This window comes from Aquarana catesbeiana, linkage group LG01 (assembly GCF_042186555.1).
Source record: "Aquarana catesbeiana isolate 2022-GZ linkage group LG01, ASM4218655v1, whole genome shotgun sequence".
Taxonomy (NCBI): Eukaryota; Metazoa; Chordata; class Amphibia; order Anura; family Ranidae; genus Aquarana; species Aquarana catesbeiana.
Window position 1 is genome coordinate 892,839,725 of NC_133324.1, and position 144,179 is coordinate 892,983,903.

Below are 144,179 nucleotides of genomic sequence, written 5' to 3' on the forward strand. Positions count from 1 at the left end.
CACACCAACTGAGCAGGTGCAGAATGCCTCCCAAGGCTCTGTTCTATTAGCAGATGGATTGGGGACAGTAAAAGTAGGAGAGGACCAGAGAATACAGGATCAAACAGCATTTTTTTACACAATGTGGAGGATTAAAGCCTTAGGTTCCACAATGAGTATAACAAGCATGCTTTACTGCATATACACACATACAGGGGCGTAACTAGAAATCACAGGACCCCATAGCAAAATGTTGTATGCCCCCCCCCCCCCCCGCAAACAGCTCCCCCCCCCCACAAAAAAAATGAACTAATGCCATTGAACAACAGATTACCACACTCATATGGCACAGTACCCAGGCAACAGCTTAGTGTGTAAAGTGGGTTTTGCCAATGTTTCCCACAATACAGTATCCAATATTTGTCCATACTATAATAAATGCGTATATGATGCCATTATACTGTACACTGTGAAGTCTGAATATGATTGCTGCAGCTACAGACTGTGTATAAAACTGTCTGTCTACAGCTTGAGCCAGGCAGCAATTATTGCAGGACACACTATCTGACTGACACACTGTGTTACACACATGAGACTGTACCAATTACAGGCCACACTGACACTGTTACACATCAGACTGTCTGTACCTTCTTCTCTTCTTCTCAGCTCTAGCCTGAGCCTCCATTCCACAGTGCAGACCGTGTGGGACAGCCAGCCAAAGCACTGCGCAGGCTCCTCTGCTCCATTGTGGGTGGGACTGGAGCATGGAACGAGGTCACGATAAGGTGGGCGGCGCACCGCGCCTGCGCTCAGCACCTCATTGGCTGTCACAGCAATGATGTCTGCATTCCTCATCCTCAACAGGGCCCACTCAGCTGCGGGCCCCATAGATCTGGGGCTAGAGCCCATAGCAGCGTAATACAGAAAGTCATATGCTTGGGCGGGCATACACATGTTTATACAGTAATATACGTGTGTGCATGTGTATATATCCCCAGAGAGCCCCCCACTTACATCAGGGTCCCCAGGGAGCCTCCTTTACATCAGAGTCTCCAGAGAGCCTCCTCCTTACATCAGAGTCCTCAGAGAGCCTCCCGCTTGCATCAGGGTCCCCAGAGACCCCTTTACATTAGGGTCCCCAGTGAGCCTCCCACTTAAAATCAGGGTCCCTAGAGACCCCCCCTTGCATCAGGGTCCCCAAAGAGCCTCCCGCTTACATCAGGTTCCCCAGAGAACCTCCCCTCCCCTTGGGGACCCCTGCAGAGACTCGGGGCTATGGGCCCCAGATTCAGGGCTATAGCCCCAAAAGCCACCCCCTAGCGACGCCACTGCCTATATCCATTTGTGTATTAAATTGACTCTTATACTACACTAATGCCCCGTACACACGATAGGGTTTTCCAACAACAAAATCCATGTTTTTTTTCCGACAGATCTTGGCTCAAACTTGTCTTGCATACACACGGTCACACAAAGTGGGTGGAAATTCCGAACGTCAAGAACGCGGTGGCGTACAACACGTACGAAAAGCCGAGAAAAATGAAGTTCAATAGCCAGTGCTGCTCTTCTGCTTGATTCCAAGCAAGCATGGCACTTTGTGCGTCAGAATTGTGTACACACGATCGGAATTTACGATGACGGATTTTGTTGTCAGAAAATTTGAGAACCAGCTCTCAAATTTTGTGTGAAGGAAGTTCCGATGGAAAATGTCCAATGGAGCCTACACACGATTAGAATTTCTGACAACAAGCTCCTATCAAACATTTTCCGTTGGAAAATCCTATCGTGTGTATGGGGCATTAGGGTGGCGCCTGTGTTTTATCCCCCCCCCCTTTACTGCATGTGCAGACTGATTTTACTGTTGTGGGTTTAGTAACACTTTAATGTTGGTAATACATTCAGGTAATATGTGCAATGGCATTACAGCCAATAGAGTTTACAGTTTTGGGGATTTATAAAGACGTTATATATCATAACGGCTGAATCTGTGTCTGTAGTGCATTTTCAAACCTTAATACCATAAATAATAACATTCGATTTTTTATTACAGGAGTATATAATGAGTTTGGCAATTCTGGAGAATGCTTAAATAATGCATTACGATTTAACTAAACCCATTCGATTTTAGGCTGGGCTCACACTTATGCGAATTGGATTTGGTTTTCTCCGCATACAATTTGCATTGAATGCGGAGCATATAGAAGAAGCTTTTCCTGCTAAAGTTTTCAAAAGGCCAATTCCAGTTTTTTTTTAACCCCCACTCTCCCTCTTCTTAAGGCCTTTTGTTGCTGTTTTGGTAAATATCCTGGTATACATATCTTAATTGTTCTGCATGGTCTTGTGACATCTTAACTCCTTCCTCTTCTCCTCTGGTAGTGGCAGTGGATGGTCCTTACTCCTGAGCTCACCTAATGACATGTAAGCTCCAAAAAGTCCAGAAGCACTGTGAGACCTGGCAGGTGTGATGACATGCCACCAGAAACTTGTCCATCATAGCCTAGACTCACAGGAAGTGAATTGGATGACACTGACCATCATTTAACCAAGAAGAGTCCGGCCATTGGATCTGAAAGCAAGGAGTCTGTGGAGTATAGCACTGAAGAGGAGGTGAGTATTGTTGCCAGACCTGATGTATTATTTTACATGCTTGGGGCTTTTAGTTTGAAGGTGCAGTTGGGCCAAATGGACAGAGACGGAAATTGAGAGAGAAGGGCAGCCCTGTAACCAAGTCTCTGGTTTAATCGATAATGATATTAAAATAAAACTGGGAGCTCAATGACAACAGAAAGAAAGCAGTGATGGCCTTGTCTCCTTTACTGTTCTTTCTGTTGTTTTGGAATGAGTTCTTGACCAACTGTATTGCTTCACAGATAGGTTGGGAACTTGGCTGTGTTGTCTGGCCCAACTAGCTCACAAGTCTGAATAAATAGAATTGCAAGGTAAGGCACTTCACTTTATTTGAATTACTACTGTGCATTTGGTTGCTTGCTGGACCATTTGGTTGCTTGCCTGCAGAATGTTAGACTGGATTATGACAATAATCTGCAATGAGAAATATAGTGCAAACCATTGTATAAGTAACAGCAAAATAAAGAAGGGCAGAGAGAATTCTCTTCCTCTTGGACTTGATCCTTTGTGTTGTATCGTGTCAGTATTTTTACAGTTTAATATAGCAGTTACAATCCCAAGACAAACGCTGTAATGCTTTAGCCACTGCAGTAAATTCACTATAGATGACTCATGAGCCAAATAAAGCAGCCGGTAGTTAATCAGAGTTCTGTATTATTAAAGATTCGAGAAGGATAATTCATCACAGTGAGTGGGGTCTTTAGAATTCTACCTACACACAAGATCATTTATTTGCTGTCTTCATTTATACATACAGAACCGCATCTCCCCTTGCTTTCAAAGGAACTTACAATCTAATACTCCTTTAGGTGAGGACTAGCATATGGCTTTCCCCACACTTGTTTTTGAACAGGAATAAATCTCCTTCCCTGGTGCACAGTGTTTGGAGCAGTGTTTTGTCATTGTACAACTCTATATGCATAAAAAAATATGAAGGTGGTGCTGCCCCTGCATCCTATTATTATGTGCTGCTGCCAGTATAAACCTTCTGTAACATGGGTTTCTCTACTTATCCATTGGTCCTAGTCCATAAGCAACTAGCCTTTGCTGATACCCCTGCCTCAGCAATACAGGTACAAACATAAGGACCAACTTTGGTTAAAGCTGGTTATTGGTTAACCTTTACAATGCTTTTGAGTTACTTTATTATGCATTATAGTCACTGAGTAAAGGTTTAAAGGAACCTTTTACCATTTTGGAACAAGGCATAGGAGGAAATGTACTGAACTGGTGCACACAGAATCTGGTGTAGCTGTTCATAGTAACCTATCAGCTTCTAACTTCCGCTTGTTCAATTAAGCTTTGACAATAAAACCTGGAAGGTGATTGGTTACTATGCACAGCTGCTCCAGATTCTTTGTGCGCTCGTTTTAGTAAATCTCCCCCATAGCTAAAATAGTTGCACCTACCAAAGGCAGTTACATTAGTCATAATCTCAACTAGGACAGTAGGTTGCCCATATCCAGCCTTGGCACTAGAAGTGTGGAAGAGTTAGGTGTTCTGCCCTGAGATGGTATTTTTAGAGGAGGTCCATCCTTTTTGGGGGGTTTTCTCTTGAAGCATACATATGGACTTGTATAGTAAATGGCTTCATGTTTTTCTCATTCTGTAAGGGTACCAGATCATCTATATGCAGTGCTAGGCTCATGTCTTTCTGCAATGCACATTTTGTAATGCTTTCTTGGGTGACCTACTGACATCTATTTTGGACTATTCATCCATATAACTTGTTGCTATTTTACTTGATGCATAAACATGGGTGCAAGCAGATTTTAGCAAAAGGCCTACAAATAACATTTCCAAACATAAATGAAAAGTTCACATGCCTGTACAAAAGATGAGATATTTGACATGGTATTCAGATTTGCTGTGTATTGTACAATGTTAGCTTCCATTATAGCTACAAAAGGCTCATGAGTACCAATTGGATTCAACAGTATTCATACAGTATAATGGGATTACAGCAGGGACGTGCAGTCAGGGGAGACAGGGGAGGATCGAGCTTCAAGGGTCATAGCTCGGCGGCCTGGGGTCACAGAGAACCCATAGAAGTGAAGTCCTACCCCACCACTGTTCAAAATTTGGGGCTCCTCGCCCCTATGGTTCTGGAGACACAGGGCTTCTTGCGCAGCCTGTCAGAAGCTACATACAGAGCAGCCAGTTTAACCCCAGACCCATTAGATATTGTTATAGGAGGCCTCTAATGCAGAAATCAATGAGTTTTAACATTTTTGAAATTTTAGAATGTTTTTAGGCGAACGTTGTAATTTCGCAACATTGGGCCTGTTTGGTAGCAGAATTTCAGTAATTTTACTCATAGTGTCAGAACAAATTTAGAGACCAACAAAGGGTTTATTTGAAGGGCTTTCTGCTTATTAAGTCCTCCAACAGTAGCCTATATATCTATACACTAATTATCACAAAAAAATAACGATACAAGTGTAGCAGAATCTCTAACCTCTTCCAGTCTAATGAGAACCTTTGAGGCCACAGACCGCTAACATCCTTCAATATGTAGTGGGTTGTGAAGCATAGTGGGTACAAAGGTGGTAAAAGTCATTGGGCGCCAGACACTTCTTTGATGCAAAAGAGTTTTTATTTCTTTTAACAGTCCTTTTTATATTTTGCAAGGGAAAGAGGGTTAGGGTCCGGACACCCTTAATCACTTCAGCCCCGGAAGAATTGGCTGCTCAATGACCAGGCCATTTTTTGCGATACGGCACTGCGTCGCTTTAACTGACAATTGCGTCGTGCGACGCTGTACCCAAACAAAATTGATATCCTTTTTTTCCCACAAATAGAGCTTTCTTTTGGTGGTATTTGATCATCTCTGCGTTTTTTTATTTTTTGTGCTATAAACAAAAAAGGAGCGATAATTTTGAAAAAAACACAATATTTTGTCCTTTTTGTTGTAACAAAGAGCCCCAATGTGCTGAATGTGCCTGGGCACACCCTAATCACCTCCTGCACGTTACATACTTGCCAACCACAGCAGTGAGTGACCGTCCCGCCACAGCTCAGTCCTGGGATCAGGGCTGTAAAGACAGCAGCAGTATTATTGCTTGTAGTGTATGCATTTAGAAGCTTCCAAACTCGTTTTTTCTATCTTCCCCAAGTCCCCTGTATGTTCGATCTGTGTCCTCATTCACTTAGATCCTCCCCTCTATCTTCAGTGCCTTCTGCCCAGAGGCGGGGAACTGCTACTGCCAGGTGCTGCTGACACTGTGCAGGGAGGGAGCTCAGCAAAGCTGGCTCCCCCAAAATCAGCAGAAATAAAAACTCAATTTTGTTTCTTTAGTGCTACGTTTATTTTTAAGATATTAGCAATTGTTTTTTCCATGACATTAACTAGCCCCCCTACAACAGCAAAATGACAGGAAACTGGGCTGTTTGGTTAGTGGCGCGTTTGTTGTGCTGGTTTGTGCGGTTAAAATTTCCGTTCTATCTTTTATCGTTTTTGCGTTATTAATGATTTATTAAAGGTCACCAAAGGTCACTTAGCCCCCCTACAACACTCGAAAGACACAAAACTGGTCTTGTTGGTTAGTGCTACGTTTGTGCTGGTTTGTACTGCTAACATTTTTATTTGTACTATTATGGTTTTTAAGGTGTGGGCGTGTGCGTGTTTTCCCAGCTGCAGCTTAACTAGGCTGATTGGCGTGGCAAAACAAAAAAAAGTGTGATTTGTCTAAAAGTTACCTTCCTGGTGCCTTCATGGTAGCATATGCATGGATTGTGCGTATGCTGCCATGGGTAGGCACCAGGAAAGGAAAATTACAGAGAGGTAAGTATTCAATTTTCCATTTTAGCGTAGTGGTTCTCAGCCTCAGTCCCCAAGTACAGGAGATGTTTTGGGAATTTATGTTAGCTAAAATAGCTGTCCAAAATACCAAGTCATTGACTGTGATTTAAAGCACCTGTGCAAGATGAAGGTAAACCCGCAAACATGGCCTGTTGGGGGTACTTGAGGACAGGGTTGAGAAGCACTCATTTAGAGCACTGAGCTAAAATCTATCTTAAGACAATCCTATTCTAATTGTGGGCATTTGAGGGAAACCAAGTGAGTGTTAGAACCCCTGCTTGTCTTTATTAGGTTGGGCTTTGTGTCCCTTTTCTGAAAATTGGCTTCACTTCCTGTCACATAGCCAAACAGGAAGTGAGGGTAAAACCCTACCAATGTCCTTCCTTGGGGACACACAGGTCAATCCAACTAGTGTCCCCATTAGGCAAATTGCACTCTAGCACTTTGTTGTGTACACCCCAATTTATTAGGTATTTTTGGGTTTATTAAAGGTGAATCCACTCTGCAATACAAGTGTACTCGCTGTAAATCTGAGGGGAAGCACTGGTGATTTTATCATCCAATCATGTAGAAGCAAACATGCTATTTTTCTTGCATGTCCCCATCGGATCCCTAGCAACTGCACTTCCAAGTGCACTTGTAGGGCAAAGTGGATTTGCCTTTAGTAAATAAACCCCAAAGTCCAAGATACCTAATAATTTGGGGTGTATACAGCAAAATGCTAGAGTGCAATTTGCCTAATGGGGAAACTATTTAGATTGACCTGTGTGTCACCAAGGAAAGACATTGGTAGGGTTTTACCCTCACTTCCTGTTTAGCTATGTGACAGGAAGTGAATAAATTTGAAGGAGAAACTGGCAACATTTGAGAGGTGTCTTCACCCTATCATGGGTGCAGACATCCCCCAAAATTGCCAAGACTTCTAATCCCTCTGCACTCTATCCCCAAGCAAAAATAGGAAGGGATTTCATTTAGTTTAACCCTTTCATGACTAAGCCTATTTTTGAAATTTGGTGTTTACAAGTTAAAATCCGTATTTTTTGCTAGAAAATGACTTAGAACCCCCAAACATTATATATATATTTTTTAGCAGAGAATCTAGAGAATAAAATGGCGATTGTTGCAATATTTTTTATCACACAGTATTTGTGCAGCGGTGTCTTAAACGCAAATTTTTGGAAAAGTGACACTTTCATGAATTTTAAAAAATCCAAACAGTAAAGTTACCCCAATTTTTTTGTATAATGTGAAAGATGATGTTACGCCGAGTAAATAGATACCAAACATGTCACCCTTTATAATTGCACGCACTCGTGGAATGGCGACGAACTACGGTACCTTTGAATTTCCATAGGCGACGATTTAAAAATTTTTTACGGTTACCAGGTTTGAGCTACAGAGGAGGTCTAGGGCTAGAATTATTGCTCTCGCTCTGACGATCGCGGCGATACCTCACATGTGTGGTTTGAACACCGTTTACATATGCGGGCGCGACTTCCGTATGCGTTTTCTTCGCTGCGTGAGCTCGCGGGGACAGGGGCACTTTAAAAATTTTTTTTTTTTTTTTTTATTTAATTTATTTATTTTGTACTTTATAAATTGTGTTTAAAATTTTTTTTTTTTTTTTTACTTTTATTGCTGTCACAAGCAATGTAAACATCCCTTGTGACAGTAATATGTGGTGACAGGTACTCTTTATGGAGGGATGGGGGGTCTAAAAGACCCCCCATCCCTCCTTTACACTTCAAAGTATTCAGATCGCCGAAAACGGCGATTCTGAATACTGTGTACTTTTTTAAATTCGGCGCCATTGGCAGCCGAGTAAACGGGAAGTGACGTCATGACGTCGCTTCCGCATTTACAACAAGAAGGCTGGAACGAAGCCGCTCGCAGCTTCGTTCCAGCCCGCCCCCAGCCGCCAAAGGCAGCCGAACGGACACCGGGCCTCCCGATCGCACGGGAGGCCCGGTAACAGCGGCGGGAGGCGGCGGGAGGGGGGGGATGCTTTTAGCCGCATCGGTTGTTATACACGGGTAGCCGATCGCCCGCTGTAAACAACGGTACCGGGATGATGCCTGCAGCTGCGGGCATCATCCCGGTATAACCCCGGAAAGCCGAGTACGCATATGTGCGTTCGGTCGGCGGGAAGGGGTTAACTTTGCAAAGATACATTCCTAAGTTCAACTGTGATGCATGTCAATGGCCCATTTAGACCTTGTTTAATAGAAAACACCAGTTGCCTTTCACTATAAACATTTGTTAGTCCAGACCTGGAAATCTGCATCTGCTTTACTATTAACCACTTCAGCCCCGGAAGATTTTACCCCCTTCCCGACCAGAGCGTTTTTTGCGATTCGGCACTGCGTCGCTTTAACTGACAATTGCGCGGTCGTGCGATGTGGCTCCCAAACAAAATTGACGTCCTTTTTTTCCCACAAATAGAGCTTTCTTTTGGTGGTATTTGATCACCTCTGTGATTTTCTATTTTTTGCGCTATAAACAAAATAAGAGCGACAATTTTGAAAAAAACGCATTATTTTTTACATTTTGCTATAATAAATATCCCCCAAAAATATATAAAAAACCATTTTTTTTTCCTCAGTTTAGGCCGATCGTATTCTTCTACATATTTTTGGTAAAAAAAAAAAATCGCAATAAGCGTTTAATAATTGGTTTGCGCAAACGTTATAGCGTTTACTAAATAGGGGATAGTTTTATGGCATTTTTATTAATAATTTTTTTTTTTTACTAGTAATGGCGGCGATCAGCGATTTTTATTGTGACTGCGACGTTATGGCGGACATTTTTGACACATTTTTGGGACCATTGTCATTTATACAGCGATCAGTGCAATTAAAAATGCACTGATTACTGTGTAAATGGCACTGGCAGTGAAGGGGTTAACCACTAGGGGGCGGGGAGGGGTTAAGTATGTCCTAGGGAGTGATTACTAACTGTAGGGGGATGGGCTGTATGTGTGACGTCACTGATCTCTGCTCCGATGACAGGGAGCAGAGATCGAGTGACACTTGTCACTAGGCAGAACGGGGAGATGCTGTTTACAACGGTATCTCCCCGTTCGTCCTCTCCGTGAGGCGATCGTGGGTATCCCCGCGGCGATCGAGTCCGCGGGACCCGCGACCCGACCCACGGAGCTCCCGGCCGGCGCTGGCAGGCACGCAATGGCACGGCGGGCAATTCAAATGGACGTACAGGTACGCCCATTTGCCCAGCCGTGCCATTCTGCCGACGTACATCGGCGTGCGCCGGTCGGGAACCGGTTAATTTCCATAAAAATTGGGCTCCTGCAGCTAGATGCGCCAAATGCATCTAGATGCGTGACCGCTGTGTATCTGAGATGCGCAACTGCTGTGTGCGTGGAGCTATGTACCCGTCGTGCATATCTGGTTCCCGAAAGCAGTGGCCAGCACACAGGAATGACATCACGCCCCTCCAGGAAGTTGCTTGTACTGCTGCTAATTTCTTCCCACCACCATGCCCCGCTCACTGTTCTCTTCTCTGAGGAAGAGATGATTCTTATTTGCAAATTAAGATAATTTTTTATTTATTTTTACATGGGGTGGTGTTTGTGTGGGTCATGTGTGTATGTCTAAATGATTTGGCCTCAAAACACACACCTACTTCCTGTGTACAGATTCACTTCCGGGGCAATGTATATTGCTTCCTGCTTCAGTGTGTGTGTGTGTGTATATAGATATATCTATAGATGTAGGTTCTTGTGTCCACCAGCAGAGAGAAGTTGGGTAAATGCCACACTCCCAATTCTGGAGGCATAATAATGGTCTAGCACAGGGGTTTTCAAACGACGGCCCTCCAGTTGGTCAGGAACTACAATTCCCATCATGCCTAGTCATGTCCATGAATGTCAGAGTTTTACAATGCCTCATGGGATGTGTAGTTTCGCAACAGCTGGAGAGCCGTAGTTTGAATATTCCTGATCACTCTAGCATGTCTTGAAAAAACGGAAAATTGTTATCACTTACCATAATTTTTCTTTCCTGGCCCATCCTCACGTCAGCACATAACGGGTTAATACCTCCTTTGGAACCCCCAATAACCACATGTTCCAAGCTGAATATAAAAGACAGCCCCTCCCCCAACTAAGATGTTCAATAACCTAGCCTGCTACAGGTCACTAGGGAGGGAGTCCTGTGCTGACGTGAGGATGGGCCAGGAAAGAAAAATTACGGTAAGTGATAATAATTTTCCGTTTTCCTGGCCCATCCTCCCGTCACCACATAATGGGATATACCAAAGCCAATATAGGGTGGGAGAGAACAAATGAAAAGAGATACTGACAATCAAAAAAAAGCTGCTCAAGCCAGAAAGAATCGATCTCTCTTGTCCCAAACTTGCTGGTCGCATATTTAGTTTGTAAGGTTGAATGAAGACCGCACCAGACCTTCAAGCTAGCCCTTACCTATATCTTCCAAGCAATCCTGGCATAACTGCCCCAAAGGCTGCCACCCCTCTAGTTAAATAGGCTTGCAAATGTTTCAGAGCAGAAAAGCGTGCTTTCTGCATGCCAATCTAATCACCCTGGTAACCCAAGAGTCGATGACTCTTGAGGGCCTGATGACTAAATGAAAATATTGTACACTTTCCTCTTTTGACCAAGTACACTGTTAATAACTTGACCATGTGTAAGAAAACTGAAGTCTTCCTGCTATGCATTCAGTGCCTCTCATGTGAAAACTCCAGAAAAACTAGGAAGTAGTCCCTCCGAAATTGGATACCACTTTGAAATTGAACCTATTGGAGCAAAGGGTGCTCTCAGATCCAAGTCTAAGTCCCACAGAGGGAACCAGGATTTCCCTCAAGCCAAGAGGGGGAATTTGGGACTTTAAATGAGGCACAATATTTGTGCCTCCATCCCCGGTTCAAGTACATAAAAAAAGGGGAATGTGGGACTTTAAATGAGGCAATTGACTTGTGGAGGTAGAGTATACAGTAATCATTTTTTATTTGTAACAATAGTAAAAAAGTATTTTCATATGTATACATGCACAATGGCATAAACATAATGGATACATATACATAGCAACACCTTGTATTGTATTTATCAACATTTACTATCTTTTATGTGCTGCCAAGCTAATGTATATGTATCCATTATGTTTATGCCATTGTGCATGTATACATATGAAAATACTTTTGTACTATTGTTACAAATAAAAAATTATTACTATATACTTTACCTCCACAAGGCAATTGCCTCATTTAAAGTCCCACATTCCTCTTTTTTTAAGGATTTCCCTCAAGGTCACCTGGATCGTCATCTGGAAGAAGCATCTGGTCACTGGCTTTTGCACCCATCTGCAGCCTGTGAAAAGATAAGGTAGCGATCTGTACCTTAAATGGAGTTGTATGCCAGACCAACCTCTAGCGCTGACTGTAAAATGTCAAGGATTTTGGCTAGAGCAGGGAACATAGGAGAGAAAGCTTATGCCGAGCAGACAAAACAAACTTCTTTCATATCCTCTCCTATGTAGCGTTCATGGATGATCTTCTGGTCACCAGGGTCTGAACAACCTCAGATGAGAATCCCTGGACCTCTAGTGTAGCCTATTCCATAGCCAGGCTATTAACAGTAGTCTTATTGGTTGGGGTGCTGTTACTGACCTTGCCATAAAGGATTTCATTTGACCAGAGACAAACATTAAACAGATAATTCCATGGCACTGTGAACCTCTTATATGACGGAGTCTTTGCATTGGTATCCTGTTGCAAATATCAGAAGCTGCATGCTCAGTGAAGTCTCCCTGAGAGCTGCTGCTGGAACGCCCCATAGGGCCAATATTGGTATGAGGCACTTGTTGGAAAAAAAAAAATATTCTGCCTAACTGAACCAATAATTGGCTTTGCTTTCCTGGCAAGAAGACCAACCTTAACTGATTTAAGTGATTTTCTGCCCCACAAAAAGTTTCTTTGCAAGATGCAACAAGAAAAATACTTTTGGTGTCCCCTTTTTAGGCAATGTAGGCTACTACTGTCTTGTTGTCAACCCCTTGAAAATCTTGAAAGGCTTGCAATGCTAGAAAAAGGCTTTTTTCCATTCAAGATACTTGGGGAGTCTGCGCTTCACCACGATCCAATGGCCTTGCACTTGTCGCTTCAGATGGTGGACTCCCCAGCCCCAGAGACTGGCATCAGGCTTCAGAATCATCCTATCACCTGGGCTGAGAGGCATGCCTCCGAAAGAAGCGCAGTGGCGATGCCCAACATTTTAGTTCTTGCTGAATTTGTATAGGCACAAAGATTTTCTGATCCAGAGACAGCCCAGCTCATAGGCTAAAGAAGGCAAATTGAAATGCCCTCATGTGCCACCTGGCCCAGGGTACCACCACTGCCAACAAGATCTTCAAAAAGATTCCTTGGGCTGTGCCAATTCTGTAAAAGGCAGACAACTGGAAGTGACCTCTGGCAACCGCAAATCTTACACGCCTCTGGTGTTCTGCATTGATCGGTACATGGAAGTATGAGTCGGCCAGTCGAATGATTCCAACTGGTCCTCCTGCTGAACTGTACCTGTGACTGTCAGCATGGACTCCATCTTGAACCTCTGATGTATATGAACACATTCCATGCCTTCAAACTGAAACAGGTCAGGAGGCTCCTGCCTTAGGTACTAGAAAAACTGGGGAGAAAGGCCCCCAGATGATTCTATGTTTTCAGCATCAATGGCTTGATGGCCTTGTAGCAGTATAACAATTTTGCAAACATTTTCTCTTCTGAGATCTGTTCTCCATTATCCACCCACCTGTCTTCTGGACCCACTGGTCTTTGGCGATTGTAGCTTCCTTCTGGAGGGTTTGGACAACAATCACCTACTTCACTTAGGCCCCAACTGGAAGGGACTGGTTGGACACACCTTTAAAAGAGACTTTCCAGTCATCTGCTTGCAATGGACTTATTTCATGTCAAAAGTAACTTTGAGATACCTCCATTGTGGTCTATTAAATCTGCAGCCTGTCTTATAAGATTTGGCCTCCTGCACCCTCTGAAGTTCAGTGGGCTTGAGTGAAGGATGGCAGCTTCCTCTTACTAGTCTGTGGCTACAGTCCAGACTTTTCCTCCTGTCATTCGCTTAATTACGTTGTTTGGCCGAACAATAACCTCCCATTATAGAAAATGTCGAAGGCTTGTGTAGAAGTTCCACCTGCCCTCCAGTGGCATAACCACAATGCTCTCCTAGCAGTGGCTGAGTGTGCCAGCACTTGTACTAGGTCTATCAAAAGCATCAACCAAATGTCAGTTGCCAGGTTCCACTCTTTCCAGAAACTGTGCCAAATCTTGCAGTTTCCAATATTGAATGTAATGCCATTTCTGAAGTTAATATATAGTAGTTAACTCTATTGCTGATTGGCAGGCAAAATCTGTCACTGTATAGATTCTGTGCAAGTCTGATGGCCAGATCACCACAGTTTCTGCATTCCAGATGCGTTTCTTCATAAGTGTTTTTGATGCATTCTACATGCGTTTTGCCACTTTCCCAATGTGTTCCTATAAAGAAACAATGCAACATTCTACTCTTGTTGGCCACACTAGAATGCGCTGTACTGGTGTGAATTAAGTAATTGGAATCAAAGTTAAACCCTATCCATGCGTTCTTGATGCAGAAATAAAAACGCACTGGACTGCATCTGGTGTGAACAAGTCCATTGAAGGCAACCAAATTCTAAAAAGGCAAAGACACTTGCTGCACCGGACACAAGAGATCACCACCCCTGGAAGTGTAGTGCATAAACATACAGCAGCCATTTTATATGGATAAAGCTTAGGGAACCTGTTACTGTAAATTGATGAGGTCTCTGTCATCCTCCATCAATGAGCGATTTACGCTCTATCATTGTTGGGAAAAGACCATCCTCCAATGAGCGATTTATGCTCTATCATAGTGGGAAAAGACTATCCTCCATCAACAAGCGATTTACGCTCTGCAATTATGGGAAAAGACCATCCTCCAATGAGCGATTTACGCTCTGCCATAGTGGGAAAAGACTATCCTCCATCAACAAGCGATTTACGCTCTGCAATTATGGGAAAAGACCATCCTCCATCACGAGCGTTTTACGCTCTGCCATTATGGGAAAAGACCATCCTCCATCACAAGCAATTTACGCTCTGCCATTATGGGAAAAGACCATCCTCCATCATGAGCGATTTACACTCTGCCATTATGGGAAAAGACCATCCTTCATGAACAAGCGATTTACGCTCTGCCATTATGGGAAAAGACCATCCTTCATGAATGAGCGATTTACGCTCTATCGTTATGGGTGTTGCTTGTGGCGTGGATATTTGCAGCATACTTTCTGCTATAGCCGCCCTAATAGGTCTTATGCCGCGTACACACTTTCAGACTTTACGGCAGACTTTGTCCGGCGTACTTTTCGACGGACTTTGCGACGGACATTCCGAATGAACGGACTTGCCTACACACAATCAACCAAAGTCCGACGGATTCGTACGTGATGACGTACGACCGGACTAAAACAAGGAAGTTCATAGCCAGTAGCCAATAGCTGCCCTAACGTTGGTTTTTGTCCATCGGACTAGCATACACCGAGCGGACTTTTCGACCAGACTCGAGTCCATCAGACAGATTTGAAACATGTTTCAAATCTAAGTCCATCAAACTTTTGAGAAAGCAAAGTCCGCTGGAGCCCACACACGATTTGTCCGACGAAATCCAGTACGGCGGACCAAGTATGCCGTAAAGTCCGATCGTGTGTACGCGGCATTAGAGTTTTGCACAACCCCCATCCTTGTGAGGCAATCTGTGCAATTTCATTGCTCTGCCACTGCAGACTGCATGCAGGCCCAAAAATGCACCCTGAGCTTGGCAAGGCATCTTCTATCATGCTGGCATAAAACGCATGTGCCAATTTCCTGGATTCTGTCCCTTCACAGGGTAAGTGGAAACAACTCCTTTAGAGTGTATTGACCACATGCTTAATGAATGTGACAACCTGTTAGGTGTCGTCATCCTGTGATCCTTGGCGGGTCTTATGTTTTTTGGAGCGTTTGCGTTCAGGGTTTCTGCTCCTAAAATAATGCAAAACACCTTAATTTGCATATTTGGGCACTCTTTTAGGAACCATGTCCCACGTCGCCCCCTCCTATCTTTGCTAATCTTCTGTGCCACTAACAGGTGTGGCAAGCTCATATTTGCACAAAATATATGGAGAAAAGCATCATACCTCAGACACAGTCAGAGTCAGAGATAAAAAACAGTCAGACTGTCAAACCCACAGAAGTACACAGTATAGCAGGGGAGCCAGGACAGTACATCCAGAGACAGACAGGAGACTCTGAGGTAAGTCCTTTACCTGGCAGGACTGCAGAGAGAGAGGGAAAGAAGCTCTCCCAACTGCAGACCTCCAAAATCAGTTACACCATTGCATGGTGTCTGGCAGTTCCCATCTTGTGCTGCCCATCTCCCCACACTCCGTGACACCATTCACAGACGCTCTCAGCTCTCAGACTGACAATAAAGCCAGGAGAGCAGTGCGGTGCACTGCATATAAAAAGACAGGAAAAAAACAAAGGGAGAGGCAATGATGACATTGCAGAGCTGCTATAATACCACACCTGTACAATATATCAGTGCTGTTTAAGCATCATTTTGCCCGCAGCCTTGGCACAAGGCACCTCAGTTTTTAGGAAGATTAACTTTCAGCATTCTGGGTCTTCCAACTCCATGAGAGGCTGAACATGGAGGGGTAGGTTCGGCGGCGGGGCGGGGGGGGGATACAGCAAACAAGTTACTTACCAACTGCAATCAACAGGTGGCCTGGAGCATGACCAAAAAAAAATCATCTTAGTTGGGGGAGGGGCTGTCTTTTATATTCAGCTTGGAACATGTGGTCATTGGGGGCTCCAAAGGAGGTATTAACCCATTATGTGCTGACGGGAGGCTGGGCCAGGAAAAGGTCTTTTTTCATGTGCCTTGTATAATGCCCAAGAAATATCGTTTGGAAAATACAAGTGGGTCATGGCACATCTACATTCCAAATTTGGCACTTAAGATGGTCATGCACTATGCTATCTGATTGGCTAATCTCTGTACAACTCAATATTTAGGCAAAATAGATAATAGGAAGATGCACTTGAACAATTAATTCAAATTATAGGAAACCAAACAGGCTCTTGCACTAAATCTAATTTATTTAAGATCTAACTGATTACAGTGTATGGTCACCTTTAAAGATCAAGATCTGAAAAAATCATTTATTGGGTTTAGAAACACTTCTCTGTTCTTTGTAATGTATTAAAAAGATTTGGGTAAAAAAAAAAAAAAAAATTCAAAGATGTATTAGAAGTGATAGGAATAAGATTAGCATCAAAAGGGTTAATTAACCGAGTACAACTACTAATTGCCTAACAAGACACATCCAATGAGATGAAATTAACCAATTGTATTTGGGTGTGCCCTATTATCAATGAGAAAACCGCAGTTACCCTAGTGCCAGTTGCAGTTTACATATGCGGGTATTTATTATCGCTATTTGCGCTTCAATGTGCTCCGGTTTGCACGTTCGATTAATGACTTTTCCGGCGCAACAATTAATGTATGAACTGGTGCAGTGCCTTCTTCTTGGTAAATCACCCTCACTGTCTCACTATCAGTGGCCCCCGAGCCGGAGCTCACTAACTAGGTACGTGACAGGATGATGTCATCGTCTGGAAAAAACATTTGCTAATATCATAAAAATAAAAGCAGCACAAATGTCAATTTTTATGACACAAAAAAGCACAAAAGTAGCACTAACATATGGTATGTTTATTTGTAAGATTTAATAACATGGGGTGCAAAGTGGGAGGGGTGTGATAAAATAAAAACAAGCTGTTATAACTAAAAAACCATAACAGCACAAATACATTTTTTTAGCAACACAAATGTGGCACTAACCAACGAGACTAATTTTGTGTCTTTTGGCTGTTTTAGGGGGGCTGGGTAACTTTTTGTGACCTTTAATAAATTAATAATAGGGATGGGCTGTATGTTCGATTCAAACGTAAGTTTGACTTGAGCATCAGCTGTTCATTTGTTCATAGAACAAACGAAGATATGGGGCGCTCACGGCATGTTTGCACACCGTGGAGCGCCTTATAATGCACTGCGAGATTGCAGTACATTGACGGCTGCTGATTGGCCAAAGCATGCACCTGACCTGCATGCTTTGGCCAATCACAGCATGATCAGCTTTGAGAGCCATGATTGGTCAAAGGCAGGGTGCCTTTTGCTAATCATGGCTCAGGGGCTATGTCCACGCCCCACACTATAAGAGGCTGCTGCTTACACATCAGCCGTATATAATGAATGAATAGAGATTAGGTAGGTAGCTAGTGTAGTGTACAGTCAGTCAATGTAGTATATATAATACAGTGGAGAGTATATAGTGCAGTCTGTGTAGTATATATAATACAGTTCAGAGTACAGTATCTCAAAAAAGTGAGTACACCCATCACATTTTTGTAAATATTTTATTATATCTTTTCATGTGACAACACTGAAGAAATGACAAATGTAAAGTAGTAAATGTACAGCTTGTATAACAGTGTAAATTTGTTGTCCCCTTAAAATAACTCAACACACGGCCATTAATGTCTAAACCACTGGCAACAAAAGTGAGTACACCCCTAAGTGAAAATGTCCAAATTGGGCCCAAAGTGTCAATATTGTGTGTGGCCACCATTTTTTTCCAGCGCTGCCGTAACCCCCTTGGGCATGGAGTTCACCAGAGCTTCACAGGTTGCCACTGGAGTCCTCTTCCACTCGACGACATCACAGAGCTGGTGGATGTTAGAGACCTTGCGCTCCTCCACCTTCCATTTGAGGATGCCCCACAGATGCTCAATAGGGTTTAGGTCTGGAGACATGCTTGGCCAGTTCATCACCTTTACCCTCAGCTTCTTTAGCAAGGCAGTGGTTGTCTTGGAGGTGTGTTTGGGGTCGTTATCATGTTGGAATATTGCCCAGTCTCCGAAAGGAAGGGATCATGCTCTGCTTCAGTATGTCACAGTACATGTTGGCATTCATGGTTCCCTCAATGAACTGTAGCTCCCCAGTGTCGGCAGCACTCATGCAGCCCTAGACCAGGACACTCCCACCACCATGCTTGATGGTAGGCAAGACACATTTGTCTTTGTACTCCTCACCTGGTTGCCGCCACATACGCTTGACACCATCTGAACCAAATAGGTTTATCTTGGTCTCATCAGACCACAGGACATGGTTCCAGTAATCCATGTCCTTAGTCTGCTTGTCTTCGGCAAACTGTTTGCGGGCTTTCTTGTGCATCATCTTTAGAAGATGCTTCCTTCTGGGACGACAGCCATGCAGACCAATTTGATGCAGTGTGAGGCGTATGGTCTCAGCACTGACAGGCTTACCCCCCACCCCTTCAACCTCTGCAGCAATGCTGGCAGCACTCATACGTCTACTTCCCAAAGACAACCTCTGGATATGACGCTGAGCATGTGCACTCACCTTCTTTGGTCTTTGGTCGATCATGGCGAGGCCTGTTCTGAGTGGAACCTGTCCTGTTAAACCTCTGTATGGTCTTGGCCACCGTGCTGCAGCTCAGTTTCAGGTTCTTGGCAATCTTCTTATGCCCCGTACACACAGTTGGATTTTCCAATGGAAAATGTCCGATCGGAGCGTGTTGTCGGAAATTCCGACCGTGTGTGGGCTCCATCGGACATTTTCCATTGGATTTTCTTACACACAAAGTTTGAGAGCAGGATATAAAATTTTCCGACAACAAAATCCGTTGTCGGAAATTCCGATCGTGTGTACACAAATCCGACGGACAAAGTGCCACGCATGCTCAGAATAAATAAAGAGATGAAAGCTATTGGCCACTGCCCCGTTTATAGTCCCGACGTACGTGTTTTACATCACCGCGTTCAGAACGATCGGATTTTCCGACAACTTTGTGTGACCTTGTGTATGCAAGACAAGTTTGAGCCAACATCCGTCGGAAAAAATCCTAGGATTTTGTTGTCGGAATGTCCGAACAAAGTCTGACCGTGTGTACGGGGCATTATAGTGTAGGCCACCTTTATGTAGAGCAACAATCCTTTTTTTCAGGTCCTCAGAGAGTTTTTTGCCATGAGGTGCCATGTTGAACTTCCAGTGACCAGTATGAGAGAGTGAGAGCGATAACACCAAATTTAACACACCTCCTCCCCATTTACACCTGAGATCTTGTAACACTAACAAGTCACACCGGGAAGGGAAAATGGCTAATTGGGCCCAATTTGGACATTTTCACTTAGGGGTGTACTTACTTTTGTTGCCAGCGGTTTAGACATTAATGGCTGTGTGTTGAGTTATTTTGAGAGGAAAGCAAATTTACACTGTTATACAAGCTGTACGCTCACTACTTTACATTGAAGCAAAGTGTCATTTCTTCAGTGTTGTCACAAGAAAAGATATAATAAAATATTTACAAAAATGTAAGGGGTGTACTCACTTTTGTGAGATACTGTATATAGTGCAGTCCGTGTAGTATATATAATATTGTTCAGAGTATATAGTGCAGTCAGTGTAGTATATATAATACAGTTCAGAGTATATGGTGCAGTCCGTGTAGAATACATAATACAGTTCAGAGTATATAGTGCAGGCCGTGTAGTATATGTAGCACCCTCTAGGTAGGTAGGTGCTAGAGATATGATTTTTATAGGTTAGGTAAATTTAGGCAGGCCTGCTTGGGAGGATACAGTCTGGGATGGGTGCAGAACCAGAGGAATTGACTTTGACTCAAATTACTTATTTTAGGTGGCAGCTGATAAATCATCACATGACCATTTCCTGTTCTGTGCTTATTCCAAAGTAGCGCTTTCCCTGAAGCGGCCACTGATTTCAACCGGTTATTCCCCAATAAGTACAAAGGCTGTCCATCCACATAAGCAACAGTCTAATCATACTGGCTCCAGTAAACTGTTTATGGGGATACCTTTTTTAAGGTTTATTGCTTGAAGAAACTTAAATGGGGGAGGGGGGGCAGTTATGGCAGGTGATATTTTGCAACACTCAGCTGTAGCAAATTGTTGGAGAACAGTCTCTTCTAGTACCAATAGTAGCTAATGGAAGACCATAGGGCAAAATTTTGGATGACCGATTACCTTGCTTCCAGCACACAGTCTCAAGGGCACTACTCAAAAGTCCCCAAGACAGCTGCCTCCTTCCAGCTTCCTCCAGACACTACCCAGTGAGTGAGAAGCTGCCTCTCTGGACCAGATCCCTTGTAGTGTGGTTCTGCAATCAACTCTGAGCAAAGTTCATTCAAGTCCTCCATTCTGGCACCTCTGTGGACTCTGGAACCATGGCACCCAGAAAATCTCCTGGGGAGAAGGAACCCTGCTCTCAAATGTCTCAGACTATTTATCTACACTCTGACCCCCTTCTGGACACTTCCCCCCCATAGATTGGCTTGATTTGAATCTCCCGCTCTAAGCTCTGGTAGCGTCTTCTAGAGGCAGGGGGAAGCAATTAAACTCCCAGCCTGTGGTACCCTGGCCAGACCAGACCAAACAATCACAGCTCCCCTGATAACAGAAGGAGCCATAGCTAAATATGCCTAGCCACCTATACTAGCAGATTGCTACACAAAATATGAGAAAATAGTCATATAATAATTGGTTCGCAGACCTAGGATAAAGAACTGCAATTTATGATCATTGTCCAACAAAACAAGGAAAAATATAAAACCCAATAGATCCTATAAGGCCTAGATTAAGGCTGGGATAACACCGCAGCAGGGAGCAGCTCACAGCAGGGGTCCGGTGCGTTCCCTTTTCACCATTTCAGGTCCAATTTCAGCCCGAACTTTTGGCTAAATTCAGATGTGAAATGGACCAGAAGATGCACAGGACTCCTGTGCAATTCGGGGCCACTCCGGAGATGTGTAAACTGGCTCCATAGAGAACCGGTCACAATTTCCTGACATGCAAATTGGATGCGGGGAAACCCATATCCACTTCACAATAGTGTGAACCCAGCCTAAAAGACATGTGACATTGGTCTTTGTGAGTTCAATAATGTTTCATACCATGTATATGTATATGTAAATCCAACAATTGTACGTAAGCCCATTCTATCAATGAACTTCTCTCATTTACTTCCTCTTGGTTTTGATAAATATACCATTAAAAGTGATTTGTAACATCTATTTGATAAGCGAAAAACAATACCAATTGAACCTGCCAAAACCCAGTGAGCTTAAAACTTCCTGTACACTAGGTCTCTTCTATACTGTTATCAGTTACTGTATCAGTTAGCAATGTTAATGTGCCTTTTCCAGTTGTCTGGACTACAGAACCCCTACTTCTATGTGTGGTTAAGAACCGTGGAGGAGGTGTTTTGTAGCCCTAACAAACTTCCTGTCCTACAGTCACAACATTGCCTCCCCTCCTTCCATAGATGCAGAGCAGTGTGAATGTTCTCATTCCAAGGCAGGAAGTGTGTTACTGCTGGGATCATAGGAGATTGAGTACAAAAAAGGGAAAAGCAAGTTTGAAAAAAAATAAATGAATACAGCACCCAACTCACAGACTGGTAAACTGCAATATGTTACAATATTGTTCTTGGGTTTTTATACACTTAACCATACCTCCCAACTTTTTGAGATGGGAATGAGGGACACCTATCAGCAAAAGTATGCAGGCAAAGGACACACCCCTTGCCACGACCCCTTAAAGGAGAATTGTACAAAAAAACAAGATTGTTTAAACCCACGAGTGCTTTTTTTTACCACTACTATTCCTTTATATTGGCTTTTGGAATTTACAAATGCAGCAATTTAGAAATCAGATGAAAGGTTTAGCGCTGGAAAACACTTTTCGATAGATAAAAAATGCATTTTATATACAGCTATATAGATTAGGCCAAAATGAGGGACAAATGAGGAGGAATGAGAGACAGAGGGACATTGCTCCAAATCAGGGACAGTGCCTCGAAATCAGGGACAGTTGGGAGCTATGACTTAACAATTCACACTTGATTCTTCATGCTGCTTGAAGTTTCATTTTTACAGGAAGTAGGGAAATCCTAGGTTCTTGTTCCAGATTTTAAATTTTGTTGCATTTTATGATTTCGGATGCAGCAAGTATGTTTTTCTGTGTACTCCTATTTATGTTATTTATTTAGTCAGTTTATGCCACTTGCAAGCTATTGTTTTACAGAGACATACAATTAAGCTTTTCAGATTAGACTGCAGACATGTAAACACAGCTGTTGTTTATCTCATTGTGTGGTTTTCTTTTCAAGTCAAGGAGAATAAAATCTGACTTGCCTTTTTCTTATCTATTATTTCAATTAATTTGATAGATTGACATTCTGTTCTGTACTATTTCTTTTTATTATATTGCAGTATCTGGTTAAAAAGTAACTGAGATGATTCCACTGCTCTCAGTCATTTGACTGGCTCATCTGGCTTTAATCACATGCTTAAAAAAACCACAACCCCCCGCCATTGGAATCCATAGTCCGTTGCCCTGTATGTAGATCAGGGGGCTGCACACATGGATAGAGGGGGCGGCTAATGAACGGGCCGCCACTGCCCAGGCTGCAGTACTCACCTTCAATCCAGAACTGTTCCCTGCAGTACTTCTTATTCACCACAAGTTGTGGTGAAGGTTTTTACTGCTATCTAGGGCTCCGTTAGATTGTTTAACCCTCACTTCCTGTTCTTCTGGCAATGTTTTAGCAGGCAGGAAGTGAGGGGAACTCTCCAACAGCAATACAGAAAAAATAAAACATGTTTTTCTTTAGTAGAGTAGGACAAGGCTACCACCACTGTCCATTTTTTTTTTTTATTTCTAGAAGAAGGAAAGAAAAGTGAAAAGGTTACGGTCACAACAATAAAGAAAAAAATCAAAAATGTTATCAATGTTTTATCAGTGATAAAGTATATATGGCTCTGCCATGGTTGTTGGCTTCTGTGTTGCAATCAGCCACACTAGATATATTTCAAGGCTTCTCTTTAAAAAAGTGAAGTGCTATTTGGGCATAGCCATATTTGATCTTGTGAACTATACCATTTTTTGAAAGATTAGTGTTCTGCTTCCGCAATCTAAGGACTGAAAGTGTAATCTTTATAACTGATCCAGTTTTGGTGAGATCACTTAACTTACAGTCTCAGTAGCTTGGCAGACAGTGACTCCATCCAAATGACATCTTGCAGATCGTACAAAGCTTTAACCAAAAACGTGTGCAGATCTTCATAGATGAACATCAAAAATGCTTGCAAAAAAATCATACCATGTCTAGCTCCAGCAAAATACAGTACATGTGGTGAATGGAGGCTAAAGCATGAAGTAGGGTGGAACTAACTACATAGGGCATCCCATAGCTACAGAGTGAGGGAGGGACACAATTATTAAAGGCAAGCAAATAGACAATGGGGGAGATTTACTAAAACTTGTGCACTCAGAATCTGGTGCAGTTGTGCATGGTAGCCAATCAGCTTCTAAATTCAGCTTGATCAATAAAAGCGGTTGTAAACCCCGCTTGGTAATTTTTACCTACAGGTAAGTCTATAATAAGACTTACCTGTAGGTAAAATGAATACCTTGCCGGAACTTCAGAGCATCGTTCTGGAACTGAGGGCTTCCGCGCACATGCGCACGAGTGACATCATTGCGGCTCTGGCCAATCACAGCCAGAGCTTGCAAAACCAGAAGAAAGACAGGTGGAAGATGTCAGCCCTCTCAGCGGTGACTTTACAGCGCTGGAGGTCTTCTTTCCAAGGTGAGTATTTCATATTTTCATAATGTGCTAGTATGTGATGCATACTAGCACATTATTCCATTGCCTTGTAGGTTTTTTTTTTTTTTTTTTTTGAGCATCCGCAGTTTACAACTGCTTTATGCTTTGACGATAAAACCTGGAAGCTGATTAGTTTCTATTCAGAGCTGCACCAGATTTTGCACTTTCCAGTCTCCCCCATTGTATGTGTAACATTTTATAAATGGACGAGGTGCTGAGCGAGTGGCTTGCTGTGAGAACTGCCACAGCAGCGCCCTGAAGATCAAAGCTCATATTGTCTCTGACACAGAATACAACCAAGAACTTTTGCATCCCCTGCAACCCCATACTCGTAAGATACTCATCATTGGTGGTAACTATGTTGACCCAATCTAGCTTCTAAATGTATTTTTTTTTCTGGAGTTACACTTTAAATCCTATCATGCTTCTCTTAGGGCTTTTTGCATGTGGCTGTTTTTGCAATCAGTGATGGATTGCTTTTCAGAGGGCATTCAACAGGCAGCAGGGAAGTGATATGTCAATTTCTCAATGTCTGGTATAACCCTAAAAATGCCAGCCCACTATTCACTTGAATCTGTTGTGTTCAGCGCCGAATGCGTCATGCTGTTTAATTTTGCCATATATATATATACAGCCTTAAGCGTCTGAATTTCTATGTTTAAATGGGCTCCCATGGAAAGGTTCTGGGAACTCCTGGTGAACTCTCCTATATGTTCATGGTATTATCCTAATATGAGCAATAGTGTATCTGTTGCATCATTGTCAGTGTTTAGTGTATATATGTATGTATGTGTATATATTTCATGCACATGCAGACACTCCATACTTCAGCACTATGGATAGCTCTTTTAGCGGATGAGTGTACCTACAACATTTGTTGGGAGCTGTCACACTTACCTGACAATTAGCACAATGAAATGTATGGAGGAAGGCCACAAATGTGCAAAACAATATTCACTGACAAATATGCAACTAAATGGTATTTAAATATGCCACTTAGAGTGCATATAAACTCAGACAATGAATTTCTACTGTATTTAGGCTTCTTTCAGATGGGTGTTGACACCCGTTCTGCCTGCAGGTCACATTTGTTATATGGATAGTCACACAAGCCAAAACGTTAGGGAGCCAGAGATGAGCGTAGTAGAACAGCAAGCAGGATCTGGAGCCAGAAGGAATGTCAGCCAAGCAAGTCTTTAACAGGAACACAGGAGAGCGTCTCTAGAGATGTGACCAAGGCGAAGGGAGAGATCATCTGGACTGGACGGCTTAAGAAGACAGGACTGACGAGCAGGATATCATCAACAGGTGAGTCACTGTTGATGATATGTTAATGATAAGTTGATGATAAGTTAATTTTGCATGTCGCATTATCCCATGGGCTGGGTTTTTTTCAGCCAGTTAGCCGCTGCTACGGTGGGAGTTAAGTCCTCTATACACTTTCTCCGTCTGAATCGGAAACATCAGGAAGACTTGAGAATGTGGCACACATTTTGGTAGAGTATGATGGGAGCTAATTCGAATTGGAGCTTTTTACGCATGCTGCAGGGTCATCAAGTTATGGGGCTTTCTACCAGGGCATTTGAGTGCGGCACTTTGGCCGCGTTCCTGGTTAGACGTGGGTTTTCTAGGTCACATGGTGCTCCTGGTGCTTCTTCCGGTAGTGCTGGCCGTGGAAATCTGGGGCGAGTCATTTGAAAATTAGGTTGAATTCTGGCAACATGGGAGTGGTTCAAATCATTAACAGCATCTCAGTTTGTCCCAACCCAGTTTAAGGCTGTTGCGCTACAGGGTGCTTCGCTGCCTACAATTGAACATCTTTCTATATGCGGTGCACCTCCCTGGGGTAGACAATATGCTAGCGGACTCAGTGTAGGTTCAGAGGGCTGGCACCAGTGGCAACAGGGGGTTCCTTGGCACGGTTGGTTGCGGGAGATTTTTATTGGAGTCAGCGTGGGATGGATCAGGAGGTCGGTGAGTGAGGTTGCGGGGACAGCCTACACCAAGTTATGGTGGTAGGTGTGGCGACTAGCGTGGGTGGATCAGGTGCAGTCAGAGGTAAGGATGATGGTCCTTTATTTCGTCTCTAGGAACACGGAGCAGGGTGTCGGTGTCCGCTATAGAGAAGAGGCTGGCGGACTTAGCGTTTTTCTGTAAGTTTACAGGGTGGGGTCGATGTTACAACAGCTTTTTGGTTCGACAGGCAGTAAAAGGGTATCGGAAGTCACAAAAAAAAAAAAAACGCAAGGATGTTATGCTGCCTGTGGTCTTTGTTAATTTGTAGGCTAATTTTGCAGGGCTGGGATCGCTGTGTTCATTCAGCTACGAAGTTGCCTTATTTGAGGTGGTTTTTCACTGGCTTTTTGGGGGCATTTCAGATTAAGAAACGGGTCAGTACAGCTAGGAAGTTTCGGGCGGGGGGGGGTATTTGGGTACAGGACGTGCTCTGGTAATAAGGACAGGTGGAGTATATTGCAGCACAGGTCAAAGGCGGACCAGGAGGGCTAGGGTGCATGCGTGCAACAGTTTCCCTTGCCAGGTTCCACTGTTGACCGGTGAGGGTGGTGAGGCAGTTTTTTTTGAGGTTCGCCCGCTAGTGGGGGGGCGGTGCCATGGCATGGGGATGGGTATCCTTTGTCCAAGTTTCTGTTTATAGACAATTTTCGGAGGGGTCTACGAGCAGCGGGTTTGGAGTAAGACAGTATGCCCGCACTCCTTCCATATCTGGGCGGCCACAGAGGCTGATCGTTATGGGTGGGATGAGGCGGCTGTTGAGCAGATTGGGAGATAGAACTCCAGAGGATTCCATAGATACATTCACCCTCTCTGGTGGCTGATTAATCGTGGAAAATGGGGGGGGAGAAGTTATCATGCTGGGCAAGTATTCATGGTGGTGTGGGGGTTATCCAGTGGTTTGGTTCTTTCTTTCAGATGGAGTGTAACACTTCTTGTCTGGATCTGGGGGTCACTCTTATGTTTTGGGGTGCCAAGCGAGCTGCCGTTTAAGATGGATGGTAGGCAGCTAGGCACTTCCAGGAGGGAGACGGGTGTGCGCTGGTTAAGGGTACCAGAGATGTGGTGGAACAGGGATGTGCCCGAGGTGCATTAATTTGCAAGCCTTGAGAGGCCAATGGACAGTGTGGTACTACAGGTTGGAAGGGAACAATCTGGGGGGTTCACTTCAATAGGGAGCTCATTTGGGAGTTTGAATTAGATTTCTGCCGGCTCTGTACAGCCTTCACGGAGGTGCTGGTCTTGTGGAACGACACGGTGGCTCGGACGACTTGGTGTAGGGCACAGTCATTTCTGAGAATTTACAAAATTCAAACAACAAAAAAGTTGATAAAGTGGTGGGTCGAATTTTATTCGGAACGGGGGCATGGTCTCTCACCATTTAGTATTGGAGTCGGATACCGGGCGGTATTTAAGAGGGGATAGGGGTCCATTTATCGGTGGTGGGTATTGACTTGTGGTCCCTGGGGTTGCAGGATGGCATTCATTGTGCATTTTGGGCAGTGTCGGTGGTTGGTCTTTTTTGACAGTGGAAGAAAATACGTTTGGGATGGAAGTGCGGGGGGCTCATCAGTGGTATGTGCCCCTCTGGTGTATTCCAGTTACTAAGATTAGCTGGATTACGGTAATGGTGCACAGCGGGTGTGGGTTGTCTCTGAGCTGTTGTGTCACGGTTGGAGGCCTGGTATGGTAAAAGGTCCCGCAGTGTTACAAAGTTGGAATTCTGGGTGCCATCAATGGACCAACAGGCTGATAAGTTGTTTTTGTTAATAAAAGGCTGCTATGGCCATTTTTTACTCCAGTTTATGTGTGGTCTCATTAATTTAGTTAATAGCAAGGGGGATGGTGAGTACTGATGGTCGGGCAGACACAAAACAAGGTGGGACATCTTATCCACACTGGTCAAGGTAAAAATCCTTTATTACAGAAGAGACTTAGTGGGTCCAATAGACTATACATAGCACAGTGCCCTGCACAAATGTGGGTACAGTGCGCCTAATAAGTAGAGGTCTCATAGAGGTCTCCATTTTTTAGGCCCATATAGCACAATAACAGCACACACCCGGAGTACTATTACTGTACGCCGGGTGTGTGCAGGGAGAGAGTGATACAGCAAGCTATAGTATCTCACTGTATCACTACTTCTACTCTCTCCCCGCAATCATGAAGTGATCACTGGGGGGAAGAGAGGGAAGTGCAGGCAGCAGAGCAGCACTGAACAGCCCGCTGCCTGCTCTCTCTATCTGTCTGTCCAGACACCCATCAGAGGCATACTTACCAACTGTCCCGGATTTCCCGGGACATTCCCGGGATTTGGACTCTTTTCCCGATTTTATTGTTTCCCGGGAAATGTCCAGAGAAATCAGTTTTTCACGATTTTTCCCTGCCGCCGCTAGAGGTCCGTGGCCGCCATTTTTAAGAAGACCAGGAACGCCTGGGTGGCTAGACGAAGCTCCTGCATCGCCGCCCACCCTGCGCCCCGCTCCACCTCGCCCCACCTACCCCCTGCCCCGCTGCCAGTCTGTTATGGAAAGGGGCGGGGGTTCTTTTGTAACCACGCGGCCGGCGGAGAGAGACATTATTTTATATACCCCCTCCTACTAGGACACCTGAAGTAAGGGGGGGCACCGCAGGGGACACCTGATGTAAGGGGGGCTCCGCTGATGACACCTGATGTAAGGGGGGCTCCGCTGGGGACACCTGATGTAAGGGGGGGCTCCACTGGGGACACCTGATATAAGGGGGGCTCCGCTGGGGACACCTGATGTAAGGGGGGGCTCCACTGGGGACACCTGATGTAAGGGGGGCTCCGCTGGGGACACCTGATGTAAGGGGGGCTCCGCTGGGGACATCTGATGTAAGGGGGGCTCCGCTGGGAACACCTGTTGTAAGGGGGGGCTCAGCTGGGGACATCTGATGTAAGGGGGGCTTTGCTGGGGACATCTGATGTAAGGGGGCTCCGCTGGTGACACCTGATGTAAGGGGGACTCTGCTGGTGACACCTGATGTAAGGGGGGGCTCCGCTGGGGACATCTGATGTAAGGGGGGCTCCGCTGGTGACACCTGATGTAAGGGGGCCCTGCTGGGGACATCTGATGTAAGGGGGGCTCCGCTGGGGACATCTGATGTAAGGGGGGCTCCGCTGGGGACATCTGATGTAAGGGGGGGCTCCGCTGGGGACAGCTGATGTAAGGGGGGCTCCGCTGGTGACACCTGATGTAAGGGGGCTCCGCTGGGGACATCTGATGTAAGTGGGGCACCGCTGGGGACATTTGATGTAAGGGGGGCTCCGCTGGGGACACCTGATGTAAGGGGAGGCTCCGATGGGGACACCTGATGTAAGGGGGGCTCCGCTGGGGACATCTGATGTAAGGGGGGCTCCGCTGGTGATATCTGATGTAAGGGGGGCACCTCTGGAGACATCTGATGTAAGGGGGGCTCCGCTGGGGACATCTGATGTAAGGGGGGGCTCCGCTGGGGACATCTGATGCAAGGACAGACTCTGCTGGGACACCTGATGCAAGGATGGACTCTGCTGGGGGCACCTGATGCAAGGACGGACGGCTGGTGGCAGGCGACGTGGCAGGTGACACGCTCAGGGATCCCACTGATTCGGCATTATGGTGAGTTGAATGATTTTATTTCATATTACAATGTAATAATAGAAATAATGCACTTCAATCATCCTGACACCATAACAACCATGGTGCCGGGATGATTGAAGTGCTAACACCAGGTGTTTGGAGTATCTTTATCTGCTGGTTGGTAAACTTTCTAGAATACACATATTTCCATTGTTGTGTAGGATCTGGGCCTGCTCTCCCTCCATCCCTCTCCCCCCCTTTCCCTCTCCATGCCTCATTCATCTCAGACTCTAACCACACTCCATTTGAGCCACGCCCACTCAAGACGCACCCACTATTTTGCGTAAACCACGCCCATTTTTGCCATGGTGCGCTTCGCACGCCGCATTTTTACTTTCCCCCCTGTGCCACGCCTACAAAAGCCTGCCCCGTCCCCTAATTATAATAAGACTCCGCCTACAAAAAATTGTCCCTAAAAAATTTTTTTCAACGTTGGCAACTATGAAGAGGGAAACTGCCGGCAGCCAGGCAGAGGGAGAAGGCAGCTGCTCCTAGGTCAGTCTCTCTCTGGTGGGCATCTGTGTAGACACTTATCATAGAAAGATAGCTCAATGTGCAGATCTGCACCTGGTCAGACCAGGCAAAGTTCTGTGGCTAATATCTGCACCACATTGTAGAACAGATATAAGTGTATAGGAGCTGTGACATCCCTGTGACAAGAACATACCCAAACCCGTGGCTACGCTTCAGACTTGCTCTTTTCAACCCACACGGACGACCTGGGTGCTGGCTACCACAGCCCGTCTCCACTCTCAGTCAAAAGTAAATATAATCTGCACTCCAAAGCTTATCTCTTCTTTCTATATTTTGTTTGTCAAATGATGAAAACTGCAACCATTAATGTCTCCACCCAAAACCACCTTCTTTGACGCGTTTTACCACTGCTGGCTTGCTTACAAGCCAGCATCCCCTATCCTTGTGAGCAAGCCAGCAGTGGTGAAACGCATCAAGGAAGGTGGTTTTGGTTGGAGACAGTGGCGTAGTATGGGGGTGCAGGGGGTGCCGTGGCCCTGGGCGCCACATTTAGGGGGGCGCCAGTATGTGTCACTGGCTGCCTCCTCCTAATTTTAATTCCTGTGTCTCCGGGCTCCGGCCGCCATGTTCAGTGTCCAGTGCCCTGTGATTGGGCGTATGGGGGTCATGTGAGGCCTAGAGCTGGCCTGTCCGCGATCGCTCCTGAAGTTCCACCTCCGCACATGACCCCCATACGCACTATTACAGTGCACTGCGCTGAACACTGAACATGGCAGCTAGAGCGCGGGGGAGAGAAGCAATGTGAGCCACCGCTGTCTTCTCCTCCTCCGGACTGATGCAGGCCAGCCAGACATGAAGGTGAGTGAGACTCCCTCGTGAGAGTCATGTTAATGGCCCTGGGGGGGAGAGAGAAAGTCAGTTAGTGTAGTATAGTGGTCAGTTAGTGTAGTATGGTGGTCAGTTAGTGTAGTATGGTGGTCAGTTAGTGTAGTAAAGTGTTTGTTAACCTAAAAAAAAAAGAAGATCCTGTTCCCTTAAAGCAGCAGTAAATCTCCTGTCTCTCTTGTCCTCCTCTCCCCCCTCCCTCCCTGACTGTCGGCTCCTGTGCAAGGCGAGCCCCCCACCCCTGCTGCTGAAATAACATTTCTGACTTCATATAATACTTCTTGTCTCCTAAGGATATGTCCCCTGTGTATGTGTTTTATAAAAAATAAATTACGATTATACCTCATTACAGAGCAGAGCTTGGCGATCATGTGACCTGCCACCTCTCTCCTCCTCTCCTCCTCCCCTCCAGACTGATGTCAGCAGGGGAATCTCGGCCCCACCCGCTGCATCTGTCAGACGGAAAAAGGAGAGAGGTCTTGTGAGCGCTGACCAGCGCTATGTAATGAGGTATAATTGTCATTTTCTTTATAAAACACACACACAGGGGGACATATCCTTAGGAGACAAGGAGGATTATTTAAAGTATGACATGTGGGTTAACAAACACTTTAGATTTGGAGTGTGGAATATGTTTACCATCCCTTTGATGGTAATTGGTGCAATTTGCAGCTTTACAGCTTCTGGCACACATGTCGCAAATCCTCTTTAATGTAGGCTCAATATGTTGTTTATTTGGTGCATGTTTTAAGTGTAGGAACACTAAATTCCTTTTCTCATCAGCAGTATATGGCAGTCTTGTGACTTCTGTCAGTGTCTGGTTAAAGTTTGTAGGAGGAGTTTTCATTCTCCGCTGATTGTCCTATGAGGCTGCAGGACCTCTGACCCTCTGTCTGGACAGTGCTGATTGGCCCTGTACTGATCACATGCACTCTCCCAAGAAAAAAAAAATCTAGCAATACACACCAAACTGAGCATGTGCAGCTTGCCCCCAAGGCTCTGTTCCATCAGGAAATGGATTGTGGACTGTGGAAGAAGGCGAGGATCAGAGAAGAAAGGATCATACAGCCTTTTTACACAATGCAGAGGAATAACCCCTTAGGTTCCAGCATGCTTTACTGTATATACACACTGATTTTAATGTTGTGGGTTTAGTAACACTTTAAATTTAGACTACAATTATGTTTTAAAAATGAATTCCGGATAGTAGCGTTACTTTACTGATTTCCAGCCTTCAGGGGCATCAGCCAGGTATGGTGTATGAACCTGGAATTCTTCATTAACACTGAAAGGCATACAAGCTTGGAGACTGTGTACAAGGGTTTTTATTTATGTCAGATATGACTCTCTCCAAACAAATCCATTGAAATGCAAAATCACCTTGAGGGAGGTAAGATGCAGACATGTTGTGTCGTTGCACGTTTTAGTGCTTCATGGTGGGACGGCTCATTGACAAAAAATGCTCAAGTGCCAATATTTGGCACCGGGCCAAGCATGTTTGGCGGCATGCGGTTTTGCATGAAAAACACGTAACAACATGGGTGACTGCTACCACAATGGCACTTTTGTATGCGTTTCCGGAAATGCTGACAGAAATGCGCTTTTCTGCTATGCTCAGGTGTAAATGCAGCCTAACTCTGTAACATCTCAAACTGCATGCCAGGGTTGGGCAGGAAGGGGTTAAAGGGGTATTTAAAGCTAATTAAAAAAAATTATAATAACAAACATGTTATACTTACCTGCTCTGTGCAGTTGTTTTGAACAGAGCAGCTCCGATCCTCTTTTTTTCGGGTCCCCTGCCAGCGCTCCTGGCCCCTCCCCCTTGCGCAATGCTTCCAGAGAAAGCTGCTTGCCCTGGAGACACTCGTGTGCTTGCTCCCCATATTCTGTCTATAAGACACATACAGCAGCGGCTCGCCCACCCCCCCCCCCCCTCATTAGCTCACTGGCTGTAATTGACAGCAGTGGGAGCCATTGGCCTCCAGCTGCTGTCTCAGCCAATGAGGAGGGAGAGTCCCGGGGCAGCCGAGACTATCGTGAACATTGCTGGATCAGGGGGAGCTCAGGTAAGGATTGGGGGGAGGGGGGCACTGCAAACAGATGATTTTTTACCTTCATGCATGGAATGCATGAAGGTAAAAGAACCACTTTAAAGCGTGATCTATGTACATTGCAAAGATTATAACAACCTTTGTTGCAGATTCCTACCTTTTGTTATTCTGAAGAAATCCCTGTGTGTTTGTCTGTGCCTCTGTATTGAGTGGGTCTAATGGGAGTGGTTTCATAATTATCAGTCAGATGTGGCAGCTGCAGGGCACTAATGAGGAAATCTGCTGGGCCTGCATCACTTTAGACGTGTTCCTATTGGAAATATCTCACCAAAAATTACATTTTTGTTGCAGGGGATGCCTGAAATCTGACTTGTATCTTAGGCAGACTTCTGGGAAAATTGGTGAACCTGATCAACAACAGTCACCGCAGGAGCACATAGAAAACAACTGTTATCTTTGTGCTCCATTCACACCACAACGTTGCTCCATTTTTTTCGACAGTGCATTGGATGGCACTCAGTGTTAATTTCGTCTACAAAAATATTTTTGGCATAATTTTTTCAGCTGCATGTTTTCATTGCCAAAAACTAAATGAAAATAAAATTTGAATGAAGTCAATTGACATAAACTATGGCGGAAATCATTTCCAAAATCGCACGAAAATGTGAGGCAGGGACGTTTGCCCACCTGAACATCTGCTTTCCTCAGAGCTCCGTCTGTCTGTTAACCACTTCAATACCAGGCACTTTCCCCCCTTCCTGCCCGGGCCAATTTTCAGCTTTCAGCGCTGTCACATTTTAAATGACAATTGTGCGGTCATGCAACGCTGTACCCAAAAATTTTTTTGATCATTTTGTTCCCACAAATAGAGCTTTCCTTTGGTGGTATTTGATCACCACTGGGTTTTTTTTTTTTGCTAAACAAATAAAAAGACACAACATTTTGAAAAAAAAAAGTTTTTCTTTGTTTCTGTTATAAAATTTTGTAATAAGTAAGTTTTCCCTTTAACTGATGGGCGCTGATAAGGCTGCACTGACGGGCACTGATAAGGTGACACTGATGGGCACTGATGAGGTGGCACTGATGATGAGGCACTAATATGCAGCACTGATGGGCATTGATAGGCGGCACTGATGGACACTCATAGGCGACACTGGGCACTGAAAGGCCGCACTGATTGGCACTTATAGGTGGCACTTATAGGCAGCACTGATGGGCACTGATAGGCAGCACTGATAGGTGGCACTGATGGGTGGCACTGATAGATGTCTCTGATAGGCAGCACTGATGAGGATGCACTGGCAGGCATTACTGGTGGACACTGATTAGCACCTCTAATGGGCACTGATTGGCACCTCTAATGGGCACTGATTGCGCATGGGTGGGCATACCTGGTGGTCCTGGGTAGGTATCCCAAGTGGGCATCCCTGGTGTGCATCCTCAGGGGGGCTGCACTGATAATCAATCAGCGCAGACACCCCCAGTCAGGAGAGCAGCCGATCAGCTCTCCTCTACTCGCGTCTGTCAGTGCGAGTGGAGGAAAAGCCGATAAATGGCTCTTCCTGTTTACGCTGTGATCAGCTGTCATTGGACACAGCTGATCACATGGTAAAGAGCCTACGTCAGAGGCTCTTTGCCGAGATCAGTGATACAATGTGTCACCGCACCGATTGCGCCCTTATCCTGCTGGACATCATATGACATCCAGTCAGGATAACTTAACCACTTTCCGGCCGTCATTCTGCTATATTGAGGGCGGGAAGTAGTTAAAGCCTCAGCCCCCTGACAAGCTGGATTGGAGAGTAGCAATGCGGTGAGCGGTGGGTGTGGCCAAAATTGCTCTTGCTGACATCATCGCCCTGCCCCCCAGCGATGCCGAACCTGCCCCCAGACAGTTGTCCGCAGCTCCCGGACGGCAACAGATTTGCGTGTGACTATCTTGGTTACTTTGGGAGCCACAGCCCGGTCTAAATAATATGTCAGGGTTTCAGTCCGCCTGAAACCTGTACACCTGATTCATAACCCGGACTGTCCGGGTGAATCCCTGACAGGTGGAAACCCTACTCCCCAGACCAGTTCTCTGCCCTGTGCACTCCCTCACTCCCATTTGCTTGCCCATCACCACTACATGTTATTCGATTTTTACTCCAGGAGTATTAATGAGTTTGAAAATTATAGAGAAATACTTAAATAATTCATTACAATTTAACTAAACCCATTAGATTTGAGTTGACTAAAATGTACTGGAGATTTTATTTAATTTAAACGTACTGGAGATTTTAGTTGACTTAAATGTACTGGAGATTTTAGTGGACTAGAATACTACTAAAACGAAAACAATTCAGATACCTACAATACAACTAAAACTAAATTAGCATTTTAGTCAAAAGACTATAACTAAAACTAAATCAAAATTTTACGTCAAAATTAACACCGATGGCACTGCAGGTCACCGCAATGCAATGTGGAGACTTGAAAAGTGCAATGTTGTACACTTTCAATAAAGTTTTTTTTTTAAAGTAAACAGTGCAATGTGCCCTTCCCACTGCCCTACAAAACAGACACTAGCCCACACCATAAAACAGAACATTGTAGCATGTGGCTAGTGTGGACAGGCCTTAATCTAATTGATTGCCTTGTGCCTTCCGCTAGATTCTTCTCCTAGACTCTTCTAAGCTCTTCTACTAAGAAGGCCCATAGTGTATTGCAGAAAACATGTCATTCAATAGAATTTAGTCCAAGTTCAATTTATTTGTTGCATTGCCAGTCATTCAAAAACATTGCACAGTTGCAGCAGGTAAAAAATAAAGGGTTCACATAGATATTTCATATACAACATACAGGAGTGACTAATGGAGGATGTAAAGCAGACCTGTCATGCAAAATGAAAAGATTTGCCATTAATACTGCAGCCTGAGGGGAAGTAGAATTTCCTTGTATAGTTCCATGAGCGATCTCAGCTGTAAAATTCCCCACCCCTCCCTCATTCATGAAATACCACGGCGAGAGCTATTACACTAAACTTCATATGAGCATTCAAAGCCACCCTTGATATTTCACCAAAGCGCCATAATGGGCTCCTACAAAAAACTGTTTTTTTTTTTTAATTAATAAAAAATATTGTAAAAAATAATCAAAAAATAATAAAAATAAAAGACTACTGACACCGTCCACTGCCCTGCTGACACCAATCTCTGCTCTACTGACACCGTCCTCTGCTCTGCTGATATACATGCATGTGTGTTTGTGCTCAGGGGTGCTCGCCCTAATGCAATAGGCTGCGCACACCAGTGCTGTGAGTGTTATTAATTGCAGCAGAGAAAAATCAGGTCTACTGCCCTACCAGACAGGGCTGTTCTGTGTGTTGAGGCTGTGGCAGTTCTTTGTACTTAGCCTGGGATTCATCTTCACGATACAACTGCTACATATAGTCAATGTAATATAATTAATCCCATTTATTCAGGCATTCTTGTGTTATGCTGTATTGGGGACAGGTATGCTTTAAACATTCCTTGCCATAAAAGCGTGCTCGTGCCTTCATATCAGTTTTCAATGCAAAATTACATAATACACTGCTGTAAACAACATAATAGTACATGGTTAATGTATCCTCTCTATAATAAAAAGTGGTAAAGATAGATATTTGTACTCTCTGTATGTCTTAGATTTTTTTTACAGTGAACAATTAAGGGGTGAATAGTTAAAGACTCGCCCTCACAGAAAATGCATGCAATTCTGATATCATATAAAAACTATAGCAGTACATATATTGCATTCACAAAGCCATGTTACAGTGCTCATCTAATATCTGAAGAAGTAATACTTCCCAAATTGTGTGTTTTAGCGCCTATTTATACTATGAAGCTGCAGGTCAAAAATGACCCCCGTCTTGCAGTGTCTTCCTATTCAGTGTTGTGAATGCCTTTTACCGTTCCTGATGGAAAGCACATCAAACTGTCATGATTTCTGATTGTGCCCTATGGGGACAGCGGAACAACCCTGCAGGACTAAAGAATGCTGCAGTTTTGATGCATGCCTCCCAACATTTTGAGATGGGAATGAGGGACACCTATCAGCAAAAGTATGCAGGCATAGGACACACCCCTTGCCACGCCCCCTTAAAAGAGAGTTGTACAAAAAAAAAAACAAGATTGGTTAAACTTAAAGTTAAAGTGCTTTTTTACCACTACTATTTCTTTATACTGGCTTTTGGAATTTACAAATGCAGCAATTTAGAAATCAGATGAAAGGTTTAGCACTGGAAAACACTTTTTAAAAGATAAAATGTGCATTTTATATACATCTATAAAGATCAGACCAAAATGAGGGACAAATGAGGATGAATGAGGGACAGCGGGACTGTCCTTCGAAATCAGGGACAGTCCCTCGAAATCAGGGACAGTTGGGAGCTATGTTGATGTGCTATAAAATGTATGGGAAAGTACCCAAGTGTGGACTGGCCCTTCATTTTAAAAATTAATATATTCTGTTATGATTGGCTACAAGTGGGAGGGGGGGGGGTCTAGCTGTGTTCTGAAGTTCTGATTGGATGGACTGGCACTGCTGGTGTTATAATGTTATGACTGTCTAAAGCTTGATTTAGCTCTCTGCATATTCTTATTCTTTATGGTCCCCTGCATGGGTGTTCTATTGAAATCATTGGAAGGCCATAAAAAATATGTCAATGCATATCATCATGAGTGGTTCCGCATTTTCAATGTGCGTTGTAATGCAGGTTGTATTAGATATCAATGTAACGCATATGAATGCGTGTTTACATGCTTTATGATGCTTAAATGTGCATCATTAGGCATTGATGTGCATTTTAATACATGCATTGAGGTGCATTTCAATTGATTTCAATTGAAAACACATCAGCCATAATTCCAAAATGCTGGTCTAGCCCTGTGAATGTTTTATTGCTTTGATTTTGGTACAAGATAGTATGTACCTGGGATAGAACTACAGGATGGAATGCCTCTATCAACGCATAAAATAAAGTCTTGAGGATTTTTCTAATGATGTGATTGGCTACAAATTGGTAGAGATCTGTGAATCTTTAAGGCTAGGTTCACGGCATATATGTGACCTGGCTCCATTAAAAGCCGGTCTGATTCACATGTTATGCAAATCGAAATCCTGATTCACATATATGTTAACAGAGCCTTACTATGTAACTGGGTAGAGATTGGTTTAAAGTAGAACTAAAGGCATAACTTTTTTTCATTTTGGATGGAGTAAGGGAGGTTTATAACCCTTGGCAATTTTATTTTTGCCATCTGTGTCCCATTGGGAAGATTTCCCTTCACTTTCTGTCCCATAGCCAAACAGGAAGAAAGAAGAAATCCTTTCAAAGTGAGGGTCACAAGATCTAGTGTTCCAATTGGAAGATTTCCCCTCTCTTATACACACGAGCGGAATGTCCGACAGAAAAAGTCTGACGGGAGCTTTTCATCGTATATTCCGTTTATTCCCCATCTGACTTTTTACGTCGAAAATTCTGACGGACCTAGAAAGAGAACGTGTTCTAAATATTTCCGACGGAACCAATTCCTATCGGGAAAACCGATCGTCTGTATGCTATTCCGACCTACCAAAAAGGACGCATGCTCTGAAGCAAGTACGAGATGGAAGCTATTGGCTACTGGCTATTGAACTTCCGTTTTCTAGTCCCGTTGTACGTGTTGTACGTCACCGTGTTCTGGACGGTCGGAATTTGGTGTGACCGCGTGTATGCAAGACAGCTTGAGCGGAATGCCGTCAAAACTCCGTCGGAAAAACCTTTAGCGTGTACACGGTATTACTGTTACGGAGACAACCCAAAATGTGGGATTTTTTTTTTTTACTTTAATTTTCAATAACAGTAAACAGGACAGATGGAGAGGGTGAATCTCCCTAGCTGGGGCTCAGATGGAAATTAAACACCTAGCAGGTGTTTTAATCCATCTCCACTCTATCCAAAACTAAACTAAGAAAAATTGTTGCCTTTAGTTAAACTTTAAATAAAGGAAACCTGTCGTGACGGATGTTGTACTCCTGATATAGTTCATGGCTGGACTGCCATGTTGACGGTCAGTCATTGGATGAGCTTTAATTTTCTTGTATTTAAACCATTAAGGGTAACACACAGAAAATGTTTCATAACTAATTAAGACATATTTTTTCTTATATTACTATGAGGTTCATTTAAAAGGCAGAGGTATGGCCTTACAGCACATTTTATAAAGCACAGGAGCGTGCCTAACAAATGTTCTTATTAAGATGAATGAAGGGGAATGAACACGTCACATCAGAGAAATAACCTGGCAAGATCCTCACCCAACGGTGACAATGGTACACATGCACTACTTTGATCCCTTCCACTAATATAAACAAGCAATCATGGTACTGGGGGGCAACTTGCCAGTGACAGGATGGCCTTGCAAAGCAAAGAAACCACTCATCTGCTTCTACAACAACACTGGCTGGACAAGCTAGATATCGCACTGGCGCTGCTACTCCACTAGCAAATGAGCAGCGTTTTGGCTAGTGAGTGGGCAATACAGTAAAACCAAGTATGTGTTTATTCAACCTGCTGCTGGTGAGTTGCTCGCTAGTTTGACATGGGCCTAACTCAGATCAGCTAGCAGTTAGATTTTCCATCAAGCCGGAAAATCTTCATGTGTAATAACAATCACCTGGAAATCATTTGTCATTTTTAGACTACACCACTCTTTCCTTGTATGCAACTAATTCCTTCCATTCCACTATTCTCCTTCAGTTCACATTACTCTCCTTCCATCTCCACTATCCTTCTTCCATCCTCGCTATCCCCCTTCCATCCCCACAATCTTCCTTTCATCCCTACTATCTAGCTTCCATTCCCACTAGCCTTCCATTCCTTCCACTCTCCTTAAATCTCCACTACCCTCTTTTCATCCCCACTACCCTCTTTCCATCCCACTACCCTCCTTCCATCCCCAATACCCACCTTTTATTTCCACTATCCTCCTTCAATCCCTATTATCCTTCTTTAATACCTACTATCCTTCTTCAATCCCCACTACTTTGCTTCCCCACTACCCTTCTATCCCCACTATCAGTTCCTTTCCTCCTGACTACCCTCCTTTCATCCAAACTACACTCCTTCCATCCGATACCATCCTTTCTTTTGGCCTGGTTCACACCTATGCATTTTTTAGTGCATTTTCAGTTTTGCAGAAACACACTAGTGTGTAGTTCACATCTGTGCATTTTATGGAAAGGGCCAGGGTTTTTATTCTGGTTTTTGGTTCCATAGACTTTAATGGTTTAAAGATGTGTATTGAAAAATGCAAAATGCACCTGCAATATGCAAACTGCAACCTGCACAAGTGTGAATCAGGCCTTCCTCCCCACTACCCTCCTTTACTTCACACTACCCTCCTTTGCTCCCCACTACCCTCCTCTCATCCCCGCCGTCAGTTCTTTTCATCCTCACTACCCTGCTTCCATCCCCAAAGTCACTTCCTTCCATCCACTCTATCCTCCTTCCATCTTCACTATCCTTCCATCCATATGTGAAGAAAGGCTGGCTGGCCGCACTTCACTAACATTACATTTATTGATGCAGAAAATTCCCAACGACAGTCCACAATGTACAAATGACCCCTCATAGCTTACAGCTAACTTGTTTCACGCCATTCTTGGCGCTTAATCATAGCTCTTTCAATAAAGGTGATTCTATGGAAGTGTGGCCAGCCAGACTTTCTTCACATTGGGATTCCTGTGACGTGAAGGGCCAGCACCCATCTGTGTGCAGTGGCAGTGGGAACAGTGGAGACTCACCTGAAGCAGTGTTTAACTCTATCCTTCCATTCATAATATCCTCCTTCTCAGCCTACTACCCTCTTCCCATCCCCACTATCCTCCTTCCATTCACATTACCCTTCTTATATCCCTACTACCCTCCTTCCATTCCACTAATCTTGTTCCTTCCTCACCAACCTTCTTTCGTTCCCATTACCCTCCTTCCCTCCCCATTAACCTCTTTCCATCCCAACTACACTCCTTCCTTACCAGCTATTCTCCCTCCATCCCCACTACTTTTAGTATACTTTTAGTAAACATCAGTGAACAAATATATTGGTGATCGTGATAACGATTCTTAAAGATTAATCGTGCAGCTCTAGTGCTCGGTATTGGTGAAGAATGCTTACAAGCAAAGAGAGTCTCAGCAAATGCAAACAGTGCAGTTTTTGGACAATACATGTGAGCTGGCAGATGATTTCAGTGCTTAGAAGAAAAGCAAAATGTATAATGAAGCTGAACTCCATCTTTCTGTAAAATTTTATTTTGTAAAACAGTAAAATAAACTTGGACATCAGTAATGACTAATGGAATTGCTTCTGAGATCCCTGAGACAGGCTTTAGAAGTATCCCTTGTGACCGATGTGAGTTGTTCACATTTTACTTGTTGCCATGTCTGGCTGCTTAGCATTACCTGCGGATATGTATAAAATGCTCCTACGGTTAACATTTTCTATGGTTCTAGTTCAAAAAGGAAAATCTGAACAGGCTCTTCTCTCAAGGGATACTTCAAGAGCCTGTACAAGCATAAAGTTGCAAGACAAATAATACTGTTAATGTTTCTTATTATTTCATTGCCTTGTATTTTACCAGAATGAACTTGCCAGAAAGGTGGAGGATAGGCTTTCAATATTCAAAAGGGACGTCACAAAGCTTTAAAAGAATCACTTCACCCAAAACCAATAATTCATTTATTCCTCATGGGGACTCCAGTGGTGAGATTTCTGTGCCGCAAATATTACAAGGAGTCTCATTCAATCTGATGGAATTTATATATATGTTATATTATATAGTACAGGGGACAAAAGGAAAACTAAACCAGAAAAGTTAATGGTAAAAAAAAAAAATCTCCCTTCTGGAGTCCCCTAGAGAAAGAATATGACTGTTGAACTGCACTATCTTCCATTTTTACTTGAAATATCAGTTTTGGGTGTGGTGTACTTTTAATTACAATATTCGTGATTTTCATTCAAATGCAAATCTAATCAAAACTGTGTTTTACCCCACAATAACAAAAGGAATACAATAATAAAAAAAATCCTATGAGTTTTATTAAGAATTTCTCCACGCAAATTCCTCCTCGCACACATGCACAGTTCAGTGTTAGGATGGATTTGTCATGTGTATTTTTTAATTCATGATATAAGCTGCATTTAACACTTACGCTGCCAGAGGGAACTGGCCCACACTGCGGAGCAATGTGTTGCAGAGCCCTGTCCAGCAGCAGAAGGGTTAAGATGGACGTCCTTGAGGCTGTTTGTTCATCTTCAGCTCAGTCCCTCCACAGATATGCAGTCACATAGAGTCCTCCGCTCCACTTTTAGAAGAAGTGTCTCTGTCTAAATTGGTAAAGAGGGGAAAAAAAAACACTTGTGTTATAGAGGATCACATTGTGTTTGAGAAAAGGGTAAAGGAAAGTCAGTGGTAGCCTACAGTCAGATTCCAACTGATGTATTTCTTTTGCAGATCAGGGCAATGCCGGCAATGAGGCAAACCAAGGCAGTCACCTCAGGCAGTACATGGTGGGAGTGGCACAGAGGCCTGAGGATTCATACTGGATACTCCATGCATGTTCAGCCCTGTGTATGTTAAGGCCCTGGACTGCACAGTTACATCGGTTGCTATAGTGCAGGCATGTCATCTAAGATCCCAGTTGCTAGTTGCTAGGATGCTGGTGACCAGGGTGCACAGCGTCATTGGTTGCTATGATGCAAGCTGCCGCCTGCACAATAACAACCAAAGATGATGTTTGGCCCAGCCACCTGCATCCTAGCAACCAAAGACACTATGCAGCCCCTGCTTAGTGTCCTTGGTTGCTGAGATGTAGGTGGTCCCTGTTGCACATCAACCATGCACTTGCACCATAGCAACCAATGATGCTGTGCAGCTTGGCTGCCAGCATCCTAGCAACCATCAACAGGGCCTTAGGGGGCATTCACCCCCAGCATGGCTCTGATGCTGATTACTTACTGTGGGCAACATTTCTTTATTTTTTGTTTTTTGCACCTTTATTTATGATCTTTAAGGCCTTTCATACTATTGCATATTTCCTTATTAACCTCCCTGGTGGTATGATTATTTCAGATTTTTGCGTCTCAAAGCGGTACAATTGTTTTGCATAGAAATTTGGCGTTTTATATTGTAGGCTTGTAATTCTTAGCAATAACACACTTATATCTGTCCACCAAGAGTCTAGTAGATATGTCGGGTATGATGAAGTTTGAAACACAAAATCATAAATTATAATATAATAAATAAATATAAATAATTATAAAAAATAATAATATAATAATAATAAAATAAAATTCCCCACCATTCGCTATCGCTCAATTCTGCAAGTGTTCTAATTTACTATTGCTGTTTTCTAGCTGGTCTAAAACCACTTTTGATGTAAAGGGACACTTTTTGGTTGCCATGGACAATCTCCAGTTTCCAGGCAGAAAGAACAGTATACATCATATAAAACTGCATGCAGGGCATTGGACAAAGCACTGGGGACAAAAGGGATGTGAAATATTTTCATACAGTAATGTAATCTCTAAGATTACAGTGTACTGTATGTGTTATGAATTTTCACTTTTTTTAATTTGCCGCCAGGCTCCGCCCCATGCGTCGCAACGCTTGCAGGGAATGGAGCCCAGCACACAGGACATCAGGGCGGAGGACAGAGCCCGCAGACACAGCGGGCGGACTTCGCAGGATCCTTGGGGACAAGGTAAGTACACTGCACCAGGAACCTGAGATGTAATCCCAAGTGTGGCTCGGGGTTACCGTTAATGGTGCTGAAATTTAACCCCAAGCCACACTCGGGAAAACCACCAGGGAGGCTACAGTTGTCTAGTTGTCCCACTATATCTAAGAAAGCCTCTAATATCTAGGTTATTCTGGTTACCTTAGCTGACTTCATACCAAAGAAATGTCATTACAAACTGACCAGGTCCTTAAAAGGTAATTTTGCCTGCAAGGCTGGGGTTGGCCGTTCATTACACACAAGTCCTATACTACATATATATATTTATACTACAGTTATAACCTGGAATATTCAGTCTTGTCTCAGAGCTGCGTTATGTATGCATCTGATCTGGTCATCTGCACCATGCCATATAAAATAGAGGGGACCCATGTCTGAAACAGCATCTTTAGTCAAGTATTCTTGTTATATTTTCTAATATTATTGTCATCTGTAACAGTCATTACCTTATTTATTGTTATACTTATAAGTATTTCTGTGATCTCTCTTTGCAGTGCACATATTGATTACAACCCCACAAATGTGAACTATCACGTATCCGGTGATAGAATAATCACAGCAAAGTATTTATACACACAGAATATAGCTAAAAAAAAGGCAGCATTAAATGAACTCATTGTAATGTAAATAAATACATAAAGTGAATAAGATCAAATAGTGTAAGCTACAGTATATATCCCAAAAGTGTGTAAATTATCCACTCTAATACATATGCAAAATCCAAAACAACATTATAAACATTTACATAAACAGCCTTCATATAAGTGTCCATAATAAAACTTCCACACATAAGGGAGAAATATGCACTAAAGATACAGATGAAAATGTGTCCACAATCATATAACAGCCAGGTGAAGTGATGGAAATCTTCCCTTACACGTTTCCAAAATTGTGTTCACACCACACCATGTGAGACCCTCCACCTGGGAGAAGAACACTCACCTGAAGGTTTGACCTCCAAGTTTTAGGTAGGTCATAACATGTCACTCAAGCAAATTTCCCAGATCATCAGACAAACCCAGGAATCCAGATGTTAATAGATACATACAGTAGCTCTCCTCTACACAATTTCTTCCTCATCAGCTGTAAATAGCTTAAATAAGGCCAAAAATCCATATAGTGTAATCCAGTATTTATTGCTAGCCTTATTAAAACCACATACTGCAGACAAACTCACATTGTAGTAATGCGTAAGTTGCACTAGACTTAAGCAAGCAATAAAACATGGCAGGTATACCCCTGCATTTGGTGCCCACAATCCCTTCCCTTTTGATTATCAGAGCACCAGTGACCATGATGTAGCATGACTGATGACATTATCCCACCTTACACATTTCATTTCATCATAATGACTTCATCAACAGTATAGAAACCAACAAACGCATTCTCTTTTTCAGCCTTTGTCAACCAGGGTTCCTCTAGAGGTTGCTAGGGGTTACTAGCAATGATTAATTTCTGACTCCCAGATAAGTACCACAGATTGTTTTTGCTACCAATTTTGTTTTATCTACTGTATCTGTAAGGAGGACACTCTATCTACTGATGACTGATGACTCATCATCTACTGATGACTAGGGATGAGCTTCGAGTTCGAACATCGGCTGTTCGCCACTTCGCCGAGCAGCGAACAATTTGGGGTGTTCGTGGCAAATTCGAAAGCTGCGGAACATCCATTAAAAGTCTATGGGAGAAATCAAAAGTGCTAATTTTAATGGCTTATATGCATGGTATTGTCATAAAAAGTGTTTGGGGACCTGGGTCCTGCCCCAGGGGACAATTTAAAAATGGACATTTTTTCGGGAGCAGTGATTTTACGTCAGAGGGGGCAGGGTCACCCGTTACATAATGGGTGACCCCCCCCCCTCTGACGTCACAGGAAAAGCCATAGGGAAGTCCCCGTCAAGTCCCCGTGCGTCAGAGGGGCGGAGTCACTGGGTGGCCCCGCCCTCCGTTATATAAGAAGTGTCAGAAGAAGAGAAGCGTCACACAGCGGAAGTCTCCCATGGATGTGGAGCAGCCCAAGAACGAAGCAGGGAAGAAGACGCAGCGGAGGAAGATGCCAGACGAGAACACCGCAGCAAGAAGCAGAGGTTCGGAGGAAGAACCAGAGGAAGAAGAAGATGGAGGAAGAAACCGAAGGAAGAAGAAAGAAGACCCGAAGAAGATGGAAAGAAGAAGACTTTAAATAAAGGAATTGTCAAAAACTGTCTCTTGTCATTTTTAACATTTCTGACACTTTTTTTGTGAAATGATAGGGGTACTTTTGTACCCCATTACCATTTCACACAGGGGGGGCGGGATCTGGGGGTCTCCTTGTTAAAGGGGGCTTCCAGATTCCGATAAGCCCCCCGCTCGCAGACCCCCACAACCACCGGGCAAGGGTTGTGGGGATGAGGCCCTTGTCCCCATCAACATGGGGACAAGGTGCTTTGGGGGGCTACCCCAAAGCACCCTCCCAATGTTGAGGGAATGTGGCCTGGTATGGTTCAGGAGGGGGGGCGCTCTCTCATCCCCCCCTCTTTTCCTGCGGCCTGCCAGGTTGCGTGCTCGGATAAGGGTCTGGTATGGATTTTAAGGGGGACTCCCACGCCATTTTTTAAAACATTTTGGCACGGGGTTCCCCTTAAAATCCATACCAGACCTGAATGGTCTGGTATGGATTTTGAGGGGGACCCCCACACAATTTTTTTTTTTAATTTTGGTGCGGGTTACCCTTAATATCTATACCAGACCTGAAGGGCCTGGTATGGAATTTCGGGGGACCCCCATGCATTTTTTTTTCTTAATTTTGGTTCGGGGTCCCCCTGTGGGGGAATCCCATGCTGTTTTTATCAATGAACTTTTATGTGTATTGCCGGACCGACAATTCATTATAGCCGCGAGTAGTTTTAAATAACTTTTATTCCATCAGAAATGTCATTTTGCTGTCAGACTGTTCTAAACATGGGAAACATGCGCCACTTTACAGGCATACTATAGACACCCCCCAGGTACGAAATTTAAAGGAATATTACACTTTTATTGTTTCACTTTAAGGGTTATTAAAATCACTGCTCCCGAAAAAACGGACGGTTTTAAAACTTTTTTTGCATTGATACATGTCCCTTGGGGCAGGACCCAGGTCCCCAAACACTTTTTATGACAATAACTTGCATATAAGCCTTTAAAGATAGCACTTTTGATTATTCATGTTCGAGTCCCATAGACTTTAACGGTGTTCACGTGTTAGAGCGAATTTTTTGCCTGTTCACATGTTCTGGTGCGAACCGAACAGGGGGGTGTTCGGCTCATCCCTACTGATGACCAATGTAACAAGCATTCTTCCCACTAACCATCAATGTAAGGGACATTCTTTCCACTGACTACTGATGTAAGGAGCTTTCTTCCCACTGACCACTAGTGTAAGGGACATTCTTTCAACTAACTACCAATGTAAGGGGCTTCTTCTCCCACTGACCACCAGTGTAATGAGGTCCTTCTCTCAATGACTACCAATCTAAGGGCACCCTTCTCCATTGACCATAAAAGTGAGCAATACACTGTGCCAATGTAAGGGGGCATTTTACTGACCACCATTGTAAAAGGACACTTTTCCTCTGATCATCAATGTGTGGGAACACTACAATTTTCACTGTCAGCATTTCTTTTACAATGATTATTATTATTATTGGTTTAATTTAATTTTTACTGAAAATAATTTTGTTGTATAGAGCAGCCCTAGGTGTCAAATGTGTCAAGTATGCCCCATTCCTTATTTTTAAAATGATTTGTATATCTTAATTTTCATGCTAATTCTGTGAGTTGTAGACTAATAATTACCAGGTGTTGGCTGAGACCTGGAAGTTATTTCAAGGATTGCTCTGTGTTAATAAGGTGTTAACACAACCCTTTACAGTCAACTGCGATCAACGTTAATCATCAGATACCTCTAGAGGCTATAATATATTTATATATATATACCAGTAATTCATATATTGACATTGCAAATGAGCATATGTAACTTTAGGACCCTCTAACTGCTGATTATAACAAAAAACTAGCAAACATAGTACATATTATTATTATTAAAAAAATATATACCTCGAGTATACATAATGACATATAGAAAAAAAATTAATAAAACTATAACATTGCATGGCACCATAAATATAAATATATGTTCATGACAGTAGAAAAGTGGCAACAGTAAAGAAAGAGTGGGGATGGAAAGTATTCAGACCCCCTTAAATTTTTCACTCTTTGTTATATTGCAGCCATTTGCTAAAATCATTTAAGTTCATTTTTTTCCTCATTAATGTACACACAGCACCCCATATTGACAGAAAAACACAGATTGGTGACATTTTTGCAGATTTATTAAAAAAGAAAAACTGAAATATCACATGGTCCTAAGTATTCAGACCCTTTGCTGTGACACTCATATATGTAACTCAGGCGCTGTCCATTTCTTCTGATCATCCTTGAGATGGTTCTACACCTTCATTTGAGTCCAGCTGTGTTTGATTATACTGATTGGACTTGATTAGGAAAGCCACACACCTGTCTACATAAGACCTTACAGCTCACAGTGCATGTCAGAGCAAATGAGAATCATGAGGTCAAAGGAACTGCCTGAAGAGCTCAGAGACAGAATTGTGGCAAGTCACAGATCTGGCCAAGGTTACAAAAAAAATTCTGCTGCACTTAAAGCGGGGGTCCACCTATCTATCGTTTTTTTTTTTTTTTAGTTCATTCACAAACTTTTCTTCTCAGCATTACATACTCACATATTGTGTGTAATATGTCCGCCTGTGTCAGATTTCGTCAGAAAGAATAACTTATATTATTCACTGCAGGCGGTTTCCATCTTCATTGTGGGCATTTGAAGCCCACAAGCATTTATTTCCTGGATGCAGTGAATGCTGTGCTCCCAGCATTCACTGCTCGTTCCTGCACATGCTCAGTGACATCCTGGGAAGCCTGAGACTAGCTCCCAGGAGTCTGGGAGAGGCAAGAAACACGCCTACTCCCACGGGAGGAGAACCAGGAAGTGCAAAGAAGAACAGAAAAATAAAAGGTAATTACGGCGATTTAAATTTTTTTAAAAGGCATGTCAGCATCTAGGCAAGGAAGAGAATACATACAGATATTGTTCAAAATTTGGGTGGAACCCCGCTTTAAGGTTCCTAAGAGCATAGAAAACCAGGCACTGCTCATCACCTGTCCAATACAGTCCCAACAGTGAAGCATGGTGGTGGCAGCATCATGCTGTGGGGGTGTTTTTCAGCTACAGGGACAGGACGATCGAGTGGTTGCAATCGAGGGAAAGATGAATGCAGCCAAGTACTGGGATATCCTGGACGAAAACCTTCTCCAGAGTGCTCAGGACCTCAGACTGGGCCGAAGGTTTACCTTCCAACAAGACAATGACCCTAAGCACACAGCTAAAATAATGAAGGAGTGGCTTCACAACAACTCAGTGACTGTTCTTGAATGGCCCAGCCAGAGCCCTGACTTAAACCCAATTGAGCATCTCTGGAGAGACCTAAAAATGGCTGTCCACCAATGTTTACCATCCAACCTGACAGAACTGGAGAGGATCTGCAAGGAGAAATGGCAGAGGATGCCCAAATCCAGGTGTGAAAAACTTATTGCATCTTTCCCAAAAAGACTCATGGCTGTATTAGATCAATAGGGTGCTTCTACTAAATACTGAGCAAAGGGTCTGAATACTTAGGACCATGTGATATTTCAGTTTTTTTTTTTTAATAAATCTGCAAAAATGTCAACAATTCTGTGTTTTTCTGTCAATATGGGGTGCTGTCAGGGCCAGATTAAGAGCAACATGGGCCTGGTGCTAAGGATTTTGGTGGGCCTTTTTATGAAAATAAATAAAATGAAAACGCAAACAATTTTTTGTTGAATTAAATTAAAGAGAGAGAGGGGTGTGAGAGGGGGGGGGGGGGTGATAGTTAGATAGGGGGAAAAGAGAGAGAAAGGCATTGAATGAGAGAGATGGGGACGAGAGAGAGGGGGTGAGAAAAAGGGGACTAGAGAGAGGGTGAAAGAGAGAGAGGGTGAAAGAGAGAGAGGGTGGTAGGAAAGAGGGGGTTGAAGGGGGCGAGAGAGAGAACAGGGTGAAAGAGAGAGAGAGAGAGGGGGGTGAGAGTGAGGGGGGCACAGCATAGTACATTACACGGGGGGGGGGGGGGGTAGCACATTACATTACATGGTTGGCACTACACATTACATGGTGGATACATGGATACAGCACATTTAATGGTGGGCAAAGCACAGCACATTACATGGCGGGCACAGCAAATTACACTGTTGGCACTGCCCAATACAGCACATTACAAGGTAGGCACAGTTCATTATATGGTGGGCACAGCACATGACATGGTTGGTACTGCACAACACAGCACATGCACACGGTGGGCACAACACAGCACATGCACACGGTGGGCACAGGACCTTATATGGTGAGCACAGCACATGACATGGCGGGCACAGCTGAGCACATTACATGGTGGGCAGTGCACATTACAAGTGGGCACTGCACAGCACATTATATGGTGGGCACAGCATATTATATGGTGGGTACTGCACATGGCATGGTGGGCACTGCACAGCACATGATACGGTGGGCACTGCATGACACAGCACAGCACATTACATTGTGAGCACAGCACATTAAGGCCTCATGCACACGGACGTTTTTACAGCTGCTTTTTTGAGCTTTTTTTCAGCTTAAAAAGGCCCGTCTATGTTAGTCTATGGCTTCATGTCCACCTAGGCCTTTTTGAGCTGCAAATGGCATAGGTGTTTTTAAGCTGTAAAAAAAACCCAGGACCAGTGGGTTCTGAGAGACGTTTTTCAGCTGTAAAAACGCTCTAACGCTGATAAACGCTCAAAAACGCTCAAAAACGTCATTCACCAACGTTTTTTGACATTTTTGGTCCATTGAAAAAAAAAAACGCTAAAAAACGCTCAGAAACGCTAACACGGAAAAACGCTCAAAAACACTCAAGAACGCTAACGCGGAAAAACGCTCAAAAACGCTCAAAAACGCTATTGCAAAAACCTTGAAAAAAGCTGAAAAAAGTAAAAAAAAAATCACTGCAAAGATACTGGCGTTTTCATAACGTTATTTTAACAGCCTGTGTGCATGAGGCCTAATTGGTGGACACTGCACATGACATGGTGAGCCCTGCATAGCGCTTTCCATTGTGGGTACTGCACGGCACATGCCATGGTGGACAATGTACAGCACATTACATGGTAAGCACTGCATGGCGCAGCACATGACATGGTGGGTACAACACAGCACAACAGGGTGGGCACTGCACAGTAATTTACATGGTGGGCACTGCACATGACACGGTTGGCACTGCATGGCACAGCACATTACATGGTGGGTACAGCGCATTACATGGAGGGCACTGCATGGCACAGCACATGACGTGGTGGGCAAAGCGCATTACATGGTGGGCACTGAATGGCACAACACATTACATGGTGGGCACTGCATGGCATAGCACATTTCATGGTGGGCAATGCAACTGCACATTACATGTTAGGAACTGCACATGACATGGTGGGCACTGCTGAACAGCCCAGCACATTGCACAGTGGGCACAACACACTACATGCTGGGCACAACACATGGCAGGGTGGGCACATGACATGGTGGGAACTGCACATGACATGGTGGGCACTGCATGGCACATCACATTACATGGTGGGCACTGTACATTACTTGGTGGGATCACTGCATGGCACAGCACATTACATGGTGGGCACTGCACATGACATGGTGGGCACTGCAATGTACAGCACATGACATGGTGGGCACTGCAATGTACAGCACATGACATGGGGGGCACTGCACTGCACAGCACATGACATAGTGGGCACAGCACATTACATGGGCACTGCAATGCACATGACATGGTGGGCACAGCACATTACATGGGGCCACTGCAATGCACATGACATGACATAGTGGGCACAGCACATTACATGGGGGCACTGCAATGCACATGACATGGTGGGCACAGCACATTACATGGTGGGCACTGCAATGCACATGATATACTGGGCACAGCACATTACATGGGGGGCACTGCAATGCACATGACATGACATGGTGGGCACAGCACATTACATGGGGGGCACTGCAATGCACATGACATGACATGGTGGGCACAGCACATTACATGGGGGCACTGCAATGCACATGACATAGTGGGCACAGCACATTACATGGGGGCACTGCAATGCACATGACATGACATAGTGGGCACAGCACATGGGGGGCACTGCAATGCACATGACATAGTGGGCACAGCACATTACATGGGGGGCACTGCAATGCACATGACATGGTGGGCACAGCACATTACATGGGGGGCACTGCAATGCACATGACATGGTGGGCACAGCACATTACATGGGGGGCACTGCAATGCACATGACATGACATGGTGGGCACAGCACATTACATGGGGGGCACTGCAATGCACATGACATGACATGGTGGGCACAGCACATTACATGGGGGCACTGCAATGCACACGACATGGTGGGCACAGCACATTACATGGGGGGCACTGCAATGCACATGACATGACATGGTGGGCACAGCACATTACATGGGGGGCACTGCAATGCACATGACATGACATGGTGGGCACAGCACATTACATGGGGGGCACTGCAATGCACATGACATGACATGGTGGGCACAGCACATTACATGGGGGCACTGCAATGCACATGACATAGTGGGCACAGCACATTACATGGGGGCACTGCAATGCACATGACATGACATAGTGGGCACAGCACATGGGGGGCACTGCAATGCACATGACATAGTGGGCACAGCACATTACATGGGGGGCACTGCAATGCACATGACATGGTGGGCACAGCACATTACATGGGGGGCACTGCAATGCACATGACATGGTGGGCACAGCACATTACATGGGGGGCACTGCAATGCACATGACATGACATGGTGGGCACAGCACATTACATGGGGGGCACTGCAATGCACATGACATGACATGGTGGGCACAGCACATTACATGGGGGCACTGCAATGCACACGACATGGTGGGCACAGCACATTACATGGGGGCACTGCAATGCACACGACATGGTGGGCACAGCACATTACATGGGGGGCACTGCAATGCACATGACACGACATGGTGGGCACAGCACATTACATGGGGGGCACTGCAATGCACATGACATGACATGGTGGGCACAGCACATTACATGGGGGCACTGCAATGCACATGACATGGTGGACACAGCACATTACATGGGGGGCACTGCAATGCACATGACATGACATGGTGGGCACAGCACATTACATGGGGGGCACTGCAATGCACATGACATGACATGGTGGGCACAGCACATTACATGGGGGCACTGCAATGCACACGACATGGTGGGCACAGCACATTACATGGGGGCACTGCAATGCACACGACATGGTGGGCACAGCACATTACATGGGGGGCACTGCAATGCACATGACACGACATGGTGGGCACAGCACATTACATGGGGGGCACTGCAATGCACATGACATGACATGGTGGGCACAGCACATTACATGGGGGGCACTGCAATGCACATGACACGACATGGTGGGCACAGCACATTACATGGGGGGCACTGCAATGCACATGACATGACATGGTGGGCACAGCACATTACATGGGGGCACTGCAATGCACATGACATGGTGGACACAGCACATTACATGGGGGGCACTGCAATGCACATGACATGACATGGTGGGCACAGCACATTACATGGGGGGCACTGCAATGCACATGACATGACATGGTGGGCACAGCACATTACATGGGGGCACTGCAATGCACACGACATGGTGGGCACAGCACATTACATGGGGGCACTGCAATGCACACGACATGGTGGGCACAGCACATTACATGGGGGGCACTGCAATGCACATGACACGACATGGTGGGCACAGCACATTACATGGGGGGCACTGCAATGCACATGACATGACATGGTGGGCACAGCACATTACATGGGGGGCACTGCAATGCACATGACATGACATGGTGGGCACAGCACATTACATGGGGGGCACTGCAATGCACATGACATGACATGGTGGGCACAGCACATTACATGGGGGGCACTGCAATGCACATGACATGACATGGTGGGCACAGCACATTACATGGGGGGCACTGCAATGCACATGACATGACATGGTGGGCACAGCACATTACATGGGGGGCACTGCAATGCACATGACATGACATGGTGGGCACAGCACATTACATGGGGGGCACTGCAATGCACATGACATGACATGGTGGGCACAGCACATTACATGGGGGGCACTGCAAGGCACATGACATGGTGGGCACAGCACATTACATGGGGGCACTGCAATGCACATGACATGACATGGTGGGCACATTACATGGGGGGAAGCAGCAGTTTTTCCCCTAGCACAATAAAACATCTCCCTAACAAATGTACTGACCTTATCTCAACAACAGCATGTAAGATGTCCTTCCTCCCGGGCTCCTGCTGGTTAGAACATCAGCGCCCCTCCCCCAGACAGCTCCCAGACACTGAGGAGGATCTGTGTGAGTGAACAGATCCTGTGATAGGAGTCAGGAGGCATCCACAGAGACAGGACTCGGCTGCACTGACTTGTCTCCTCCATGTGTGCACAGAGGGCTCCTCTTCCTTCAGGAAGGCACACAGATATTCACTGCCATGGGCCTATATTGAGGGAGGGGCCTGGAGCTGCAGCTCCACCAGCCCCTATGTTAATCCGGCCCTGGGTGCTGTGTGTACATTAATGAGGAAAAAAATGAACTTAAATGATTTTAGCAAATGGCTGCAATATAACAAAGAGTGAAAAATTTAAGGGGGTCTGAATACTTTCCATCCCCACTGTATACTGCATATATAAAATTTAAATTACAATAAAACTATTTATTAAAAATGACAAGGAAAGCTGTTATTATCAACCCTCATATCAAGACGTTTGAGACTAAGAGTATCCAATTAATGAATCCAAATAGTCTCATTTTTGGATAGCTCTCTCTAAGATTTGCACCCCTACAATTGTAAAACACCCTATCAATGCCACAGGACTTTGGGCCACTAGGGTCCCTTCTGAAATGTAAACTATGCATCTTAAGACCTTTTCTAATATTATTAAGATGTTCCCCTAAACGGACCCTCAATCACCTAGTGGTACAACCCATATTGGTAGCCACAAGGGCATCCCAGCAAATAAGAAATATGGGTTGTATCATGCAAAGTAAAATGCACAATTTGATATTCCCACCCATTACTAATAGATGTAAAAGAATATTGCCTTCTGCCCGGAAAATAATAATTTTTACACATATTACACCTTCCTAAAGAAAAAAAAACAACCTTATTTATAAAAGTAGACAGTAATGGGGTCTATATTATTAGGCATTAGGCTCTAAATTATTAGCCTTCCCAAAAATACATTTAGGGTGTTCTGGTAGAATCTACCTTAAAAACTTGTCCTTTAGATGGCCCAATATTTCTTCATATAGCCTTCTTTTGCTTTATAATGTAAATTAAATCCAAGGCTTTGTTGATTTTTTGATCTCTTAAAACATCTGACTCTTTGTAAAATTCAGGGCGTAGTGCAACTTCATTCTTATAAATTAGACCCTCTGAGCATTTTTTTATTCAATTTAGGTAGTGATCACTGAGTGTAGAAAAAAAGCTGTTATGATCAGTAACCTTGAACTATTTAAGAGTACAAAGTTTTCCACCCACTATATAGATGCATTTGATAAGCATTTGATAAGATGCATTTGAAATATATGACAATACAATTCCTTTGGTATTGTTTCTGACATGTGATAAAATGTATTTAGACTATCCTGAATTTCCATATGAAGAACACATCTATATAGCAATGCCAACATGTAAAGTTTTCAGGACCATTTTTCTCACGTTCCTGAGGAAGTCATAGCGATGAAACATGTTGAGTGGGACTAACCTACGTCATCATGCATGCTACACGCTGGCTCCTGGTGTTCTGCTGATCTGACGGGAAGGAGGGAATGTGAGCATGCAGCCATGTTTATTGCTTGCTGAAGTATAGTGTAACTTATGCACCACTAAAATGTATCTATAGTTTGTGGGTTTGATAGTCTTTTAAGAAATACGGGTCTACACTATGTAGAGTTTCTGCTTTATTTGAGCAACTTACTTCTAATGAGAAAATACGTTTGTAAAGAAGAGCTATTCATCTATTAACATCTGGGAATCCTGTGTTTGTTTGATAATCTGGGAATTTAGCTTGAGTGACATGTTATGACCTATCTATAACTTGGAGGTCATAACCTCTGGTGGGCACTATTCTCACAGGTGGAGGGTCTCACATGACGTGGAATGGACACAATTTTATAAACATCTAAGGAAGGATATTTCCTTCACTTTACATGACTGTATGACTGTGGACACATTTTTAATGTCTTAATTGCATACAGTATTTGTCATTGTATATGTGAAAGTTTCATTTATGTACACCTATGAAGTATATATTTATGAATCATTTCTAATGTTGTTTTGGATTTTGCATATATAGTTGATAATATCTGCAATTAAAGTAGTTCCAAAGTGGTTCTAAAGTCTAAATGTTTTTCACCTCAATTCATTCTGTGCATCAAAATTTTAAAAAGTGCCTGACTAACTGTCCTACTCCCCTCTGTCCCTAAACTTACCTGGTTCTATGTCACCACTCCAGTGCAGTCTGCGGCTCCAGTTCCCCTCACTTCCTGCTTTCACAGGAGAAGCTGAGGGCACTGGAGCCATAGGCTTTTTATGCTGTCAGTCAAGCTCCTGTAAGGAGGGAGCTGGGCTCTGTGTCTATCTATAGACGCACACAGCCTGGCTCGGAACCCAACGGAAGAATGGGAGAACACACGTATGGGTGACTCCTTAGCACCCGACTTGCTACATGAGGCACACAAAGGAGGGAGGAGCGAACAGTGCCAGCAGTGCTTGCCAGAGGAGGAGGTAGTTGACTTTTCTGTGCAATATAATTGCACAAGACAGGTAAATATAACCTCTTTTTTATATAAAAAAAATCCTCTATAGTGTTATGGTGTGTTTCAAATGAGGAGACTATAGCTCCTTCAGTAGTGGTGCAGGCATTATTAGAGTTGGGGTGAAGCCAGTCATGAAAATTAACCAGCTGGGATGCCAGATGGTAAAGGTAGAAGTTGGGAAAGGCCAAGCAAGCCAGGTGGGAATGAAGGTGTAGTTTTTCTAGTGCAGCTCTAGGGGGTCATCCGTTCCAGAGGAACGCAATACTAATAGAGTCAATACTTTTAAAAATGGATATCATACGGAAAAACACATGTATACGAGTGATATATGTTGCTGCCACCCCAAACGGGTTATAATATAGAAGAGTCTCCCCCAGCGGGGTTTTTTCGCAGCAAAATTTTAAAATTGAATGTTCACATTCACCTTGACCGGAGCTCATATTGTTTACAATTTAAAACAAAAAACTTTTAAACCAATTTATCTTTCTAAGTTTGCTGCGAAAAAACCCCATTGGGGGAGACTCTTCTATATTTTAAAAAATGGATTTGGGAATTTTACAAGGGGAATTAGCCATGACATATAATAGATTAGGCAAGTAAATCATCTTAAGGATATTGGCTCTTCCCATGAGATCCAGGGTCAAATATTTCCACTGTTTGGTTTGTATTTGTAGTTGGAGCAATAAGGGCATAGGTTATTGGTTACGTATAGGGATAATGGCAACTGAATTGTGATTCCTAAGTACTGCTCTATGATCTCTAGCAGAGCATTCACATGGTCACACATTTGCTTGCCTTCTTGTACAACTTTCTTAGCAAAAACTGTTTGCTGTTTAGACTTGAACGCTCATGCAGCTTTTGTAATGAAGTCCACATAGCTTTGGCATTTTCTTTGTTCCTATGTGGATAAGCTGGTCATCTTCAAAGTAAACTAGTAATCAGTGCAACTGTAGTAAACTGTTCCTGGTCATCTTCAAAGTAAACTAGTAATCAGTGCAACTGTAGTAAACTGTTCCTATGTGGATAAGCTGGTCATCTTCAAAGTAAACTAGTAATCAATGCAACTGTAGTAAACTGATACTGTGTTGCCACAGAAGACACTTCAAGGTTCCTGCACATATCCTCAGTTTCCTCCTACAGAGCCCAGAAGTCTTCAAACCTGGGGCAATCTATTATGCCAATGCTGACCCCCGCTAGGATGTCTGTGCTCAGCTGTGCTTCCTCCCAGTCAATGAGGCTGCTCATCATATCAATGGATCGAGCAGTGAGAAGCGTGCTACTGTAGCGGACAGGGCCAGGGACTTAGTAGCTGATATGACTCTAACATTTTCTATGCTCACTCTTCCATATTTTAAATTAGCCAGTAAAGCTGGATAAATTGGTTTCTACTATGACTGTATTTAATACTGTTGCGATTAGATTCAGCCAGGGGGTGCATTGGTTTTAGTGACTTGGCTGACTCGTAGACTTGCATTGTAAGAAAAGCATAACCATCGTGTAGCACAGTCAAGCAAGAAGAAAAACCTACATATGTAAAGCAAGGCCTGGATCGAGAAAGAAAAAAAAAAGAAAAGCGTAGGGCATACTGTACATGACGTGAAGAGGGGAGACCAGTTAGGAAGGAGTTAATAGTTGGATAATTTGGGTTTAATGGAAGGGGATTTACCTGATTGGGGGTAGATTGTGGCTGGGGGGTCTTAGGCAACTTAAGGAGGGGTGGTTTAGCCCTGGCGTCCAGTATAGATCGGCGGATGCAGGAGACAGCTTCCCACCCAACCTCCCTGTTGTAAATGTTTTCATTGCTAGGATTTGTTGAATTAATGGATGTCATGGCAGCTGGGTGTTTTGTTGGTCTTTGCTGGTGGAGGAAATTTAAGATAAGTGAATGGTTTGGGACCCATCGGTGGTATGTGTCCCTCTGGTGTATTCCAGTTAATGAGAGTTTAACTGGAATGTGGAAATTGATAGTATGTTGTCTCCGAGCCAGTGTGCTGTGGCTAGAGGCCTATTATGGTAAAAGGTCCTGCAGGTTATAGTGGAATATAGGTTTGGGGTGCCTTCAAAGACCAACAGGCTTAGAGACTGATCTGTTTCCGCTTTAAGGAATGTTTCTCCTTTATGTTAATTTAAAGTGGAGTACCGCCGGAAAAAAAATAAAATAAAAGTCAGCAGCCACAAATACTGCAGCTGCTGATTTTTAAAATAAGAACATTTACCTGTCCAGGGTGCCCATGATGTCCTCACCCGAAGCCGACCCATCCCTTGGCTCCGGGTGCAGGTGCCGGCATCTTCAGTAAGGGAATCAGGAAGCCTGGTTCCCTACTGCGCATGTGCGAGTCACGCTGCGTGTTCTGAATGGTCCCTGCTGTCTTCTGGGACCTGCGTGTCTCCCAGAAGACATCGGGGGGGGGGGGGGGCCGGACATGGCATAGTTCACCGCGGATTCTGCAGCGCTCTTTTGCTGGAAGTGGGAGCAAATACCTGTATTAGGCAGGTATCTGCTCCCCCCTGAAATGTGCCAAATGTGACACAGGAGGGGGGGAGGAACCGGATCAGCATAAGTTCCATTTCTGGGTGGAACTCCGCTTTAAGTTTACTTGTGTAGCACCCTGGGGTTTAGTCAGGGAGCTGCTCGCAAATTTACTTGCAAAAAATAGTTATCTTGGTCGATTGATAGAAGTCTATTGATTTCTCCCTAAGGTTGACCTTGTTGCACTTTTCTCTTCTACCACTGGGTGAACGGGTACTTGGTGGTACTAGACATGAGAAGGGCAACCCAAGGTCAGGTTATGAGTATATGGGGTATCTCAGCCAATGGGCAGGGATTTTCTTGAATCCCTTGGCCTGCTGGGAGAACCTATATATTTGGGTGAGGTCAGCTGATCAGTGTTCTGTGCCACCTGGATGGCTGTCTGGGTGGACATGTGTCGTACACCCTGGGCTGCTAGGCCCGAGATTGGGCTTATGCCAGGGGCATCTGGCTGCTAGGCTGTGTGAGTGCCTATCCAGAAGTAAAGAGAGCAGTGCAGGGTTGGGATTGCGGCTTGCAGTCCAACCAGAAGTGACGGTTCTGCCGGCCAGAGAACCCGTCAGTGGTAGGAGGTAGAAGGGAAGCTGTCGCCACAAAGGAACCAACCACCATTACCAGGGACCACAGTGAGTAACTAAAGCAAGTACCAGAATCACATTCTCACCGAAAGGGCACGGAGGAGATGCTTGCAGAAGAGCCTTGTGAGTCAAGCCAGGGACCTTGCTGGTTAGCAGGGGTGAAGCTTAAGAAGTATCTGGAGTGCCAAGCTAGGGACCCAGCAGAGAAGCAGGGGTGACGCTTGAGGGAGATACCACCGCAAACCTTGGAGTAGCTCAAGGGATTCAGAGTCAGTGAACCAGAGGGTCTAGTGAGAGACCGGGAGCTCAGTGTTGAAGAACTATAAGAGGCAGTTGTAGTGGAGCTGAAATAACTGTTACGTTTGAGTTAGGAACTGTTAAAGACTGTTACCATAGGAGACAGCATTCCTGCAAGTGCAGATGTGGCTTCTTGCTGGGGCCTTTCCCTGCATGGCTGTTTTCTTTTGAAGTCTCTGAGTCTGCCAATTGAATTAGCAACTTTCTAAGGGTGTCCTGGCCCTAACCCTCTTTCCCCCATAAATACAAAAAGAACTGTTAAGAGAAATAAAAACATTTTTTACATCCAAGAAGTGCCTGGCACCCAATGGCTTTGTCCACCTTGCACCCACTATGCCTCACAACCCATCACATACAGAAGGATGTCAGCTATCTTTAGCTTGGAAAGTTCTCATTAGACTGGACAAGGCCAGAAACTCTACTACACTTGTTAATAAAAAACTGCTATGGCCATTTTCACTCCATTTGTTGTGTGGTCTCCTTTATCAGGATAGGTAAAGTAAATAGTTGGGGTCTAGAGTATGGCTTTTCAGCCATTGGTAAAGGTAGGGGACATCTGTTCTACACTGGTCAGGATCTAATATGGCTTGCCCCCATGTGTAGAGAAACTTGCAAAATATAAATAAAACGCAAAACATGCATTGATAACATTATTTACATCAAGCTGGACTCTTGTCATGCATATCTAACAACAATTTAAAAGATGTTACGTTCTTCTGTTGACTTTTTAAGACGCCTCTCTGGTTATAAGGAAAATTTGATAGCATTGCAGTGTTATTGAGTATTGTGTTCTTTACCTACCCGTGAGTCTAAGTTGTATGCTGTCTTTTTGAGGTCCTGCAGCGCTCTCTGCATGAATTCAAAGGCATGACAGTCCACACAAGGTCGGCCTGAAAATAAACAACAATTTAAGCAATGCTCTGAAATGGACCTCAAATCCAGCTATCACAATTTATCATGCTGCATTGAATGGCACTGGTGTAGCCGTACCAGCCTATATGACTGGTAGAGAGTCCATGTACCCAGGGTCTAGTATACATTCATTCTGAGTGTCTTTTAGGCCTTAGTCTCATGGACATAGTGATACATACACTCGTCAGAAGGGCCATCTTCCCCTGTGCAGGATGTACAGGTGTTCTGCGCAGGTCCCCACAGCTAGCCACATGTCAGTGATTTGAATAAGCTCCCTGTACAGGTCTGCATGGAACTTCTGTGCATGCTGTACAGGTGAAGACAGCCCTTCGCACAGTTGTATGGATCACTACCCACCTGTGAATGAGGCTTTAAGGCTTGCGCTGAGAGCTTTTTAACTTGCTGCCTGACCTCACCTGCTACAGACTGGCTGATTTTCTAAGCGAAGCGCTGGAAGAACTGCACTCTGCAAAACAGCCATGTGCGCAAACACACAAAAATAGAGGCTCAATGAGCCATATACGTAAGCACTGGGTGGCTGTTTTGCTGGGTTTAAATGGCAGAAGTCCTTACTTGCAAACTATATTCCAAGTCAGTGACTCAAAGTACTGAATAATAATAGCATGACAGCCTGGGAACTAGCATTTTTCGGAAGAAGTCACCCATTACAACCTCCACATTTCACTTCTCACTGGTTTAATTTAAAGGAAGCCTCTGAGAACAACATTATGCAAACTACTATTGATGACATATTTTTTTCTGCTAAAGGGTCCAGGATTAACATCCGGATGTACTGCCTGTTGAGTTAATAACCTGGAACAAGCATACAGTCACTGAAAGTCTGAACTTGTGTTCTGCAATCTTGTTCCAGGTCAGTGACTCATTAAGTGAGTGAGCGAAGGATAAGCCCCAGAGCCTACATTTTTAATAATAAAAATAGCATGAGCCCTTACAACTGTTGTAAGCTGACTCCATTACTACTACAATAATGAAGCAACAATGCACATAATGCTTGTTGCCAAATGTTTCAAACAAAAAGTCTTTTATTAGTGCCAGCTATACATTTTAAGTGAAACTATAATGGTCTCAGGTCAATTTTAGTTTATTTTTATTTTCTAATGCTGTAACTTTGTAAACTATTGTATATTTCGTCACCATGCAGCAGTCATGTGGGAGGCTAAGAATACTGCAGACAGGGACTGGTGTACTATACATGCACCCACACCAGGCTTTCAGCCCAACAAGCTCTTTCACAGGAGGTATAAGGTCAGCCATAGACAGACAGAATTTCTTTCCTGCAACCAGGAAAGAAATTAGCTTGCTTCCCCCATCAATACGAACAGTGTTGAAAGGCATATCTCTCCCACAGAGCCATTGTGTTCTCCCGTCGCCGCCAGGAGAAAACAGTGGTTATCGCTAGCGGCTATAACAGCATGTTATACAACATGTAAATTCTGGCAGGCTGGTTGTACCCAAGTTGATCAATAGATCATGTGACGCTTTTAAAGTCCAGTGACAAAGGTATTAAAGGGAATGTATGTCTGTGAAGGTACTTTTTTATCCAGATCAGAAAATAGCTAGTAGTAGTGTAGTCAATCACCTGTATTGTACATGTTTTGTAATGTTAAAGACTTTAGCTATAGAAGTATCTTGGGTTTTAATGAGGTGTACAACATGACCAGCATTTATAACAACATTTACTATCTCATTTACTGTAATCCAACCACCACTGAATGTGTCAAGGTAGATGTTGATTGTCTCAACTAATTACCATGATGGTACAAAGTCTGGGGAGCGTGCCAATTGTTGATGTTATATGGCTAAAGGTGTGAATTTTTGTCAAATTCGAGGACAACGTCCACTTTTTTGGACAAAAAGAACAACTGATTTGTAAAAGATGTAAAGAGGCCATCTACATAAAACTGGAACAACCATGCCTAAAAAATCTAACCTAACAATAGCTAAAAGTCCAAATCCAGTCAAAACTTTCTTTTAGTCTTGGATACAACAAGGAAGGTTTCATACCTCTGCCAGGTTCACAGGTCCCATTGGAAAGATTTTCCTTCCTGTTCTATCTAACACCTTGACAAGATTTTAGTAGAAACACCCCGATGGGTACAAATAAATTAACAAAAAGTTAACAGAGCTTCTAACCCACCCTCTGTCTAAAAAAAATCTAGAAAAAAAAAGGTTTTGGCAGGTTTTGCCCAACCTCCAATAGAAGAGGGTTTATATTCAATGTTTCTGCTGCCCATTCCTCTGATCTTTGTTCTCTTGTAGAGCTCCATCCTAGAGTGGCTGATGCCTGCATTCTCCAGTGCATGCTGTGATTCCTCTCATTGACTCCTATATACATAACTACAGGACACAGTAGTGATGTAAGAGCTGGTGGATGGAACCACAGCATGCAACATGGAACACAGGCATCTGACGCACATGGAAGTGGAGATACTGCTGGAGACTGTCTTGCAAGACAGAGAAAATCAAAGCAATGGAGGCAAAAAAAATATGTATGAACACTCTTCTACTGCAAGATGTGTTTTTTTGTCTTTTAAAACAGTATCAGAGTTGCTTTATACTGAAATTTACACCTGTTAATGTATTAGAACAGTGATTCCTTCCCCCGACTCTCCACCCTGCCTACTCTGTTCAGACAACTCCATAGTAAGTTTCAATTAGAGACAAAAGAAGAGAGAGTCTGAAGGTTAACAGCTTCTGCTGTGCTCTACTTTTTAAAAACTCATTGTTCTGTCCCACTTACATGTACTTTTTATGTGTTGTATAAAACCGCATCAGGCTATTACTGTTCAGTAGTATGCTGATATCTAGTGGAGGTTTTGAGCCACTATAACTTGTTTACTATGTGATTTTGGATTTTTCTTCCTGTTTAGTGCTGGTTAGTTCAGTCATAGCTAGACCCTTCCCATTTCTTCCATGTTCCCTCATTCAAGGTTTGTACTTCAGAGACAGGGCTTAGGAAAGTCGTTGTCTTCTTACATTTCAAAAGACTGGAAAAACATCCTCTGCACTGTAATTAGTTGAAGTAAAATAGCAATGGATTCTACTTTTGTGTCTTATTGAAGAGTTAGGCTGCCAGTGAATGGTGCCAAGTCAGCAGGTGACTGTCCAGACAGACTGGGTCTAAGAAGGTATGATAATGCAGCATTTGAAACAGAACACTCATTATGCCCTGTATTAAATGTTTATGTGTGCAATATAAGATTTTTTATACATCGTAAAAACACATATAAAACAGTTAATAAACAGTTAACAGTAAAAGTTTAATAAGAACTGATAAACCTAAGTAAAATAAAGTTACTCCAAAACATTTTAGTTCCCCATTTATATGTTAGGTATGCTGACTGGTACACTTTAAGGCTCCATTCACACCATTCGATGCGGAAACGCTGCAAATCGTGGGATGCCCTTGCAATCCTCGCAAGGGCGCTCTGCGATTTGCGGCGTTCCCGAATCACAGGCAGAATCGCGGCGATTATGCCCGCAAAACGGAACACCATGGTATGACTAGAGCCTAAAGGTACTATTGTTTCCCAGGTTATACATGATTTCTTGTCTAGCAATCCATTGATATAAGTACCCCAGAATCCATCTGCCATTCATTAAAGTGTTACTAAACCCAGGACCCTGCATTCACTGTATCTGGTCTCCCACAGTGCACAGAACATGGAAATGCAGTTATTTTAGTAAATATAAACTGTACACAGAACATAGAAATGCAATTATTTTAGTAAATATAAACTGTAAATACCTTTTCTCATCAACAGTTAGAACAGTCTTGTGACTTCTTTCAGTGTCTGGTTAAAGTTTGTATGAGGAGTTTTCATTCTACTCTGACTGCCCTATGAGGCTGCAGGACCCCTGACCCTCTGTCTGGACAGTGCTAATTGATAAATTTCCTAGCAATACACACTAAACTGAGCATGTGCAGAGTGCCCCCCAAGTGTCTGTACTGTCAGGAGATGGTTTGGGGACTGTGGAAGAAGTGGAGGATCAGAGAAGACAGGATCAAACAGCCTTTTTAAACAATCTGGAGGATAAACCCCTTATGGTACACACGATCGAAATTTCCGACAACAAATGTTCGATGGGAGCTTGTTGTCGGAATGTCCGACCATGTGTAGGCTCCATCGGACATTTGTTGTTGGAATTAAAGACAACAAAAATTTAAGAGCTGGTTCTCAAATTTTTCGACAACAAAATCCGTTGTCGGAAATTCCGATCGTGTGTACACAACTCCAACGCACAAAATTCCACACATGCTCGGAATCAAGCAGAAGACCTGCACTGGCCATTGAGCTTAATTTTTCTCGGCTCGTCGTATGTGTTGTACCTCACCTCGTTCTTGACGTTCAGAATTTCCAACAACATTTGTGTGACCGTGTGTATGCAAGACAAGTTTGAGCCAACATCCGTCGGAAATAAATCCAGGATTTTGTCGTCGGAATGTCCGATCGCGTGTACGCGGCATTAGGTTACACATTGAATATAACAAGCATGCGTTACTGCATATACAGACTATTTTACTGTTGTGGGTTTAATAGCACTTTAACTTCCTGTACCCTACAGTGGCAGCTAAACATAAAAACAAGTAAATACAAATTTCCAAAAAAAATTACAGTTTTCCTTTCCATTACAATTCTGCCATGTAGAAGTGGACTGGAAGCCATTTTTTCTTTTTGAAGAGGCTTATTTAAATAGACCTCCCAAGGAGCACAGCCTGAAGTCTGCCTGCTTATACTTAGCATTGCAGTAATACTGTGACATACTTTCTGGCGGTATTGTGGTCCCATGCAGTTCCTCCGCTAAGACGAGCTTCATGAAGGGCAGCCCCACCGTTATCATCAGCAGGAACAAGGAGTAAATGCAGGATGTCGTGCTCCTGTAATGCATTGTATAAACTCTGTGTTTGTCGTCCCACTACAAAGAAAAACAACAATTTATCTTGTTAAACACTGCCAGCAAGAGAACAATGCACAGCTGTGCTCTCCTCTATGGATGTGATTAATAACAAAATGGCTTCCTGACCTCCATTCATAATGTTCATTACTGTAGTTTGTAAGGTCATTGGTCACGGCTAGCAGTTAGTCAGATGTCTATGATACCAGCTGCTAGATGGAGAAATGATTACATACAATTATTTGGCAGGATGACGGAGAAATGGAGGTTGAGTTGTGATGCCCTCTCCAACAAACATGGAAGTTCATGATGTACACAATTTGTGGGATTTTTAAATAGGCTGGAGATATGCAGAGTAAACAATCATAAACCAATCTTCTACTGCTTATTGATGTTTAATAAAGAAAAGCACCTGCAGGGCCACACAATCAGATAGCAACAATTAATCACAAAGTGCAACCATTAGTCACATTACTATATAAAGTGCAAAATTCAACATAAATGTAAATACATCAATCCTAAAGTGCAGTATAATATCACAATAAAAATAAAGTATATACAATATGTATAAAAGTGTAGTTCATCCTAAAGATGTTCTATCGGGTTGAGGTCAGGACTCTGTTCAGGCCAGTCAAGTTCCTCCACCCCAAACTCCTTATCCATGTCTTTATGGACCTTGCTTTGTGCACTGGTGCACAGTCATGTTGGAACAGGAAGGGGCCATCCCCTAAACTGTTCCCACAAAGGTGGGAGCATGAAATTGTCCAAAATGTCTTGGTATACTGATGCCTTAAGAGTTCCTTTCACTGGAACTTCACTGGACAGCCCTCCCAGAAGAGTTGAAGCTGTTATAGCTGCAAAGGGTGGGCCAACTCAATATTGAACCCTACGGACTAAGACTGGGATGCCATTAAAGTGTTACTAAACCCAGTACTATAAAAAATTGTTCATCTGCCCCCCCCCCCCCCCCCACAGTGCCCACAGCTTATAAGTCTTCTTTTTACATTAAAATATTGCCACTATATACCTTTTTGGCTTATCTGTATACCACGGTCAGTGATAAACTTTCTCCAGTGCTGAGAGTTCAGGTAGGAGGAGATTTCCACTGCAGCTTGTATACTCGCCCACATGTGTGATGTCAATATCATGTGACCTGGCTAGCTCTGAGAACAAGTAAATGTTCTCTCCAGCATAAAAGACATAACTGCGCATGTGCAGGTTGGCTACTGCCTGTGTTTTAGCTGGCCTTCCCAAGATAGACAATGCAAGAAGGGAAGGATCTGTGCATATAGGATAAAATAGCCTTTTTACACAATGCAGAGAATTAACCCCTTGAGTTCCACAGTGAGTATAACAAGCATGCAATGCTGCATATACAGACTGATTTTATTGTTGTGGGTTTAGTAACACGTTAAAGTTCATGTGCGTGTAAAGGCAGGTGCCCCAATACTTTTGACAATATAGTGTACACTTTAATTTTATTGTGATATTATACTGATATTATACTGCACGATATCATCCTTTCTGCTAGCAGCCTCCTTTATAACAGCGCAGACCTTATATTCGATACTGATTCAGATGTAATTGCTATAAACTGAATCTGAAATGTATATCATTGTTTTAAGACCCAAAGTCTTGATGTGGACCTAAATTCTAAAAGTGTATCTTGTAGGGAACAGAAATGTTATATAGCACAAATGGAGCAACCTGCCACACACCAAAATCAGCATAAAATCCACTTTTGTGTTAAATTATTCTTTGCAAATAGCAGTGAACTTCTTGTGCCTAGGTATTTCTGTACTTACAGCCTCATAACTTTAGTGTGCGGTCATCTAAGGTACTGCTACAATGATTTTTCTTGATTTTTTTTTTTAATACAGTGTGGTGAAACAGCATTCAGAACAGTGGTAATTTTGTCTACTAAAATATTTTTTAATACAAATTTAGTCAACTGAAATATGACTAAAACTTAAACAATTCAGATGACTAAAACTAATATGGCATTTTAGTCAAAAGATTTTGACTAAAACTAAACTGAATGTATATCACAACGGCTAAATCTGTGTGTGTAGTAGTGCATATTCAAACCTTAATACTAGGGCTGTGGAAATGAAATTAATGAAAGATTAATTCCTCGATTAATCGTTAATTTTTTTGATCGGTAGGCTGCCTGCCCTGGGGCCGCTTTGGGCCAAGCTGTGGCTGCAGTGCAGTGCAGTGCAGTCCGCACCCTCCTCCTCCTCCACTATATGTCATACACAGTCTGCGGGCATCTCCCGCTGTGTGTCTCCGAGCTGAGTGTGAAAACTTTGGCCGTGCTGTGAGAAAAGACCCGCCCTCCTCCTAGATCAGCTCGTGTGATAGTCTGATCTAGGAGGAGGGCGGGACTTTTCTCACAGCGCGGCCAAAGTTTTCACACTCAGCTCCGAGACATACAGCGGGAGATGCCCACAGACTGTGTAATCCAGGCACATGCACTGACTACAGTGAGGCTGCGATTATGGGCACAGTGAGACTGCATTATGGGCACGGTGAGACTGCATTATGGGCACGGTGAGGCTGCCATTATAGGCGAGGCTGCGATTATGGGCACGGTGAGACAGCATTATGGGCACGGTGAGGCTGCATTATGGGCACAGTGAGGCTGCGATTATAGGCACGGCGAGGCTGCGATTATGGGCACGGTGAGACAGCATTATGGGCATGGTGAGGCTGAGATTATGGGCACGGTGAGGCTGCGATTATGGGCAGGTAAGTCTGAGATTATGGGCACAGTAAGGCGGCGATTATGGGCACGGTAAGGCTGCGATTATGAGCACGGTAAGGCTGCAATTATAGGCACGGTAAGGCTGCGATTATGGGCACAGTAAGGCTGAGATTATGGGCATGGTGAGGCTGAGTTTATGATGTGTGACGTCCTAGCCATGCCCCGCTATGTCCGGCTTCGGCCGTTGCCATAACAACTGTGCTAAATCAGCTAAAAGTAGTTGGATCTGTATGTGCGTTATAATTAATCGAAATTAGTCGATTAATTGATTTTTAAAAAATCGATTAATCGAACACGAAAATTTTAATCAGTACCAGCCCTACTTAATACTATAAATAATAAACATCTTATAAAATTTTTACTCCAGGAGTATATAATATTTGGCAGTTCTAAAGAAATAATGTATTAAAATTTAACTAAACCCATCAGATTTTAGTTGACTAAAATACGACTAAAACTAAAATGGCATTTTATTCAAAAGAGTAAAATACGACTAAAACTAAAATGGTATTTTAGTCAAAAGACCAGGGCTTTTTTTCAGCAGGAACTAGGGGGAACTCAGTTCCACCACCTCTGGCTCAGGTCTTCTGCTCCCTGCTACCCACTATCACTGAAGTCCAGCTTCTGCGTTTACAAGTGATAGCTTATCTCCCAGTAGCTCCCACAGGTCAGATCTCCTGCGCAGATCCCACTGAGTGGCGGACAGGGACAATGGAGATACAGAACAGGTGCCTAGGGTTCAGTGCAGTCATGGGCAGGAGAGGGTGCAGAGTAGGCTGCACCCTCTGTGGTCTCCATATTTTCCCTGGCGACCAGTTGTTGATGCTCCTACTGCATGATCTCCCTTGCAAGTGACTGTAGTATAGTATAGTATGCTGGGAGGTACTACAGCCAGATAGGTGTTTCAGCTTAATATTGCAACAAAGGTAAGACATATGACAAATGGTGGAGCTTTTAAGGAGGGGGTAGAAGATGAGGGCAGCCGAGGAAGGGGGTTGTATGCAGAGAGAAGAGCTACTATTTGATGCCATTTGGCAGGTATGTGTGTGTGGCGGGCATGGTTGAGTTCCTGCACCTTTTCTCTGAGAAAAAAAGCCCTGCAAAAGACTATAACTAAAACTAAATTGAAATTTGATGTCAAAATTAACACTGATTCAGAACAGATTCTTGAGCAAGAGAGTGTATACCACCAAAGGGAGCGAAGATTTACAAGGCCTTCCATGGAAAGGTTTATAAGTACACAGTAACGAGTACTGCTGCCTTTGACTGCTAGTATGGGGATGTCACTGCTGTGTTGATAACTGTTCTCCTTGCTGGAGAGGATGCTGTATGTGAGGACCTGCGGACAAGCATCAGCCTACTTCAAATTTTCCGTGGATCTGTGCTTTTTGCGCTTCTGCTGCTTCTGGACCATTAGTCCATTAATCATCAGGTTATCAGTCAAAAAGGGGACAGATCTGACATGAGGAAAGCAAAGCCCTGTCTCTACCAAGATTACTGTCCACACACATAGGTAAGTCAGTAAGGCCTCATGTACACTGCTGCTGGTAAACGGACGTTTAGGATCAGTTGGGTGTTTTTTTCAGCTGCCCCTGAACTCTCCTCTGTTATCTTATCAGTACATGTACACAGGGGCGTTTATAGTCATTTCTAGGCAGTTGAGTTTAGAAGCATTTTTTTGGAAAGCAAAAAAATGCGTTCAGGACTGATGTTCAGAGGCATTTGAAACGCCTGTAACAGCTTGTAAACGCGTGTAAACGTGTGTAAACACGATAACTCACGTTTTGCCACGTTTCGTTTACAGGCGTTTTTAATGGAGAAACATTTTTGACTATTTTCAATGTAAAAAGCTCTTGTAAGCGCAAACGTGGCTAAACGTGGCTAAACGCAGCATGTAAACCTGGCACAATGGACTTTTTTAATACTATCTGTCAAGTTAAATCATTCAGGAGACGTTTTAAAACGTCCCGTGTAAATGAAGCCTAATGAGAAAAGGTCAGCTGCAGAGAGACCACAGGCAATGCTGATGACTAGTTCTTTGAACTCTGCTTGCCCTTTTGGTCACAGCTTTCACAATTCAGGTCCTCTTTAAACTGCAATGTTTTGAGACTCTAAGACCCCTTTCACACTGGGGCGATGACGATGTGGGCATTAGCGGTAAAGCGCTGCTAGTTTTAGCAATGCTTTACGACTGTTATAGCGTGCTTTTCGGCCACCAGCGGTGGCGCTTTTAACCCCCGCTAGCGGCCGAAGAAAGGGTTAATAGTGCCCGTGTTGAGGCGCTGCCGAAATGCGTTGCAGGCGCTTCTGTATCGCTGCCCATTAATTTCAATGGACAGGGGAGGAGTGGTGTGTACACCGCTCCCGCACCGCCCCAAAGATGTTACTTGCAGGACTTTTTTTGCTCTCCCGCAAGTGCACCGCCTCAGTGTGAAAGCACTCGGGCTTTCACACTGGGGTGGCTTGAGAGGCACTTTATATGCGTATTTTTAGCAATAAAACGCCTGAAAAGCACCCCAGTGTGAAAGGGGACTAAGGGGACTAGTAGCATGCAGTGGCCTGTCGATTTGACAGGCAGCACCGCCTATCAGGCTCAGCCATTCAAGTCAATGGGTCTGTGCTGCAACTGATATCCAAATGCTTGGCATTTGGCAAAAAAAAGAAAATAAAAAAAACAGGCACCCAAGTGGGGCTGCACTTTAAAAAGTCATTCACTGCAGACCACTTTTCTGAGCACAGGCTAGTATGAACCTAGCCAAAGTGTTGGTTTTTTATGTTGTTGCTTATGTCAGTGTGGCATTGTTTTGAGGGTTCTCATCTCAGGTGCTCAAGCATGCAAAAATGATGACTGCAAATCAGGCTATTCGCCTGCTGATAACTAACCCATGCATGGGGTGACAATAGCTTATATGGGCAATGAATGTCATGGCAATATGGAAAATCAAATTAATGATGTAATTTAAAATCTCAATAAATTATGTATGCTGTCATTTTATAGCTATTTCTAATGAATACCAATGGAGGTATGGCCAATGATGTTGAAGATATAACCATACAACACATGTGCATAGTCACAGGGACATTCATATTCCATTATAAAAAGCTAAATGCAGGCTATTGTACTGTGCTTCCAATCCTTGTTTTCAGTCTTCAATCCATTCTAGTTTTTCTAGCAGCCTATTCAGTATTCACTAGACCAAATTTGCAAAGAAGGACTGAAAATGGATTAAAAATGTAATACATTTTTCATTACAAACGCAACATAAAAAGATGGAAATAGCAGGAACAACTACAACATATTCTTTATTTAAAACAGATGTGAAATTAAAAAGGAAGTAAAATGTAATAATAATGTCTATATGGACAGACCAAAAAATATCCGTACCATGATACAGTTTCCCTCCCGCCTTTAAAAAAGAAAAAAGTTAAAAAGGGGATTGAAAACTGACAGGCAATAGGGTGATAGGAGGAGAGAACAGAGTAAGCAAAGGGTTGAGATCATTGGCGTACTGATGATGTCATCTCTCCACAGGTCAGCAGGCTGGGGGTGTGTTCTTTTTTATAAATTCTTTATTTAGAAATAAGGGGCGTACATGCCAAAGTATTCAGTAGATACCATGCAAACACCAGTTGTCAGATTCAATTAGTTGAAACATACTTAGCACGGTTCAAGTATGTCATGATAAAATTTCACATATAGATAGAGATCCACAGGTGGCATGGGCGATTCAGAGTAAGTTCTCACAATTGATGAACTATAACTCCCCTCAACCTTTTACCTAAACATCTATATAGGTAGGAAGCTAGCCAGAACTGGAAACTATGCAAAGCAACCCAATACAGTAATCCCAGCAACCGACTGGACACCCAAAAAAGAGAGGGAGGAAAAATAGCATGGGGGGGGGGGACCAGAGCTGGCGAAAAAAAGGGGGGACTTCCTCTACTCAACATCCCAACTCCTTCTTTGAGGGAGCCCCAGATTCAGACTGCTCCAAAATAGTACTTTTTTTTTTAATTTGTACTTTTGTAGAAAATGTAAGTTCAGGCCAGTAAAACCATCTCTTCAGAAATTTGTCATGGGTACCTCGATCAGTTGAGATGAGGTCCTTCATTCTGTTTATTTCTCCGACCTTAGCCAGCCACATAGCGACAGACAGGGGTCGAATCTGCTTCCAGAGGTCAGGTATACAGCTTTTGGTCGCGTTAAAAAAGGTGGGGTAAGGCTGATCGCTTATAAGTCTTCCGCGCCATGGAATGATGTAAAAGCGTGTAAAAGGAACCAGGCTGGGTCAAGGGCGATTTGTCTTACTTTGGCACAGAAATTCTGGAGTTGATTGCATGTCCAGAAAATGTGTAGGAGATCTCCCAGGGTGTCCCCACACCTCCAGCAACAATCCGAGGAGAATGGGTACATGTGCTTAAGTTTAGCTGGAGTCAAGTACCATCTCATAATTCAGTTTTTGATATTTGGTACAGATGGATACTTTGTGAGAGAGAGACAGTATTCTGTCAAGTTGTTCTTGCTTAAAAGTTAATTGTGGAGGGTTGTGTTCTCAACCAAGGTGGGCTGCCTCTGCAGTAGGTGTCAGAGACTTGAATATGGTGTCTAGCAGGAGTCTTTGGATCACAAGACTGGCTACACAGAATTATGGAAATTTTTGGGCTGATAAAACAGATCTGAAATATGTATTTCAACTGGGTATGTGAATGCTTGCCTGGCGTTCAGCTTTAACCCCCACAGGTGAGCTCATTGCGTAGTCAATACACAGCAGCCTGTAAGAATGGGTTTTCCTACAGAAACCCTACACACATTTGGAGACACCGTTTGAGATCCAGTCTCATAGACATAAACCCTTATCTAAATTGGTATTTGTAACCCAGTGGAAAAATGTATGATCACTAGAAATAAATGACAAATTGGTTTATGTAAACATTAAAAATATACTGCAATCCATGATGTTTATAATTTGGAATATTCAACTTCTCATTTGAATAATACAATTTCACAATTCAATAAGATGTTGTGTCCACACTATGGTGCTTAAGCCCATATAGGGTTTTATTAGGGGCCCCGCTGGGGTGAACTTTATCTTCTTTTGCTTCTTCTCCCTTTCTTATCCTCCTTTTCTCCCCTTTATTCTTTCTCGTGTTATAACACGGGTAGCTGTATCACTTTTTATACCATGGATCTTGCTCATTTTCTACTACAACAGTCCATTAAGGGTCGATGATACCGCTGTCATGTACTTGATATGTATATTTAGCCTGACTAGCCAATTCTTTTTGGGTCGTGTCTCTTGGAAATTTCTTGAGAAATTTCTATTCACTGTGTATTGTTTTCTTGGTACTTATGCTATCTCTTTTTAGAATGTTGTATCTTATTATATGTTGTCACTGTATTTGATATTTCTGGTCTATTTTATTATATAAAGTTTCAATCAAAAAATGAAAGTAAAAAAAAAAGTACTGCAGACTAACAGCTTCATTATGTCAGGAGTGGACCTGCAGGACAGAAGATATTGCCACCATGACCTTGGACTACTGTGACACCTGGGTGATCTTGTTGAATGTATTTCTTGATGTAATATATTGTTCAGTTTGTTTTATATCAATAATTTTGTGTGGTTACATTTTTAGTTGTATCTAAGGAATCACTGCCAGTGGTATTTATATATATATATATATATATATATATATATATATATATATATATATATATATATATATTGTGACATTTTAAACGTCAAATTGATTTATGGGCGTTATGTTTCACCTCGCATGTGTTCTTTTGTAAAGAACTAAGGTGGAATCTGGTCCGGGTTTTACCAGCCACCTGGGCAGGGTTTGTTTCGGACCTGATTTTGCGGTCCACTTGTATCCACCAATAGGTGGTATAAATTAAGCAGGACTAGAGCAAAGGGTTGCTCTTGGCCTGGGACTCAGGAAGCCATATCTTTGTTATGTGGGTGACTGGGAGAAGTATAAACAGAAAAGTCAGTGCTACTACCCATACACCACATAGATAGCAGAACTCCTAGGTGCTCGTTCCACAGTCACTGGCTGTCAGGGCTGGGCTCAGCCCTTCCTCCTTAAAGCTGGCCGCTCAGCTGTTGGCTAATTGCCAGCTACTTTCTCTCCACAGTGACTGACCTGTTGATGATATCCTGCTCGTCAGTCCTGCCTACTTAAGCCATCCAGCTCAGATGATCTCTGCCTTCGCCTTGGTCACATCTCTAGAGACGCTCTCCTGTGTTCCTGTTAAAGACTTGCTTGGCTGACATTCCTTCTGGCTCCAGATCCTGCTTGCTGTTCTACTACGCTCATGTCTGGCTCCCTGATGTTTTGGCTTCTCTGACTATCCGTTATGATTCCTGAACTCTGGTTATGCTTTGACTATGTTTACTCTGTTTACCTTTTTATTATTATTATTATTATTATTATTAAACAAGTGTGATTTAACTGTACTTCTGTCTCAGTCTGATTCATGGTTTCTGACACTGGCTGAGTAGAGCAATGTGGAAAAAATGATCCGCACTCCGGTTGTTGCTCTTAAAATTTCTTTATTTTATTGAATAGCCACAGTGGACAAACGCAGATTAAGTCAGTTGATGTGTTTTAGCCTATAAGACTAAGTCATATAAGTCATAACCAGCAACTGACTGGGAAAAAGCCCTTAACCTCTGAGTTAGGAAACCTACAATGTTTAGTTAGTGTCTGGATGGCAAGGATTTATTTTCGGTTTTGTTTGTTTAAAATTTCATGCAACCTTTTAAATAAAACTGGCTGCAAGCCAGACTTTTACAGAAAACCTGCTGTTTGGACTACCTTTTTCCCAGGGAAGGTGATCCCCCTTGAGCTAACCCCTGACATATGTTGTATTTGGGCGGGCATCTTCATGAACAAGTGGAAAGATGGAGGATGTGTTAAAAGCCCTGCTGCGGGCCACTGCAACCCTGCAGGAAACCAATCGCCAGCAGCAGGAAACCAACCTACAAGTCGCAGAGGCCACTGCAGCGCAGCAGGAGGTGAATCGCCAGTTTGCGGAGGCCCTGGTGGAATTAAAGAGGGGTCCACAGGTCCTTTGCCAGTGGAACAGAAAATGGTGCATGCCAGCTATTTCCTGCAGAAGATGACACCTGCAGATGATGTGGAAGCATATCTTGCAACTTTTCAAAGAGTCGCTGTTTGGGAAGGATGGCAAAAAGAGCAATGGGCAGGACTGCTAGCACCCTTTCTGACAGGAGAACCCCAAAAGGCCTATTATGACCTGGAATCAGATGCGGCCCAGGATTATGAATCACTGAATGCGGAGATGTTGGCATGTCTGGGCATCACCATTGCAGTCTGTGCATCAACGGGCATACAGTACAGACAAGCCACCCCGCTCCCAGATTTATGACTTGATACACCTCACCAAGAAGTGTCTGCAGCCAGAGACTTTGGCAGGCCCCAAGATTATAGAGTGTATGGTCATGGATCGCTATTTGCGCGTGCTCCCTGCCACTTTGAGGAAGTGGCTCCGCCATGGGGACCCTAAGTCTGCAAACCAGCTGGTGGACCTGGTGGAGAGATATATACGGCTGCTGGGGACTTATTGAACCCATACGTGACCCAATGTCTCTAGGGGTGAAAAACCGCCCGGAGGATCCAGTAAGATTGTTCAAGCGTTCAAGGGCTTGGGGAAAAATTACAAGACTGTGGCTACAGATAATGAGACTATGGGCTCAGGACCTGGAGACTGGCCAAATAGGTCAGGAAGGTTAAGGGGACTGGGTACAGAACATATAAAATGTTATCGATGCCATGCATCATATTGCTGCTAACTGTTCCCTAAATGATGAACCAATGCAATGTGATATTGCTTATTTGAGAAAACGTATGTCTCTTTTTGCACACGTGGCGTGTACTGCATCATGTCAAGGATGCATGGAAAAACAAATGTGTGTGATTTTAGTTGATGAAAAGCCAGTCACTGCTCTGCTAGTTTCTGTGTTGTGACATTAGTTAAAGGTGATTGTGCAAATCCTGCAAAGTTACACCCTAGCACTATTGGGGTTATTTGCATACATGGTGACACACGTGACTACCGGACTGCTGTGGTTGAGGTTGATACCTCCTGGAGAACAGGGAATGGTGACACACTCAGTGGGGGTGGTACCCTCACTGCTTCATGAAGCCCTAGTGGGGAGAGATTTTCCACACTTTTGGAGTTTGTGGGAAAACAAAAAGAGTCAACTCACTCCAGACCCTTTTGATTTCAAAATTGAAAGGGAAACTGTTGCTGTGTCCAAGGAAGGGGTAGATCCTTTTCCTTATACTGTAATGGCTGGGGGAGCAGGAGGGGCTAGAATCCCGCCCCCAGCTTGAGGATAATGAACAAGAAAAGTCAAGAAAGATGATTTTTGTATGGAACAACTAAGAGACACCATATATAGTTAAATACATAGTAAGTGAGATTGAAAAAAGACACAAGTCCATCAAGTCCAAGCTATGTGTGTGATTATATGTCAGTATTACATTGTATATCTCTGTATGTTGTGGTCGTTCAGGTGCTTATCTAATAGTTTTTTGAAACTATCGATGCTCCCCGCTGAGACCACTGCCTGTGGAAGGGAATTCCACATCCTAGCTGCTCTTATAGTAAAGAACCCTCTATGTAGTTTAAGGTTAAACCTTTTTTCTTCTAATTTTAATGAGTGGCCACGAGTCTTGTTAAACCCCCTTCGCAAAAAAGTTTTATCCCTATTGTGGAGTCACCGGTATGGTATTTGTAAATTGAAATCCATTCCCCTCTCAAGCGTCTCTTCTCCAGACAGAATAAGTTCAGTGCTCGCAACTTTTCCTCATAACTAATATCCTCCAGACCCTTTATTAGCTTTGTTGCCCTTCTTTGTACTCCATTTCCAGTACATTCTTCCTGAGGACTGGTGCCCAGAACTGGACAGCATACTCTAGGTGCGGCCGGACCAGAGTCTTGTAGAGCGGGAGAATTATCGTTTTATCTCTGGAATTAATCCCCTTTTTAATGCATGCCAATATTCTGTTTGATTTGTTAGCAGCAGCTTGACATTGCATGCCATTGCTGAGCCTATCATCTACTAGGACCCCCAGGTCCTTTTCCATCCTAGATTCCCCCAGAGGTTCTCCCCCCAGTGTATAGATTGCATTCATATTTTTGCCACCCAAATGCATTATTTTACATTTTTCTACATTAAACCTCATTTACCATGTAGTTGCCCACCCCATTAATTTGTTTAGATCTTTTTGCAAGGTTTCCACATTCCGCTGAGAAGTTATTGCCCTGCTTAGCTTAGTATCATCTGCAAATACAGACATTGAACTGTTTACCCCATCCTCCAAAAATATACCCCATCCACCACACTCAATAGAACCAGAGAAAACATGAAAATAATGGATGGGGAACCTGTTGAACCTAATGTAGGGTTGTCTTTTCCCTACATGGCTCTTAAAAATAATTTGCTGTATCAGGTGATAAAACAAGGGGAGTAGGAAGTAGAGCAGCTAGTGGTTCCCAAACCCTATCGCCGGGTGGTATTAGATTTAGCCCATGGTCATGTAATGGGTGGACATCTGGGTATAGAGAAAACCAAAGAGAGAATAACCCAGAGATTATTTTGGCCTGGGTTACATGCAGATGTCAAAAAATATTGTGAGTCATGCCCGGAATGTCAGTATTCTGCACCAGTGTCCCATTTTCGCAGTCCACTGGTACCGTTACCAATAATTTAAGTGCCTTTTGAAAGAAGTGGCATATAGTAGATCTGGTGGGACCAGTAAAAAAGTCTGCCTAGGGTCATCAGCACATACTGGTAATACTGGACTATGCCACATGGTATCCTGAAGCCATTCCCTTGCGTAATACCTCAGCTAAGACTATTGCTAAAGAGCTTATCCAGATATTTAGTCATGTGGGTATTCCAAAAGAGCTATTAACGGATAAAGGCACACCATTTATGTCCAGAATTGTGTAAGTTGTTCAAAATCTCCCATCTCCGTACCTCTGTCCACCACCCCCAAACTGATGGTATTGTGGAGAGATTCAACAAAACGCTCAAAAACATGTTAAAAAAGGTGGTGGACAAAGATGGGAGAAATTGGGATTTTTTGCTGCCGTACCTCATGTTTTGCCATACGAGAAGGTATCGCAGGCATTGATCAATCAACTTGGGTACAACCAGCCTGCCAGATTTACATGCAATTATTGCTAGCAATAATCTCTGTGTTCTCCCGGCAGGGACAGTTTCCCCAGCCAGGAGAATACAATGGTTCCGTTGGAGGGATCCCCCCATCAACACAGTTAGTGGTTGCAGGAAGGAAAACCGCTCTGTCTATGGCTAAATTATCGATCATATCTCTGTTTCCATTATGTAATTTCATAATCTGGTTTATCAAAATACAATTGTATTCATAAACAAAGTATGTCAGTGCAGCTGATTATTGATGCCAATCGATCAATAATATTCCAACCCGGTTAATCAAATCAAACTGATCATATTAAATCTAATTTGAGTTTAAATCAATCAGAACGGAAGTTTATGGCTATTCGATTGTTTTTGGATGCAGTAATTTTTTTAATTTTTTTCAAATATAGTTTTATTGAATCACAGAAAGGGCAAAGACAGGTAACGACAACAACAATATATAAAAACAGTGAAAACTGCAATCATGTAAGGTACAACTAATCTGGCAAATAGACAAATTATTGATTCAGTCATTTTTACCAAATAGCACATCGATCAGATAAAAAAAATCAAACGTGTACAGACACCATTAGATTCAATTGCAGTCAGATTTGATCAAACTGAGTTGATCAAGAGGGTAGAATATTATCGATTGTTTCACACCAATCAGCAGGACTGGGATACTCTGTTAATGAATACAATCGTTCAATGAGATTACAAGGTGAGAACAGAGATGCATTTGATAGTTTACTTTCATAAATTATCATCCTATCTTATAACTATCGATCGAGCCCCATGTCTCCCCGTGTGGCATATAGAACAAATGGGTTGTCACTATACATAGATTATTCCTACAGGATAGTCAATCAGAAAAGTCAATCATTTATGGAGGTGTGTGTGGCCGCCATAAATCTATCGGAAGGAAATGTACAGCTATTAAGTTTTTTTGCGGATTTGTTTTTGATTGAATTGTACATGGATCAGATAAAAAAAAAAACAATTAAGCATGTATGGGCACCATTAGTTCTGAGAGCGAGGTACTTTAATTTCCCAACTAGTGATCATGTAATATTTATGGTGATAAAAGGTCTGGATCCTGTATGAAAGGGGAACATGGGACAAACATAAAGGCTGCAATTATACGTCTTCTTCTGAAAGTACAAGTTGCCTGGCTGTCGACCTAACGTATGTTAAATCACAGACCCAATCAAGTTTGTGTCTAATCCAGAATTCTGTATTTTACTTCATTTGTTGCATTTTTGTTTTCAGACACTTATACAGAAAATACCTAAACCAGAAATCGCTACGCAAAAAGCATTTTCAGAATGTGATCAGCAATCACAGCCCCTGTTATAAAAGAACATTGAGGCTACCACTGTTTGCCCCTTTTGAAAAAGCTAGTTGTCTGGCTGTCATGCTGACTCTTATGCCGTGTACACACGGGCGGACTTTTCGGCATCAAAGGTCCGACAGTCTTTCCGACGGACTTTCGACAGACTGTTGACGGACTTCCGAGGGACTTTCGAACGAACGGACTTGCCTACACATGATCACACCAAAGTCCGACGGATTCGTACGGGATGACGTACGATCGGACTAAAATAAGGAAGTTGGTAGCCAGTAGCCAATAGCTGCCCTAGCGTCAGTTTTCGTTCATCGGACTAGCATACAGACGAGCGGATTTTTCGACCGGACTCGATCTTACCGTCGGAAAGATTTGAAACATGTTCCAAATCTAAAGTCCGTCTGATTTTTGACCGAAAAAGTACACTGCATTATCCCTTTCATGACTAAGCCTATTTTTGAAATTTGGTGTTTACAAGTTAAAATCCATATTTTTTGCTAGAAAATTACTTAGAACCCCCAAACATTATATATATTTTTTTAGCAGAGAATCTAGAGAATAAAATGGAGATTGTTGCAATAGTTTATATCACACGGTATTTGTGCAGCGGTGTTTTAAACGCAAATTTTTGGAAAAGGGACACTTCCATGAATTTTAAAAAATCCAAACAGTAAAGTTACCCCAATTTTTTTGTATAATGTGAAAGATGATGTTACGCCGAGTAAATAGATACCAAACATGTCACGCTTTATAATTGCACACACTCGTGGAATGGCGACAAACTTTGGTAGCTATGAATTTCCATAGGCGACGCTTTAAATTTTTTTTTTATGGTTACCAGGTTAGAGTTACAGAGGAGGTCTAGGGCTAGAATTATTGCTCTCACTCTGACGATTGCGGCAATACCTCACATGTGTGATTTAAACACCATTTACATATGCGGGCGCTACTTCCGTATGTGTTTTCTTCTCTGCGCGAGCTCGCGGGGACGGGGCGCTTTAAAAAAAAAAATTTTTTAATTTATTTTATTTATTTTTAGACTTATAAATTGTGTTTTTTTAAAAAAAATTTTTTTTTTTTACTTTTATTGCTGTCACAAGGAATGTAAACATCCCTTGTGACAGTAATAGGTGGTGACAGGTCCTCTTTATGGAGGGATCGGGGGTCTAAAAGACCCCCGATCCCTCCTCTGCACTTCAAAGTATTCAGATCGCCGAAAACGGCGATCCTGAATACTGTGTATCTTTTTAAATTCGGCGCCATTGGCAGCCGAGTAAACGGGAAGTGACGTCATGACGTCGCTTCCGCGTTTACATTGAGAAGGCTGGAACGAAGCCGCCCACAGCTTCGTTCCAGCCCGCCCATAGCCGCCAAAGGCAGCCGATTGGACACTGGGCCTCCCGATCGCACGGGAGGCCCGGTAAGAGCGGCGGGAGGCGGCGGGAGGGGGGGATGTCCCCTCCCGCTCCTCCGGTATAACAGCCGAGCGGCTTTTAGCCGCATCGGTTGTTATATATGGGTAGCCGATCGCCCGCTCAAAACAACGGTACCGGGATGATGTCTGCAGCTGCGGGCATCATCCCGGTATAACCCCGGAAAGCCGAGTACGCACATATGCGTACGGTCGGCGGGAAGGGGTTAAACTTCAATACTCTGAGTCACTGAGAGTGCGGATCAGGGATTCTATCATTTCTCTGACTTTTCTGATCCCCTATCTGTCTGGGTCAGTAACAGACAGGCAACTTTCCTTCGGAAGAGTATCAGCAACAGCAGCCCTAATATATCTCTTATGACTGGTTTACTTTAATGCGGTGTTAAAGAGGAGGGCCCATTTAAAAAAAAAAAAAAAAAATTAAAAGTCAGCAGCTACAAATACTGCAGCTGCTGACTTTTAATTGGACACTTACCTGTCCCAGGGTCCAGCGATGCGGGGGATAGAAGCCCCGCTCGTCTCCCCCTCCGTTCGGCGGTGCCGGCATTGCAACTGTGGGCGCCGGACTGTGGCTTCACAGCCCGGCACCCACTGCGCATGCGCGAGCAGCGCTGTGCGCCGTGATTGGCCGCTCAGTCACCTGGGACCTCTAATGGGTCCCAGATGATTGACAAGTGGGAGGGAACAGAGCCGAGTCCTTCCTGTGCTGAGGGGGAAGTGATGTCACCAGCCCAGACACTGAAAGAGGCAGACTACGAGGGACCCCCTAGCAACAGGCATTTAGAGGTAAGTTAAAAAAATAATTTCTTTTTTTTTTTTTAGGCACAGTCATGCATTTTTTTTTTTTAGGGTGGAACACCACTTTAAACTCAAAAGTAAACATCTTATATTGCAGCTTACCAATTCTTAGATGTGGTGGCTGCATTCATTTTCTTTTTTTAAGCTTTCTTTTATTTTCACCTGGTGATCCTGCCAGTAAGTCTGTTGCTTCTCAACAGAATAAAGCTAAGTTCACACTGATGCAGTGCGATTTTGATCCAATTTTTAATGTGATTTTCAATTGCAGTTGCAATTATTTTTTTTTCATAATTTGGATACAGCTGCAATATCTGTGCTGGGGAAGGTGCCAGAACACTGGAAAGGCGTCGGGTACGGGGGTACATTACCCCCATGAGAGTACATCCACTATTTTTATCTCATATACATTTACTGTTTGATTTTGTATCTATCATGTATGGAATGGTTTTATCCTGTGTTATAGACGCTTTCACGTCTTTTTTAAGCATATCAATAAAACATATATTTTTTCTTCAAGAGCTGGTGGTCTGTCAAAGTCCCAACTAAAGGGGGACTTTTCTTCTTTCTATGGTCTATTATGTAAGGGATGGGACCACCATGCTCTATACTTGTTATGATGGAAGCCCCCTTTTTGTTCCCTACCCCAATCTGTCCGACTATCTCCTACTCTTTTCGCTTTTAGATGATCCCTGAAAACTTTTCTCTTTAGAGAAGCCTATCCTGCCCCCTCACCTAACAACTGCACTTTTTTTTGCTCCATCAGCTCATCCCCCACAGTTATTACCTTTTGTATCAATTGACCCTCCCTTCTAGATTGTAAGCTCTAATAGACAGAACCCTCTGATTCCTCCTGTATTGAATTTTATTGCAACTGTACTGTCTGCCCCCATGTTGTGAAGCGCTGTGCAAACTATGAGTGCTATATAAATCCTGTATAACAATAATAAGTCTATGGACCACAGAATCGCACTGCATCGCACCAAAGAAGCACAGGACCCTTTCCCAAAGTCGGATCGCAGCTGCACTACATTGATGTGAGCAGGCTCCATAGTAACCAATGCTATTTCCCTTGTCATGCAATCAAGTGTGATCCGATTCATATCTAAATATGAAAACGAATGCAGCCACCACATCTAATCATTGGTTAAATGCAATATAATACATTTTTGGTTTTGGGTTTAATACCACTTTAGGTACCCATGACAGCATGATCTCTACTGCCCTAAGTGCAATTATAAGTAATAAAATAGGGCATTGCATGACCAGGTCAAGCTTGAGAATGAGATATAATGATATATAATTAGAATATAACACATCAAATATCAAATCTATACAAAAAAAATAAATAGCATTGATCAAATATTCTTTATTACTTTTTAACAATGTGGAATGTCACCCACGAAGCGCAGTAAATCCCATCGTATAAAGTGCACACCGTACAGTTTCCAATGCAGCAGAACAGCCGACTGTCTATCTGCAGTGTCAGTGCTGTTCATAGCCAGTCAGTTAATGCCGATCACTCATTAACCACTTCATTTCTGGCAGGGCCTGCAGAACCCCTCCCCCAGCCCCCCTCCCCCCCCACCACCACCACCACCCCTTTCAAATCCCATACAAGCAACACATGCATAATAAATAGGCTCGTGCCCTAATAGAGCGCTAATTTGTATTATGAGCGCCCACAAATCTGGAGGGGATTATTTAAAAGCAAAGAGCGATTGTACTTAGCTGCAACGAGTGCTAATCCAATGCAGGTGATGGAAATCCTTTTTATTTTAGCACCTGCAGATGGATAGAGGCGGATTTGTGATTGGTTGCTGTTGGCTGCCCCAAACGCTCGCTCCTTGCTCTTGCATTATTAAATATGTCCATGTATGTGGCTTATTGCTTCCATAGAAGCTCTGCTTTTTGCTTTTGAGGCTGAAAACAGACTTGCTCGCAGATGCATTAAGCCAATAGTATCTACCCTCCAGGAGCATGCAATCATTTCCCAGCAAAGGCTGAAGACCTGTGCCATAAAGGACAGATTGCCGGTCAGAGGATGTGGCAGCATGCACAATACCTGTGTCTCTCTTTTTCTTTTGTCTTCTGGGTATCAGAAATGGCTGCTCCAATCTGCTAGTAGACCAGCATTGGTGAGCCAGGGCTTTCTCTCTCTCCCTGTGCTGTGTGTGTGTGTGTGAGAGAGAGTGTGCAATGAATTAGGTGATGCTTGTTGCCATGGTGATCAGTCATAGCAACCGAGCAGTCTCTGCAATGGTGCCCAAAAGACATCTGACATGTTGAAGGGTGAGGGGGGGTTCTGGTGGGAGTTACAGATTAGCATGCAGTCATAAAATATATTTCTTCTACAGGCAGGGAGCTCCGTGGTTAATATTGGATCTCCATGTGGTTTGAAATCAAAGCTGCCAGCATACCCGTTCTATAGAATATTTGATGTCGTTCATGAGAATATGAGATTTGCAGCTTAAAGGAGACGTCTAGGTAAAAACACAGAATTCAAGATAAACTCTGATTAAATGTAACAGAATTTGAAATAAATTCCAATTAAATGCAATGCAGGGAGCTCTTTACCTGAATCTGGATGCACTTTATTGCTTTATAATGCCTGGTTCACAACTATATACATTTTTTAGTGTGTTTTTAGTTTTGCAGAAACACGCTACAGTCCATGTAACATGGTTTACTATGGGTCACATTTACATCTGTGCATTTTATGGAAAGGACCATGGACCGGCAGATTGTGTTTTTGGTTCTATAGACTTCAATGGATCAAAAACGTGTATTGAAAAACGCAAAATGCACCTGGAATATGCATCAACTGCAACCTGCATAGGTGTGAACCAGACCTAAGAGCGGAGCAACATTCTGACTGAGATCAAGTAATACTCCACGGCATTGTCCTGTAGCAGAAAATAAAGCCTTTGGCCTCGCTCACACGGGGCGTTAGTGTTGCCAACCATCATTATTTTTACTGGCAGATAGTAAAAAAACATGCACTTTTCTCCTGCCAGGGACAGGAAAAGGTTGCCAGTAAAAAACATGGCTATGGGGCTCGGATCAGAATTGCGCATTCAGAGCTGGCCTAGACCATCCAAGTGTGGAGTTCCTGCTACAGGGTGTTGGGGTGGGCCTGGCAGAGGCGGTGCCTGAGCGTGTCGTGTGATGTCATGGTGCAAGGGAGCTGAGTGGAGGGGCTGGAGCCTCTATGCGGGTCTATGGAATGGGAGCAAGGCAAGCCAGGAGCGGGACTGTCAGTGCTGTTTGGACTGGGGTGGACTGAAGGGATCCTCTGGCATGGAGAGAGACTGTCACTGTGACTCAGGAGGGGGCGTGTCATGTCCGTGAGGTGTCATCATCATCTGTGCTGTTGCACACTGCTGTCAGTGTCACTGTGCAGGGCTGTCTTAATGCATGGGCACTCCTGGACACTGCCCAGGGGCCCCAGGTGCATGGGGGCCTCATGATAATCTTGCATTGCATCATACTTGCCAGCTATACCGGCTTTGCCAGGACAGTCAAACTTTTTACTAAACTGTGCCGGGATGGCTGTGTCCCGGGAAACATCCCAGAACCTGTATTGTGCCCTCCTGACCCCCCCCCCCCCCGTACTATGCCCTTCTGCTCCCCCCCCCTGTACTGTGCCCTTTGTGTTGATTAGTCTTTGATTTATGGCATGTTTTCTTATTGTTTAAAATCGATTTTATTTAAAGTACTAATGAATATAGGTTAATTCTATGAACTAGGGAAGGGAAGCCATGGCACCTCTTAGTTGGGAGGAATATCTATCAGCAAGTTGAGACAATGTGTAGACATGGGTCCCTCCAGTAGAGTTAGTTGTTTGCAGCCTTTACAAAGAGAATGTACAAAAGTGACTATGAATTAATTGTTATTTGTTGTAAGTTATGTTCCCTGATGCGTACAGAAAGCCTTTATCTTGTTATTAGGCACTTCCAGTGACAAGTGAATATTACCTCAAGGGGGAGTTCTCCTGATTGTGAATTTGTGACAGATGTGGATGAAGAGCCTGGGCTCGATAATGGGGCTGTAATCTGGTTAGGCTAGGCTGGGCCTTACCTAGAATTCCCAATTGGGTGATGTTGTCTCTCCGTTTCCACCCATAGAGCAATGGCAACTCTGGGAAACTCCATGCAAAACATTACAATGCCACACTTATCTCTGCAAGCCGAGAATGTTGCTCACAGAGAGTTGATGGCAGTGAGAGGTTACTTCTGTGTGTGCCGCTATGTTACCGATATAAGTAGATATACATTGTATATGCCTTTGTTGTAACCCTGGTTCAAATAGTAAACTGAATGCTTTCATTCTGTTCAACAAAGAGAAAAAGTGGCACATCCAGAGATGAAAAAAATGTGTTGGTTTATTGCATAATCAAAGGTTAAAAAACATGACACACTAGGGATCCACACTGTTCAGCAGACGTGTTTCACACAAAGTGCTTAATCATTCCAGTGCTTAATCATTGCATTTTCTTCATCTCTGGATGTGCCGCTTTTTCTCTTTGTGGCATTGATTTCCCAGGTTGTGGACCTTGGCAGGCACCCAGTCTTGTTGCCACAGCAGTATCAAGAGATCTGTGTCCACTTCAGCCCTGGAAGATTTGGCTGCTCAATGACCAGACCATTTTTTGTGATGCAGCACTGCGTCGCTTTAACTGACAATTGCGTGGTCGTGCGACGCTGTATCCAAACAAAATTAATGTCTTAGTATGAACACACGATCTGTCTCTACTCCCCTGAAAGAACCGGGATTTGTGTGTTTACACACACAGATCCCGGTTCTCGCTCTGTCATGAGCGACCGCGGGTGCCAGGCGGTCATCGCACCTGCCGGGCACTCGCATCGGCTCCGGGCACATGCTGCAGGCACACACGCCCCTAGTGGCCAAAAGGAAAAACGACGTAAGGTAACGTCGATTTGCCCAGCCGAACCAACCTGCCGCAGTAAAACTGCAGCGGCTGGTTCGGAAGTGGTTAATTTGCAGACAGCCTTGGAACGGTGTACATTCTACTTCCCTTTTCCTTTCATTCTGTTATTGCCTCAATTTGCTAGGACAGAGCATGAATGTTGTTTACAACTGGCTTCTTTTGAATGTTGCATGATTTGCTATAAGCAATGTTTTTTTAGCTGAGACAAGACTGTTAATTGCCACAATTACATATGCTATAGCTATACCTTGCACAACACCATAGTGCTAATTATCAGCTAAGCTTCTCACGTAATGATACTTATAAATGCATCATTACTGAGATGGATGTATTGCTCAGGGTATTTTATCTGACACCTATAAAGTATATATATTTACAATGGGGACGGAAAGTATTCAGACCTCCTTAAATTTTTCACTCTTTGTTATATTGCAGCCATTTGCTAAAATCATTTAAGTTCATTTTTTTTCCTCATTAATGTACACACAGCACCCCATATTGACAGAAAAACACAGAATTGTTGACATTTTTGCAGATTTATTAAAAAAGAAAAACTGAAATATCACATGGTCCTAAGTATTCAGACCCTTTGCTCAGTATTTAGTAGAAGCCCCCTTTTGATCTAATACAGCCATGAGTCTTTTTGGGAAAGATGCAACAAGTTTTTCACACCTGGATTTGGGGATCCTCTGCCATTCCTCCTTGCAGATCCTCTTCAGTTCTGTCAGGTTGGATGGTAAATGTTGGTTGACAGCCATTTTTAGGTCTCTCCAGAGATGCTCAATTGGGTTTAAGTCAGGCTCTGGCTGGGTCATTCAAGAACAGTCACGGAGTTGTTGTGAAGCCACTCCTTCGTTATTTTATCTGTGTGCTTAGGGTCATTGTCTTGTTGGAAGGTAAACCTTCAGTCCAGTCTGAGGTCCTGAGCACTCTGGAGAAGGTTTTCGTCCAGGATATCCCTGTACTTGGCCGCATTCATTTTTCCCTCGATTGCAACCAGTCGTCCTGTCCCTGCAGCTGAAAAACACCCCCACAGCATGATGCTGCCACCACCATGCTTCACTGTTGGGACTGTATTGGACAGGTGATGCCACGTATCAGAGCCATCTGTCATCAGTGCCACATCAGTGTCACGTGTCATTGTCCTGGTGCTCCAGTGCCTTCAAAAGTGTAATAGGTAGTCAACAAGTTAGATGTGTAATTTATGCTCCTAGAACACGTGATGGGACTCCCTGCATGCTGGGCCTCTCTATGTGTCCAGGCTGTGAAAAAGTCCCACACATGTGGTATCGTAATACTCAGGAGGAGTAGCAGAATGTATTTTGGGGTGTTATTTGTGGTATACACATGCCATGTGAGAGAAATAACCTATTACAATGACAATTTTGTGGGGAAAAAAAATAAAAAATAAAAAAATCTTAATTTTACAAAGAATTGTGGGGAAAAATTACAACATCAAAAACCTCACCATGCATCTTACTAAATACCTTGGAATGTCTACTTTCAAAAAAGGGGTCATTTGGGGGGTATTTGTACTTTCCTGGCTTGTTAGGGTCGCAAGAAATGAGATAGGCCACCAGTACATCAGGTGTGATCAATTTTTTATGATTTGCACCATAGCTTGTAGACAGGGGCGGATCCAGGGGGGGAGCAACGGGGCAATTGCCACCCCCGAGAAATTGGTTGCGGGCCTGGCAGATAAGAGAGCGGGCAGCTCCGTGAGCCGCTCCGCAGGTCTCTCCGCGGGCGAACCGGGCGGCGAGGTTTGCGAGCGGTCGACACAGTTTGTGGGCGGGCCGGGCTGCCGCGTCAGTGTGTGGGCGGCTTGGCGTGAGCGACCCGAAGGACGGGGAGCAGAGAGATGAGATCATCTCTCACCGCCCTGCGTCTCTGCAGTAACTGAATTCCGCCCTCACTGTGCAGGCAGCGTGGGCAGCAGAGAGATTACATTATCTCTCTGTTGCCTGAGTCTGGGACACAGCAAGAAACAGACAAAACACCACCTTAGCAGGCAGGTGAATATCCCCAAATTGTGGCAGGTGATGTGGCAAGTGGACAATCCACAAGGTGTAGCAAGTGGAAATCCGCAATGTGTGGCAAGTGACGTGGCAAGTCACGTGGCAAGTTGACAATCCGCAAGGTGTGGCAGGTGACATGGCAAGTGGACAATCTGCAATGTGTGGCAGGTGATGTAGCAAGTGACAATTCGCAATGTGTGGCAAGTGACGTGGCAAGTGACAATCTGCAAGGTGTGGCAGGTGACGTGGCAAGTGGACAATCCGCAAGGTGTGGCAAGTGGACAATCCACAAGGTGTGGCAGGTAATGTGGCAAGTGGACAATCCGCAATGTGTGGCAAGTGACAATCCGCAAGGTGTGGCAGGTGACGTGGCAAGTGACAATCTGCAAGGTGTGGCAGGTGACAATTCGCAATGTGCGGCAGGTGACGTGGCAAGTGACAATCTGCATCTAGTGGCAGGCAAGTGACAATTCGCAACGTGTGGCAGGCGACGGTGGAAAGTGACACACTCAGGGCTCCCACTGATTCTGCATTATGGTGAGTTTAAGCATTTCATTTTATATTACAATGTAATAATAGAAATAATGTGCTTTAATCATAACAACCATAACAACCATGGTGCAGTGATGAATGAAGCGCCAACATCAGCATTTCCCTGATAAATTGGCCTCAAAAAAACTTATTTATGACAGTGCCCCTCCCGAGACAAGACTCTGGATCCGCCCCTGCTTGTAGACTCTCTAACTTTCACACGGACCAAATAATATCCACTAATTTGGATTATTTTTACCAAGGATATGTAGCAGTATAAATTGTGGCCAAAATTTTTGAAGAAAAATTAATCATTTGCAAAATGTTATCACAGAAACTAAGAAAAATGCGTTTTTTTTCAAAATTTTCGGTCTTTTTTCATTTATAGTGCAAAAAATAAAAAACCCAGAGGTGATCAAATACCACCAAAAGAAAGCTCTATTTGTATGAAAAAAAGGACAAAAAATTCATTTGGGTACAGTATTACATGACTGAGTAATTGTCATTCAAAGTGTGAGAGCGCTGAAAGCTGAAAATTGGTCTGGGCAGGAGGGGAGTTTAAGTGCCCAGTAGGCAAGTGGTTAATAAATCTGCAAAAATGTCAACAATTCTGTGTTTTTCTGTCAATATGGGGTGCTGTGTGTACATTAATGAGGAAAAAAAATGAACTTAAATTATTTTAGCAAATGGCTGCAATATAACAAAGAGTGAAAAATTTAAGGGGGTCTGAATACTTTCCGTCCCCACTGTGTATATATACAATGGGTAAAATAAGTATTGAACATGTCACCATTTTTCTTGTCAAATATATTTCTAAAGGTGCTATTGACATAAAATGTTCACCACATGTCGCTGACAACCCATGCAATCTATACATAGAAACTAAAACAAATAAGTTCAGAAATTAAGTTATGTGTAGTAAAATGGAATGACACAGGGAAAAAGTATTGGCCAATTGAAATGTATTTAATGCTTCATACAAAATTGTTTCTTGGTAATTACAACTTCAAGACGCTTCCTGTATGGAGAAACTAGTCGCATGCATTGCTCAGGGGTGATTTTGGTCCATTCTTCCACACAAACAGTCTTCAAATCTTGAAGGTTCCGTGGGCAGGGTCATCTTAAGAGCATTATAGGGCCCCGGGCAATACAGTGCACTCAGGCCCTGTCTACAAAATCACGCATGAGAATAAAAATGCAAATTATCAATAAGGCTATATTTCTTAGTACTTCCAACAAAATCAGTGTTTAAACATTAACACAACGTTTGAACAATATAACACGAGTTTGATGGGCACAGTGGCAGTTTGTGATGGGCACAGTGGCAGCATTTGATGGGCATAGTGGCTGCATTTAATGGGCACAGTGGCAGCTTTTGATGGGCACAGTGGCAGCTTTGATGGGCACTGTGGCTGTGTTTGATGGGCACAGTGGCAGCTTTTGATGGGCACAATGGCAGCTTTGATGGGCACAGTGGCTGTGTTTGATGGGCACAGTGGCAGCTTTTGATGGGCACAGTGGCAGCTTTTGATGGGCACAGTGGCAGCGTTTGATGGGCACAGCGGCTGCGTTTGATCGGCACAGTGGCTGCGTTTAATGGGCACAGTGGCTGTGTTGGATGGGCATAGTGGCTGTATTTGATGGGCACAGTGGCAGCTTTGATGGGCACAGTGGCTGTGTTTGATGGGCACAGTGACAGCTTTGATTGGCACAGTGGCTGTGTTTGATGGGCATAGTGGCAGCTTTTGAGGGGCACAGACAGTGGCTGTGTGATGCACAACTTGAACTTACTTAAGTAGACAGTGTTAGACTTACTTGAGGCCGCCGGGCCTGGTGCAGTACAGTGTGTCACTCACAGCAGCAAGGCAGCGCCAACTATCAAGGGCTGTCTTTCCGCTCTGCTCCCTCTCCATGCTGTCTGAAGAACATAGCGGAGGTGGGCGGAGATTGTTCACTAGCAGCTGGGGCGGCCGCGGCGCGCTATGAATGCTGGGGCGACCGCAGCGCGCTATGAATGCTGGGGTGGCCGCAGCCTCTGACTGACGTCACTGGACGCTAGCTAGACGCCGGGCAGCCAGCGATTCTAGCAAGTGAGCAACCAGTGCAGTCAGTCAACTAAAGCAGCAGATTGCAGAGCTGAGGATCGGCCCTGGATGGGGCCCTCCAGACAAGTGGGGTCCCCGGGCAACTGCCCAGCGTGTCCAGTGGAAAAAACAGCCCTGTCCGTGGGCATCTTCTATGAACTCTGATCTTTAGTTCTTTCCATAGAATTTCTATTGGATTTAAGTCAGGTGATTGGCTGGGGCATTCTAGCAGCTTTATTTTCTTTGTTTGAAACCAATTGAGAGTTTCCTTTGCTTTGTGTTTGGGATTATTGTCTTGCTGAAATGTCCACCCTCATTTCATCTTCATCATCCTGGTAGATGGCAGCAGATTTTTATCAAGAATGTCTTGGTACATTTTTTTCATTCAACCTTCCTTCAATGATTTGAAGTTTGCCAGAAGTTTGCCAAGAAAGTCCCGGAGCCACAATACCAAAAGAAATGGGCATAGGGACGGCATGACAGTGCTGGACAGCACAGTGCCGCTTTAAGGCTAGTTTCCCCTTTTAGAAAAGGGGTGGATCTGGGCAGGTCATATGACTATAGTGCAGTGAGAGGAAGTGACGTTCATTCCAGAGCAGAGGAGAAAGAGATTACATGCTGCTCTCACCGCTCTGCATCTTTTCCATGTGACATGGCGGCGATGGAGGGGGGTTTATCGGACAGTTGAGATCGGCGATTGCCGCTCGGAGCGCGGACTGGCTGCGGGAGCAGCTGGATGCCATAGCGGGTGAGGACGGGACAGGCGCCAGCGGAAGGGGGGGCGGCTACAACACGTGCGCGGCGGTCCCGGCTGCTGGAGAGGTTTCAGCTCGGACACAGGCCCCAGCGTCTCTCAGAGGAGGAGACCGCAGGAGACGGGGGGATGCTCCCCGGCCCTCCAGGACAACAACGACCAGGATGACCAGTCAAGGGAAGGTGAGAGGATCCTGGCGCGGAGGCGGGGGCCCAAGGGGAAGAGAGCACAACACAGATCACGGCTCCCCCCCCCCCGCCCACCGCAGATGTACAGAACAAGCAGAAGGGGCTGTGGGGGAGGTGCGGAGCAGCCAGTTGGTACAGAAGCGGGGGGTCCATCGTGGAATGATTCAGCCACAACAGCAGGGTCGGCCAGCGATACAGCACCGTCCAGGAGAGGACTGGGTACAGTGCTGGGCCAGGGGCCAGTTTAGTGAGGAGGCAGCAGATTCCAACTACACAGAATCACAGACACAGGAGCCTGTCCGGAGGGACACAGAGTGGGTCTGGCGGTCGGGCAGAGAGAGCGGGTCAGGCTCAACAACACAGACCCACGGCAACCAGGGCACAGACATCTGGAGGGGAGCCGGTGATCAACAGGAAAGTGGTCGGCGACAAGAGATCGGAAGGCGAACTGTCCGGATCTGACGGGAGCGAGGATCGGGGACATCCAGCAGCGTTGGTTCCAGGAGTGGCGGCTGATGGGCCCAGTCCTGGGCAGCCCGGTCAGTGCGATTCTTCTGTTTTGTCTAATTTTTTACAAAGCTTATTAGGTCAGAGTAAACAACCTGGGCAGGTTGGTTTGGGGGTTAATGCAGGTGTAGTGGGGGCAGTGTCGCATACTGCGACATCGCCGGTAGCGCCCCTTAGGGCTGGGCACGAGGGTTCACGGCATTACTGACAGGGCTGAAGGAACTGATACACCGCGTGGAGTCAGAGACAGCAGCAGGCCCGGAGAGGGCTTGGGTATCTGGGCAGATCGCTCCTACGGAAGTGGGTAATACACAAGCAGGGGGTGATGTGCCGGTGTCTACTTCGGCAACGGGGGCGGCTGGCAACGAGTCGGCCAGTGCCACGGTTGGCGCTGCGGCTCCTGCGGACCAAGGGAAGACAGGAGATAAGAAAGCTGAGTCTGTTAGGTTAGCGGACTCTGCAAAAAGCGAAGTGTATGTTTGCTTTGAAGGCCCTTTGGGGGCCCATTTGAAGACGGAAGTCAGAGAGAAAATTTAGAAAGGGGAATACGTGGAGATTTTCACGCTATTGCCTTTAAAAAAAAAAAAAAAAAAAAAAAAAAGGAGGTACCGTTTAATTACGCGTACCTTTTCTTTTCATTCTGGCGAGCGTGGTGGGGGAAAAGTCCCCCGGACACTGTTCATCGTTGGTCGTCTACCTGGAAGCTATTAGCGAGGCCCACAGGAATTATTGAGGCACGGCTTGGCTGCGGTATGATGAACAGTTTAGACAACGGATGGCCGGACGCCCGACTCTACACTGGGATCATAAGGACATAAGTCTGTGGATGAGGTTGATGACTGCGGCGCGGGCCCCGAATCAGTTTTTTCAGGCAGGGGTCGAGGGTTCCCTTTATCAGTAGGCACCCTGATCGGGCAGCGGCGAACATATTGGAAAATGGCTTTACTAGTGGTTTCAGAATACCCTGTTCTCTAGCTACAGTCCCACATGAGGCGAACAATTTAAGGTCAGCATTGCTGCACCCAGCGGTGGTTTCCGAGAAGTTGGTTAAGGAGGTCACGCTGGGGGCGCATGGCAGGACCTTTTAAAGAGTTGCCTCTTTCAGACTTGGTGGTCTCTCTGTTGGGAGTAGTGCCCAAGAAGGAGCCCAGCAGGTTTAAACTCGTCCACCACCTTTCATTTCCGAAGGGTGTTTCGGTCAATGATTCCATTGCATCGGAAGAGTGTGCAGTGACATACACATCCTTTGATGCGGCAGTTTCTTGGGTTAGGAGGCATGGGCGGAGGGCCTTGATGGCTAAGGCAGATATCGAGTCGGCTTTTAGGCTATTGCCGGTACACCCAGAAAGCTTTAGGCTGTTGGGTTTCACGGGGAACGGGGCCTACTATATGGACCGTTGCTTGCCTATGGGCTGTTCCATCTCTGGCGCCCTCTTTGAAATGTTCAGATCATTTTGGAATGGGCAGTTCGGGAAGTTTCTGGGATTAGCTCAGTCATTCATTATTTGGATGATTTTCTATGTGTCGGACCAGCGGGTTCTAAAAGATGTGCGGTATTGTTGGGGACGCTAGAACATCTGGCAGATCGTGTTGGGGTACCCCTAGCTGCTGAAAAGACAGAAGGCCCACCTGCTATGATTACGTTCCTGGGAATTGAAATTGACTCTACGAGGATGGAGTGTCGACTGCCTAAAAAAAAAAAAAATTGAAGGAGGAGGTGCGTGGGACCATTGGAGTACGCAAATTACAGTTACGCCAACTGCAATCTTTGCTGGGAAAGCTGAATTTTGCTTGCCGCATAATCCCGATGGGTAGAACCTTTGCCGTCGGTTGGCGGCAGCCACTGCAGGGGTCCGGGCACCTACACATTTTGTGAGTCTCGGTAGGGAGCACAGGGAAAACTTGAGAGTGTGGCAGGATTTCATAGTATCATTTAACGGCTGGGCTCTTTGGATGTCAGGTCCCATCAGTAACTGGAACCTGGAGCTGTTTACGGACGCAGCTGGTTGCACTGGCTTTGGGGCGTTCTGCAAGGGACAATGGTGTGCTCCAGATGGCCCTTAGCTTGGGAAGAGGCAGGTTTTCTGGGGAACCTAATTCTATTGGAATTGTTTCCAATTTTGGTGGCCATGGAAATTTGGGGGGAATCTTTTCACAACCTGAAGGTGCGTTTTCATTGCGATAACATGGGCGTGGTACCGGTGGTTAATCGGCTGACGTCGGCATCAGTGCCGGTGGTCAGGCTCTTGCGACATCTGGTACTACGCTGCCTACAAGTGAATGCATTCATAGATGCTGTGCATATACCTGGGATTGACAACACTCTGGCTGACGCTTTGTCTCGTTTTCAGTGGGACAAGTTCCGGAAGTTGGCACCGGCAGTGGAACAGCAGGGGGTCACCTGTCCCGGGTGGATGTGGAACATTGCTTTGGGATCGCAGCAAAGTGGATAATGCAAACAGTGAGTACGGCTACTTGGAATGCCTACTCAAAGGTATGGAGGGACTGGTTTGAAGGCTTGAGAGAGCTGGGCATACACTCAGGGGGTCAGGAAGTTGCTCAGGCGGTACTCTATTTTGTCACTCGGGGCACAGATAGGGGTATCTCGGCAGCTGCCATCAATCGTGTGTTGGCAGGTTTGGCCTTTCTTTTTAAGTGGCAAGGGCATAAGGATCACACGAAAGAGTTTTGGTTGCGGCAGGCGGAAAAAAGGGTATAAGAAGGCCCACAAGAAAAGGGAGGGGAGGTGCCCGGTCTCTTTTGAGATGCTATATGTTTTGTATGATAGTTTGGAAAGAGTCTGCCAATCATCTTATTGTTATTTCAGGCTGCGTTCGCACTGGCTTTCTTTGGGGCGTTGCGTGTGATGGAACTGGTCAGTCCTTCTAAGCAAGTGCAAGGGGGGCTTTCGTGTAGGGATGTGGAATATTTGGGGAATTCTATTAGGCTCTGGATCAGACGATCTAAGACTGATCAGGCCGGTAAGGGCCAGCAGCTTGAGTTCCATAGGATAGCAGAGTCACGCATTTGCCCGTTTGGGTCAGTGGCGGCATTCTTGAACGTGTGACCAGGAGTCACGGGATCCTTTCTCATTCATCAAGTTCCTTTCAAAATTCCAATTTGTGTCGGTGTTTACAAAATGTGTGTCTATTGGGGGGTATGACCCGGGCAGTTTTGCTTCTCACTCCTTTCGTATAGGGGCGGCCTCAGAGGCGGCTAGGGCGGGTCTGAGTCAGGAGGCAATCAGGCATATTTGGTCATTGGGATTCAGACAGATTTAAGTTATATGTTCGCCCACAATTGATTTAATACCAGGTTTCATATTGTTGGTATGGTTGATGGCGCTGATGTTTTAATTCATGTGTTTTTAGGTTGTTGTCTTCTTGTCCACAGGTTATGACAAGGGACTAGTGTGGATTCTAGGCCACTCCTACGTGTTTTGGGGTGCCAAGAGAGCTGATGTGAGGCCGAACGGCTGGCAGCTTCGCATTCCCAGACAGGAGGCTCAAAGCAGGTGGATTGGGATTCCGGGTATGCGGTGGATCAGGGTGTTGGGTGAGGTATACAGGTTTTTCCCGCCTGGATAGGGCACCAGATGTGCTGCTGTTACATGTGGGAGGGAATGATATGGGAATGAGATCTATGAGGGACCTTATCAGGGATGTAAAATGCGATTTATTTATTTATTTTACGTCTACGCGCGGCCTATCCTGGCATGGTAATAGTGTGGTCAGATATGGTGGGTAGGTTGTCCTGGCGATGGGCTTGGTCGGCCAAGAAGGTGGATAGGGCTAGAATAAAGGTCAACAAAAAAGTTAGCAGGTTTGTAAAAAAAAAAAAAAAAAATGGGGGATTAGCCATTCGCCACAGGGAGCTCGAGGTGGAAACTTGGAGGTATTTGCGGAGTGATGGGGTTCATCTTAATGAGGTGGGGGACGGATTGGTGGTCCTTGGGTCTACAAGACGGGATATAATGAGGGCTGCGGGTGTGGAGGTGCTCGCAAGGGTAAGGGGTTACCCCTTTCGTGCTGTGGCAGTGTTGGGTTGCTGGAATTAAGCAATTATTAGGTGCAGGTATGGAAAAGGTGGTACCCATCCATTGGATGGGGGTTATTTGATGGTACCCATCCATGAGATGGGGGTTGTTTGATGGTACCCATCCATGGGATGGGAGTTGTTTGATGGTACCCATCCATGGGATGGGAGTTGTTTGTACCCATCCATGGAAGGATGGGGGTTGATTTATGTACTTCCAGGTCACGAGGGGTTAAACTGGAAGGAGTTAAAAGGTATAGGTCATTGCGAATGTGGGGGTACAGCCTCTGAGTCAGGGGGTTCCGACTGGAGGCCTTTAAAGTTATAAGGTAGTTGTTCGCAGTGATCAGTGTTATGTTGTTTTTTTATTATAATACCTCAAAAAGTTTATAAAGAGTTTATGGTTATTTATAATGTTTTATGTAATTTATATGTTTATAATAAATAGGCCGTAAAGGCCATTTACTCCAACTGGGTTGAGTGGTTCATGTGAGTGAGGAGGGAGAATGGTTGGGGTAAAAATGAGGGTCTATAAGTTACTGGGCTTAAGTCCTACATATGTCAAGAAAGTCCCGGAGCCACAATACCAAAAGAAATGGGCATAGGGACGGCATGACAGTGCTGGACAGCACAGTGCCGCTTTAAGGCTAGTTTCCCCTTTTAGAAAAGGGGTGGATCTGGGCAGGTCATATGACTATAGTGCAGTGAGAGAGGAAGTGACGTTCATTCCAGAGCAGAGGAGAAAGAGATTCCCACCCACCCGCCCTATTTAGGATTGGGGGCAGTGTTGGGTTGCTGGAATTAAGCAATTATTAGGTGCAGGTATGGAAAAGGTGGTACCCATCCATTGGATAGGGGTTATTTGATGGTACCCATCCATGAGATGGGGGTTGTTTGATGGTACCTATCCATGGGATGGGAGTTGTTTGATGGTACCCATCCATGGGATGGGAGTTGTTTTTACCCATCCATGGAAGGATGGGGGTTGATTTATGTACTTCCAGGTCACGAGGGGTTAAACTGGAAGGAGTTAAAAGGTATAGGTCATTGCGAATGTGGGGGTACAGCCTCCGAGTCAGGGGGTTCCGACTGGAGGCCTTTAAAGTTATAAGGTAGTTGTTCGCAGTGATCAGTGTTATGTTGTTTTTTATTATAATACCTCAAAAAGTTTATAAAGAGTTTATGGTTATTTATAATGTTTTATGTAATTTATATGTTTATAATAAATAGGCCGTAAAGGCCATTTACTCCAACTGGGTTGAGTGGTTCATGTGAGTGAGGAGGGAGAATGGTTGGGGTAAAAATGAGGGTCTATAAGTTACTGGGCTTAAGTCCTACATATGTCATGCTGAGAAACAGCCCTACACCATAATGTTGCCACCTCCAAGCTTTACTGTTGTTATGGGGGTGTTTTGGGGGTAATTTGCAGTACCATTTGACCTCCAAACATGGTGTGTATTGTGGCATCCAAAGAGTTCAATTTTGGTCTCATCTGACCAGACTATATTCATACAGTATTTCACAGGCTTGTCTAAATGTTGTGCAGCAAACCTTTACCTCCCTGGCGGTATGATTATGTCAGATTTTTGATGCTCAAAGCAGTACAATTCTTTTGCATGGAAATTTGGCGTTTTATTTTATAGGCCTGTAATTCTTAGGAATAACTCACTTAAATCTGTTCAAACAAGAGTCTAGTAGACATCCCGGGTATGATAAAGTTTGAAACATGAAATCATAAATTATAATATAATAAATAACTATAATTAATTATAACAAATAATAATATAATAAAAATTATTCAATATTGTAATCAAATCAAAAACATTGAAATTTGCTCAGTTGCAGAAATGTCGCTGTCATTACTTTCAGTGTTTGATGACAAATTTCCCCACAAATCACTATCGCTCAATTCTGCAAGTGATTCTAATTTACTATCTCTATTTTCTAGCTGGTCTAAAACGGCTTTTAAAAAACAGGCAAAGACTCCGCACTTAGGACAGGCAAAAGGTATGCAACCTCCCCTAATAGACCCCCTAAGGGGCTAATACATATATGAAATAAAAAAATGGGGTAAATAGCGCTCCCTAACTAAGGTGGTAAGATATACTATTTAGGCACCCACAGTGCTTATGTAAGAGGGCAAATAAAAGCAGGAAAGTGAACAAGTGATAATCCATTAGTAATAACCCCCTATATTACACAACTATATTCAATCAAAGCAGGAAGTGCTATATACGTGATAATAATAGTGACTGGTCACATCCGTTAACAGTATTAAAGTTAACCATAAAGATTATATGTGAAAAGTAGTAAGAATCAATAAAAATCATTAGTGTATCAACTCATAAATAATAATAACTGTGGGTTCAAAATTGCACACCTCTTATATCAAAAAATATGTGCATAGTGCCAGGTCCAACAGTAATATTATATATCAATTTGTGTGCATCATAGCAAGTCCAGCAATAAAGTATCCCAAAAAAATCGTCCAAAATACAATGAAAAAAAGAAAAATAGTGAAGCTCCAAAATGGCAAAAGTGTTCAAACAATCTGGTGACTCTTGTGCTCCCCCTATGGGTCCCCACTCACCAGCTCCTCATACCCCTGCATAGGGCCGATCCTAGGGTCACAGGCGCCTGGGTGCAGAAATATTCTTGGCGCCCCCACATGGGCGTGGTCATTTTACTAACTCCTCCTCTTTACAAATATTTCCATGGCAACGACCCAACCACAGAGATGCTCCCCCATGAAGTCTTCATTACCCTGGGATCCTTACATGATCTCTTAACAATAAACAAAATACAGGAAGAGAAGCAAGAGTACTTTATTGAGACCTGGAGGGGGGCCTCTCTGATGGAGACAGAGAGCGCTTCTGTTAGAGAGTCTGTTAGAAAGAGCCCCCAGAAATACTACAGACATGATACAGGAGATGGTCAGAGACTGCAGACTTGATATAGGAGATGATCAGAGACTGCAGACATACTACAGGAGATGGTCAGAGATCGCAGACATAGTACAGGAGATGGTCAGAGACTGCAGACATGATATAGGAGATGATCAGAGACCGCAGACATAGTACAGGAGATGATCAGAGACTGCAGACATAGTACAGGAGATGATCAGAGACTGCAGACATAGTACAGGAGATGATCAGAGACTGCAGACATAATACATGAGATGGTTAGAGACTGCAGACATAGTACAGGAGATGATCAGAGACTGCAGACATAGTACAGAAGATGGTCAGAGACTGCAAACATAGTACAGGAGACGGTCAGACACTGCAGACATGGTACAGGAGACGGTCAGAGACTGCAAACATAATACAGGAGACGGTCAGAGACCGCAGTCATGGTACAGGAGGTGATCAGAGACTGCAGACATAGTACAGGAGATGATCAGAGACTGCAGACATAGTACAGGATATGTTTAGAGACTGCAGACATGATATAGGAGATGGTCAGAGACTGCAGAAGTAGTACAGGAGATGGTCAGAGACCGCAGACATAGTACAAGAAATGGTCAGAGACCGCAGACATAGTACAGGAGATGGTCAGAGACTGCAAACATAATACAGGAGATGGTCAGAGATCAATATCATAGTACAGGAGGTGATCAGAGACTGCAGACATAGTACAGGAGATGATCAGAGACTGCAGACATAGTACAGGAGATGATCAGAGACTGCAGACATAGTACAGGAGACGGATCAGAGACTGCAGACTTGATATAGGAGATGATCAGAGACTGCAGACATACTACAGGAGATGGTCAGAGATTGCAGACATAGTACAGGAGATGGTCAGAGACTGCAGACATGATATAGGAGATGATCAGAGACCGCAGACATAATACAGAAGATGGTCAGAGACCGCAAACATAGTACAGGAGATGATCAGGGACTGCAGACATAGTACAGGAGATGAACAGGGACTGCAGACATAATACAGGAGATGATCAGAGACTGCAGACATAATACAGGAGATGGTCAGAGACTGCAGACATAGCACAAGAGAGATTCAGAGACTGCAGACATAGTACAGGAGACGGATCAGAGACTGCAGACATAGTACAGGAGACGGATCAGAGACTGCAGACATGATATAGGAGATGATCAGAGGCCTCAGACATAGTACAAGGGATGGTCAGAGACGGCAGACATAGTACAGGAGATGGTCAGAGACTGCAGACATGATATAGGAGATGATCAGAGCCTGCAGACATAGTATAGGAGATGGTCAGAGACTGCAGACATAATACAGGAGATGGTCAGAGACTGCAGACATAGTACAGGAGATGGTCAGAGACTGCAGACATAGTACAGGAGATGATCAGAGACCGCAGACATAGTACAGGAGATGGTCAGAGACTGCAGACATAATACAGGAGACGAGCAGAGACTGCAGACATGGTATAGGAGATGATTAGAGACTGCAGACATAGTACAGGAGACGATCAGAGACTGCAGACATGATATAGGAAATGGTCAGAGACTGCAGACATAGTACAGGAGATGGTCAGAGACTGCAGACAAGATATAGGAAATGGTCTGAGACTGCAGACATAGTACAGGAGCTGGTCAGAGACGGCAGACATAGTACAGGAGATGATCAGAAACTGCAGACATAATATAAAAGATGATCAGAGACCGCAGACATAGTACAGGAGACGATCAGAGACTGCAGACATGATATAGGAGATGGTCAGAGACTGCAGACATAGTACAGGAGACGATCAGAGACTGCAGACATGATATAGGAAATGGTCTGAGACTGCAGACATAGTACAGGCAGTGGCGTCACTAGGGTTGGTGTCACCCAGTGCGGTAAAACATGGTGTCACCCCCTCCACCAACTATAGTCGCCCCTCAGTACAGACCCCCCCTCCACTAAGTGCAGACCCCCCACTAAGTATAAACCCCTCTCTCAGTACAGACCTCCCATCAGTATAGACCCCCTCAGGACAAACCACCCCCCTCTATTAGTACAGACCCCCCAGAACAAACCACCCCCCCTCCATTAGTACAGACCCCCCATAAAAAATCACCCCCCTCTATTAGTACAGACCCCCCCCAAACAAACCACCCCCTCTATTAGTACAGACCCCCCAGAACAAACCACCCCCCTCTATTAGTACAGATCCCCCGATAAACCACCCCCCTGCATTAGTACAGACCCCCCCAGAACAAACCACCCCGCCCTATTAGTACAGATCCCCCGACAAACCACCCCCCTGCATTAGTACAGACCCCCCCAGCCAAACTACCTCCCCTACATTAGTACAGACCCCCCCAGGACAAACCACCCCCCTACATTAGTATAGACCACCCCCAGAACAAACCACCCCTCCTTACATTAGTATAGACCCCCCCAGGACGAAACCACCCCCCTACATTAGTATAGACCACCCCCAGAACAAACCACCCCTCCTTACATTAGTATAGACCCCCCCAGGACGAAACCACCCCCCTACATTAGTATAGACCACCCCCAGAACAAACCACCCCTCCTTACATTAGTATAGACCCCCCCCAGGACGAAACCACCCCCCTACATTAGTATAGACCCCAGGACAAACCACCCCCCTACATTAGTATAGACCCCCCAAGACAAACCACCCCCCTACATTACTATAGACCCCCCCAGGACAAACCCCTCCCCCTACATTAGTATAGACCCCCCCAGAACAAACCACCCCCCCTACATTAGTATAGACCCCCCAGGACAAACCACCCCCCTACATTAGTATAGACCCCCAGGACACCCCCCCCTACATTAGTATAGACCCCCCCAGGACACACCACCCCCCCTACATTAGTATAGACCCCCAGGACACACCACCCCCCTACATTAGTATAGACCCCCCCAGGACACACCACCCCCCCTACATTAGTATAGACCCCCAGGACAAACCACCCCCACCTACATTACTATAGACCCCCCCAGGACAAACCACCCCCCCTACATTACTATAGACCCCCCAGGACAAACCCCTCCCCCTACATTAGTATAGACCCCCCCAGGACAAACCACCCCCCCTACATTACTATAGACCCCCCAGGACAAACCACCCCCCCTACATTACTATAGACCCCCCAGGACAAACCCCTCCCCCTACATTAGTATAGACCCCCCCAGGACAAACCACCCTCCCTACATTACTATAGACCCCCCAGGACAAACCACCCCCCCTACATTAGTATAGACCCCCCCAGGACAAACCACCCCCCCTACATTAGTATAGACCCCCCAGGACAAACCACCCCCCCTACATTACTATAGACCCCCCAGGACAAACCACCCCCCCTACATTACTATAGACCCCCCCAGGACAAACCACCCCCCCTACATTAGTATAGACCCCCCCAGGACAAACCACCCCCCTACATTACTATAGACTCCCCAGGACAAACCACCCCCCTTACATTACTATAGACCCCCCAGGACAAACCACCCCCCCTACATTAGTATAGACCCCCCCAGGACAAACCACCCCCCCTACATTAGTATAGACCCCCCAGGACAAACCCCTCCCCCTACATTAGTATAGACCCCCCCAGGACAAACCACCCCCCCTACATTACTATAGACCCCCCAGGACAAACCACCACCCCCCCTACATTAGGTTAATTTAAAACACCCGGGCGGCAGCTGGAGAGGAGAGGACAGTATGCAGCCGTGCCGCCCGGGTGAAGTGTGTCAGGCTTGGGAAGCATGCGTCAGGGAGGTCGGAGGAGGAGAACTGTCTGAAGTGGAACACGTTGGGCACGCCCCCCCAGTGACGTCAGTCACGTCTTTGCGCGGCTGGTCTCTCACACAGAGACAGCCGCTCCGATCTAATTTCGCTCTCCTCCTCTGACAGGAGGTGGGAGGAGGGACGGGGGATGGGCTTCGACACTCGGCAGGTCGAGGCGGCGATCAGCAGAGAGCCGCCTACGGACAAGGAAGAGGAGAAGGGAGGGGAGCACTCTGGCGCTTCAGCGCCCCCACCTCTGTGGCGCCTGGGTGCACTGGACCCCGTCCAGGATTGTCCCTGCTCGGGATGGTGTCACCCCTCTAGTGGGTGGCACCCGGTGCGGACCACACCCCCCGCCCCCGTCTAGCAACGCCACTGAGTACAGGAGCTGGTCAGAGACTACAGACATAGCACAGGATATGGTCAGAAACTGCAGACATAGTACAGGAGATGGTCAGAGACTGCAGACATAATACAGGAGACGAGCAGAGACTGCAGACATGGTATAGGAGATGATCAGAGACTGCAGACATAGTACAGGAGACGATCAGAGACTGCAGACATGATATAGGAAATGGTCAGAGACTGCAGACATAGTACAGGAGATGGTCAGAGACTGCAGACATAATACAGGAGATGGTCAGAGACTGCAGACATAGTACAGGAGATGATCAGAGACTGCAGACATGATATAGGAGATGATCAGAGACTGCAGACATAGTACAGGAGATGTTCAGAGACTGCAGACATGATATAGGAGATGTTCAGAGACTGCAGACATAGTACAGGGGATGGTCAGAGACTGCAGACATAGTACAGGAGACAGTCAGAGACTGCAGACATAATACAAGAGATGGTCAGAGACTGCAGACATAGTACAGGAGATGATCAGAGACTGCAGACATAGTACGGGAGATGATCAGCGACTGCAGACATAGTACAGGAGACAGAGACTGCAGACATAATACAAGAGATGGTCAGAGACTGCAGACATAGTACAGGAGATGGTCCATTAGACCCCTTTCACACTGGAGGCATTTTTTAGGCGCTTTAGCGTTGAAAATAGCGCCTGAAAAAAGCCTTATCTGCAATCCCAGTGTGAGAGCCCGAATGCTATCACACTGGAGCGGAGCGCTGGCACGACATCCAAAAAATTCCTGCAAGTAGCTTCTTTGAGGCGCTTTAGCATCGTTCCTAAAGCGCCCCTGCCCATTGAAATCATTGGGCAGTGCCTGCAAAGCGCCTCGGCAGTTGCGCCTTTGAACCCTTCAGTGGGGGTTAAATGTACCTCTAAAGTGACGGTAAAGCCATACCTCTCAACATTTTGACATGGGAATGAGGGACACCTACTAACAAACGTATGTAGGCGTAGGACATGCCCCTTGCCACACCCCCTTAAAGGAGAATTAAGTACATCTCATTATACATCTTATACATCTTACATTAGTACATCTCATTATACATCACATCTGTAGATGGACTACTGAGGTGCAGGAAGGGACAGGGGCCATGTATTCTATATAATCTATCATGCCATAAAACATCTCCTAGCAAGGGCAGCCCAGAGCACATGTAAAGGTGTGCTGGGGATGCCATCCTCAGCACACAGCACACTGAACACTGACTCACCTCTGTTCTCTCTCCTTGCAGCCCAAGATAGAGATGGGAGGGGGAGGCATTCCAACTGGAGTTGGTAGAGACAGTGCGGGATCCCAGTGTGAGGAATTCCTTCCTGCACATCGGCAGCCACTGGCTAGAACCCTCCTGTCAGGAAGAGGAGCGCCCCTCCCCCCCAGCACTGCCAGCCTGGACAGGCTGCCCTATGCTCACACTGGTGTTCTGGATGGACACTTACAAGGAGAGAAGAACGGAGGGGGGAACTCTGGGACTTCAGCGCCCCCACCTCTGCAGGCGCCTGGGTGCAAAGCACCCTGCGCTCACTGGCTAGGATCAGCCCTGCTGCCCTGCAGGGGTGGTAAGCATATATGGATAGTTGTGGATAGTCCCTCTTGGTAACTCTGTTACTGACCCGTGTTTCCACTCACTACACCAAAACAGGACATCTGAAAATGATCATCCGCTCAGCGCAACCTCCGCCACCATATCCAGGAAATAATCCAACAGCTCTTTCATGCCAATAATTTACGGTTTTCAGTCTTCACACTTAGACCTTACTTCTCTTCCTGATGGAGTTGCCCAGCGATGACCAAAACCACTTTTGATGTAAAGGGACGGTTTTGGTTGCTATGGACAATCTTCAGTTTTCAGACAGAAAGAACAGTATTTATAATATAAAAGTGCATGCAGGGCACTGGACAAAGCACTAGGGACAAAAGGAATGTGAAATTATTTGATACGGTAATGTAATCTGTAGGATTACAGTGTGCTGTATGTATTGTGTGTGTTTCACTTTTTGAATTTGGCGCCGTTCTCTGTCCCCGTGCGTCGCAATGCTCTCAGGGAATGGAGCCCAGCTCTGTGATACATCGAGCAGAGACACAGCCACCGCACACTGCGGGGAGACATTGCAGGATCCTGGGGACAAGGTAAGTACAGTCAGGTCCATAAATATTGGGACATTAGCACAATTCTAATCTTTTTGGCTCTATACACCACCACAATGGATTTGAAATGAAACAAACAAGATGTGCTTTAACTGCAGACTTTCAGCTTTAATTTGAGGGTATTTACATCCAAATCAGGTGAACGGTGTAGGAATTACAACAGTTTGTATATGTGCCTCCCACTTTTTAAGGGACCAAAAGTAATGGGACAATTGGCTGCTCAGCTGTTCCATGGCCAGGTGTGTGTTATTCCCTCATTATCCCATTTACAAGGAGCAGACAAAAGGTCCAGAGTTCATTTCAAGTGTGCTATTTGCATTTGGAATCTGTTGCTGTCAACTCTCAATATGAGAACCAAAGAGCTGTCACTATCGGTATCTAAAAAAGCCTTCACAGTTCTGGACAGATGAGACCAAGATCAACTTGTACCAGAGTGATGGGAAGAGAAGAGTATGGAGAAGGAAAGGAACTGCTCATGATCCAAAGCATACCACCTCATCAGTGAAGCATGGTGGTGGTAGTGTCATGGCGTGGGCATGTATGGCTGCCAATGGAACTGGTTCTCTTGTATTTATTAATGATGTGACTACTGACAAAAGCAGCAGGATGAACTCTGAAGTGTTTCGGGCAATATTATCTGCTCATATTCAGCAAAATGCTTCAGAACTCATTGGACGGCGCTTCACAGTGCAGATAGACAATGACCCGAAGCATACTGCGAAACCTGAATCCGAGCATGCATTTCACTTGCTGAAGACAAAACTGAAGGGAAAATGCCCGAAGAACAAGTAGGAACGGAAGACAGTTGCAGTAGAGGCCTGGCAGAGCATCACCAGGGATGAAACCCAGCGTCTGGTGATGTCTATGCGTTCCAGACTTCAGGCTGTAATTGACTGCAAAGGATTTGCAACCAAGTTTTAAAAAGTGAAAGTTTGATGGATGATTGTTAATCTGTCCCATTATTTTTGGTCCCTTAAAAAGTGGGGGGCACATATACAAACTGTTGTAATTCCTACACCGTTCACCTGATTTGGATGTAAATACCCTCAAATTAAAGCTAAAAGTCTGCAGTTAAAGCACATTGTTTCATTTCAAATCCACTGTGGTGGTGTATAGAGCCAAAAAGATTAGAATTGTGTTGATGTCTCAATATTTATGGACCTGACTGTAACTGTACCTGGATCCTGCGATGCGATTCCGAGTGTGGCTCGGGGTTACCGCTTTTGGTACTGAAAATCCACCCCGAGCCACACTCGGGAATACCTTCAGGCTTCAACATGGTTTTTCTTCAACAATGGAGTCTTGCGTGGTGTGCGTGCATACAGACCATGGCAGTTGAGTGCATTACTGATTGTTTTCTTTTAAACAATTGTACCTGCTAATTCCAAGTCTTTCTGAAGCTCTCCACAAGTGGTCCTTGGCTCTTGGACAACTCTTCTAATAATTCTTTTCACTTCTCTGTCAGAAATCTTTCAAGGAGCACCTGGTTGTGGTCGGTTTATGGTGAAATGATCTTTCCACTTACGGATTATGGCCTTAACAGTGCTCACTGGAACATTCAGAATTTTAGAAATGTTTCTGTAACCAATGCCATCAGTATGTTTTGCAACAATAAGGTTGTAAAGGTCTTGAGAGAGCTCTTTGCTTTTACCCATCATGAGATGTTTTATCACGTACCTGATTGGAGGCTGAAGTGCTGGGAGGGCTTCCCTTGCGACTAAGTGCAGAGTGCCCCCTGGAGGTGGTACAGGGGGAGCTATACTCAAAGCGGCAGGGGTTGCTGGCTGCGGCAAGCTGAGATGAAGCAGAGAAGTCCACTGGTGGGCAGCTGACGAGCAGGGTAGACTGCTAAGCAGGGGTACCTCGGAAGTACCAGATGAGATCGCACAGCAGGAAGTACCAGAAGCAGTGTCAGGAACCAGGCCGGGGTTCATACACAGGACAGCAAACAGAAGCAAAATATTAGGAACAAAGAATACGGAGGAGAGATGGGTTTGCTTTAAGAGCATATTAAATAAGGGCATTAGCCAATGTATCCCACTGGGTAATAAATTTAAAAGAGCGAACAAAAGCCCTGGATGGCTTTAACTCCAATGTAAAAATGCACATAAAAGCAAAGGAGAAGGCCTTCAAAAAATACAAGGTTGAGGGATCATCATCAGCATTCAGACTTTATAAAGAATGCAACAAGAAATGTAAGGGTGCAATTAGGACGGCTAAGATAGAACATGAAAGACACATAGCGGAGGAGAGCAAAAAAAATCCCAAGGAATTCTTTAAGTAGGTAAACAGTAAAAAAGGGAGGACAGACCATATTGGCCCCATAAAGAATGAGGAAGGACATCTGGTTACAAAGGATGGGGAGATGGCGAAGGTATTGAATTTATTCTTCTCCTCAGTCTTCACGAGTGAATCGGGGGGCTTCAGTAACCAAAACTGCAGTGTTTATCCTCATGACACAACACAGGAAGCACCTCCATGGTTAACAGAGGACAGAATTAAAATTAGACTTGAGAAACTTAACATTAATAAATCACCGGGACCAGATGGCTTGCATCCGAGGGTACTTAGGGAACTCAGTCAAGTGATTGCCAGACCGTTGTTCCTAATTTTTACAGACAGTCTACTGACTGGAATGGTACCAGCTGATTGAAGAAAAGCCAATGTAGCACCAATATTTAAAAAGGACCCAAAATACATCCCTGAGAATTACAGACCAGTTAGCCTAACATCAATAGTATGTAAACTCTTGGAGGGGATGATAAGGGACTATATACAAGATTTTAGTCATAAGAACGGTATCATTAGCAGTAATCAGCATGGATTCACGAAGAATCATTCTTGCCAAACCAATCTACTAACCTTCTATGAGGAGGTGAGTTGCCATCTAGATAAAGGAAGGCCCGTAGACGTGGTGTATCTGGATTTTGCAAAAGCATTTGACACAGTTCCCCATAAGCGTTTACTGTACAAAATAAGGTCCGTTGGCATGGACCATAGGGTGAGTACATGGATTAAAAACTGGCTACAAGGGCGAGTTCAGAGGGTGGAGATAAATGGGGAGTACTCGGAATGGTCAGGGGTGGGTAGTGGGGTTCCCCAGGGTTCTGTGCTGGGACCAAACCTATTTAATTTATTCATAAACGACCTGGAGGATGGGATAAACAGTTCAATCTCTGAATTTGCAGACGATACTAAGCTAAGCAGGGCAATAACTTCTCCGCAGGATGTGGAAACCTTGCAAAAAGATCTGAACAAATTAATGGGGTGGGCAACTACATGGTAAATGAGGTTCAATGTAGAAAAATGTAAAATAATGCATTTGGGTGGCAAAAATATGAATGCAATCTATACAATGGGGGGAGAACCTCTGGGGGAATCTAGGATGGAAAAGGACCTGGGGGTCCTAGTAGATGATAGGCTCAGCAATGGCATGCAATGCCAAGCTGCTGCTAACAAAGCAAACAGAATATTGGCATGCATTAAAAAGGGCATCAACTCCAGAGATAAAACGATAATTCTCCCACTCTACAAGACTCTGGTCCGGCCGCACCTGGAGTATGCTGTCCAGTTCTGGGCACCAGTCCTCAGGAAGGATGTACTGGAAATGGAGCGAGCACAAAGAAGGGCAACAAAGCTAATAAAGGGTCTGGAGGATCTTAGTTATGAGGAAAGGTTGCGAGCACTGAACTTATTCTCTCTGGAGAAGAGACGCTTGAGAGGGGATATGATTTTGATATACAAATACCGTACTGGTGACCCTACAATAGAAATAAAACTTTTTCACAGAAGAGAGTTTAACAAGACTTGCGGCCACTCATTAAAATTAGAAGAAAAGAGGTTTAACCTTAAACTACATAGAGGGTTCTTTACTGTAAGAGCGGCAAAGATGTGGAATTCCCTTCCACAGGTGATGGTCTCAGCGGGGAGCATCGATAACTTCAAGAAACTATTAGATAAGCATCTGAATGACCGCAACATACAGGGATATATAATGTAATACTGACACATAATCACACACATAGGTTGGACTTGATGGACTTGTGTCTTTTTTCAACCACACCTACTATGTAACTGCACATGCATAGTGTGCTTTTATTCCCCTGTCACAGCAGCCGCTGATCTTCGGGCCCATCAGTTTGCCTATCCTAGACTCTGTATAGGGGGCAGAGGAACTCTCTCAACAGAAGTATCCTGAGCTTCAGGGTAGCCACACTTAGCCTAGAGGAATATCATGTATTGTGAGCTAATTATTTTTCTCCACCGAACAATGTTTTTTTTAAATACTCCTCCTTTATTACACAGTACATTTTAATACAAACCCAGATAGCAAGCCATTGTGCTGCAAGTTTGAAAATGACTTGCTAAGCCATTGCTAGACTTGCCAGGCTTCACAAGTTTGTTGCACAATTGCAGCAAGTCTGCATTGCATGACTCCAGATCAAATTACTTTGCAAACATTCTGCAAGTCTGCTGCAAGTTCTGGTTCAGTTATGTTGTGCAATAGTCATCCCACCACAGGGGTCGCTGTGGCTAAATTTTCATGCTGTAGACTTGCAGAGTTCTTGCTGTAGAATCACCACTACAACTTTGCTCTTGCTAGAGACTTGCAAATTTGCTACAAATTGGAAAAGTGTCAAATAGAACTTGTGCTTCAAGTGCTCTGCAAGTGTACAACTTGCCAGTAAAAGTAGTAGCCTTCTATCATATACACTCTGTGCTCAAATAGAGCTACTTGTTTAGCTAAAATGGTATCTAAAAGGTATGGTGTTTTGTCACTCTAGGTGTTGGTTACTATGACACTATAAAGTGTTGTCAAGTGAGTGTTTTGTAATAAAGCTTTTTAAACCGTTTATTGTGTAATTTATTATTTGTGGTGCATGGTTCAGTCCGATCTATAATTAAAGGTGACACAATGACACACTTTCATTTAAAATAGTTCCTTATACCAAATCCCTCTGTTGCGGAGTGTTTTAATTCAACAATCACTGTGAATGAATGACATAGCTGCGCAGACCGAGTTTCGCACAGCCGCACCAGGGCTGGGAGAAGAACCCACAATTCTTTCAGGGGGGAGGGGATGCGGCTTGAGGGTTTTGTCTGTGGACTTTGTTTCATGTTACACCCTAAAATTTTAGTGTAACATTGAATATGATCAGAAAGATGTGAACAACAACTTTATTAAAAGCCCACAGGACTTTTTGAGTCACACCTTAAACACAGGTAAAATATTCAAACATTTATTTACATTCATTTAAAAACAGCAATTCATACATGTATAGCAAAGATAGAAGTACATTCTAAATACTGTACAGTTTGATTACTGAAACTTTTGCATAGAACCTGTATAGTCTGTATTGATACCCACCATCAGCCTGGAAAATCTGTGCTGGTATTCTCTACGTGTTTCGTGAGTTCAAAACCTTGCTTCCTCAGGAGAAGCACAGAGAATATCTGGAGACAAAGGATACACATAAGTACCAATAATATATATAAAAAAAATAAAAAACCTCCAAGCCCCACCATACGTCACACCTCTCATATTTGACTTACAGTTGTGAGAGTTGTGGCCAAATTCCACCTTGATATAATAGTATGGCAAGCAGATTATTAAAATCAAATGTCTTCCAAGTATGTACAAAAAGGAGAGGCCAGGATGAAACAACCCACAGGTCCACTGTTTTCTAACCAGGAGTTGTGGATACGCAGGGATCAGAAAGATGGACTTTTTAATGTTTTACATCACTATAAAAAAATACTATATGTCCTGTGATATTCTTGGGGTATTGGTTCAAGAGTAGAGCATTTTCCAGTGAGTTCAGGCTATTCAGGCTATTCAGGAACTATGTTTCATGTTTCAAAGGCCCACTTTTATTTAAAACAAAAGAAAAGTCCAGTAAAATAAACAATTGGCCTTGCAAGGCCACCATCAGCTCAAAGTAACAACAGAAAAATGTCTTCCTTAAGCCTCTTGACTTGTTTTCTCAGCACTGCTGATGAGGCCTTAAGCTTAGGCCTCTTGGATGGCCCCTCTGATCGCCTCTTAGCACCCCTGTGCTTTGGTACAACAACTGAAGCTCTCTATGCACATTCGCAGATCTCTGCGGCTCTGTCCCTCAGACTTAGGGCGTCTGTCTGTTTCCTCACAGACATCATCTGCACGGTGCAAACATGCACACCTATGATTGCTCCCTTGCAGCCTCACGGACTCAGGGGGAGGTTGGAGCACTAAATTATGCCAAAGCTTAATAATATAATGGATGTGTGCACCTGCACACACAACCTGTCGGTCTCTAGTAAGACCTGGGAACAGGATTGTACCTTCCATAGCTCTTCGAAGCCTCTGGACTCCAGATCGTAATCTGGCAATTACAAAACCCAGAGAAAGCTGCATACCCAGTTTTCTCTGCTCAAAATTGATATTTTCCAGAGCCCCACACTCTGCATTTGTGCAAACCCTGTGTCCCTTTTGCGTACGTTTACATAGTGGCAGGGCCTAGCACTGTCCCAATCCATGGAAAGGATGATCAGCCTCCTTTGGGAAAGGTGTTAACAATGTGAAGCAGTTTTGAGGCTTAATGTTCTCTTTAACATAAACAACAAATTCACAATCTAATTGCAGCAGATTAAAATGATGTAATATTTAACAGGATGTGATTGTACTACATTGAACAAAATTACAGTTAAATATACACAGAGCGCTCGTTAAATATGTAACAGTTGTCTCCTTAAAATGCCAGAAAGCGTTTTTTTACTTAATCAAAATGTCAAACATCTCTTTTAAATGTTAAACAGAAGCTATGGAGTTAACAGGTAGATCATATCTAATCGTGTAGCATCCCCCTGACCCATAAAACATGTGAGGTACCTCAGAGGCAGGGTGGGGTAGAATTTTCCTCAGGGTCTAAATTATCAGCAATAGTGGAATAATATGTCCAGATGGGTACCAGTCACAATTTAATCCAAGCAATAAAGTTTATTGACTCTCACTCAACACTCCTCGGAGAGAGGGATAGGTAAACCATAGACTCCATATGAGGGATAAAAGTACTTACATTCTTCACTGATAGAGCACGTTTAGGCCAACATGGCATTCTATAAAGTCAGCACCTGACTGCAAGATATTTGCTGGTTCAGTTACCGACTTACCACGCTTTAGTCAATGACCAAGCCTCACCCAGCTTCTCAGGTTCCCCAACCAGGCTGAAGTTTCTCCATGGTGTTTCAGTTGAGAATCAAGGTTCACCCAGCTTCTCAGGTGCCTCAATCAGGCTGAAGTTCCTCCATGGCACTTCAGACAAGGACCAAGCTTCACCTAACTTCTCAGGTTCCCTATCCAGGCTGAAGCTTCTCTATGGTGCGCCAATCCCCTTTAGTATCCTGGGCCTCAAACCTGGGCCTATATATAGGCACGTGGTCCTCCTTCAGAGGGCAACAGGCCTGAGAGGGCCTGTCAGCCAACAACATCCCTCCCCTAGGCAAAAGGCCTAGGAGAAGTCTAACTTTCCAAGTTCATTCTTGAATGTTTACACCCTCTCCCGGCCTGCACCACTGGCAATAAACCTTGTAGGGACTGGCCAGAGAGATATAAATATTCATAGTTCTGCATGCTGCGTGTTTCTTGTGAAATTCACACGCAGTTCTGTGCAGTGCGATTTCAGGCCATTCATTTTGAAAGGGCTGAAATCTCACTGAACCACACCAAAAGTAGGGCATGCCCTACTTTTGGAAATGCACTGTAAACTGATCGCACGGTACATTTTTTGCATGGCACTGCATTTGTGACCTGCATTTGGGGTGTGGCTAACTTTGCACTTACACCCACTGCAGATGCCAAGGGCAGTGCGATTTGAATGCAGTGCAGGAATCCTCACGGCATTCTAATGGGAACGGGCCCTAAGAGTTCCCACAGAGGATCTGTTCCAGTGACAGTTGTTAAAGTTCTGATTTCCCCTCAATTCCTGTTGTGTTTTTGGTAAACAGACAGCATAAAAAAACCTTATCTTTCCCATTTTCATCCAAAAGTAAAGAAAAAAAGTTGGAGTTGCAACTCAAGTAATCATTCAGATGAACAAATGAGGGCAGATAGGCTGTTGCATTCAAATGGGGCTAAATGTTGCATCTCTATGCAGCAGCACTCTATGCTATGGACCAGTGGTCTCCAACTGCGGCCTAGGTGCCGGACGTGGCCCTTTGCTTGCCTTTACTAGGTCCTTGAGACACTATTCCTCCCACTGATACAAAGCACTATTCTTTCTACACTAGCAATTAGGCATAATTCCTGTCACTGATACCAACAATAGGGCACTATTCCTACCACTGACACCACTATTCTTCCCACTGACGGGACACTATTACTTGCCTCAATACCAACAATGTGGCACTAAGGGAAGTGACGTAAGAGGCGTCTGCAACGCCGTGTAATTCACATCTCTGCTGTTTTTTAACCTTTTCTTTGTAAGTGCCCATTTGTCCATTTAATAAATCAATCATTTAAACAGTTTGCACTATGGGAGATTATCCCCTTTATATGCACGTTTTCTGTAAATGATTACGCTGTGAATCCGGAATCCATCATTTGGAACACACCATCTGGAGAGACACCACCGGCTATTTCTGGATCCAAAGTTTGTGAGATCCATAGATGTCCCCCAGCTAAGCGGATTGCTAACGCTGTATATACTCCATACTGAGGTAAGAGTCCAGAGAGCATTAAGTGGTGTTTATGAAGATCTCCTATTTAAGATTTCCTTTGATGACACGTTCAGCACTTTATTCATTTGCCTATTTTAGACGTAGTGGACTATATTTATCATTATTAGATCACATATTTTTGTGCTATAGTTCCATGCTATTAAAACTATTTGGTACTTCATAATTTATTTACACAGCTTGTTTACAATATTTATTAGTAATTTGCACGATACGTTATATTGCTTATATTTGCACAGGAGTTCATTTACTTTTCACTTTGTTATATTTATTGTTATTTTGCATGGTACGCTTTATTGCTTAATTTTGCACAGGAGTGTATTTGCCTATTTTGCACAGGAGACACTTTATTCATTTTACATAGGTGACATTCATTTTGATCATAGTTTGGTTTTACTATATAAAGTTACGCTGATCACTTTTTTGCCTAACACCAATGTGGCACTATTCCTTCCCCTGACACCAATGATAGGGCACTATTTCTTCCTCTAAAACCAACAATGGGGCAATATTCCTCCCACTAATACCAATGATGGGGCATTCTTTACTTCCATTGACGCCAGGGCATTTTGTACCCACACTGGCCACAGTTCGACCCCCTCAAAATCAAAGGGACAGTAAGCTGGCCCTTTGTTCAGAAAGTTTTGAGACCCCTGCTATAGACAGTTATCTGTGGTCAGTTTGTATTTGGCCAGAGAAGCCATCTCTGTCGGCGTCCAGGGCCGGTCAGAGTCCCTATTTGCATGCAACCACTTGAAAGAGTGATTACATGTGAACAGCAGTGGGCCCAGGCCACTGGTTTGCAAAGGAGTGCATGTGCCCCAGCTAACTGTGGCTGTTCTTGCCGGAAGCCACCTGTGTGAATGGGCCCTTATTAGTTATATTTAGTGATGTTTTCAGTCCCTCATTGTTAAACAATCAACCTCCTTTTCATTACACGAAATGCTTCTTTAAAGAGTCTTCAGTGTAAAAAATAATGTATGCAAATATATTTGCAAGGTGCATCTCCCAATTACTGGCTTATAATGGATGTGAGCATCTGTACAGAGCATTAGCGGGAGGAACACTGAGGCTTCGTGTTTTCCACATTCCCTCCCTGAGACTGCTGTAAAAGCAATCATTTCAAGGGATTATTTCTTCATGACAGTAATAAGCTCAGCACTTTGTCAACCACTTTCTAAGCTGATTGTGTATTTTTCCTTGTGTTTTATGTGAGTGCATAACAATGAAGCAGCCATAGGTTAAAAGCATGCATTAAATGAAAGCAGTGCCAAGGCTTCCTAGTGCCACATGTGTAAAATGCTCATCTTGTATGCAAAGAGCCGTCTTCCTGTCAGCGCGAGATGCTAATTCTGAGAAATTGTTTCGAAAAATAAATCTGACAGATATTTTGGTGTATTTTCTCCTCGCTAATTGAGAATGCTTATTCAGTGGAACAGAATCTGCTGGGAATCTACCACGAAGGACAGAAGATAGATTAGCGCTCTCCACGGCGTCTGTCTCTGCAGTATTTCCAGGAGTGGAAATAATAGGACACAGCCACTAATTGCAAGCTACATACCTTCTCCTGCCGACATGCAAATTTGCACCACCTTGTGATTTTAATCAATGTTACAGCTTGCCTTCCAGCGCTTTTTAATGTACTGAAGGACCAATTATATTGGATCTATGAGTGGCATAAAAAGAAATATAGGTGGCTCCTTGAGGGGGTTTGTCAAATCCATATGCGACCTGTCATCACATAATAAAACCTCAAGAACAAAAATGTAATATACTGCAATTACCGGTTCTTTGAAGTGGTAGTCACATTAGTTTCCTTTTTTTTCTTTATTTTCACCAAGTGATTCTGACAGTAAAGCCTGTTATGCACGGTAAGTTTTTTTTTTTTTGTCATGGGCTGAATGAAAAAAAATGAGGAGCCTGCAAGGAGCCGCTGTACTAACAATTCAATGTTAGTACAGCGATCTCCCTGCTGAGCTATTGTGTTCCGACAGAGGGACTGACCCCCCCCCCCGCCAGAACTCACCTGTCAGAGCTTGCAGCCATGGATTGCAAGCTCTGATCACATGCCGATCAGCTGCTGGCTTTCCAGCCTGCCCACTTGACAGAAGCCGGACATTAGACCAGCTTCTGCTGGACAGGCTGCTGTACACACTGGCCGAAATTCAGCCGGTTTCTGTTGAACTGGACAATATTCGGCCCGTGTGTACCAGCCTTTACACATTTCCTGTCCTAGGATGACAGCATTCACCTACCCTTCTTTATCAGGACAACAAAAGATATAGGAATATAGAACCGTGCCCCTCTGCTATTACCAATAACATAAAGGAGTGTTGTAATGTAGTCCTCAGAGAAGAATGTAATTGATTACAGTCAGCACAGGCAGACAGAACTGGAAATTATCAGCTGGCAAGTTTTTTTGTCAAGATCAACAGCTATTTTCTGGGAGTTATAAAACAGGTATAACAAAATGCTTTCAACACACACATTTAACAGACCAAATAAGAGAAGGCTATTGTTAAAGGGTAAGTTCACCTTTACAGAAAAATCTGTAAAGTGAACTTACACAGGTCCCCCTCCTCATGGGCTGGATATTGTTCCCCTACAAAGCAGGGAATAAAATACAGCACATCACCTAGTAAAAGCACCACATAGTAAACAGAAAAACACTGGTTAGGCACACATTTAACCCTTTGATTGCCTTAGATAACCCCTTCCCAACCAGTGTCAATAGTACAGTGACATTTTTAGCACAGATCCCTGTATTAGCCTCACTGGTTTCAATAAAATGTCAATTGTCAGTATCAGATTGTCCGCTGCAATATCGCAGTATAAGTCACTGATTGACGCCAGTACTAGTATAAAGAAAAAAAAAAAATTCCAGTATATACTGTATGCCATAGTTCGCAGACGCTATAACCTTTACGCAAACCAATTAATATATACTTATTGGGATTTTTTTTTTTTTTTTTACCAAAAATATGTAGCAGAGTACATATCGGCCTAAATTTATGAAGAAATTTGATCTTTAAAATTTTGCTACTGGATATGTTTTATAGCACAAAGTAAAATATATATATATATATATTTTTCAAAATCTTCCAGTGGTGATTAAATACCACCAAAAGAAGGTTCTATTTGTGGGGAAAAACTGACATAAATGTCATTTATGTACAGCGTTGCATGACCACGCAATTGTCAGTTAAAGTAACGTAGTGCTGTATAGCAAAACATGAACTAGTCATGAAGGGGGGTAAATCTTCCAGAGGTCAAGTGGTTAATACAGTCAGGCCCATGAATATTGGGGCATCAACACAATGCTAATGTTTTTGGCTCTATACACCACCACAATGGATTTGAAATGAAACGAACAAGATGTGCTTTAACTGCAGACTTTCAGCTTTAACCCTTTCATGACTAAGCCTATTTTTGAAATTTGGTGTTTACAAGTTAAAATCCGTATTTTTTGCTAGAAAATTACTTAGAACCCCCAAACATTATATATATTTTTTAGAAGAGAATCTAGAGAATAAAATGGCGATTGTTGCAATATTTTTTATCACACGGTATTTGTGCAGCGGTGTTTTAAACGCAAATTTTTGGAAAAGTGACACTTTCATGAATTTTAAAAAATCCAAACAGTGAAGTTACCCCAATTTTTTTGTATAATGTGAAAGATGATGTTACGCCGAGTAAATAGATACCAAACATGTCACCCTTTATAATTGCACGCACTCGTGGAATGGCAACGAACTACGGTACCTATGAATTTCCATAGGCGACGCTTTAAAAATTTTTTACGGTTACCAGGTTTGAGCTACAGAGGAGGTCTAGGGCTAGAATTATTGCTCTCGCTCTGACGATCGCGGCGATACCTCACATGTGTGGTTTGAACACCGTTTACATATGCGGGCGCAACTTCCGTATGCGTTTTCTTCGCTGCGCGAGCTCGCGGGGACAGGGGCACTTTAAAATTTTTTTTTTTTTTTTTTAATTTATTTTATTTATTTTTGTACTTTTATAAATTGTGTTTAAAATTTTTTTTTTTTTACTTTTATTGCTGTCACAAGCAATGTAAACATCCCTTGTGACAGTAATAGGTGGTGACAGGTACTCTTTATGAAGTTTTCAGACCCCCCATCCCTCCTTTACACTTCAAAGTATTCAGATCGCCGAAAACGGCGATTCTGAATACTGTGTACTTTTTTAAATTCGGCGCCATTGGCAGCCGAGTAAACGGGAAGTGACGTCATGACGTCGCTTCCGCGTTTACAACAAGGAGGCTGGAACGAAGCCACTCACAGCTTAGTTCCAGCCCGCCCCCAGCCGCCGAAGATTCACGATTGGACACCGGGCCTCCCGATCGCACGGGAGGCCCGGTAACAGCGGCGGGAGGCGGCGGGAGGGGGGGATGTCCCCTCCCGCTCCTCCGGTATAACAACCGAGCGGCTTTTAGCCGCATCGGTTGTTATACTCGGGTAGCCAATCGCCCGCTGAAAACAACGGTACCAGGATGATGCCTGCAGCTGCGGGCATCATCCCGGTATAACCCCGGAAAGCCGAGTACGCATATGTGCGTACGGTCGGCGGGAATTAATTTGAGGGTATTTACATCCAAATCAGGTGAACGGTGTAGGAATTACAACAGTTTGTATATGTGCCCCCACTTTTTAAGGGACCAAAAATAATGGGACAGATTAACAATCATCCATCAGACTTTCACTTTTTAATACTTGGTTGCAAATCCTTTGCAGTCAATTACAGCCTGAAGTCTGGAACGCATAGACATCACCAGACGCTGGGTTTCTTCCCTTGTGATGCTCTGCCAGGCCTCTACTGCAACTGTCTTCAGTTTCTGCTTGTTCTTGGGGCATTTTCCCTTCAGTTTTGTCTTCAGCAAGTGAAATGCATGCTCAATTGGATTCGGGTCAGGTGATTGACTTGGCCATTGCATAACATTCCACTTCTTTCCCTTAAAAAACTCTTTGGCTGCTTTCGCAGTATGCTTCGGGTCATTGTCCATCTGCACTGTGAAGCGCCGTCCAATGAGTTCCGAAGCATTTTGCTGAATATGAGCAGATAATATTGCCTGAAACACTTCAGAATTCATCCTGCTGCTTTTGTCAGTAGTCACATCATCAATAAATACAAGAGAACCAGTTCCATTGGCAGCCATACATGCCCACGCCATGACACTACCACCACCATGCTTCACTGATGAGGTGGTATGCTTTGGATCATGAGCAGTTCCTTTCCTTCTCCATACTCTTCTCTTCCCATCACTCTGGTACAAGTTGATCTTGGTCTCATCTGTCCATAGGATGTTGTTCCAGAACTGTGAAGGCTTTTTTAGATGTTGTTTGGCAAACTCTAATCTGGCCTTCCTGTTTTTGAGGCTCACCAATGGTTTACATCTTGTGGTGAACCCTCTGCATTCACTCTGGTGAAGTATTCTCTTGATTGTTGACTTTGACACACATGCACCTAACTCCTGGAGAGTGTTCTTGATCTGGCCAACTATTGTGAAGGGTGTTTTCTTCACCAAGGAAAGAATTCTTCGGTCATCCACCACAGTTATTTTCCGTGGTCTTCCGGGTCTTTTGGTGTTGTTGAGCTCACCGGTGCGTTCTTTCTTTTTAAGGATGTTCCAAACAGTTGATTTGGCCACACCTACTGTTTTTGCTATCTCTCTGATGTGTTTGTTTTGTTTTTTCATCCTAATGATGGCTTGCTTCACTGATAGTGACAGCTCTTTGGATCTCATATTGAGAGTTGACAGCAACAGATTCCAAATGCAAATAGCACACTTGAAATTAACTCTGGACCTTTTGTCTGCTCCTTGTAAATGGGATCATGAGGGAATAACACACACCTGGCCATGGAACAGCTGAGCAGCCAATTGTCCTATTACTTTTGGTTCCTTAAAAAGTGGGAGGCGCATATACAAACTGTTGTAATTCCTACAACATTCGCCTGATTTGGATGTAAATACCCTCAAATAAAGCTGAAAGTCTGCAGTTAAAGCACATCTTGTTCGTTTTGTTTCAAATCCATTGTGGTGGTGTATAGAGCCAAAAATATTAGAATTGTGTCAATGTCCCAATATTTATGGACCTGACTGTAAGTATCTGTCATTGCCATCCTCTGCTGTGTTCAAGAGATACCATTGCTTGAAGAATCTTTACATCCAACACTTTCAGGTGTGTTGGATGCCTGGTCTCCTGCGGAGTTCTGTGGTTCCTCTCATTGGCTTTATATCTCTACTTTGTCCTATACTGACATATGGATCAGCGAGAGGAACCAAATGCAGAGGGGACCAGATATGCAACGCTGCTAGAAGCATCAGATATGCAGATTCTTCCGGCAGTGAATCTCTGGAATACAGCACAAATTTCTGTTTGTGATCTCAAAGCGAATGTTAAAAAGGACCTAGTTGATGGAGAGTGTGATGAGTCTAAAGCATTATGGGTGGAACTGTACATGGGTGTGTGTGCTACAAAGGTTATCATTGGAGTTTGCTATAGATCTCCCAGTGTTAATGAGGAGGTGGAGACTGAGCTCCTTGCACAGATGGAAAGGGCTGCAAGGGCTGGGACGGTGATAATAATGGGAGATTTTAACTACCCAGAGATTGGCTGGAGTAATGACACTGCTGGGACAGTTAAAGGGCAAAAATGTATAAACTTATTACAAGACAATTTTATGAACTAGTTTATCGAGGCCCCGACTAGGAATGACGCTCTGCTGAACCTGGTAATCTCTAACCATGCAGAGCTTATTACCAATATTCATATAAAAGAACATCTGGGTAGCGGTGACCATAACATTATTTCATTTAATGTTAGCTGTAAGCAACAAACACATACGGAAATATAAAAACACTTAACTTTAAGAGAGCAAATTTTCCAAGGATGAGGGCTGCTCTCCAGGACTTGGGAGGGAATATTGGTATCGATGAACACAGAACAGAAATAGAAATTCTTCAAAAAGACTGTATACAAACTCACTGTGTTTAAAAGGCTAAAAATAAAACCTATGTGGCTCACAGCCAAAGTAAAAAAAATCTATAAATAATAAGAAAAGAGCTTTTAAAAAATATAAAAATAAGGGAACACTACCATTGTTTACAGTGGAGTTCCACCCATTTAAAACTCAGCAGCTACAAAAAGTTTAGCTGCTGACTTTTATTAATCAGAGTCATCTGTCCCATGGTCCAGCGATGCGGGTCCAAGAAGCCTGGCTCCTCTCCCCTGTCCCCCTCCTCTCCGCGGCGCAGGCATTCTAACTGTGGGCGCCCGGCTGCGGCTTCACAGCCGGGTGTGCACTGTGCATACGCGAGCCACGCTGCGTGCTGTGAATGGCCGAGCAGCCTTCTGAGACCTGTGACATGTCCCAGAAGATTGCAGGGAGGGAGGGGAGAGAGGTGATCTTCCTTCCGCCGCCAGAGGAGGAAGTGGGAATTGGGTGTCTGTAAAAACAGGGTATCCAGGGGGGTGTGGCTAGTTGTGGACCGAGATGGCCGCCTGTAAGCGGGTGTAGGGTGTAGCGGCTTCACCGAGGGAATCACACATACTGACTTTATAAACCAGGCAACGCTTATTACCAGAGAGACGGTAGTAGAAAGAGTATTTACATCAGTAATGTACTGTAAGTAGTTTCACTCCAAGCATGGAGGCACAGATACACAGCACAGTCACTTCAGATGTAAGCGGTAGTTGTATTTGTCAGCACTATAGGCACTTTCCACTGACTGACACAGTATAAACCCAAGCACACAATGCGTATCGGTAGAGGCTGATATTCACACACGTTACCCGGTAACAGCGTTTTTCCTTCAGTAGATGGATATAGGCAGGGCTTTTATTCTCAGAAAATAGGTGCAGGAACGGAACCACACCGTGTCTGCATCTGCCATGCACCCCGGGCACCTGCATCTCCCTTGTTCCCATTCTGCACTCAGTGGGAGCTGCTCAGGAGATAAGATCTGTGGGAGCCATTGGGTGACAAGCTATAAACTGGTAAACACAGAAGCCAGACTCCTGTGTTTACAAGTGATAGAGGCCTGAGTCAGAGGTGGTGAAACTGAGTTCCACCAAGTTCCAGCTGAAAAAAAAGCCCTGGATATAGGCATCTGATACACTTGTCCCTCCCTCACAGCGAGGACCCGGTTTTATTAACCGCAATGGGGAGTCTTTCATCCGACCAGGATTGCTGATACAGGACTCCGTAGGAACCCTGAGCTATCCCTCACAGGCCGGAACACTCTCCCTACCTTCTCCTAACTTACCCTGACAGCGAGGTCTCTGTCCCTGTCTATACATACACGTGTTCTGTGATATCCACCCAATAATGGTCGACCAAATCTTCCGAATTTTGCTTGTCCTATCAGGACACCAGGCTTCTCCAAAATGGTGCTGGAGACAATTATAGAGGCCAAACAGCTCTGAACATATGTACACATAAACATATCAAATCGTCTGAAAAGGGAGCATATATACTTGCTAACCCAATTCCTCTTGCAGCCTACTAGGCTGCCCTGCATTACAGCTGCCTACGTGCCTGACTCCACAGCTCTGTCCCATCACAGGCAATAACCACCGCGACTCCCTCCTCCTCTCTCAGACACCGGAGAGGAGCTCACTACCCCTGTGACACCCGGCATGATCAGGAGAAGGGAAAACTCCTCAGCCCTGCGCCACCTCATGGATTTCTTCCCGTCATGCATTCCAGCCAACATGGCACCGGCAGTGAAGCGGGCCAATCGTCACAAGGCTCCAGCGTTTCGCACAGTGACACTAAACCCAACACTCTGGACAGCCCTGTGCCGGCTCCCAGTTCCTCACCACAGCCTCTCCCTGATAGAGCCAAATGTACTGCACACTCACCAGCTCATTCTCCTGACAAGGCACCATTGAGCAAGAGGCAGTATAGCTGGGCACAGACTGGGCTACATAGCGCTGAGGAACATGTTCCTGACTCTGACTCACTAGCTTCCTTCCCTGCTAGTGATCATCCAGCATCAGAGGCCACATTAAAGGGAATGCTGCTCTCCCTACAAAAGGAACTTCAAAAACAAATGTGAGCGCACTGATACTATAGAACGACAGGTGAGTGATTACTCCAAAGCCTATAATAATTAGTTAATGCCTTTGAACACCAAACAGGGGATCTCTGTCACATGATCGCTAAGATTAATGACCTAGAAGATAGGTCAAGACAGAATAATATAAAGTTTCGCGGCATACTAGAATCAATCAAACCCGCCAAACTGACCACTTACTTACAAAACCTGTTCCTTAAGCTTTTGCCTCACCTTACCACTATGGATTTAACCATAGACCGAGTGCATAGGATCCCTAAACGCCAATATCTGCTGGCAGATGTCCCAAGGGATGTGTTGGCTCGGATTCATTTTTATCACATTAAGGACCAGATCCTTAGAGCATCTAGATCTTCACCACGCTTCCCTGAACCATACAGGAGGGTCTCCTTTTTGCCGACATCTCAGCCGCTACAGCTCAAAGACACAAAGAATTCCAACAAGTCACTACCATCTTGCAGGAGCGCCGCATTCCCTACAAATGGGGTTTCTCTCAGGGCTGGGCTCAGCCCTTCCTTCACCGAGCTCAGCTGTCGGCTAATTGCCAGCTTCTTTTTCTCCACAGTGACTCAGCTGTTGATAATCTGCTCATCAGTCCTGCCTACTTAAAGCTGTCCAGTTCACTTAATCTCTGCCTTCGCCTTTGGTCACATCTCAAAGACTTTCTCCTGCGTTCCTGTTGAAGACTTGCTTGGCTGACGTCCCTTCTGGCTCCTGATCCTACTTGCTGTACTACTACGTTGATCTCTGGCTCTCTGACATTGTCTGACTACCCGATCTGGTTACTGAACTCTGGCTATGTATTGACTACGCTTACTCTGTTTACTTTTTTATTACTATTAATCTAGTATGATTAACTGTACTTCTGTTTCGGTCTGATTCATGGTTTCTGACAGTAGGAGAAGGGCATGAATTCAGAAGATGCAGTCAGTCCACTTGTTGGTAATATTTTTTCCAGATTGGATGACCAGGATCACCGCATGGATCAGTTTGCCTTGGCGTTACAAACGCTCCTGAGTCGCACGGCTCACCTGGAATCTTCCACTATGGCTGCTCTGGTACAACCTGTGTTGCAGGCCATCCCTGCTGCTGCTCCAGTCTCTGTGCAGGCACCCGCCTTGAGTATTACCTCTATAAGAGGCATGTCTGGTTACGCCCCGCTTCCCCAGCGATTTGGGGGCGATCCAGTCCAATGCAGATGGTTTCTCAACCATGTTGAGATATACTTTGAGATGCTGCCCCAGGCGTTTCCCACGGACAGAAGCAAAGTAGGTTCCTGTGATTCCTCCTGATCGTATTCTGGCTACGGTTCGCACCAGTCTTACTTCTCCTTTGGGTGACAAAATTCTTGCTGCTCAGGTCAATGCTCCTCCTGAGAAACCTTGTGACTGCTGCTTTGTTCCCGAGAGTCTCCTTACTGCCGTGCTCCAGACTTACCATTCTCGCAAGGCTTCTGCCCACCCTGGGAAGAATCAACTCTTTTGGGCCATTTCCCAACAATTCTGGTGGCCTAGTCTACAAGCTGATGTAACCGCCTTCGTAGCTGCCTGTTCCGTGTGTGCTCAGAGTAAGACTCCACAACACCTTCCAGTGGGCCTCCTACAACCCATACCCAATGGAGAGAGGCCCTGGACCAACCTGTCTATGGATTTCATTGTGGAGTTACCCAACTCCCAGGGCAACACAGTTATCCTTATGGTGGTTGACCGGTTCTCGAAAATGTTGCATTGTATTCCACTCAAGAAGTTGCCTACTTCTAAGGAACTGGCTTCTATTTTTGCTCAGGAGATCTTCTGCTTACATGGGCTACCCAAGGTGATTGTCTCAGACAGAGGTAGTCAGTTTGTGTTCCGGTTCTGGCGAGCCTTTTGTGCACAGTTGGGAATTTCTCCTCTGCGTATCACCCGCAGTCTAATGGGGCCGCAGAACAAGCCAATTAGTCCTTGGAGCAATTTCTAGGTTGCTATATTTCTGACCATCATAACAACTGGTCAGACCTCTTACTGTGGTCAGAGTTTGCTCACAATAGTGCCTTAAATTTAGCTTCCCATTTGTCCCCGTTTATGGCGAACTATGGTTTCTAACCTTCCGTGTTGCCTGCCTCGTTTGTTCCGCAGAGTATTCCTGCGTTAGAGGAGCATCTCTGTGGTCTTCGTTCCACTTGGGCACCAGTCCAGGAGGCTTTGCAACATGCTAACTATAGGTACAGACTCCATGCTGACCGCAGACGCCTGCCTGAGCCTTCCTACCAGGTTGCGGACAGAGTCTGGCTGTCGTCTTGCAACCTCCAACTTCATGTTCCTTCTTTGAAGTTCGCACCTCGGTTTATTGGGCCTTTCCGTATCCTTCGCAGATTAACCCAGTGGCTTACGCGTTGGACCTTCCTCCTAGTATGCGCTTCTCTAATGCATTTCATGTCTCCTTATTGAAACCTTTGGTCTGCAACCGCTTTACCACCTCGGTGCCACGTCCTCACACTATACAGTTTGAGAACCATGAGGAGTATGAAGTACAATCCATTGTTGACTCCCGTAGGTTCTGTGGGCGCATACAGTACCTGGTACATTGGAAGGGGTACGGTCCGAAGGAACGCTCTTGGATCTCATCCTCGGACGTATATGCCCCTGTCCTCCTCCATGATTTCCATAGATGTTTTCCCCTCAAGCACGGTGGTCCTCCGAGGGGCAGGGGTCCTTGAGGAGGGGGTACTATCAGGGCTGGGCTCAGCCCTTCCTTCTCTGAGCTGGCCACTCAGATGTCGGCTAATTGCCGGCTCCTTTCTCTCCACAGTGACTCAGCTATTGATGATCTGCTCGTCAGTCCTGCCTACTTAAAGCCATCCAGCTCACTTCATCTCTGCCTTCGCCTTTGGTCACATCTCAAAGACTTTCTCCTGCGTCCTGTTGAAGACTTGCTCGGCTGACGTCCCTTCTGGCTCCTGATCCTGCTTGCTTTACTACTACGTTGATCTCTGGCTCTCTGACATTGGCATTGGCTGACTACCCGATCTGGTTAATGAACTCTGGCTATGTATTGACTACGCTTACTCTGTTTACCTTTTTATTATTATTAAACTAGTGTGATTAACTGTACTTCTGTCTTATTCATGGTTTCTGACAGTTTCCCAGTCAAGTAAATTGTTACCTACCAAAACCAGCCAGTCACTATCACCTCACCAAAGGATGGCATCAAATGCCTGCTGAACTGGGGCCTTATAAACACTCCTCCCCTCCTCCCAAGCAGCAAGAGCCACCGCAACGTCACCGTGAGCTTTGGTCCACAAACAGAAAATCATAAACTTACTTGGAAAACCTCTACTGTTCTCCCTTCTACTGGCCCAGGAATCCTACCCGGTTAAATAACAATTAATGCTGTAGTGCTTATACTTAGTGCCTGTAGCGGGCAGTGGTTTTTCTTTATGATTCCCACTCCCAAGATACACAGGGTGCTAAGCACACCTATTAGCTCTTTGGTTAAATTTTGCTCTTTTTTTTTGTTAACCACTTAAGGGCCGAGCATCTTTCTGAGATTTGTTGTTTACAAGTTAAAAACTGTTTTTTTTGCTAGAAAATGACTTAGAACCCCCAAACATTATACATTTTTTCCTAACATCCTAGAGAATAAAATAGCGGTTGTTGCAATACTTTCTGTCACCGTATTTGTGCAGCGGTCTTAAAAGCGCACTTTTTGGAAAAACTTACTTTTTTTTAATTAAAAAATAAAACAGTAAAGTTAGCCCAATTTTTTTTATATTGTGAAAGATAATGTTACGCCGAGTAAATTGATACCCAACATGTCACACTTCAAAATTGCGCCCGCTCGTGGAATAGCCACAAACTTTTACCCTAAAAATCTCCATAGGCGACGTTTAAAAAATTCTACAGGTTGCATGTTTTGAGTTTACAGAGGAGGTCTAGGGCTAGAATTATTGCTCTCGCTCTACCGATCGTGGCAATACCTGACATGTGTGGTTTGAACAACGTTTTCATATGTGGGCGCTACTCACGTATGCGTTCGCTTCTGCACGCGAGCTCGTCGGGATGGGGCACGTTTAAAAAAAAATTTTTTTTTTCTTATTTATTTTACCTTTTATTTTTTATTTTTACACTGTTTTAAAAAAAAAATAAAAAAATTGTCACTTTTTATTACAAGGAATGTTAACAACCCTTGTAATAGAAAAAAACATGACAGGACCTCTTAAATATGAGATCTGGGGTCAAAAAGACCTCAGATCTCATATTTACACTAAAATGCAATTAAAAAAAAAATTTGTTATTTAAAAAAATCATTTTAAAAAAATGGCCCTTTAAGAGCTGTGGGCGGAAGTGACGTTTTGACGTCGCTTCGGCCCAGCAATTGTATGGAGACAGGTGGGGGCCATCTTCCCCTCACTCGTCTCCATATCTGACAGGAGACAAGACGCGATCGCCTCCGCCGTTGCCGACGGCTCCGGTAAGCGGCGGAGGGCACTGGATTGCGGCAGGAGGGAGGGCCCTCTCCCACTATGGATAAAAGTGATCTCGCAGCGAATCCGCTTCAGAGACCACTTTTATCTTGTAGCGGACCGCCCACTAAAGGAGAGGATACCGGGGTTATGGTAGCTAGCTGCTGCCATAACAACGATATCCTCCTTCAAACAGCCGACGTAAAACTGCAGCATGCGGTCCGTAAGTGGTTAATGTAAACCTCTCAGCTTCTACTGATCACCAGATAGGATATTGGAATATATGTGTGTAATGGTGTGTAATCAATAAGTAACACAATGTTCTGTGTTACTTATTGATTACACACCAAATGTCGGTATAATAGGTATGGCCTCTACTCACATTACTATGCTCCCCTCTCCAATCCCGCCATGGCAATTACTATAACCTCAATCAATGCCAATGGGCTAAACTCCCCTTTTAAACTTAACTTATTATGGCAGGAGGCCCTGTCCCAACAGTCAGATATACTCTGCGTACAAGAGACACATTTCTCTTCTCCTAACCCCCCTCAATGTTCCAACAAACAATATTCACATTATTTTTACGCCAACGGCACTAAGAAAAAAGCTGGCGTAATGATTGCCGTTAAAGCCTCTCTGTCCTTCCAACTATCGCATGTTGAAACCGATATTGACCGAAGATATATTGTTCTATCCGCATCCTTTAACAACCAGCCTTCTTAATATTTACGCACCCAACTCCCATCAAAGACAGTTTTACAAGGCTGTCATCAACAAACTCCACCCATATCGCCAATCAAATCTCATTATTTGTGGAGACTTTAATGATATTGTTGACCACTCCCTGGATTCCTCCAATTCCACTAGAAAAAGATCCACAGCCCTTCACTCATTCCTTAAAAGAGAAGAACTATATGATCCCTGGCGATGCTTACACGATGTAGAGTGAGACTACACCTATTATTCACCCTCACAAAAATCCTACTCGTGGATTGACCTGTTCCTGACTGATAAGTACACACTTCAGTTAATTGAGTTAGCTAAGATAGGAGTGACTACGTGGTCGGACCATGCACCAATCTCAATCAAAATGTTCACTAATAACCGAATTAACACAAAAACTATCTGGAGGCTTAATACCTCCCTCATTGCGAGTCCCCAATATCAGGAACAGGTTGCATCCGAAATAGATAATTTCTTTACTATCAATGCCGGCTCAGTTAGTAACCCACACATACTCTGGAATGCTCGCAAAGCTTCCCTGAGAGGACTACTTATAAAGCTGGGAGCACACGAGAAAAAGAAAGGTAATGCTACCATTGATAGCCTAATAAGACAAATTAAAGCACTCGAACAATCCCATAATGCTAATCCCACAACTACCCTTGATCTTGCACTCCGAAAAGCAAGGCAGGAGCTCAGTGAGCACCTACGGCGGAATGTTTACTTTTATTTAAAAAGACTTTGCCTTACCTGGTACTCCCAACACAATAAACCTGGCACCTTTCTTGCTAAGCAATTTAAGCACCAGCTTACTAACTTCAAAATCCCCAATCTCACAAGTGCCACGGGACAGTGAATAATAAACCCTAAGGACATTGCAAACCAATTTTGCTCTTTCTATTCCACATTGTATAATTTAACCCAGTCTGACACTGTCACCCCTCCTACCAGTGAAGACTTACAACGCTTCCTGCAACCATTACATCTCCCGACAATCACTGCAGAACAACTCACCCAACTCTCAGCTCCATACACCACCCAGGAAATTCAAAAAGCCATCAATACCCTAGCCCTCCATAAAGTCCTGATGGCTTTGGAAACGAGCATTACAAAACCTTTTCTGCTCATTTATCTCCCCATCTATGTTCAGCCTTTAATAACACTGCCTCCATAGGCACGATACCCAAGGAATCGTTGGAAGCTCTCATAGTTACCATTCCAAAGAAAACCAACTGATGATCCTGCCAGCTACCGACCAATCTCTCTTCTAAGCACGGACACAAAACTCTGCCAAAATTTTAGCAATGCGCTTCTCACTTATTACACAAAAACTGGTACATGCTGATCAAGTGGGGTTTGTTGCTGGCAGGCAGGCGTCAGATGGCATCAGGCGATTTGTAGACCTAATACAATGGGCTGAACGATACCAAATGCCTTTTCTGCTCCTATCCTTGGACACAGAGAAGGCATTTGATCGAGTAAATTCGCAATATCTGAAAGCTGTACTTCATAAATTTGGCTTTACTGGCAATAGTCTGCATTCTATTCTAAGTCTATATTCTGCACCAAGTGCCAAAGTGAGGACTGGTATTCTCTCAGACCCCTTCGCCATAACAAATGGAACCCGGCATGGATGTCCCCTATCAACACTAATCTTTGCCTTAGTAATGGAACCATTGGCATAAACTATACGAACTGACCCTCACATCACTGGCATAAAGGTCAGGGACACTACCCATAAAATAGGCCTTTATGCTGATGATGTTATCATTTCTCTGACTGATCCAGTCAACTCCCTCCCCCATCTTCAACGAGTGCTTGCTTTCTTCACACCATCTCATACTACAAAATCAATTATAGCAAATCCTTTATGTTGGATATTTGTCTGCATCCGACTATCAAACGTAGCATTGCGTCCATCTCTCATTTCTCGTGGGCACCTAACTCCACTCTCCAATATTTAGGTATTCAGCTGGTCTCACCTTCTTCTCAACTCCTCCTACTCAACCTAAATGCTCTACACTCTAAGTTGCAACGAATCTCCCAAAGTCTACAAATAACTCATGCTTCCTGGGCGGGCCGCATAGCCCTGACAAAGATGTACCTGCTACCCCACATCTTATACACATTCCGGACTCTCCCGCTACCTAACTTATCGGCACAATTGGCCAAACTAAAAGCGACCCTGGTATCCTTCATCTGGAATGGCAGACGATCCAGGCTCAAGCACCATATCCTGTACACCCCTTCAAAATCTGCCAGAATGGGTGCCCCAGACGTTGCAGCATACTATGAAGCTACAATTCTTGATCAATCCAAGGCCTGGTGGAATCCTACTCAAGTGCCTACCTGGTGGCAAATTGAAAGGGCAGCCCTCTCAACTGATCCCAAGATATTCCTCAGTGCCATACTTCTACAGCTACAACCCTCTCACTCATTCCTGAACACTAACAATGCAACAATAAGAACCTGGAAGTCCCTACTCCAACAAACTCAAGGCTTACCACGGAACTTCTTTCGCACCTGCCCCTTTCCTCCCTGGAGTTCTTGATCCTGCAGGTCTCCCTTACTCCTCGGACCACAGCAGGTATCAACACTATTGGAAACTTGTTCACCACTAATCATCTGAGCTCCTTTCAACACCTATGCCAGCAATATCAACCGAACCATAGAAACTTTTACATGTATCTTCAGATACGCTCAGCTCTCTCCTATACACAATGGACCAATCAGTCTCTACTTTGGGATTTAGTGAAATTCTATAAACATCCCAACCCATCTTCCAAAGGCATTGCATCCATCTACAAACTAATGATAAACCCAACAACGCTGATCAAAAACTCTTCAGTGCAATATTGGAAGCGAATAACCCACCTTACTTTCACCACCACACAATGGCATCGAGGTCTGGCCTCCACTCTAAAAGCTTCCTGCTGTATTACCCATTGGGAATCAATGCAAAATATCTTACTTAATTGGTACTTTACTCCTGCTAAACTGGCACGAATATATCCCACTGCATCATCTGACTGTTGGAGAAATTGTGGAAACACTGGGACTCTGCTCCATATTTGGTGGCAATGCTCCAACCTATCCAATTTCTGGGCAGATGTCACCCTTTTGGTTACCTCTATAACTAATGTTCTGTTTAGCCCTACTCCCCTAATGGTTCTACTAGGCATGGAATCTTCCGTGGCCTCCCCGCTTTCAAACCATTGTAACCCACATTTTTAAAGCAGCACGCTTAGCTGTTGCCAGAAGATGGAAATGTCCCCACCCACCTAAAATAGCAAAAGTTTATATCATCCTAAACACACACTGCCATCTTGAATATATGTTCGTTAAAGCACACTTTCAAATGGAAAAATTTCTAACCAACTGGAACAACTGGCTTACTGACCCCAGGGGCCCTGGCCCTTTGCCTTAGTCCTACCACCATTACACGATCATATCTCCCCCTACAATCACAGCCACCGGGGAACTCCAACCAAATCCATGCTCGTAGGGCCATCTTGGGATAACACTCCTTCCCTTTCATGCTTTACCATCAACATGTGTGAAAATCGCAGTACCGACAATCTCCACTGTCTTTTGTTTTCTACGCTTAGTTGCGCATAGTTTATACTTACCACTCTACTTGTATTGATATGTTCTGTTTTTAGCATTAATGTTTCCCTACAACTCCACTGGTTGCTTTCCTAATGGTGAACCTCCACTGTTCTTTGCTTTTTCCTCATGTGACTTGTACTTGCATAAATACCCTAATAAAACATTATGAAAAAAAAAACAGGGTACCCGCCCCCCCCCCCCCAAAAAAAATGACATGCCAAATGTGGCATGTCAGGGGGTCACCAACACTTAAAGCGGAAGTCCCTTTTTTGAGTGGAACTCCGCTTTAAATGTTACAAAGAATATACCAGAATATGTAAAAAGGAAATCAAGAACGCAAAAATCCAAAACGAACAACAGATTGCAAAAGATAGGAAAAACCCAAAAAAATTCTTCAAATATATTAATAGTAAAAAGGTCAGGTCTGAGCATGTAGGCCCTTTACAAAATAATCTAGAGTGGGTGACTGAGGACAAAGAGAAGGCAATGTAATAAATACTTTCTTCAGCTCTGTGTATACAAAGGAGCATTGGGGAGCTTGTATCCATAATGGGGATGGTAGTGACATGGCCCCAAATGATCCACAATGGCTCAAAAGTGATATGGTCCAGAAATATTTAAACAGAATAAAGGTGGATAAAGCACCTGGACCAGATGGTATCCACCCACGGATCCTAAAGGAATTGAGCTCTGTCATTTCAAGGCCATTTTTCTAATATTTAGGGACTCGGTAATGACTGAAATGGCACCACTGGATTGGCGCAGGGTGCCCATATTTAAAAAGGGATAAAAGTCTTTACCAAGTAACTATAGACCTGTTAGTTTAACTCTATAGTCGGGAAGATACTGGAGAGTTCAATAAAAGACCACATAGATGAGTTCTTGCTGGAAAAAAATATTTTAAGCAACAGACAGCATGGATTCACAAAAGACAGAAGTTGTCAAACAAACCTGATTTCTTTTTATGAAGAGGTAAGTAAAACCTTGGACAGAGGGGTGGCTGTGGACGTGGTATACTTATATTTTGCAAAAGCGCTTGACACAGTTCCCCACACACGGCTAATGTGTAAGGTAAAGTCTACAGGCTCGGAAAGATCAGTTTGTAAATGGATAGAAAACTGGCTAAAAAATTGAATTCGGAGAAGGGTGTTTAATGATTCTTAGTCTGAATGATCTAAGGTTATCAGTGGTGTACCCCAAGCTTCAGTGTTGGGACCCTTACTTTTTAATACCTTTATAAATGATATAGGGTCTGGGATTAAAAGTACCATTTCAGTGTATGCAGATGACTCCAAGCTATGCAGTGGAATAACATCCTTACAGGATGTCTCCAACTTACAAGCCGACCTCAATGCTCTCTTTAATTGGGCAATCAAGTGGCAAATGAGGTTTAATGTTAATAAATGTAAAGTTATGCACTTGGAGGCTATGAATATGCATGCATCATACATACTAGGGGGAGTTCAACTGAGGGAATCCATAGTGGAGAAGGATCTGGGGGTTTTGGTAGATCATAAGTTTAACCACTTGCCGACCGGGCCATAGTCGAAAGACGGCTGCAGCGCGGTCGGCTAGTTCTGGGTGGACGTCCCTGGGACGTCCTCCCAGAATACTGCTCTCGCGCGCCCCCTGGGGCGCGCACCCGAGAACTTCCGTGACCGCCGGGTCCAGGGGACCCGGCGCATCACGGATCACGGTAAACGGCCGCTAATCGCGGCCGTTTACCATGTGATCGCTCCGTCAAATGACGGAGCGATCACATGTCAACAGACCGGCGTCATGTCATGACGCCGGTTCCTCCCTCCCCTCTCTGTACCGATCTGTACAGTGCGAGGGGAGAGGGGGAGGGATCGGATGGCAGCACCGCTGTGGGCTGTATGTGTAGTGCTCACAGCGGTGCTCAGTGACAATTGCTGTCACATCCATCCATCCCTCAATGCTCAGCCATCCCTGCAATACTCTGCGTAATACCCCGCAATACTCTGCGTAATACCCCGCAATACTCTGCGTAATACCCCGCAATACTCTGCGTAATACCCCGCAATATTCTGCATAATACCCGCAATACTCTGCATAATACCCCGCAATACTCTGCGTAATACCCCGCAATACTCTGCGTAATACCCCGCAATACTCTGCATAATACCCCGCAATACTCTGCGTAATACCCCGCAATACTCTGCGTAATACCCGCAATATTCTGCATAATACCCGCAATACTCTGCATAATACCCCGCAATACTCTGCGTAATACCCCGCAATACTCTGCGTAATACCCCGCAATACTCTGCATAATACCCCGCAATACTCTGCATAAATACCCCGCAATACTCTGCATAAATACCCCGCAATACTCTGCATAAATACCCCGCAATACTCTGCATAAATACCCCGCAATACTCTGCATTATACCCCGCAATACTCTGCATAAATACCCCGCAATACTCTGCATAAATACCCCGCAATACTCTGCATTATACCCCGCAATACTCTGCATTATACCCCACAATACTCTGCATAATACCCCGCAATACTCTGCAATATACCCCACAATACTCTGCATTATACCCCGCAATACTCTGCATTATACCCCACAATACTCTGCATAATACCCCGCAATACTCTGCATTATACCCCACAATACTCTGCATAAATACCCCGCAATACTCTGCATAAATACCCCGCAATACTCTGCATAAATACCCCGCAATACTCTGCATTATACCCCGCAATACTCTGCATTATACCCCGCAATACTCTGCATAAATACCCCGCAATACTCTGCATAAATACCCCGCAATACTCTGCATAAATACCCCGCAATACTCTGCATTATACCCCGCAATACTCTGCATTATACCCCACAATACTCTGCATAATACCCCGCAATACTCTGCAATATACCCCACAATACTCTGCAATATGCCCAGCAATACTCTGCAATATACCCAGCAATATACCCTGCACTACTCCACAATACTCTGCAATACCCCGCAATTTTTAACCAGTTCCCGCCCACAGTCATATGACGTCCTTGACTTTGAGCGGGGATATCTGAATGATGGGTGCAGCTACAGGCATCATTCAGATATCAGCTTTTTCAGCCGGCGATTCCCTACACCATAAGAATGATCATAGTGGCTGTTACACTGCTTGATCGTTCTTACGGGAGGCGAGAGGGGACGCCCCCCCCTTCCCGCCACCCTCCGGTGCTTCTACCGACTCACCGCTACGATAGAAGCCAAGATCGTTTTTTTTTTTTTTTTTAATTTCAGGCTTCCCAGCCTAGAGGTGAGATGTGGGGTCTAATTGACCCCATATGTCACTGTAAAGAGGACCTGTCATGCCATATTCCTATTACAAGGATGTTTACATTCCTTGTAATAGAAATAAAAGTGATCAAAAATTTTTTTGGGGGGGGAAAAGTGTCAAACTAAAATAAATAAAGTAAAATAAACAATAAAAAAAAAAAAAAAAAATGTTTAAAGCGCCCACATTCGTGTGCTCGCATGCAGAAGCGAACACATACGTAAGTCCCGCCCACATATGAAAACGGTGATCAAACCACACATGTGAGGTATCACTGCGAACGTTAGAGCGAGAGCAATAATTTTGGCCCTAGACCTCCTCTGTAACTCAAAACATGTAACCAGTAAAAAATTTTAAAGCGTCACCTATGGAGATTTTTAAGTAGCGACGTTTGGCACCATTCCACAAGAGTGTGCAATTTTGAAGGGTGACATGTTAGGTATCTATTTACTCGGCGTAACTTCATCTTTCACATTATGCAAAAACATTGGGCTAACTTTACTGTTTTATTTTTTTTTAAAGCACAAAACTGTTTTTTTTCCAAAAAAAAGCGTTCGAAAAATTGCTGCGCAAATACCGTGCGAGATAAAAAGTTGCAACAACCGCCATTGTATTCTCTAGGGTCTTTGCTAAAAAAAATATATATATAATGTTTTGGGGTTCTATGTAATTTTCTAGCAAATAAATTATGATTTTTACATGTAGGAGAGAAATATAAGAATTGGCCTGGGTGCTCCAGAACGCCTGGAGGTGCTCCGTGCATGTTGGGCCTCTGTATGTGGCCACGCTGTGTAAAAGTCTCACACATGTGGTATCGCCATACTCGGGAGTAATAGCAGAATGTGTTTTGGGGTGTAATTTGTGGTATGCATATGCGGTGTGTGAGAAATAACCTGCTAATATGACAATTTTGTGAAAAAAAAAAAAGAAAAAAAAAATCTTGATTTTGCAAAGAATTGTGGGAAAAGATGACAATTTCAAAAAAACTCACCATGCATCTTTCTAAATACCTTGGAATGTCTTCTTTCCAAATAGGGGTCATTTGGGGGGTATTTGTACTTTTCTGGCATGTTAGGGTCTCAAGAAATTAGATAGGCCATCAGCACTTCAGGTGTGATCAATTTTCAGATATTGGCACCATAGCATTTGGACTCTCTAACATTCACAAAGACCAAATAATATACACCAAGTTGTACTTATTTTTACCAAAGATATGTAGCAGTATAAATTTTGGCCAAAATTTACAAAGAAAAATTACTAATTTGCTAAATTTTATAACAGAAACAAAGAAAAATTCATTTTTTTACCAAATTTTCAGTCTTTTTTCTTTTATAGCGCAAAAAATAAAAAACCCAACGGTGATTAAATACCACCAAAAGAAAGCTCTATTTGTGTGAAAAAAAGGACAAAAATTTCATATGGGTACAGTATTGTATGACTGAGTAATTGTCATTCAAAGTGTGAGAGCACCGAAAGCTGAAAATTGGTCTGGTTAGGAAGGGGGTTTAAGTGCCCAGTGGTCAAGTGGTTAATAATAGCATGCAATTCAAAGATGCAGCTTCCAAAGCAAGCAAAATTCTTTCTTGTTCTAAGAGAGGTATGGACTCCAGAGAGAGAGAGATTTCATTTTGCCCCTGTACAAATCATTAGTAAGACCTCATCTGGAATATACAGTTCAGTTTTTGGCACCAGTTCTCAAAAAGGATATCGGGGAACTGGAGAAAATGCAGAGAAGGGCAACCAAACTCAGTGGCAGCCCATCCATATGGGGTGTAGGGGCGCAGCCCCCCTAATACATGTGCCTGGCCCCTAATTTACATACAGGGCACCAGACGCATAAATTACAATGGGGTTTTATTTTTTTAGAAGCACATGATTAGAGCCTGAGGCTCTAATTGGCTTCAAAAAAAGGCTATTCGCTATTGTCATTCTGATTCTCCTCCCGGCCAATCAGGAAAATCAGGAAGTGGGTCCTGAAACCCAATTGGCCGAGAGGAGAAGCGCTCATATTGGGGAGGAGGAGATGCAGGGAAAGCTGCCATGAAGCTGAGGAGAAGGAGACGCTGCCCGACGCCTGGAGGAAGCACTGCTCGCAACCTAGATGGGGTAAGTAAGTGCGGGGCTGGTGACCAACCGACGGGGGGGGGGTGTGTGCAGGTGATCCATTCCGACTTGTTTGCTGCCCCCCCAGCCACCACTGACCAAACTGATAAGAGGCATGGAGGAACTCAGCTATGAGGAAAGATTTATGGGACCAATTTATTCCCTCTTGAAAAGAGGAGATTAAGGGGGGATATGATCAACATGTACAAATACATAAGGGGTCCATATAGTGAACTTGGTGTTGAGTTATTCACTTTAAGGTCATCACTGAGGACACGGGGGCACTCTTTACGTCTAGAGGAAAAAAGATTTTATCTCCAAATACAGAAAGGTTTCTTCACAGTTAGAGCTGTTAAAATGTGGAATAGACTCCTTACAGAGGTGGTTCTGGACAGCTCAGTAGATTGCTTTAAAAAAAGCCTGGATGCTTTCCTTATTGTACATAATATAACTGGGTACTAACATTTATAGGTAAAGATGATCCAGGGAAAATCCGATTGCCTCTCGGGGAATTAGGGAGGAATTTTTTCCCCTGCCTGCAGTAGACAATATGGATGATTTGCTGGGGGTTTTCGCCTTCCTCTGGATCAACTATGGGGGAAGGATTGTGTATATGGTATTTTATGATTTATTTATTTTTTTATTGGTTGAACTAGATGGACTTTTTTCAACCTAACTATGTAAAAATACATTAAATTGGTTTTAAAGCCTAAACATTTTTTTTTAACCTTAATGCATTTCCTGCAATAACGTAAAAATGTTTAGACATCAGTATTCCCCCTCACCCCTCCTTTTTTTTGCCTGAGCTCTCATGTGATGGATAGGTCTGCAGGTTCTCTTTTCTCTAGCCTTACAGTGATTGTAAATGATCACCTTGAAAAATAACCCATTCAGTTAAAATAGAAATGAAAGGCAAAACATGTTTCTATAGATATAAAAAAAACATTATAAATACCTCTGTTTCCCCTTTGTTGTAAGTGATCACATTCCCTCTGTTCTCAGCTGCATAAGAGCTGGGGGAGGAGAAGCAGCAGTACAGTGAGCTTCCCAATGAATGGCTGTGCAGTGGGGGCGTGTAAGGACAAGTCTGATACTTGGAGGAGAGCACACTTAGTTCCTAGCATAGCTAGAGAACTGACAGTGTGCTCTCCTGCTTAGTGTGGTCAGTTTTTAATAGGAAAGCAAGAGGACTAGCAGGAACACCAGTGATTTCCCATAAAGGAAGCAATACAAAGAGAACAGAATACTTTCTTTTTGAAGTTTTGGGGTAACAAACACTTTACTATGAATCCCAGGCAAACAGCTAAGTACAGAAATAACATATACAGTATAAGAAATATAGGAAGCTGTTTTATCTGCCGAAGGATTTGTATTACTGTCCATGCAGATCTGAGATTTACACAGTTCTGTCACATAACACAATCCTGTCTGTCACAGAAGACCTGATTTTTCATTACTGCATATAGAAAACACTTAAGCTGGCCACACATGGTTTAGTTTTCTTGTTCAGCCAGCGGGCTGAACAAGAAAAAAAAAAAAAGACCTGATTCCCCCATCCACAAGTCGAGGTGGACGAGGGAATCCTCCCTTCTTCACTATACTATTCTGACAGCAGAAGACTTTGTCTACCTCCCTGTCAGAATACCCAGATCAACAATGTAGGCATTGGCTGCAGCCGCTGATTGAGCGGCTTTTATTCAACAGAGCGGTTGAACATAAGTTGACTTCTGTTTAACTGCGGTGGACACACATGGATCACAATTCAACCGGTCCCTGCTGAACTGATCAAATTTTGATCAGTCTATGGCCACCTTTATCTTGTTCTTCCTTCAGCCTGAGAATGGAGAATCAAGAAAAAGCAGCAACATTAACTGCTTCAGGACCACCCATCAAACATATACTGCGGCAGGGCGGTCCGCTGCTACAAATCACATACATGTACGTGATTTGGTATTTCTGGGTAGGGTCACATGAGCTGCCCCAGCTGTGTTGTCGCGCGCTACAGCACAAGCCAATCAGCAGGTTTCCGGCCAATGATTTATGGCCAGAACCCACTGATCGGCTGAGTGGATGACAGAAGAGAGCCCTGTGTTAGTAAACAACACAGGGCTCTCTACACACAGCAGCGATGTGTCGATTTTTTTGAACTCCCTGCAAAGCAAGGAGTAAAAACTGGCACATTGTTTAGTAAAAGCAGCACATGCTACACACAGTAAACATTGTTAGAGACACAATTAACCATTTGATTGCCCCTTAATGTTAACCCCTTCCCAGCCAATGTCATTAGTACAGTGACCACTGTGTTAGTGTCACTGGTGATGTCAGTTAGTCAGTTCCACAAAGTGTCCGTTCGGGTCAGATTTTCCGCTGCACTATCACAGTCTCGCTATAATCGCTGATCACTGCCATTAGTAGTATAAAAAAAAGAAGAATAAAAAATCCAGTATATATACCATAGTTGGTAGAAGCTATAACATTCACGTAAACCAATTAATATACATTTATTGGGATTTTTTTTTTTTTTTACCAAAAGACATGTAGCAGAATACATCTCGGCCTAAATTTATGAAGAAATTTGATTTTGTTGTCTTTTTTCATTTATACTGTGGCATGACTGATTGGTTCTTTGTGATGTTTCTCACTCTCCCAGTCTGAGAGCTGCTGTACAGGGATTGCGGAAAGCTGATACAAAGTCAAATTTGGGTACTTACACTGGATGCCTTTAAAGAAATAAAGGTAATGATGTATTATATAACACAGAGCTGCATTAATGTGTCTTTTGTTTCTGCCTTGAGTTCAGCTATAAATTGACATAAGCATACATACGTTGCACACTTGCAGAGCACTTGACGCACAAGTTCTAGTTGACACTTTTCCAATTTGTAACAAATGTGCGTGGCAAGCCTCTAGCAAGAGCAAAGTTGCAGTGGTGAGTCTACAGCAAGAGCTCTGCAAGGTACAGCACTAAAATTCAGTCACAGTGACCCCCTGTGGTGGGATGACTATTGAACAACATACCTGAACCAGAACCTGCAGCAGACTTGCAGAATGTTTGCAAAGAAAGTTGATCTGGAGTCATGCAATGCGGACTTGCTGCAATTGTGCAACAAACTTGTGAAGCCTGGCAAGTCTAGCAATAGCTTAGCAAAACATTTTCAAACTTGCAGCTCAATTGCTTGCTATTTGGGCTGTGACCACACTCTATTCTGGGACAGAGCCACCTAGTGGCAGACTAGCTAAATGTACCTGCTGTTATTAAATATAATTATTAGTTATAATTTGTATAATATTTATAATCATTAATGATGATTATTATTATTATTAAAGTAAGGTGATGTGATTCTTTTTGGGAGTGCTGTGCTCTATTTTTGTAATTTCTTGTTTATTTGGATAATACATTCTTATGGTGCTGACAGCTAATAGGTGTATCAAATATTTCGCTTGTCACTCCAGGAGAGATCAGGCTCCACACTCCACAATCACATCTCAGGTGCTGGCTCGGCTCATCTCCAATTGTACTAGCAACAGGAATGCTGCACACTAATATTCTTCCTTTATTAAAATAGCCAGCAGGAAAAAGTTCTATGCGGACATGTTTTGCTCTAAGCACAGAGTTTTCTCTAGAAAAATTTTGTTAAAGAGGCCTGTGCCTGCATTAGAATATGGTGAGTAATATGGGAGTTCCATTGATACACATATGGTTACTTCTCAACTCTTTATATCAAGGGTCAGCAACCTTTTTCCACTTAAGGGCCGGATTCAATGTATGTGAATGCATGGAGGGCTCCATTCATCTGCTAATAAAGGAAGATAATAATAATGGCACTGTGGGCACGATAGCACTATGACACTGATGGAACTGTGGACACTGATGGCACTCGACACTGATGACACTGTGGACACTGATGGCACTGTGGGCGCTGATGGCACTGTGGACACTGATGGCACTGTGGACACTGATGGCACTGTGGGCGCTGATGGCACTGTGGGCGCTGTGGACACTGATGGCACTGTGGGAGCTGATGGCACTGATGACACTTTGGGCACTGTGGACACTGATGACACTGTGGACACTGATGGAACTGTAGACACTGATGGCACTGTGGGCACTGTGGACACTGATGACACTGTGGACACTGATGGCACTGATGACACTGTGGGCACTGTGGACACTGATGGCACTGTGGGCACTGATGGCACTCTTTTGGCAAGGACAAAACACTCGCTCTGCTCCAATATCAATCTCCCTCCTCACACGCAGCCTCTGTCTGAGGAAGGAGAGCCGTCAATGAGAGATGATCTCATATGTTTACATTTGAGATCATCTCTCATTGGACGAGGCGATCACGTGGTAAATGGCAGCTGTGATTGGCCATTTACTACGATCTGTGATTGGCTGTGTCCAAGGGACTTGGCCATTACAGATTTTGCCTGATTCGCGCCCGCAGGGGCACGCAGGGAGAGTGGTAAATGCCCACGCTGTAGCCGTCTTTTGACCCTAGCAAAAGCTAGCAAAACTGGGCTGGGTGCATGTGGGCTGTACATTTAGTGGCGGTGGGCCGGGTGCGGCCCGCGGGCTGTAGGTTGACGACCCCTGCTTTATATAATCCAGTGTGGTATAAAGACGTTTGGCACCTACTCTGAAATTCCAACATTTTTTCAGATTCCGGAGCTATGATGGGGAAGTTGCCCTATCTGCACCGTCAATGTTCAACAATATTGCAAAAGTAGCTCCAGTCAATGAAACTAATGTTTCTTCAAAGGGTTTAATATATTATACAAAACATTGAAGACACATCACTATCCCATGTTCACATGATGTTGAATAGTACAGAGCTCAGATAATCAGTCTC

At 44.1% G+C, this 144,179-nt stretch overlaps 1 protein-coding gene across 1 annotated transcript; it reads right to left on the reverse strand.

The window, feature by feature from the left end:
- Positions 1–36,010: 36,010 nt before the first annotated feature.
- Positions 36,011–85,241, reverse strand: LOC141118493 (NELL2-interacting cell ontogeny regulator 1-like). Its single transcript, XM_073610918.1, has 4 exons — positions 85,021–85,241; positions 66,285–66,435; positions 61,387–61,475; positions 36,011–42,665 (listed from the first exon to the last, which is right to left on the reverse strand). The coding sequence occupies exons 2-4, from the start codon at positions 66,406–66,408 to the stop codon at positions 42,594–42,596; spliced, it is 285 nt and encodes a 94-aa protein (XP_073467019.1). The 5' UTR covers positions 66,409–66,435; positions 85,021–85,241; the 3' UTR covers positions 36,011–42,593.
- Positions 85,242–144,179: the final 58,938 nt, after the last annotated feature.

Bases quoted from the DNA above. Each gene is read 5' to 3' on its own strand.
- LOC141118493 (XM_073610918.1), bottom strand. From the start codon at position 66,408: ATGCATTACAGGAGCACGACATCCTGCATTTACTCCTTGTTCCTGCTG. The intron at 61,476-66,284 runs GTATGTCACAGT...GTTTATTTTCAG, and splicing joins GACCACAATACCGCCAGAAA to GCCGACCTTGTGTGGACTGT. The intron at 42,666-61,386 runs GTAGGTAAAGAA...TTACCAATTTAG, and splicing joins CATACAACTTAGACTCACGG to ACAGAGACACTTCTTCTAAA.